The 139,203-nt window shown below is 44.8% G+C and overlaps 2 protein-coding genes across 2 annotated transcripts; both read right to left on the reverse strand.

Annotated features, from left to right (window-relative positions):
- Nucleotides 1-28,273: 28,273 nt before the first annotated feature.
- On the reverse strand, nucleotides 28,274-89,547 carry UBE2H (ubiquitin conjugating enzyme E2 H). Its single transcript, XM_040343255.1, has 7 exons — nucleotides 89,165-89,547; nucleotides 50,548-50,624; nucleotides 46,750-46,824; nucleotides 40,273-40,312; nucleotides 39,847-39,899; nucleotides 30,717-30,845; nucleotides 28,274-29,412 (listed from the first exon to the last, which is right to left on the reverse strand). The coding sequence occupies exons 1-7, from the start codon at nucleotides 89,215-89,217 to the stop codon at nucleotides 29,288-29,290; spliced, it is 552 nt and encodes a 183-aa protein (XP_040199189.1). The 5' UTR covers nucleotides 89,218-89,547; the 3' UTR covers nucleotides 28,274-29,287.
- Nucleotides 75,762-80,452, reverse strand: LOC120931627. Its single transcript, XM_040343254.1, has 2 exons — nucleotides 79,214-80,452; nucleotides 75,762-79,027 (listed from the first exon to the last, which is right to left on the reverse strand). Exons 1-2 carry the CDS (start codon nucleotides 79,533-79,535, stop codon nucleotides 78,366-78,368), a joined length of 984 nt encoding a protein of 327 aa, XP_040199188.1. The 5' UTR covers nucleotides 79,536-80,452; the 3' UTR covers nucleotides 75,762-78,365.
- Nucleotides 89,548-139,203: the final 49,656 nt, after the last annotated feature.

The raw sequence follows: 139,203 nt of genomic DNA on the forward strand, positions 1-139,203 counted from the left end.
AAGACCCATCTCCATGCTCTTGTTTACCTCTAAACTTTTAGAATGCTTAGATCCCTTTCACACTGAAGCGCTTTGCAGGCGCTATAACGCTAAAAAATAACACCTGCAAAGCACCCTGAAAAAGCGGCTCCATTCACTCCAGTGTGAAAGCCCAGGTGCGCTGGCAGGGCGGTAAAAAAAAGTCCTGCTAGCCGCATCTTTGAGGCGCTGTAGGAGTCCCTGCCCTTTGCGCCCCTGCCCTTTGCACCCCTGCCCATTGAAATCAATGGGCAGCGCCGCCGAACCGCCGACGCTTTGCCGATGGTTTTAACCCTTTTTTCGGACAAATAGCGGCGCTTTACTGTCAATGTCCCCACCGCCCCAGTGTGAAAGGGGTCTTAGTCTACAACCGTCTGAGCAGGGCTGGCCTTTGGTGTTCAGGCGCCCTGTGCGAGCTAATCCTGTGCCCCCCCATCTTCACCCTTCGCCCCCTGGTCACCTAAACATACACAAAGAGGAAAAATATATTTGTAACAAATAATTTGTTTTAATTTAACTTTACATTACACAGCACCCTGCATCTCTGGACCCCTTTATATTACACAGCCCCCTGCACCTCTTTACATTACACAGCACCCTGCACCTCTGGACCCCCTGCATGTTACACAGACCCCCCTTCAGTGTATCCACCCATTCAATGCAGACCCCCCCCATTCAGTGCAGACCCCCCTTCAGAGTAGCCCCCCTTTCAAAGTAGCCCCCTGTTCAGAGTAGCCCCCCCGTTAAGTGTAGCCCCCCTCCGTTCAGTGCAGCCCCCCCATTTAGTGTAGCCCCCCTCGTTCAGTGTAGCCCCCTAGTGCAGCCCTCCCTTCAGTACGTCAGATCAGCGCGGCGGCACATGCACAGCAGTTCCCCTCCCCCTGTTTACACATAAACAGAGAGGAGGGGGAGGCGGCTTCACTCAGCTGTGCCTGTGTGACATCCGGGATCGCACAGACAGGCAGCCCGTGGCCGCAAGAGGAGAGGATGGTAGGTGCAGCGGTGTCACCCCGCACACCCCCTCCCCCTCGTCACTGTAGCAAGCTTACCTCGCCTCTCCCTGCCTGTGCCAGTGTGCCGCTGCCTAAACCGGCGGCGCTGCCACCGTGGGTGTAATACAATCACGGAGGGGGGTGCCGGTCTGACTCCCCCCCCAGTGTGTGGTACCCGGTGGCGGCATGTCCCCCTAGCCCCCCCTTAATACGCCTCTGGATGGCCGCACAGCGCCCATGTTGCCCATGGCGCCCTGTGCGGCTGCACAACTCGCACACTCCAAAGGCCGGCCCTGCGTCTGAGCTCCTACCTCATGGACAACAACCTTCTTATCACAATATTCCTTCAGTGTTACCTATAACTACCTCCTCCTTTCCACTTCCTCTTCTTGTAGGATTCCCAAAGGTTCTGTCCTCAGACCCCTCCTCTTCTCCATCTACACCTCCTCCCTTGTTCACTTGAAAACCTGCCATGGCTTACACAGTACCATCTCTATGTGCACCGCCCCAGTGTGAAAGCACTCAGACTTTCACATTCGGGCGACATGGGAGGCAGTTTTCAGGCGCTATTTCTAGTGCTAAAACGCCTAAAATCTGCCTTAGTCTAAAAGGGGTCTAGTGTGGGAGTGATTTTATAATTATCAATCAGCTGTGCACCTGCAGGGCACTAATGAGGAAATCTACTGGGCCTGCATCCCTTTAGATGTGACTTCCAATTGGGAGTATCTCTCCAAAAATGTAATTTTAGTTCCAGGGGATGCTTAAAATCGGACTTGTATCTTAGTGCAGACTTCTGGGGAAATCAGTGAGCCACACAAGCAGGAAACTATGTTTTTGGGGTGTTCAGTACCCATTTTGTGTACAGATCACCTCCAGGGAACCATAGTGCATTGCCTTTTCAGAAAATTACAAAGCTGCAGATTGAAAAGGAAAGGTCATTTTTAATAACATTCAATTACAATATAATTTGTGTCGCAATTGTAAATGCTATATTATTTTTTTCTTTATTTGCTATTGCCTCCCCCCCCCCCCCACAAAAGTGGAGTTACCCTTTAAATATAGAACTGTTGTGCGAGAGCACTCTAAACATGTAGTAGCCATGCTTATTAAAGGAAGCACAAGCTACAAACACATTTCTATCTAATTTATTACACTTTTAACAAATAGAATGCTCCTCTGCTGGAAAAATAAACTCTGTGTCTGAGCTGGGATGAAGGCTTATTATACACTAATGGAGAGGAAGCAAAGTCCTTGCTATATAGGGAAAGAAGTGGTAGCGTGGAGGCAGCTAGCACACAATGTCCTCACGTTGTTGTTGTTCTTTGGAGCTGTATTTATATTTCTGAACGCAGCGTATCCCAGACACCAGGAATATGAGGTCGGTGGGTGTGGCTGGAATAGCTTTACTCCTAGGAAAGAAATGTATTAACTAGAACAGGACAGCTGTGTCAGGACTAATCTGTACTGGGAAAACACACGGCCTCGAAAAGTGCATCAGAACGTGACGGGGTGGGTTTACAAAAGGCAAATGAGCTGTTCACTTTGCTGCGAAATTTTCTCTAAAAGTGGTTGTAAACCCTTTACAACCATTTTAACCTACAGGTACCCTGTAAGTGCTTGAAATATCTCCTAAACCTCCACGGTTTAGGAGATATTTACTAAAAATCACGGGCGCGATGCTCCGTAGACATTGGCGCATGCGCACTTTAGCAACAGCGATTGTGCCGTTCCAAAAGAAGGACGTTCCATGAATGGCAGCTCCCACGTGCATGCGCGGGAGTAAGGTAATCACAGCGCCGGAGCCGCGATGCACAGAATTAACCCCGGGAAAGAAGTCGGCCGCCTGAGTGGTTTATGGGGACGGCTGCGGGAGCTTTGATCAGGGGAGAGTATTACATAATGAACTTGTATGCTATGCATACTAGCTGATTATGCCTTTGTCTTGTAGGGTTTTTTGTGCCTATACTTCCTCTTTAAATGAACCACTTCAATTCCGGAAGGTTTAACCCCCCCCCCCGCTTCAGGACCAGGCCATTTTAACTGACAATTGCGCGGCTGTGCAATGGTGTACCCAAATAAAGTTTATGGGGACATACTAAAACATTTAATGTGAAAATGGCTTAATGTAGCTTAACGAGCAAAAAAGTGCCTGAACCTCAATTAATTGCCCAGAAAATTTGCACAGCCCAAGATCTCGACCTTATATCCTATAAGCTTTGTGTGATTCGGTGTTCCACAAGGCAAACTAGGGACATTAAGCTTGTTTTTTGGGGAGCTTAATGTGGCTTAACGTACAAAAAAGACCTTAAATGTTAACCAATTTCCAGCTTTCTTTTGGTGGGGTTTCATCACCTCTGCGGCTTTTATGTTTTGCGCTATAAACAAAAATGATCGACAATTTGGAAGAAAAAAAACTATTTTTTACTTACTGCTAAAAAAAAAACACATCCAATAAAAAAAATTAAGAAATCAAATCTCTTCATCAATTTAGGCCAATATGTATTCTGCTACATGTTTTTGGTAAAAACAATCCCAATAAAGCATACATTGATTGATTTGCGCAAAAGTTATAGCATCTGCAAACTATGGGATATTTTTATGGAATTTGTATTTATTTATTTCTACTAGTAATGGTGGCGATCAACGACTTATAGTGGGACTGTGATATTGCGGTGGACAAATCGGACACCAAGTGACACTTTTTTGGGGACCAGTGACACTAATATGGTGCTAAAAAATATGCACTGTCACTGTACTAATAAACCTGGCAGGGAAGGGGTTAACATCAGGGGCAATCAGAAGGTCAAATGTGTTAATAGGGAGTGCTTGCTCTGTTGGGGGGTGTGCTTTTACTCGGGGAAGACAGAGATCCGTGTTCCTGCTTAGCAGACACACAGGATTCTCCATCTTCTCCTCTCACAGAACGGCAATCCGCCTTGTTTACATAGGCAGACTGGCATTCTGCCTCCCTCTGGAAGGGAGGCAAAACACATCTATTCTGAAGGCAAAATACAATAGGAAATAGATACCAAGCACCCTGAGGCGATTCAGTTTGCATGTGCTGCGCTATACAAGTTTCTCACTCACTCGCGCACTCTGGAACGATCACCGGGTGCTGGCGAACATTGGGTCTGCTGATTAGCTCCCGCTGTGTCCAATCACAGCAGGAGCGGGTCGCCAGTGCCCCAGACCCAGAAATGTAAATGACATACAGGTACCGAAGGGCCTCCCTGCCGCAGTACATAGATGTGGGACGGTCCGGAAGCAGTAAATGAATCCAGTGATCATTTCTATTGAAAGAATACCAATCACCTCCCAAAAAAAAAAAAAAGTATTTTGTTTACACAATTGGATGATTGCAGTCAATATAGCATCCCCTCTTTCAATTAGTGAAGGGAAAAACTCCTTTGCAAAGTGAACAGCCTATACGCCTTTAGGACTCATTCACAGCAGGTGCACTGGAACTGCGCTGGGTAAAGTGCTCACCACAAGACAAGGCAAAAATCCTCGTCCCCTACGAGGGCAGTTTACATCCATGAGTTTCAGTGGTATGTGCTTGAGGAAAAGAAGAAAAAAAAATGCTGTATGCAGAATTTTTTCAGTGCAGGGGGCTGCAAGAAAGAGCCAAACCAGTACTTTGAGAAGGAAAGGACGGCAATGACCCTTTACACATTGGGCAAAGCTATAAAGTAGGGCTGTGGAAATTAACTATTAATTCCTTGATTAATCTTAAATTTTTTTGATCGATCAAAATTCTTTTGATTGATACTCACCCCTCCGCCGGCTTACGGGGCCTTCAGGGAGTTCTGTCGGAGATCCAGTGACGTCACGGACACCAGCAGGGCTTGCCGTGTCCATCTGAAGGGCTCCTTTGCTGTGCCTTCATATCTGCATGCCGGTGGGACCTTACTATCTGCCACACGCAAGGGCTGTTACACTTCCCTCTATCAACCTGGGATTCTACAACCATCCACTGGGAGTTGTGATAGTTCCCTTCACGGGACATCTAGATGCCGACGGACTGATGTTAACCCCTCCTCATCTGGATTCAGCAGTGGTATCGTTGTACACATTTTTATACCAGTATCATACTTAGCTACATTTTTTTTATGACTGCTTTTGCTACCATTTGGTATTACTTGCACCATTTTTACAGTTTATGTAGCTACATTGATTTTATCTCCAGTGCAATATTTATTTTGTTACCTACTTGAAGACTATAAAAGTTTTAATGCTATTCCCATCGAGCGCTGCCTTTGTGTGGTTTTTGTATCCTGCTATCCATTTTTCCAGTGGTTGGTAGCTGCACTGGGAATCAGCTTGCAAGGAGATCAGCTAAAAGTAGTTGGATCTGTATGTGCGTTATAATTAATCGAAATTAGTCGATTGATTAATCGATTTTTTTTTCAAATCGATTAATCAAACACAAAATTTTAATCAGTAACAGCCCTAATATAAAGTTATGCTTGCTACTAAATAAAGACCATTTGTTAATATTACAACCGCCAGTAAGAAGGCTCACTCACCACGCTCCCTGTCATTTCTCAACTACTGTACATTCTTCTCGCCTAGCCCTAAAATAGCGAATACATACAACCTCTGCAAGACCAGATTCATGGAGTGGGGAGGAAAGTGTAGCACAACTCCAGACAAAATTTGTTTGGTACAGAATGTGATAAAGTTTTACAGTGGTGTTTTGTTGGGTCATTACGACTCAGAGCCTGTTACAGCTGCTTAAAAGATTCATGAGAGTAAAGCTGGCTATATACTGATTGAAATTCAGTCCAGTTCACCGGCGAGCAGCTGATTGTCAGTGTGTGACTATTCCTGCTCGCTGTATGATCGACTTCTGTCAGAGGAACACGTTGATTATGGACTTCAGCCCCTGACCAGTGTCCCCGCTGTCAGAATACAATTTCCCAGTGCAGGGAATTTCTCCATCCACCACACTTGTGTGCCCACTGGCTGGACAAAAAGTAAAAGAAAACGTATATGGTCTGTTTAACATTAGAAACAGAAAAGTGACAGCAGCAAAAAGACCAAGTGGTCTATTGGAGTTTGCCCGTTTTATACATGTTTTGTACTTTTTTTTCTGAGTATAGATCTAGGTTTGTCCCATGCATGTTTGAAACCATTTACTGTTGACTGTTTTACTACCTCTGATAGAAATGTTTTCCAAGCACTAACTACCCTTTCAGTAAAATAATACTTTCTAAAATTTGTTTTGAACTTCCCTCCAGTTAGTTTGAGGTCATGTCGCCATGTTTTTGATTTTGGTTTCATATTGAAAAAACTGCCCTCCTGAATCTTATTCACCCCTGTTGGAAAAGTTTTCTATGTGCATTGTGTGACTATTTATAAAAATGTAAAATGGAGTCCAGTTTCTGTAATGGCTTCTAAGGACACGTTGCTTAAGCTTGTCTAGTTCTATTGTTTGTTTTACTTCCTTAAATCAAACGTTGTAAAGAGACACTGTGATTGGCAATAAAGCTGTTTGCGTCATGAGCCACCGGTGGTCTTTAAGCCAATAGTACACTTTCTGTTGACCATATAAGAAGGTCATACACCTCGTGTCTGTATGGGACTTTTGCTTTTTCACTTAGCATGTAGACTTCCATCCAGTTGTACCGGTGCAACTGAAATAAAATTATCTTGCTTCTGGAACACTTGAAGTTTGACTGATCACAGGGGAAGAATTATCCTATCATTTTGGTCCTTCGAGCCGCAACCAATGCTTGAAGCCCGGGTCCAATGGTTCTGATCGATCAGAAATCGGTGAGTATCGGATCTCAAAACTCACTGAGAAAATAAGTCCCCCCACTTAACATTAGTGGTCAAATAGGGGCCGATTGCTACCGGGACCCGGGTCCAACCATCTGGTTCCGAACCTGCCATGATCCAGTCCTTCTAGTGTGTTCTGGAGGTAAGATACTTTAAATTACATTTTTTTCTCTCTCTAAGTCTATTCTTTTTTTCTCTGCTTGATTAATAGACATTGCCACTGTAAAACAGGCATTTGGGGCGTTGCCTGAGGTAAAAATGGACGTCGCCTGCTGTCCGGGACAGATAAAAAAAAAAGATTTGAAGGGTATACCGAATGTCGTAGGTTACGGACCCGACAATTTAAGCGCTACAAGTAGCTGAGTTATCTAAATAGATTGCGAAGCCGACTGTTTTCTTGGTGATCACTTTTTTCTCTTTTTATCTCTTTCAAATGGTTAACCTTGCTAACTTTACCTTTTGTTTGAACAACAGTACTGCTGCACACACAGGTTTTAACTATTTTTTGTTTTTCCCCATAGTGTGGGGTGTTTTGATATTTATTTTGTTTCCCCTGTATTCTTATTGTTATCGTGGCCAAGGATTGCTACACCAGTGATTTACAAATTATTGAAAACCCCAATTAATGGTAACAACAGGGACGTTTTTTGTTAAGGCAGTGTCTGCAATCTGGTGTTTAAACACTGGGCTCGCTCACCCCCCCCCCCCCCCCATTCAGACATTGCTAAGTACACTTGCTCTTTTGTGTGTGTGTGTGCACGTGTGAATTTAGACCAGGTCATTTTTTTTTCTCTCTCCTTTTTTGTTTGTTTTGTTTGTTTGTTTGTTTTTTTGTCTGTGTTTGTTTTAAACAAACTGTGCTTCTAAAAATAACAAAGACCCTGAAATTGTGATATACTGTGCTAAAAGGAAAAGAAAATGTGTTTTTTAGAATAATTTAACTGTAAAAGGTTGCCAGAATTTGGTGAAAAAAAGCTTAAATTGTTAAGATCAGAGAAGGTGCGAGTTAGAAATGGCGGCATGCTGGCTTGAACATGCTAGAAGAACAAAAGAAAAATACCAAGCCCAACTCCCCCTTGTGGACAAAGAGGATAATTTAATTTGTAGCACCCAGAGACCACCTCCTTATAATAGTCCTCCCCCTAAGGTGCAAGCCACTGCCCAGAGTACCACCCTCCCTGTGACATCCACCCCTGTCAGAGGAACCGCCTCTGAACAAGACTCTGACCCTACTTCCTTAATCTCTCCAGATAGCAGCATGATCTCAGAGAGGAACAGATCAATCCTTGAAACTTTAACTGACGCCATAACCTATACACTAGATGCCCCTGTAGGTGCCAAGAGATCAAGTAAACCTCCTATTAGGTATGGTGTAGATGATGGTGAAGTATACCCTTTGATAGAAGTCCCAAACCCCAGGGGAGGACAGGCTGACGGGTTGGGAGGACAGCATCCCCTGACAATGACTGTTTTCAGGCCATGGACTGATTAGGTCCAGCGGAATTTATTGAAAACATAGAGGGATTACGGAACAGTTACAAGTTGAACGGGGTGGAGGTAGAGAGAGCCCTGAGGAGAGTGCTGGGATCAGATTGGGCTTCCATAAAGGGGGATTGGGACCCTTGCGGCCTAGCAGACGGACAGGGGCGAAGAGATCCATTACCTCCAGATAGCCCAGACTTGGGAAACAGGTTGACTGCATTACTGAATAGATGTCAGCTTAGATGGATTCAAAGGACTGATTGGCAGAAAATAAATATGACAGTGCAAGAAGACAAGGAGAGTGTCAGTGACTACCTAAATAAACTACGAGAGGTTTTTAAAGTGTTCTCCGGGATCCCCGAAGCTGAGGATGTGAATAGTGCATATCAGCAACAGCTAAAAATAGCTTTTGTAAATGGATTAAAACAGGATCATAAGGATTACATTGTTAAAAAAATATAGTTACTTACCGAACTGCATCAGTTTTAGATGTTTTACAATATGCTAAACATTCAGAGAAGTATCTGAAAACAATGGGAAACAAATGTGAAAGTAAAGGTTTTTGTGCAAAGTGTTGAAGGAGATGAGGATGTAGAGGAGTACACTGCCGAGGCGGAAACAGAGGAGTCCCATAGAAGGAAGCAGAGGAGGGTATTGCCTCTGTAATAGATACATTTTTACAAACAGGGGTGGTTATTCTGTGTCCTGACAGCCCCTGTAACACCCCTCTTTTCCCTGTTAAGAAGGCTCCGCATTCCACAAGCTGGAGAATGGTACAGGATTTACAAGCTGTTAACCAGGCAGTTATACCAAGAGCTCCTGTGGTACCAGATCCACACACACTATTGAATGATTTGGATCCAGGGAATGAATTCTTCTCTGTGATTGATATCAGTAATGTTTAGCTTTCCAGTGCACCCCGACCATCAATTTTGGTTTGCCTTCACTTACCAGGGGAAAAGGTATACCTACCAGGTTGCCCCAGAGCTATTGAGAGTCCCCCACCATCTTTTCACAGGCAATGTCCACAAACTTGGCTCAATTTGTGCCCCTAGGGGGAAGCCAGCTCCTCCTCTATGAAGACACCTTCTAGTGGCGTCTCCCTCAGAGGAGGTTTGTAGGACTGATACAATGGCTCTGTTGTATTTTCTCCATGATCAAGGGCATAAGGTAAATAACACAAACTCTAGTTGTGGCAACAGCAGGTCAAATACTTAGGGTATAATATCTCAAAAGAAGGTCGGCACCTGGATGAAGCGAGAATTCGAATCCTCCTACAGGTGTCGAGACCAAAAAAACAAAATGATGTATTTTTTGGGCATGAGGAATTTTTGTAGGGTTTGGATCCCCGGGTATTCAATATTGACCGCCCCGTTGGTCCATGCCTTATATGGTAACCCCATGGCCCCACAGGATGCTATTAAATGGAGTGAGGAAACAGAGATAGCTTTTACTGACCTAAAACAAGTCCTTTCTAGTTCATCAGTGCTAGCCTTAACGGACTATGACAAACCTTTCAAACAAACAGTAGATTTAAGGGAAGGTCACAAGACATCAGTACTTACACAGTCACATGGTGAGCGCCAGAGGCCAATTGCTTACTATTCTACAAAACTAGACAGTGTAACTAGAGCACTTTCACCCTGTGTACAGGCAGTGGTACCTGCAGCCGAAGCAGTTAAGGCCTCAGCATCTATAGTGCTATATCACCTGCTGACACTCATAGTACCTCATGCAGTATCTGTTATTCTTTTACAACAAAATATATCACATTTGAGCCCAGCACGACACCTTTCCTGTATGACAATACTCTTGACACAACCTCACTTAACAATACAGAGGTGTACTACATTAAACCCATCCACACTACTACCACTCCCTACTGATGGCCATAAACATAACTGTACTGCTGCCATCACTGAAAAGGTACTGCCTCGAAGTGATTTGAAAGATGTACCTTTATCTAATCCTGACATGATGCTTTTTGTTGATGGCTCCAGTAGGACAAATCCAGATGGCACAAATGCAACTGGATACGCAGTAGTGACACAGGATGAAATCTTGGAAGCTAGGCCTTTACCAAAACATTATTCAGCACAAGTAGCAGAACTTGTAGCACTGACAAGAGCATGCATAATTACAAAATCTGTAACCATATACACAGATAGTCAATATGCATTTTCAACTGTACATGTTTTTGCACAACAATGGAAAAACAGGGGGATGGTGACCTCTAGTGGTAAGCCAATTTCACACACGGACTTCATTCTAGAACTTCTAGATGCAATACAGTTACCAAAAGAGCTTGCGATATGCAAATGTCAAGCACACACAAAACATACAGACCCCATCTCGGAGGGAAATAAAAGAGCAGATGAAGCGGCTAAAATAGCGGCACAAGAAACACATCAAATAATGACAGAACTGGAAATCATAGAGATAGATCATACAGTCCTTACTGATATGCAGCAGAATGCTCCCCCCGGGGAGAAACAATATTGGAAAACAAAAGGTTGCACATTGATAGAGAACATTTACACATCACCTGAAGGAAAACCAGTATTGCCAAAATCCCTATTTAGGTATGCAGCAGTGTTGACACATGGAGTAACTCATGTGTCAAACAGGGGGATGACTGAGATGTTAAATAAGGTATGTACGGCCTATGGCTTTACAAACTATTCAAAAACTTTTTGTTCTCAATGCATTATATGTGCAAAACACAATGCTCAGGGAGGTATAAGACCACGAAAAGGAAAGTTCCCCACACCGCAATATCCATTCCAACACATTTGTATGGATTTTATTGAATTGGACAAATGTGAAAGGAAAAAATATTGTCTGGTAATAATAGATGCTTTGACCAAATGGGTGGAGGTATTCCCGACAGGAAGTGCGGACGCACAGACTGTAGCCAAAGCATTACTAAGAGATATAATTTCTAGGTTTGGAATCCCTGAAAAGATCTACAGCGATAATGGATCCCATTTTGTAAATAAAACTATACAACATTTGACAGAAGTGATGGGTATCCAAGTAAAAAACCATTGCGCCTACCACCCCCAATCGGCTGGATTGGTGGAGAGACACAATGGAATCCTGAAAAATAAACTGAGAAAAGCTATGGAAGAAACAGGTAAAAATTGGATGTACTGCCTACCATTAGCTGTGACTAGCATGCATATTACACCCACACAGGAAGGTTTGAGTCCATTTGAAATGATACATGGGAGGCCATATAGAATACCCTTACTACTAAATGAAACACCAGTTGAAGAATCTGAACGTACCTTAGCAGAATATATGTCTAACTTGTTGAAACAGAAACAAATTAATGAGGTCTGTTCTATTCCAGAAGGTCCAATCCAAGGAGAAGAGAAAATCCATATCGGAGACTAGGTCCTAATAAAAGTAATAAAAAGGAAACATTGGCACTTGCCTAAGGAGGGGCCATATCAGGTTCTTCTTACCACTCCCACTGCAATAAGGATTGCAGAGAGGTCTACCTGGACTCACCAGTCCCATTGCAAAAAGGTTTTACAGGCAGAGCAGGGTCAGTTGGCGGCAGAGCTCTGGTAAAGTCCGGCTACAAAGGGAGGTTCTGCACAAGGTGGGGCTTATCTCAAACCGGTGAAGAACTCCATTACCTTACCCCCAGGGCTCTGTAGCTGGTTAGGATGGAAGGGACAGTAATTATCTTGGGTCTACTGGTGACTCTAGGTGAGACGTCTATACGTGGAGGCAGAAACTGGAAAGAGAAAGAACCTGGGCAAGTACGGGGAAGGCCTTGAACTTAACCTTCATAGAAGAAGTAACTAGTACCATTTTAGTTGATTTTTGCCAAATGGTGGACTGTGGGGACTTAACTGAAGCAAGAAGGCTCCAATGGGCAGATAAATATGTTTGTTATATTCCAAGTGGAACTGACTGTTTAGTATGGAACCAGGTCCTGTGGACCACAGCACACCAAGATTGGGGGTACAACATTCTAGGCATAAAATGGTTATGAGATTGCAATCAATTGCTGATAACATTAAAAGAACCTCAAAAAAATAAAAGGATCAACGGTTATATTCTATGGGAGCATGGGTGATCAGATCCTTTAGGTACATTTTTCCTCAAGGTATTACCACCCAATAAAACCAAACAGGAAAAGGTAGACACAGAAGAGAAAGAAGAAGGCCATACTAAGATAGAAGTTCTGAGTAACACTGTAAGATTTACTAACCTAACAGTAGAAGATGCCATAGCTTTGGAGACGGGTTACCAAGAAAGAAAATGAGTGGTTAGAATGGTTGAGGTACACGGTTAAAGCTCTAAAAAAAAGGAAGCTGTTTTGTTTGTGCTGGAGCTAGACCACATTTAGCGACGGTTCCTTTTCCTCTAGATTACAATACAGATCCAGAAGGTTTAAAATGTATGCTGCAGTTATATAATAAGAGTTATAAACCAGAAATAAATTCTACCTGTCACACATTGAGTTTGTTGTTTCCCCCAGTGCAGAGACCTCAGATACCTCCAGCGGTTGCTACGTATCCGGGCAATTTTACTTGTTTTACACTCCCAGGGAACAGTAGCGCAGTGGATCTTGGGTCACTACCTGATGACTGCTGTGCGGAGAGGATTAACAAGGAACATGGTGACTGGGTGGAACATGACATTCAGAGACCATATAAGAAGGTCATACACCTCGTGTCTGTATGGGACTTTTGCTTTTTCACTTAGCATGTAGACTTCCATCCAGTTGTACCGGTGCAACTGAAATAAAATTATCTTGCTTCTGGAACACTTGAAGTTTGACTGATCACAGGGGAAGAATTATCCTATCACCCCCTTGATGTATTTAAAAGATTCAAGCAGGTCTCCCCTTACCCTTCTTTCCTCCAAACTGTACATAATAAGTTCCTGAAGTCACTCTTGATAAGTTATATCCATCAGACCATTTTTGTTACCCATCTCTGGACTTGTTCTCTCCTATCAATATCTTATTGTGAGGCAGGGGCGGACTGACCATTGGGACTCTCGGGCACTGCCCGAGGGCCCCATGCCACTAGGGGGCCCCATCAGGGTTGCCAGGCTCAATAAAACCAGGGACAGTGTGTAAAAATCTGTGTTTTTTTTTTTACATCTGTCCCTGATATGTCCAAAACCGACATGCTTTTGATGTGATCCTGAGATTTTAGCTGCCCTGCCTATGCAATGCCTCCTGGAGTGGTGGCCATCTGTAAGCCCAGGGGCCCCATAATCTTCTATTTCCCGGGGGCCCCATGAGTTGTCAGTCCACCCCTGTTGTGAGGTCTCCAGAACTGGACACAGTATTCTAAATGAGGTCTCACTAAAGATCTATAGGGGGGAATCAGAACCTCCTTCCTCCTGCTGGTGATCCCTCCCTAGTGATGAATCCTAGAATTAGATTCACTTTTCCCACTGCCTGGTCATACTGTTTGCAGTCATCATTTTGCAAGCATCTGAAATAAATACCCCCAAATCTTTTTCTTCTGTAGTGCTGACCAACACTGTACCCCCAATGTTGTACTCTCTCAAGAGATTACTTTCCCTAGGTGCATTATTTTACATTTAGAAACATTAAACTGCAGTTTCCACTGCTTTGACCCCCCCCCCGAAACCCTGTTTTACTTACCTGACCCCTCGAAAGTCCCGCGCACGTCCATGTGATCGTCTTTGGTTCCCAGCCTGGCCGTTGATTGGCTAGGCTGGACAGATTGTTAGCAGCGCAGCCATTGGCTGGCGCTGCTGTCAATCACAGCACATGACGTGGCGCACCGGGGCCGAGTGATACAGTCGGCGGCTATGCCCGCCGCTGTATCACGGTAGCGCGCTCGCAAAAGCTTTCCACCATGCTCGCTCGCATGAAGGTAGAAAGCTTTTGCGAGGAGGAGCCGAGACAGCCGCCGAGGGACCCCAGAAGACAGGATTAGGGGGACACTATAAACTATACACGAGCTGCACAGTGGGTAAGTATAACATGTTTGTTATTTTTTATTTTTAAGTTTGCCTTTAGTGACCCTTTAATGTATAACTAGAGCTCATATTTTAACCATATTCATGAATTTTAATTATATTTTGTACAATAAAAAGATTTTTTATATATAAAAAAAAAAAAAAATTGGGGGGATCAAGTCAAATTGCTGCTAAAAAAAAAAAAAAAACCTTGGGGAATCATCACATATTGCAATTTTCCAGGGTGCGCAGCCCCACCATCTCTCATATGCGTTTCTCCTTTATTGAGACGTCTCTGGTTACCAGTCAACAATTTTTCTTACCCCGGTTTCAGGAGTCAGTCACTCACAGATTGGTAACTGAAGAAGTTCTAGGTTATAATGTGTATTTGTACAGAAAATAGAACTTTAATGCCTTGTACACAAGGTCGGACTTCCGACCAAAAAAGTTGGAGGCTACACACGGCCAGACTTTCCGAGGGAAAAAAAGCCTGTCTGACTTTTTTTTTTTTTTTCCTGTTACATGTTTTAAGATAATTGAGTTGATCAGCAGTCCCTTCGGTCATAACCCCTCACCCTGCATCATGCAGCTCAGTTCGTCAAAAAGCAGTACAATCCTAAAAAGGAGGGGTGGCTGCTTTGTCCGTCCATGGACGACAGAGAAAAGGATTTTACGGTGAGTACAAAAAAAATCCTATTTTCTCTCATCGTCCATGGATGGACACAGCTCCTTAAATCTTGACAAGTGGGACATCCCCAAGCAGTGTCAGAAAAACGAGGGGTGGGAACAGCAATCAAAAACCAAACTTCACCCCAAACAAGCAGAGCTCCTCAACAGAGAAGTTGCAAACTCAAACAGCCGCCTGCAAAACCTTGCGGCCGAAGGAAGCATCTGAAGATGCACTCACATCAACCATGTAAAATTTGGAAAAAGTGTGAACTGACAACCAAGTCGCCGCTTTACACACCTGTGAAACAGATGCTTGATGTTGGAAAGCCCAGGAAGCACCAATTGCCCTGGTCGAATGCGCCGTTACAGGGAAAGGAGGTGCCAGCTTCTTAAGGGCATAGGCCTGGATGACGGTCTGCCTGATTCACCAAGAAATGGTGGCTGGCGAGAACGCCAGGCCCTTTTGCGGACCAGATACCGCCACCAACAGTGAGTCCGACTTCTGGAACGGAGCCGTAGCAGACAGGTACACCCACAGAGCACGTACCACGTCCAAGGTATATAGCACAGCCTCTTTGGGATGCGACGGTCGAAGACGAAAGTACAATGTCCTTATTCAGGTGAAAAGCTGTAACTACCTTCGGAAGAAAGGAAGGCTGCGGGCATAGCACCGCTTTTTCCTTGTGGAGGACCAAGTATGGTGACTTGCAAGACAAGAGCCAACTCAGAAACACGTCTGACAGATGTAATGACTACTAGAAAAAACACTTTGAGATAGCGTCGAGAGGAATTTCTCTGATGTTCTCAAAAGGAGGCTCCTGAAGAGCCGAGAGCACCAGATTCAAATCCCATGGAGGAAGCGGTGGTCTAAGCGGGGGAAGCACATGTCGAACCCTCTGCACAAAAGTACCTACCAGCGAGTAGGTCATTGAAAGAAAACAGCCAAGGCTGAAATCTGTCCCTTAATGGTGCTTAAGGCAAGTTTCTGATCCACTCCACGCTGTAAAAAAACAGCAGGACCCTGGAAACCAAATACGTCCGTGGACGCCACTCTATCTCCTCGCACATAGAGATGTAGGCCTTTCAAGTGCGATGATAGATCTTCTGCAAAGATGACTTCCATGCCCTCAGCATGGTTGAAATGACAGAATCCGACAGACTTCGGTCCCTTAGCACCTGGCTTTCAATAGCCATGCCGTTAAAGCCAGCAACTGTAAAGCAGGATGAAGTATGGGACCTTGAGACAGAAGGTCCTCACGCATTGGCAGCAGCCAGGGTGCACCAAGCGCACGAGGTCGGCGTACCAAGGACACTGGGGCAATTAGAATCGCCGGGATCCCCTCGGTGTCCACTCTGCAGAGCAGACGAGGAAACAACTTTAGTGGGGGGAAAGGCATAGATTAGCCGATACTGAACCCACGGGACCACAAACGTGTCTGCCCAAGGATCTCTGGACCTGGCCACGAACCTCGACACCTTGCAATTGAGTCGAGAGGCCAGGAGATCCATGTCCGGTGTGCCCCACCTCAGGCAAAGGAGTTGAAACACCATCCGGATGCAACGACCATTGCCCTTGGTCCAGCATCTGGCGACTTAGGAAGTCCGCCTGCTAGTTTTCTACGCTCGGAATGTAAATGACTGACAGAACCGGCACACTCCTTTCCGCCCACCGCAAGATGTGAGCGACCTCCGATGCCGCAGCCGAGCTTCTTGCTCTCTCTCTCCCCCCCCGATGGGGGACATAAGCCACCGCCATGGCGTTGTCCGACTGGATCCTGATTGGACGTCCTTGTAGCCTCTGCGACCACGAGATGAGGAATAGCCTAATCGCTCAAAGTTCTAGTACATTGATCAGCAGGCAAAATTCGTCTGGAGTTCAGCGACCCTGGGCCTACTCAACCCCCCCCCCCCCCAACCTGTGAGGCTGGCATCCGTTGTGCTCACAGTCCAATGGAAAGGAAGAAACGACTTCCTGGACTGAAGAGCCGGGGATCTCAGCCACCAACTCAGGGAAGCCCTGACCAGGTGACTTACCTGAATCTGATGATCCAGAGACAATGGAGCTCTGTTCCATTTGGACAGGATCTCCTGCAAGACTCGAATGTGGAATTGGGCATACGGTACTGCCTCGAAGGAGGCCACCATGAGGCCCAGAACTTGCATGCAAAAAACGGAGAGATGACCATTTGCAGGATGCTAACAATTTCACCGCCGACTGGAGTGTCTGCAACTTCTCCAAAGGAAGGAAGACTCTCGCCTCCAAGGAGTCCAGAATTAATCCTAGGTACTCCAGACGCTGAGTCGGTACCAAGACCGACTTCTAAATATTTAGCACCCAACCAAATTCCCGGAGGGTCTGACTGGTTATAGACACGTCCTCCTCTAATTCTGAGCTGGAAGCAGCTCTCAAAAGAAGATAATCCAAGTAGCCCAAAACAGCAATGCCTCGCTGTCTCAGCAAAGCCAGAATCGGGGCGAACACTCTTGGTGCTGACGCTAGGCCAAAGGGAAGAGCCACAAACTGATAGTGGTCTTCGCAGATGGCAAAGCGCAGAAACCTCTGATGCCCGGTGCAGATGGGGATATGCAAGTATGCTTCCTTGATATCCAAGGACACCAGAAAGTCCCCCGGATGGAGCGCAGCAACCACAGAACGAATGGATTCCATCCTGAACTTTCGCAGCCTCATAAAGGCATTGAGGTCCAAGATCGGACGGACATCGTCCTTCTTTGGGACCACAAACAGATTTCAATAGAATCCCTGAAACCTTTCCTTCAGTGGCACACGTAAAATTACCCCGCACCTGACCAAGTATTGTACTGCTCCCATTAAAGCAGCCCGACAAGCCGGAAGGAGGGGAAGATTTGAGGGAAAGAATCTGTTTGGTGGACAAGAAAGAAACTTCATCTTGTACCCCAAAGTTACCACCTCGCAGACCCACTGGTCGGAGAACAGGGAGGTCCACCGACCTGCAAACCCGCAAAGCCGTCCCCCCACCCTTGAGTCGGGCAGGGGCAAAACTTCATGCGGTAGCAGGTTTGGTAGCCGGCTTGTTTGGCTTGCACACCCAGGGACGCTTCTGTCCCCCATCTGGAGCTTTGTCAGACTGGGAGGATCTGCCGGCTGACCCGGACTGACGAAAATACTGCTTCTGCGTGGAATAGGAGGGCCCCCGGCTTGCAGCGTGGCTCCTTCCCTTTAGAGAAAGACGTGTGCTCTTGCCTCCAGTGACATCCCTAATGTCATCCAGCAAGGTACCAAAAAGCCTCCCACCTTTGAAGGGCAAATTTGCTAGAGCTTTTTTGGATGCTTGGTCAGCAGACCAGCATTTCAGCCAAATCAGGCGGCATAATACCACCGCCGATACAGATGCTCTGGAGATCAAGGCAGTTGCATCCAGAGTGGCATCACAGACATACACAAGGCCCTGTAACAACTGGTCAGCCAACCTCACACTCAGGGGGGAGCTGATGCTCCTCCATTGTCTGGTGCAAAATCTTTGCCCATTCAGTAAGCGTCTGAGACACCAAAGTTGCAGCCAAAATAGGCCGCAATGCAGACCCCAGCATGGTGAACATGGAACGGGTCACAGCTTCGAACCTTCTATCAGTAGGGTCCTTAAAGGCAGGGGTCCCCTCTACCGGGAGAGTGGTTACCTTATTTAGCCGAGAGGCCAGGGGGTCCACGACCAGAGGAGAGGCCCATTTTTTCAAAAGGCTCTCCTCAAAAGGATAACGGGCCACCATGCGCCGAGGGACCACAAAGGACTTCTGCGGCCTATCAAAGAAAGTAACATAAGGAAAAACTTTCACAGAGTGGTTAGATTTGTGTGACCCAAAGGAGACAGGCTCCTCTGTGAAAGTCCCAGCTGTATCCTTCAGCTTGAGAGAGTCCCTCACAGCATCAATAAGTGCACTCACAAGTGCCCTATCCTGCACTGACCCGGACGAGGGGTCCTCCTCACCAGGGAGGTCCTGGTCTGCATCCTCTGACATACCAGAACCAGAGTTCAGAGCCGCAGCCAGGCCCGAATCCGAGTCAGAGCATTCCCCAGAAGATGACGGGGGAGGGGCGCTTTTTACCCCCCTTACACCGCTTCCACCCTGGCACCAAATGATTCCGACGTTTCCATGGGAACCGCAGGTGCAGGGGCACCGTTTGCTGCCTCTGGCAATTTAGGGGAAGAAAGGCCAGATACTGACTCCATATGACCCACTGATGGCTCTCAGGGTCTAAGTGAAAATCACTCAAGAAGTCCACCCTCCTTGTGGCACCGACTGGGGGGGGGGGGGTTACCCAGGGGACTCACCACCCAGGAGACTGACCCAGCTCGTAGCTAAGGTCTGCTCACGCTCGATGGCCGGACTGGGGGGGGACTACAAGGATCTATAATATCCAGCCTGCAGTTGATAGAAGAATCACAAAAAGAAATAAATACAAATTATCTCTTCGGGACTCAGGGCTCAAAAGGGAGCCACGTCCTTCTCCTCTGCTAGGCAGTAAAAAAACTGAGCTGCATGCTACAGGGTGAAGGGTTATGACCGGAGGGACCGCCCCCTGGGCGGGGCTGTTCAACTCTGTTAAAGTTACATGTTTTAAGATAACCAACATGTTCTGCCTAGTCCTATGAACAGGAACATAACCCACTTGTCAAGATTTAAGGAGCTGTGTCCGTTCATGAACGATAAGAGAAAAAAAGTTTTTAGGTTTAGCAACACTTTAAAGTGTATGCAAGCTCTAACAATGAACTTCTAATATTTGTGCCTCTTTGATCTCTGAAATACACTACTAAATTACCTGTTAATCCAGCCAGGAATCTTAGGAGGTGTGTGCTGCATTGCACTCTTATCAGTTAATATGGTTACCAGTTTTCTGAACTGCAGAATCCCCCCTCCATGTTATGTCATCCCATCTTATAACAATGATCCTCTATTGATAAAGTATAGCGAGTGAGAAGTGCGACCCTGCAACAGGAGTGGATCACAAAATGAAACGCTAGAAAAACGTATTAAAAGGAATCACAAAGTAAAAATATAGCAAAGGACAAAAAAATGAAGCAACCACATCAAAAGACTGGTAAGCTGCAATACAATACACTTTTGTTCTTGGGTTTAGACACCCTTGAGGCAACTCTTGAAGCACTACACACATATAGAGCATTCCCTTATCATGGCAAATAGTATTTGACTTGGGGCCCTTTCACACAAGTGGACTCCACCAGAAGATAGGTCTGTGTATGCTCCATTTATGCGGCGCAGACACAGCCCAGGGATGGACTGGCCATTGGGACTACAGGGAGTTTCCCGGTGGGCCGATGGCTCAGTGGGCCGGCTTCAGTCACAGCGACCTGGGAGTTTCTCACTTCTGCCTAATCTTGTCCCATGGGGGGGGGGGGGGCACCAAACTGATTCTTTGCCCCGGGAGAAATAATGTCTAGCTTCTCCACTGGTACTGCCTATAAGAGTACCAGTACCAGCCGTTCTACTCTAATAAAGTAAAACGGCTAGTGAAGGGGGAGAGGTGGCTTGGATGGCCGGGGGTTGCGGGAGTTGTCCGGCCGCTGTGGGAGAGACTTGTCAAAGTGGGCCAGTCTGGATGAAGTCCAGGGCCAAATTTTTGTCCCAGTCCAGCCCTGACACAGCTCGCTTTCCTCTATGGGCGATCGGATGTAAACAGATCACCAGTCTGTTTACAGTCAAAGCAAAAGACGGATAGGGAATGGATCCCCCATCCGTCTGTTTTTAGCGGATAGGTTCGGATGTCCCTTTACATCCATCATACTAGCTCATTATAAAAAAAATACCTTAGAACTAAGCTCCCACAGGGCTGCAGGATACCAAAGGAGCCGTCATGTTCCCTCAGCGTTTTTCGGATTCGCAACAGCTGCGCTGTGAGAGGCCAGAGCTGCAATGTCACTCCCTTGCATGCAAGCGGGAGCCCTCTGTTCTGGCACAATCCGCCAGAACTTCAATGCGCATGCACCGCTGGCGTCAGCAGCTGCATGCAAGGTGAATAGCTCCTAAATGTACAGGTTTAGGAGATATTCATTTTACTTACAGGTAAGCCTTATTTATAGGCTTACCTGTAGTTAAAAATTACCAAGCGGAAAATACAACCGCTTTAACTGTAAACCGATGACCAGCCAGTCATTGTTTCACGGGCACGCACAATTTTCAGGTTTGGCATGTTGGGTATCCATTTACTTGGCACAAGCTCAACTTTTATATTTTACCAACTTGGGTAATTACATTTGTAGGCCCAAAAATTAACTACCACCCTTTTATTCTCTGGGGTGTCCACTTTCAGGAAATAAATGTTTTAAATAACCGTCAGGCCTGAAATTATTAGGGTTTCACTGATACTAAGCATTTGCACGAGTACTTGCACATGCTCCGAAACCTTTGCATGGCAATTTGAGCCCATACAAAATGAATGGACTCAAAAATCGCACTGCAAAGAATGGCATGTGGTTTGAACAGGAATGTGGTGAGATTCCTGTCCGAATCACATAGTTTCCCACACCGCTCCAGTGAAGTCACAGCAACTTCAGCCTGGGTTCACAAAGGAGCGGTGAAGGAAACACATGATTCGGACTGGAATCTCATAGCATTCCTGTTCAAATCACAAGCGATTCTTTGCAGTACAATTTGAACACATTCATTTTGCATGGGCTCAAAATTGCACTGCGAAGGTATCAGCAATTACTTGAGTACAAGTATCAGTAAAAAAAAAAAAAAACACAAAAACTGCTCTGGCAGCAAAAGGGTTTCCCCCTCCATTCAATAAGGGTTTAGCACCGATGCTGATATATCTACTGGTATAGCTACCATTCACCAATGTCCTTGCCACTAACATGTATTATATGCTTGTGGATCAATTAGAAGAGGGGGAAAAAAAAAGGTTACAAAAATTACTAAACATTATATCGAATGCATAACCCAAGCATGTGTCAACACTAGACTCAGGCAATACTCCAAGGAATTTATCTGACAACTGAAGCCAATTAAATTTGTACCTAGCAAAAATTAAAGTGGATGTAAACCCAAAGTTTTTTTTTTATGTAGAGTATAAGATTTCCTATCATCTGTGCCCAGTCTTGCCACACAGAGTTAATACAGCTCTGAGCAATCCTCTTTTATTGTTCAGTGAAAATTAGCAGACTTCCAGATAAAAACCTGTCTAAATAAAAGGTCCTTTCCTCTCTCCTTGCTTTGAGTGACAGGTTATTTACATATCTAGCTTGGACATGTTTATCATATGTTATGTTAATCATAATATGAGGTGATCCACAGTTCATTGTATATTACCAGGATGTGTTATGTGGGGGAGGGGTGGATTTCTCACGTTTTATACTGTGGATCACCTCATATTATGATAAACATAACATAACATATGATACACATGTCCAAGCTAGATATGTAAATAATCTGTCACTCAAAGCAAGGAGAGAGGAAAGGACTTTTTATTTAGACAGGTTTTTATCTGGAAGTCTGTTAATTTTCACTGAACAATAAAAGAGGATTGCTCGGAGCTGGATTAACTTATGTCCCAGGTAAATGATATTCTCTTTACCAGAAAGGTATGGGGAGATACCTGGAACATTTATCTATAAATAAGAAAATATTTCTGCCTCACCCTCATACAGACTATTGCTTACTGCTGATGAACCTGGAGCAGCAACAATAATTCTGTGTATAATGGGAGAACAGCTTTTTGCACATTCCTCCACCTTTATAAAACAAGGCACAGAGCTGACCCCTGCTTGATTTAATTTCCCAAAGATTCCCAATTTAGCCAAGCCCACTAGACTGTTCCTATGAAAGCATATGTCCAGCTACAATTTTTCCTTTTTTGGATACAGCGAGAAAGGATTAGAACCCATCAGATTTTTTTTTATCGCTATCCAGCACTCCATTCGAAATTTCTACACACTTCATCTGTCACATTGACAATGTTTTTTCTGCAAACAGTAACGAGTGACAGACAGAAATGAAAAGCACATTTCCTTATTACTGCATGGAAAGGCTAGAACTTCTGCCAGCTTTTTGTGTGTCCTTATTTTTCCCCAACTTCCTGTTAGTGAAACTACTGTGACAGGAAGTAGGGTGAATCTTTCCTCAGCCCTGGATTGCAGTAAAAACAGTTTTAAACCATTTCACTATCCATAACCAAGGAAAAACACTTTTTCGGCTGGACTAAAGCATTGTACACACAAATCAAGTTTTTACAACAACAAATGTGTGATGGCATGGTTTTGTCAGAAAATCCAAATGTTTGTATGCTTCTTCGGACAATCGTTGTCGGATTTTGCAACAACAAATGTTGGCTAGCAGTCTCAAATTCTCAGACAACAAAACGTGTGATGTCGGATTATCCAATTGTGTGTACACAAGTACGTCGGAAAAAAATCCAAAGTACAAGCGCATTATCAGAAGCAATGCTAACCATAGCACAACATTAGCAGAAGCTGCCCAAAGGGTGGTGCTAAAGAGCTGAAAAAACATGTAGTTTCGTATTTGTTGTCGGCCAACGCCCTTCGGACAAAATTCAACAGCTTTGTCTGATGAAAATCTTATCGTGTGTACGAAGCTATACACTGAAAAAAAAAGAAAATGCCGAAAACAAAGTCATACAAGACAGCTTTATCATTTTGTTCTTTTTAGCAATGCTGCTACAGATGTTATTTTCCTACTTAGCAGCTTTGGAAGTGCTAGAAAATATGTATCCTACAAATAATTCCAGGGCTGTATCAGTTCAGCTTCATCACCCCAGAACTGGTGTATGGCCTAGGAGTCAGAAGTTGGCAGGTACCCATTCAGACTTTTGTCAAAGTTTAATTTATAAACTTCTTGTATCCTTAACAGGCAGACCATGTATAGGACAGCCCATATATTTGCTATACGATTTGGACAAACCTAGAGACCTCCATGACTCATCTCCGAGGCCTTTGCCTGCACCCGATGTCATTCACTCTTTCCATATGTAAGAAGTGCTTGCGCCAATTCTCCCTCTCTTCTACATGCCCACCCCTATTAAACGTATTATTCAATCCCGATGTCCCAGATAGTCTTTCTTATATTGGGATGCTCCCGTGGACACAAGCAGGAATTTTCCAGCTCAGAAATCTTGTGCATCCACTCACCTACATGCTTTTACCTTTTAGCGTAAATATCAGATTCCTAAGCATTTGTTTTACTCTTATCTCCAATTCAAACACTATTTTTCCTCTAAATCCCCTACTTTAACCTTAGATAAACCTACCTCATTTGAACTATTATGTGCTCAAGGCCCATCTTATTTCGGATATCTATAGATACTTGCATGAAGCTTCCTCACTCACCGACACATTTCACTCCTACATGCAGAAATGGTCCCAGATTATTAAGCGAACCATCCAACTCCCTCAATGGCAGAAGATTTGGGAGACCACTTCCAAGTCTTCAAGGTGTGTGGAGCAGAGGGAGACGACTTATAAGATATTGCTTTTTTGGTATAGGACACCGGAGATCTTACATAAATACGACCTCAAAGCTTCCCAGGTGTGTTGGAGGTGCCGGGATGACGTTGGGTCCCACTTCCACATTTTTTGGGAATGTCCCATGATTCAGCCTTTCTGGTCCTCCATTCAAACCAATCTACAAGAGCTTTTTGAAACTACTTTCCCTCTGGACCCGTTCCACTATCTTTTGGGCTTGCCGTTCCCTGATATCCCCAAACATGCCCAAAGGTTGATCACCTTTTTTCTCCTGGCAGCAAAAAGAGCTATACCTCTGAGATGGTTGTCGCCCTCCCCACCCACCCTTGGACAGGTTCTGCAAATATTGGAACAAATCCGCAGGATGGAACACCTGACTGACGGTCCATGATACACTCCATCAATTTTCCAAAACTTGGGACTTGTGGGATCAGTCCCAAGTGCCGTTTCACTACCCCTCCAGTAGTGCAGTACACTTTTACGCATAGGTGCCAAGTTTTGCGTTTCCTTAGTCCGGTTAGACTGCTCTTTTTGTGATTCCATGGTGCTCCCTCCCATTCCCTCCTTCCCTAGGTGGGATCTCCTTGGGGCATCCTGGTTCCTCAGTTTGGGGGCCCTGGGTTCCCACTGACACTGGATCCAGAGTGCAATAATTCCTTTCATGTGAAATATTGTTTTTGTTTGTACCGCCTGCTCCATGGGTGCCACCCCCGACTTTCCAACCTCCCTGGTCGATACAGTTGAATTATTTAGCTCCTATGAATTTTGTAGCTATATATCTATGGTTTGAACACCTGTTATATGCCTTTTCAATTGGCATTCTTATAAGCTGTACTACATGTTTGGCATCTATTTTCAGTTTGTATTTTATTTATTTTTGTTTTTTGAAAATTTTATAAAAAAATACTATAAAAAAGTTTTAATTTCCCTTTAGCGGTCCTATGAGCCTGTATGACCCCTGTCTGAACAGTGCTGATCACATGCACCCTCCAATAAATAAAAATCTCTAGCAATACAGCCGTGGCCAAAAGTTTTGATGACACAAATATTACATTTTCAAAAGGTCTGTTTTTAGATCTTATGTCAGATGTTCCTATGGTATACTGAAGTATAATTACAAGCATTTCAGAAGTGTCAAAGGCTTTGACAATTACATCAAGTTTATGCAAAGAGTCAATATTTGCAGTGTTGACCCTTCTTTTTCAAGACCTCTGGAATCCTGACTAATGGCAGACCATTCTTGAATTCCCAGTGCTTGGCGTTTGTCAGAATTTGTGTTTTCTTTTTTTGTCTATCCGCCTCTAATAGACCACAAGTTCTCAATCGGATTAAGGTCTGGAGAGTTTCCTGGCCATGGACCCAAAATGTAGAGGTTTTGTTCCCCAAGCCACTTTGTTATCCCTTTTACCAAGGTGCCCCATCATGCTGGAAAAGGGATTGTTCGTCACTAAATTGTTCTTGGATAGTAGGGAGAAGTTGCTCTCAAAGAATGTTTTTGTACCATTCTTTATTCATGGCTGTGTTCTTGAGCAAAACTGAGTGAGCCCACTCCTTTGGCTGAGATGCAACCCCCACATGAATAGTCTTAGAATGCTTTACTGTTCGCATTACACGGGACTTATGGTAGCACTCACCTTTCCTTCTCCGGACAAGGTTTTTTCTGGATGCACCAAATAATCAGAAAAGGGATCATGAAAAATTACTTTACCCCAGTCCTCAGCAGCCCAATCCCTGTACCTTTTGCAGAATATCAGTCTGTCCCTGATGTTTTCCTGAAGAGAAGTGGCTTATTTGCTGCCCTTCCCAACACCAGACCATCCTCAAAGTCTTAGCCTACCTGTGCATGCAGATGTCTGCTGCCATTCCTGAGCAAGCTCTGCACTGGTGGAGTCCGATCCAGCAGCTGAGTCAACTGTAGGAGACAGTCCTGGTGCTTGCTGGACTTTCCTAAAGTCTTCCTCACAAATGCAATGGAAATCTTTTCATGGTATTGAGTACATTTTTATGGCAAAGAGGGACTTTGAAATTAATTGCAATTCATCTGATCACTCTTCATAACATTCAGGAGTATATGTGAATTGTCATCATAAAATCTCACAGCAGACTGTGTAAAATTACCAGTAATATTTGTGTCATTCTTAAAACTTTTGGCAACGGCTGAGCACGTACAGAGTGCCCCCCAAGGCTCTGTACCATCTGGAGATGGAATGGGGACTGTGGAAGAAGGGGAGGATCAGAGAAACTGTCTTTTTACACAAGGCGAAGGATTAACCCCTTAGGTTCCTCAGCGAGTATAACAAGCGTGCTTTACTGCATATACAGACTGATTTTACGGCTGTGAGCTTAGTTACACTTTAAGACCCCTTTCACACTGGAGCGTTTTTGCGCTAAAAATAGCGCTATTAAAACTCTCATAAAACGCTCTCCATGCATCTCAATGGACCCTTTCACACTGAGGCATTGCGCTGGCGGGGTGTTGAGAAAAGTCCTGCAAGCAGCAGCTTTTGAGCGGTGAAAAAAAAATGCTTCAAAAACGCCCCTCTCCATTGAAATTAATTGAAAGCGCTGTAAAAACATCTGAATTGCGCCTATAATCCGCCCAGAGCTGTAGAAAAGTCATATGATCTCCAAAAATGTAAACATGCAAGCAAAAAAAAAAAAAAAGCATCTACAAAACAGGACTGAAATTGCCCATGCTTGAAAAACTGTTAAATCGCCTGCAGCGGTACGTTAATTTTACCGCTAGCGCCATAAAAAACGCAGTAATAGCGCTAAAGACATTTTCGCAGTGCCTCGGTGTGAAAGGGCTCCAAGGCCTGCAACTAAGCACTTTAAGGACTGCACACTGGTAATGTCTGTATATTATACACTTTTGCAATCATTTCACTTTAGGATTAATAAAGTATTCTGAATAGTGCTGTCAGTTAAACGCGTTATTAACGGCGTTAACACAAACCCATGTTAACGCCGTCAATTTTTTTATCGCGCGATTAACGAGGCGGCGTTCGGGGGTTATACCGGGATGATGCATGCAGCCGCAGGCATCATCCCGGTACCGTTGTTTAGAGCGGGCGATCGGCTATCCAAACATAACAACCGATGCGGCTAAAAGCCGCTCGGTTGTTATGCGGGAGGGGACATCGCCCCCCCCCCTCCCGCCGCCTTTCGCCGCTCTGACCGGGCCTCCCGTCCCACCGGGAGACCCGATCCTCCATCCGCCGCGTTCTGTGTCCAGGCGGAGACTGACACTAAGCCGTAAACGGCTTTGATTCAGTCTCCGCATTGAAACCACGGAAGCGGCGTCATGACGTCACTTCCGGGTTTCTCGGCTGCCAATGGCGCCGGATATAAAAAAAAGTACACAGTATTCAGAATCGCCGTTTTCGGCGATCTGAATACTTTGAAGTGCAAAGGAGGGCTCGGAGGTCTTTTAGACCCCGATCCCTCCATAAAGAGTACCTGTCACCACCTATTGCTGTCACAAGGGATGTTTACATTCCTTGTGACAGCAATAAAAGTGATCAAAATGTAAAAAAATAAAAAAACACAATTTAATATTATAAAAAAAAAATAAGAAAAAAAAATAAATGTTTTAAAGGGTGAACCTCCTTAATCGCGCGATTAATCGTGAGTTAACTATGACATTAATGCGATTAATCGCGATTAGAAATTTTAATCGCTTAACAGCACTAATTCTGAATATTTTAACGGCCAATACTTCACAACTCCAAATACAGTTGCCAATCTATATCAGTCAGATCTGGCTGGTTATATCCATTACCAGATATGCAGTCTTCTGCCAAGTTGGGTGACCCAATTTGTGCTTGAATGGCCTGTCAAATATTTCTAAAAATCTCCCACAGCTTTTTTTTATATATACTGAAGTTCAACGCATTTTAAAGGAAGATTATGCCGTTTAATGCAATATTCCCAGACAATCCCCCCCAAGGACAGACTGATTAACGCATATGGCAGCAAAGTAAAACGTTGAGTGGTAACAGGTCATCAAAAAGTCTAAATAACAAAGACGCACAACTGTAGTCTTCTCTATATTTGAAAGTAAATGAAGTCATACAATTCACCACTCTCTTTCTGTAGAAGAAAAACAATGGCAATGGGTCAGGTCACTATTGGGTTCAGCCCACACAACTTTAAATCCAACCAATTGAACTCCGTCAAGATGGCACACACCAGTATAACAGCAGTTTGACCAATCACATCCCAGTCTTGGCTTTAAGAGAGGGGGGATACATCCACTTAAAAAAGTACTTAAAACCTGAGACAGGCATTTATGAAGTCCTGCTCTTTGGGGCTATCAATGTATTTTCCCAACTAAATTTGCAGGCATTTAAAAGAAAAAAAAAAAAAAAAAGAAAAAATATTGTGGGTGGCACCATCTGGTGACCCACAGATGCGCATTTTCCTTTATAGTAATCTAAAGGCTTTTGTTTTAGTACAATATGCCTCAAAGTTCACCATTTTGCTTTGAAGAATATATTATTCCAGCAAAGTCCGAGGCATGATCCACTTGGCAGGGCGCTGATAGAATGATAACACTACTTGAAAATGTAATGGATCACAGCAGTCAAAGTTGTTAATCCTGGCTTTGCTTTTCCTTTGAGTTCAAGTAGCACACAATGTTGGACTGCTGAGCTCATGCACACAGCTACCAAAATGGAATGTGGGGTATACGCTATGCACATTAGGGTTCAGAAATGACCAGGGAAAAAAAAAAAAAAAAAAAAATCAAAACCTAAAGGGTGATATATCAATGCTATTATTCATAAAAACCTTGTTTAGTAATAAAAAAAAATTGCTTTGTTTAAATATGAATATTAAAGTCTGCTTTTCGTGGTTAGGAAAAAGTCTTTGTGTTTGTTTCACTTTTGAAAAGCAGATTTTCTTCTACTACAACTCCATGTCCTGGGCTTCATCTTCCGAGAAGTCAGACATTGAGCTTTCAGACGAGCTGTCTCCAGTGCGCTCTTCTTGCTCTTTAAGCGCCTCTTCTGTTGCATATTTCTGGATGTATTCTAGAGTGACGGAGACAAAGTGTTAAAAGAACAAACAAAAAGCAACTCACTGAAAACGCCCAACAACCACCACCAAAACACAATATCCTTTACCCATAAATCTTAATATTCTGTGATGGAAGGACCGACACCTTAAGTCACAAAATAAAGTTCAACCTCTGCCATGCGCCTCAACCACCACCCAGTATGCACAGGCTATAAAGACCTCACGTATGGCACCATTTTGTATTGTGCACACACAAGATTTCCTCTTTATTCCTCTTTAGAGGAGAACTCAACCTTTTATAAAAATAAAATACAGATCTTAATTATTTTTTTACTCTAGAACCTGTAAAGCATTGCACCTGCAATCAGCAGATCATGTGTGCAATGCCAGGCTTCCCTAAGGGCCAATTCACACCAGACGCAGTTCTGTGTGCTTTTTTTTGCACAAAATGCATGCACAGTGTTTTCCATGCATTCCAATGACTAGTTCACACCATGCAGTCAGTTTCTGCACCGGTAACTGACTGCATGGTGTGAACTAGAGCCATTGGAATACATGGAAAACACTGTGCATGCATCTTTAGTGCAGAAAAAATGCACACGGAACTGAACGCAATTGCGTCTGGTGTGAACTGGCCCTTACAGAGAATAGCAGCGGTGGCAGCACCCCAGAGCCGATTTAAAAATTGGCTGGGGTGCCGACATCGCGGGATCCCTCAACAGGCAAGTGTCATAATAAAAGCCAGCAGCCACAGTATTTGTACCTGCTGACTTAATTTGTGGGGGGGGGGGGGGGGCTAGAGCGGTGCCATAGAAAGACATTATATGCAACTTCAGGTGCAATTTGTAAATCGCATGTCGCAACGGTGTGAACTGGGGCTTAACAAAAGCAAATCAACCAATACGGTACTTTGATATTCCCATGTTGATTACAACACAATTATACGAATACCAATTTGTAAATCCCAAATAATGAGGCTGGGAGATTATGAATGAACCTGTGACACCCAACTTCCTGCTCAGCTTGCTTTGTCATAGTAACAAAAAAAACAATTGAACACAGACGAGGTATTCCTTGAATGTGATGCCTCTATATTTCATCTTTACCATGCACTGATCAGTTTGAGATTTGCATGCATTTACAAATATCGTTAAGAAATGTATAGTCGATTTTGTTTGTGGAAAGGTCACCATTGCGCCACTGCATTATATATATATATATATATATATTTTTTTATTTGTTATTTCTAATTAAGAATTCAAGCCATATATTATAACTGTATTGCACAAGTAACTGCTGCCCAACTAAAGGATTTCACCTTTAATTTTTTGTTTGTACTCCTCTGGTCGATGCAGATACATAGCTGCTGCATCTCCATTAAGTGGATCTATTGGGTTTGGATAGGCCAGCAGCTGGGGCAGAAAAGACTCAAATATATTGGTGAGATCTGCAAGAAAAAAACAAAAAAAACACACAATTAACAGTGATAGGTTTTGTACACAACCCTCTTTTCAGCAACGGCATCATCAAGTTACTTACACAAACTGGAGCTCTAATGGCAATAAGTAAACTGCTATAGTCCACTTGTTTTTTGTTTACAATTACAGGCTGAGGCGGTCATGCTGATCCTGGAGTACCTACCTTGCGGATCTGGAAAGAGCATGCCACTAGTGAAGGCTACATGCTTGTTCCAGGTCAGGGATTCACTGAATAGTAAAGCTGAAGCCGGGAACAGATGACAACTCTAGAACACGCACTTTGCCAACAAACCAAAAATGTCAGGCCCCATTATTCCATCCTCATATGTTCAAGTGTCTCCAAACCCCGGCCCGCGGGCCACATCCGGCCTGCCTGTGTGTTTTATCCGGCCCGCAGCAAAGCCGCCGATGCTGCCACGCTGTTTTTTTATTTTTTTAAACAAAGAGAAGCCGAGGCGCGGCACCTCCCCTCTTCCCGCCTGCTGTTTGAAGTTGCCATCCTTCCATGGGTGACGTCACAGGCGCGGCACCTCCCCTCTTCCCGCCACACTCGTGGAAGGATCGTTAATTCAAACAGCGGGTGGGAAGAGGGGAGGTGCTGCACCTGTGACGTCACTTGTAGAATAATCGTAACTTCAAACAGTGGGCGGGAAGAGGGGAGGTGCCGCACTTAGGAGATGGGAGCTGCAGAAAAGCTGAAGTCCACTAGTACAGAGGCTGATCATATTACTGATAAGCACACTACAGGGGAGATTGGTACATTACTGGCTGATGGGGATATTACTGGGTACATTACTGTGCTGATGGGAACATTGCTGGGGACACCACTATTGGGAACACCGGTGTCCCCAAACATCGGCGCCCCCATCCGCAATGGGTCACTGCTGATGGGGACATGGGGTCACTGCTGATGGGAACACTACCGATGGAGACAGTGGTGTCACCATCAATCGGCGTGCACATCAGATACATGTGCATTGCGATTGATGGGGACACCGGTGACCCCCATCAGCAGTGACCGCCATCAGCAGTGACCCCCATGTCCCCATCAGCAGTGACCCATTGCTGATGGGGGCGCCGATGTTGACACTAATAAGGACACCGCTGATGGGGACACCGCTGATGGGGACAGCGGTGTCCCCATTAGCGGTGTACCCATCAATCGGCGTGCACATCAGATACATGTGCACGCCGGCTGATGGGGACAGCAGTGTACCCATTAATCGGCGTGCACATCAGATACATGTGCACGCCGGCTGATGGGGACAGCAGTGTCCCCATGTGCGGGGTCCCCATGTACAATAATTGTAAAATCTACAATGTGGCCCTTGTGTTGAAAAGTTTGGAGACCCCTGTCCTAGACATACCTCAGTAGAATTATTTACCAAGCCTAACAACACTCACTGGTATCAGACACGGTTGCTAGAAACCATAAACCAGTTCCACATTTAAAAATACACAATACTGCAGCACTAATATTACGTTCTGGAAAGGGGTTTACAATTATACAAGACACAAAATAAAGTTGCAATAATGAAAGTGTAGTGTAGCAGAGGTAAGATAGGACATGACAAAAGTAGCATTGTTCTTTAGAATCAAAGTCCCGCTGCTCACAGGTGGGTCGACAAGGCTTGTACAATCCAAGCTATATGATCTCCAAGGTGGCGCGCACGCCTTGTTACTGCTGCAGAAATGGATATGAACGAAGAAATCGGATGGCTGCACTCAAACAATGCAATTAAAATCACTAAAAGCACCTTATCGTGTTAAATGTGTCAACCTGTTCCTCTGTCTGTATGCTCATCCGTTTATGATATTTTGTTATAGGACCTTACTTGAAAACTTAAAAAGCATGCTTTTAAATTATCCAGATTTGATAACGAATGCTTTAATGTTTATGCATCAAGTTTAAAAACTAATAAAATAGGAAGAAAAAAAAAAAAAAAACAGCATTGTACATGTACACACCACCTATACTAGCCGAGCCCACAGACAATGGGCTACCTATAGGACACTACAAAGACAGTCCCCATTGAAGCCTATGGAACAGACATGACAACTACTGTACTATGCAAAGACATTCCATAAAGAATGCCATATCACTGTAGGCCATCTACACCTAAAAATATAGCAATTGATATGACATTTGTTTATTATTTATGTGGTGGAAAGGGCAACAGGAGGCCACATTGAATTGTTATGCAATTCCAGTTCCACTTTAAATAAATATTCCTACGACCCATTATATTCCATTACAACTAGTACACCTTATTAAATGCTACAGTTACCATCTAACGTGGTTCTAAAAACAATCATTAGTGGGAATGCTTTAATAAGCATTCCCAGTATTGATATTCGTTTTTTATTATTAGTGGGAATGCTTTAATAAGCATTCCCAGTATTGATATTCGTTTTTATTATTCTTAATTTTAATTTTATTATTCCGTACGTTTTTTGGCTCTGCGTAACTTCTGCATACTTTCAGCTATTGAGACCATTCAACTTTTAAAATGTTCATCTCATTCAGCTAACGATGGGACTTCAAGTTTTTTTGTACTATTTATACTTTTTAAAATATTAAGCTTTTAGACACTTTTTTTTAACATTGAAGTCAATGAGAACATCCTTTTTCCTGCTTCAAAACACACGTTCTGCCAAAAGTTTCAGCTCCTTCATACTTTCACTTACAGACACCAAACAAACTTTAAAGCGGTCACAAAATATTCAGCTATCCAAACATGACTTTTTAGATTGATATCTTATACGGTTTTTGTGAAAACGCAATTTACGTTTAGTGATTTTTTTATCGGTTATAATGTAATCCTATGGAGCAGGTTTAGAGTGTGTCATGTGACCTTTAGAGTGGAGATCTTTGAAAACAAAAATTATCTTTAAAAAAAGGGCGAACAAATTGCTCTCACGCCCACAAGATCTACTTGTCATACACAATTTATATATCAAAACGTAGGTATGCTTGTCTGGTTTCAGGCAATGTGATCAGTTTTGCGATAGGCATTTGACTTTTAGTTCCAGGAGCTTCTAAAGGACAAGTGCCTCAAACGCCCTCCCATTGACCGTCATGTTAAAAAGTCTAAAAAAAATTCCTGCAAACACACAAAGACGCTCTTTTCTAAATCGCTGGCATGGCCACAATTTTAAGTTTATCAACATAAATTTCATATCGATGCGTTCACAAGGGCCGTGTCTTTCAAACGGTGAAGTCGCTGTATCGATCGCATGTACGGTTGTGGATTTATTACGTTTTGTTTGGAGGCGTAATTAATGTATTGGTCTGTGAATTAAAAGGCGTTTGTAATGGAATTTCTTTCCATAAATAGCTTTCCTTACCTCAGTGCAATATTCCTCCTCACTGACCTGGGGGGAGGGGAAACCTCTTGAGGGGGGAGGGGCGACCAGGAAGTCAGCATACTCTCTACTTTGCAGATAGAGAAAGGAGCTGTGTGTCCTAAAGATAGTGTAGTGGTTATGGTGAATGGCTTTGGTGCGGGCTCAGCAATTCAGCATTCCCACTCGCATTTTCCTCAGGGAATGCATTTTCTAGTTAATTTTAATTTTAATTTTATTATTCCGTACGTTATTTGGCTCTGCGTAACTTCTGCATACTTTCAGCTATTGAGACCATTCAACTTTTAAAATGTTCATCTCGTTCAGCCAACGATGGGACTTCAAGTTTTTTTGTACTATTTATACTTTTTAAAATATTAAGCTTTTAGACACTTTTTTTAACATTGAAGTCAATGAGAACATCCTTTTTCCTGCTTCAAAACACACGTTCTGCCAAAAGTTTCAGCTCCTTCATACTTTCACTTACAGACACCAAACAAACTTTAAAGCGGTCACAAAATATTCAGCTATCCAAACATGACTTTTTAGATTGATATCTTTTACGGTTTTTGTGAAAACGCAATTTACGTTTAGTGAATTTTTCAGAAAATGTTATCGGTTATAATGTGTTTCTATGGAGCAGGTTTAGAGTGTGTCATGTGACCATTACAGCACAGATCATCCACAAAAAAAAATGATCTTTAAAAAAGGGGGAACACATTGCTCTCACGCCCACAAGATCTACTTGTCATACACAATTTATATATCAAAACGTAGGTATTGTTGTCTGGTTTCAGGCAATGTGATCAGTTTTGCGATAGGCATTTGACTTTTAGTTCCAGGAGCTTCTAAAGGACAAGTGCCTCAAACTCCCTCCCATTGACCGTCATGTTAAAAAGTCTAAAAAATGTTTCTGCAAAACACACAAAGACGCTCTTTTCTAAATCGCTGACATGGCCACATTTTTAAGTTTATCAACATAAATTTCATATCGATGCGTTCACAAGGGCCGTGTCTTTCAAACGGTGAAGTCGCTGTATCGATCGCATGTACGGTTGTGGATTTATTAAGGTTTGTTTGAAGGCGTAATTCATGTATTTGGTCTGTGAATTAAAAGGCGTTTGTAATGGTATTTCTTTCCATAAATAGCTTTCCTTACCTCAGTGAAGTCCTCCTCACTGACCTGGGGGGAGGGGAAACCTCTTGAGGGGGGAGGGGCGACCAGGAAGTCAGGATACTCTCTACTTTGCAGATAGAGAAAGGAGCTGTGTGTCCTAAAGATAGTCAAGTGGTTATGGTGAATAGCTTTGGCAAGGGGCTCAGCAATTCAGCATTCCCACTCGCATTTTCCTCAGGAAATGCATTTTCTAGTTCTTTTTATTCTTATCCTTTATTCCGTACGTTTTTTGGCTCTGCGTAACTTCTGCATACTTTGAGCTATTGAGACCATTCAACTATTAAAATGTTCGTCTCGTTCAGCCAACGATGGGACTTCAAGTTTTTTTGTACCATTTATACTTTTTAAAATATTAAGCTTTTAGACACTTTTTTTTAACATTGAAGTCAATGAGAACATGCTTTTTACCGCTTCAAAACACACGTTCTGCCAAAAGTTTCAGCTCCTTCATACTTTCACTTACAGACACCAAACAAACTTTAAAGCGGTCACAAAATATTCAGCTATCCAAATATGACTTTTTAGATTGATATCTTTTACGGTTTTTGTGAAAACGCAATTTACGTTTAGTGATATTTTATCGGTTATAATGTAATCCTATGGAGCAGGTTTAGAGTGTGTCATGTGACCTTTAGAGTGCAGATCATCCACAAAAAATATTATCTTTAAAAAAAGGGGGAACAAATTGCTCTCACGCCCACAAGATCTACTTGTCATACACAATTTATATATCAAAACGTAGGTATGCTTGTCTGGTTTCAGGCAATGTGATCAGTTTTGTGATACGTATTTTAGTTTTAGTTCCAGGAGCTTCTAAAGGACAAGAGACATGTTAAAAAGTCTAAAAAATGTTTCTGCAAAACACACAAAGACGCTCTTTTCTAAATCGCTGACATGGCCACATTTTTAAGTTTATCAACATAAATTTTATATCGATGCGTTCACAAGGGCCGTGTCTTTCAAACGGTGAAGTCGCTGTATCGATCGCATGTGCGGTTGTGGATTTATTACGTTTTGTTTGAAGGCTTCGATAACTGATTTTGTGTGTGGATGAAAGCGTTTCTAATGGTATTTTGATTCCCTAAATAGCTTTCCTTACCTCAGTGCAGTCCTCCTCCCAAACCTCATGTGGAGAAAGCCTCTTGAGGGGGGAGGGGCGACCAGTCAAGTCAGGACACTCTCTATATTGCAGATAGAGAAAGGAGCTGTGTGATATTAGGCTTTATAAGTACTGAAGGAACACTGCTTGTATGTCCTAATGATAGTGTAGTGGTTATGGTGAATGGCTTTTGTGCGGGCTCAGCAATTCAGCATTCCCACTCGCATTTTCCTCAGGGAATGCATTTTCTAGTTCTATCTAATGTCTTACCATTCTCAGAACACAAGGAATGGAGGATATTACTACCTAGGACTATTCTGTTACAAAGACAGGCACTTTATGAAAATAAAACCATTTTAAAATCGGGCATTTAGGAATTTCCTGCGGCTACAATTCCAAATCATCCGGCCTCCTAAGCCATCCAAAGAGGTTTTGAAGAAATAAGCCACCTAATCCCCTATGAAGAAATTAATATGCTATTTGCATAAGCAACAAATCCTGAAGGGAATATGGCACGCTTCAAAGGAGGTTTATTGGTGAAGAAAATGAAAAGCCACAAACAGGCCCAGAAGACCCCAAACAGCTAAATTGTGTATTTCTCAGTAGGCATATAAGCTCACCAACAATATTAAGGAAAATAAGCTGCCTTATGTGTATACAATTTGTACACAGTAAACCAATCACCTGCTCCAAATACGCCCAAACCTGAAAAACACAGGATGTCATCTGGACAGACACCTGAACTGTTTTTTCAGTGATGAAGGTTTACTGTAGGGAAACCAAAATCGGCAGAATTCAATATATATAAAAAAAAAAAAAAAAAATAAAACACACACACACACACACACACACACACACACACACACACACAAACCTTGCTAAAACAGCCAGGCCCCACAAAACTAAAATTTGAACATTGGGCAAATATAGACTACCATTGTTCTTGAACCCTTAGAGTCAACTAGCACAGACATTAAAGCTGGCCATAGACTGTTTGAATCCCGGCCAGTCCAGCATGTATGGGCAGGCTAATCGATCAATTGATCAACTTGGGTATAACCAGCATGCCCGATCTTTCATGCAATTATTGCCAGCGACTGTACCCGCAAGCAATAATCGCCATGTTCTCCCAGCAAGGACGGCTCCCCGGGCCCCCCTGGTAGGAGAATACAATAGCTCCGCAGGAGGCAGTGGGAAATCATGGTTGCAGGAAAGAAAAATCACAGCACCTATGGCTGGGCTTTAGCCACGCTGCGAACCCCAGAGGCAAGAATCTGTGCATTTCTGCGACCGAGATTGTCAGCTGTGTGTGAATAGCTACTGGGACAGTGCAATGGCTAGCCGTCGGTGGCTGCAGCCATTTGTGACAGTTTGTAAAAGCCAGACAGACATTAACTGCGTTGTACGTGGCTGGATGCCAGTGCAAATTAATTTGAATGTGAATGGAGCCTTATTCCATGGTTTTCTGGATCTAATCTTCTATGGAGCAGACACTAAAGTGAGCCATATGTAGAAGAGGATTTAAGCCTAGTACACACGGGCCGAATATTGGCAGGTTCAATAGAAACCGGACGACATTCGACCCGTGTGTATGGCAACTGGTTCAACCTTCTTTCAAAGTTTAATGACAAGAAAACTCTGCCGATCTGTGCTCTCAGCCAATGGCTGATATCACTGACCGGAGTGTTCTGGCCGAGGGTGGGGTGGGTTTTGGAACGCTGTACTAAAATTGGTTTGTTTGTACAGTGGCTCTGACCTAAGATGTTTTTTTTCCAACCCTAGTAGTGATGTCTACAAGTCTTTACCCTCTTATAGCACCCTAGCTAGCTGACATTTCTTAGAACTCCATTCACAAGAGATGGATAACATACTTTATTTGGTCTGCTCTGCAAGTAGTGTCTGTTTACCGTTACTAGTGCCAAGTTAACACCATCAGTGTTATTTTATCACCCCTTAGAATGAAATCAATTCACAACTATTAACACACGTCATCACTGCTTCAACACTAGGTTGAGTCTGGTGATAAAGGTCAGTAGATGTTTATGGAGGAAAGCAGAGAAAAAGGAGTCATTTGAGGTGGTGACCAAACACTGCAGGAGCTAAAATCATAATTTATGAGGCAATAATGTTAACAGTTCAATAATCATGTCACGTAGAAGAAAAAAAAAGGATTACACATCTTTGTGACATTTGTGTTTGCGAGTTAAAACATTGAGAAAAGGATCACAAGGATGTGGTGGTAAAACAACTCATTGATTTTAGCATACTGAGATCAGACTGCTGGAACGCAGAGGCAAATAGAAATATATACACTAGAACCACCCTACCTTACTATCTGGGAATTTCTTGACCCTTCATTTTAAAAGGATATACCGTATTTATCGGGGTATTGCGCGCTCCGGCGTATAGCGCGCACCCCTAAAGTGGACCCGCATTCCTGTAAAAAAAAACATTTTAGGGCTTAGTTTTGGTGTCTTGCGCGGCGTCCATCGGCGGCCTCGTCGGGTCCGGTATTCGTCTGCGGCTTCGGGTGTCCTCTTCGGCGGGTCCGGCGTCCTTCTGCAGGGTCCTCCCCGCGCCGAGTTTGAACACTGCGCCGGCATATACCGAGCGCAGTACACTCGTGTATAGTCGGGCAGGCTCGGCTCCTCTCGCGCTCACGTCCTGTACGTCCAGGACATGAGCGCGAGGAGCCAAGCCTGCCCGACTATACACGAGTGTACTGCGCTCGGTATATGCCGGCACAGTGTTCAAACTCGGAGCGGGAAAGGGGGGATCGGCGTATATCGCGCACCCACGATTTAGCCCTGATTTTCAGGGCAAAAAGTGCGCAGTATACACCGATAAATACGGTATGTGAATACTTTATTTTAGGATAAACTTAAAGGGGTTGTAAAGCCTCGTGTTTTTTCACCTTGCACTTTCTGGCCCCCCCCCCCCCCCCGAGCCCCTGTTTTACTTACTCGAGCCTCGAACTTTCGTGGGCACGATCCTGCGTCATTCTCCACACAGCTTGTCGGCTCTTCGTTGGATAGATTGATAGCAGCGCAGCCACTGGCTCCCGCCGCTGTCAATCAAATCCAATGACGGGGCCAACTCGGCGGCTATAGCCGCCGAGTGTATGACACGGGAGTGCGCCCACAAGGTAACCCCCTTGGGAGAGAGCTTCGCAGAGGGTTTTTTGGTTTTGCGGGGAGGAGCCACAAGAGCTGCCATGGGACCCACAGAAGAGGACGATCGGGGCCACACTGTGCAAAACGAACTGCAGTGGAGGCAAGTATGATATGTTTGTTATTTTTTCTTTTTTTTAAAACAATAACCTTTAGTATCACTTTAACAAGGAACTCACCATAAAGAGCTGTCCAGGTTTGATTGATGACATCTAGACACACTGTACCTGACCTGTGGAGACATAGGTCCAATTAAAAATAAAACACTGTACCAATTCCTTTTTTCACAGAAAGTGAGGTCGTTTAATAATCATATCCAAATTATACTCAGGAAGCACCACTTGGAATTTTACACAATTCAAATATTGTGTTCAGGCATATTTAGTGGCCCTGTGCAATGTAAAGTGACAGTTTCGCTCTAGCTAGAACATTTGTAGCTCAGAATTCAATATTTCCTTATCTTGCCTTACCAGCTGCACTTTAACTAGAGATATCATTCTTCGAATTTTCAGAATATTGCACTACTGCTCTTCAATCTGGCTGGGATTACTACATTGTCTGCAAGTTACAAATTTGCTGCTATAAATTCAAAAAGTGAAACTTACGCTTCATCGATATTGGGATGAAATATTTTGTTCATAAATCCTAAAAGAAAGAGCAAATACTAATTAGAAAACAAACTCTGTTGACCAACATGCATAGGAGCAGCATACAAGGTACATTTATACATGCCCTGGTATTCAAGGGGTTGAAGTTCATGGCTGCTACAGCAGATGTGAGCTTTGAATGGATTTTAAGGAACCCATGATGGACTTTCAGCTAAAATTGGTCTGGGTGTCCAAATCACTTTTATTAGGCTCCGAAGGTACGCTACCCCCTCCTCCACGGTAAACAAATTATGAGCGCAGGAGGAGGGGTTTCCCAATGGTCCCTGGAACCCAGAAGAGACCTGTGCTACATCACTTTCAGGTTCAGAGCAGTCATTCCCTGACCAAGCATGATCTGTACTTGATTAGCTGTAGTCAAAGGCAGGGTAGTCATCAGGGCTGGACTGGGACAAAAATTTGGCCCTGGACTTCATCCAGACTGGCCCACTTTGATAGGTCTCTCCTATGGCGGTCGGACAGCTCCCGCCCCCCCCCCCCCCAGCCACCTCTCCCTCTTCACTAGCCATTAGCCATTCTACTTTATTAGTAAAACGGCTGGTACTAGTACTCTTATAGGCAGTACCAGTTGGGAAGCTAGACATTATTTCACCCGGGCAAAGAATCAGTTTGGTGCCCCCCCTTATGGGACAAGATTAGGCAAAAGTGAGAAACTCCCAGGCCATAGCTGTTGAGTCAGCTGTCTGTCCCCTCCCCCGTGCTCCTTCTGGTCCCCCCTCTGCTTCTCTGTTCCCCCCCCCCAGGTGAGCACTGCGGGGAGTGAGAGGAGGTGAGCACTGCAGGGGAGGGAGAGACAGAGGAGCAGCGGTCCGCTGTCACTGAAGCCGGCCCACTAAGCCATCGGCCCACCGGGAAACTCCCTGTAGTCCCAATGGCCAGTCCATCCCTGGTAGTCATTAGGAGTTTCCATAGAACCCTAATGTTTCCATAAAGTTGACCTGTCACCTGCTATCAAGTAGGGTGATTTCACAAGGACACACAATTTGACATACCGGGTATTTCGTATCCATTTAACTCAATGAAACCCTATCTTATATTTTACCAAAAATTTGATTTATTTTTTTTGCACTCATTTCATTGCTTTTTCCCCCCCCTAAAAATATGTGTTTGATAAACAGCTGGGAAAATATTGTAAATTACATAAATTGCAAAACGCCAATATTACATTTTTTCAGGCCCATTGCTTTCAGAAAATATACAAAATAGTCATAATTGTTTGGACGTTTAAAAAAAGTTTATAGCAAAAAAATAAATAAAATAAAGCAGGTTTTTTTAACATCTGTTTTGAGTTGCCTTGAGTTTTGATTTCCGCACTGCTGGTGCTGCATTGGATGCACAGATTATAAACAAACATTTTTAAATCAGAAAGTATTCACACCCACTTGAAATTTTTCACATTTCATCATGTTACAACCAAAAACAAAATGTATTTTATTGGGATTTTTTTTTGTGATAGACCAAAAAAAAAAAAAGTGGCACATAATTGTAAAGTGGAAAAAAAAATTTAATGGTTTTCAATTTTTTTTTTACAAATATCTGAAAAGCGTGGTGTGCATTTGTATTCAGCCCCCGTCAATACATTGTAGAATCACCTATCGCATCAATTACAGCTGCAAGTCTTTTTGGGTATGTCTCTACCAGCTTCGCACATCTAGAGAGTGAAATGTATGCCCATTCTCCCTTGCAAAATAGCTCAAGCTCTGTCAGATTGGATGGAGAGCATCTGAACAGCAATTTTCAAGTCTTGCCACAGATTCTCAATTGGATTTAGGTCTGGACTGTGACTGGGCCATTCTAACACATGAATATGCTTTGATCTAAACCATTCCATTGTAGCTCTGGCTGTATGTTTGGGGTCGTTGTCCTGCTGGAAGGTGAACCTCCACCCCAGTCTCAAGGCTTTCGCAGACCGATTGCTGTATATTTGGCTCTATTCCACTTCCCATCAACTCTGACCAGCTTCCCTGTCCCTCCTGAAGAAAAGCATCCCCACAACACGATATCGTCACCACCATATTTCACAGTGGGGATGGTGTGTTCAGGGTGATGTGCAGTGTTAAGTTTCCACCACACATAGTGTTTTGCTTTTAAGCCAGAAAATTCTATTTTGGTCTCATCTGACCAGAGCACCTTCCTTTGTGTTTGCCGTGTCCCCCACTTGGCTTATCGCAAAACTGAAAACAAGACTTCTTATGGCTTTCTTCTGGTCACTGTAGCACCCTCTACATTAGATAGGTGCTAGATTTTTGCTGAGTGTAGGAAAATGTAGGCAGGCCTAGGTGGCAGCCAGACCTGTTTGTTTTGGTTTGCTTGGGCTGAGACTGTCTCAGAGTCAGCAGCTAGTGATTCACAGGCAGCACCACCAAGACCTCCCTTTTTCTTCTACAGGATTCTAGAAGGAGAGGTGGGATGGAACTGCCTGGGGTGTTCCAAGGAGCCCTGACCAATCCCCAACTTGGATTGTCAGGGGGGGGGGGGCAGGCCTCCTTAAATACACAGGGTCTGCCCAGCTGGGGAGGAGTGGAAGAATTGAACATGGATTAGAGTACTAGGCTATCGGGGTCTTTGGAGGGAATGACCTTGGGTGCATGATGGAGCCCTTTAGGAAAGCATGAAGGTCCTGGACAGGAGGAGCAAGTGAGGACAGCAGGAGCTAGTACTTCCGGGCAAGTCTTCAGGAGGGATCCACCGGTTGCAGCCAGGATGACAGGGGAGACATGTCTGAGAGGAAAACAGTCAGAGATGGGTGCAGAGCCAGTAGTGAGGACTGCAATATAATGGGCATAGGAGTCAGTCAGCTGCAGCCAGGAGGGCTGACTGGGAGCAGTAGTCCATCTGTAGGACAGCCAGCACTAAAGACTATTTCTGCTACACTATAGGGGCCTGCGGTCCCTGCCTGCAAAGTGCAATTGCCGAGACCTGGTTCAGCCAGTGTCAGGCCTAGCCTTACATGTGCTAGCTGGTCCTGGGGATAAAGAGTTGTGAGGAGGAAGGAAGAGGAATAGACTGCAAGCAAGGAAAGTGCTGAAGGAGACTGAAGTAGTAACTTGTACAAAGAAACGTACATAGTTGTCCCAATTAATTGATCTACAATCCACCGGGCATCCCATATTTCCCTTACCCCATCCAAGTTAAATTCCCTCAATAAAACAAAAACATGGACTGTTCATTGTCTTAAGGTGACTGAGAAATGAATGCCGGGCGACAGGTGGATCACTACACTCAGCGGCTCCTACAGGAGCACCGCTACACCACTCTTCCATAAAGTGGAGATTTGTGGAGCACATGACTAATAGTTGTCCTGTGGACAGATTCTCCCACCTGAGCTTTGGATCTCTGCAGCTTCAGAGAGTCACCATGTGCCGCTTGGCTGTTTCTCCGATTATAGCTCTTCTTGCCCAGGCCTGTCCGTTTAGGTGGGCGGCCATGTCTTGGTAGGTTTGCAGTTGTGCCATACTCTTTCCATTTTCAGATGAACTGATAAGTGCTCTGTGAGATATTCAAAGCTTGGGATTTTTTTTTATAACATAACCCTGCTTTAAACTTTTCTCCCAACTTTATTCCTGACCTGTCAGGTGTGTTCCTTGGCCTTCTGACACCGTTTGTTTATAAAGGTTCTCCAACAAACCTCTGAGGGCTTTAAAGAACAGCTGTATTTATACAGAGATTAAATTACACACAGGTGGACTCCATTTACTAATCAGGTGACTTCTGAAAGCAATTGGTTCCACTAGATTTTAATCATCCGTGAATAATTGTGGAATGTAAATGGACAGCAAATATTCAAAAACAGTCCTTAGTGAAAACAAAAAGAGTCCTTTCACCAGTGATTATGAAAAGAAAAGTCCGTATTGATAAGTGACAATCCAAAAGAAGAGAAGACCTCCACCAAACGAGTATTGAATCTGCTTACCAGATTCCCGGTGGTCTCTTAGTTAAAAGAAGACCCCAGGTAGCATGAAGATTTTAAACTCTGCAGAGTCAAAGCTTGAAGGGCAATCAGGCAAACGATCTCGGTTGCACTCCAGTGTTAGGGGATACGGTGACCATACAACATAGAAGATATAGGAGGCCACTCCTCTGCTGCCACTTCCAATGTTTCCTCTCTAGCAGAGAGGAAACATTGGAAGTGGCAGCAGAGGAGTGGCCTCCTATATCTTCTATGTTGTATGGTCACCGTATCCCCTAACACTGGAGTGCAACCGAGATCGTTTGCCTGATTGCCCTTCAAGCTTTGACTCTGCAGAGTTTAAAATCTTCATGCTACCTGGGGTCTTCTTTTAACTAAGACCACCGGGAATCTGGTAAGCAGATTCAATACTCGTTTGGTGGAGGTCTTCTCTTCTTTTGGATTGTCACTTATCAATACGGACTTTTCTTTTCATAATCACTGGTGAAAGGACTCTTTTTGTTTTCACTAAGGACTGTTTTTGAATATTTGCTGTCCATTTACATTCCACAATTATTCACGGATGATTTATTTCATTAGATTTTGGATACTTGTTTACATTGTATTATGTGTAGCGCATCTTGTTTTTTTTTTTCCCATATGTTTCACTGTTTGTATATATCCAGTAAGACGCAGCTTCACTTGTATCACATTTGATTGCCACTCAGTAGTAGTCACTTTTTATCACCTAATTTATTAGCGCGGTTGCTTTCCTATTTTTTCCACTAGATTTTAGTTAGGGTTATCCGAGTAAAGGGGGGGGATGAATAAAAATGCCCGCCATACTTTTCAGTACGCTCCGGCGTGTTCGCACACTCCACGTGCAGAGCCCGCCAGGAAGTCTGCAATGCGCTGATCACAGGCAGCGAGACATTGTCACGATGTGCGGCTGCAGAGATCGGGAAATGTCTCACCGCCTGTGATTAGCGCAGCGCCGACTTCCAGGCGGGCTCTGCACGTAGAGTGTGCGAACACGCCGGAGCTCATCCCTACTTTTCAGATATTTGTAAAAAAATAATTTTCCTTCCACCTTTACAATTATGTGACACTTTGGGCTTTTCTGTGATGGACACAAACAATAAAATACCGTATTTATCGGTGTATACCGCGCACTATTTTGCCCTGAAAATCAGGGCAAAATCGTGGGTGCGCGATATACGCCGATACCCGCGTCGAGTTTGAATACTGCGCCGACATATACCGAGCGCAGTACACTCGTGTATAGTCGGGCAGTCTCGGCTACACTCGCGCTCACGTCCTGTACGTCCAGGACGTCAGCACAAGCATTGCCGACTATACGCGAGTGTACTGCGCTCGGTATATGCCGGCGCAGTATTCAAACTCGGCGCGGGAAACGAGCGAGGAGGACGCCGCAGAAGGACGCCGGACCCGACGAAGAGGACACCCGAAGGCCCAGATGGACGCCGGACCCGACGAGGCCGCCGATGGACGCCGTGCAAGACACCAAACTAAGTACAAAAATCTTTTTTTCAAAGAAATTTCGGGGCAACTTTAGGGGTGCGCGCTATACCCCAATAAATACGGTACATCCAAGTTTTTGGTTGTAACATGACAAAATGTGTAAAATTTCAAGGGGTATAAATACTTATTCCAAGGCACTGTGGATAATATGGAGGTGGTTTAGAATGGGTAAGGTTTTTGATGCCGTGTCACTGGGTTAGACCGTACATGAAAAACCTGATGGGACACAGACAGCAATGAAAACACGACAAAAATGTTCCAACTCTTTAATATCCAGAACTAGGGTTGTCCAGATACCGATACTAGTATCGGTATCGGGACCGATACCGAGTATTTGCGGGAGTACTCGTACTCGCGCAAATGCTCCCGATACCTAAATAGAATACTTTTTTTGTATTTATCAACATGTTCTATGAAAATTCTTTGAGTTTTTTACTACTGCGTGACAAGCAAATAAAACATTTTTATTAATTTTTACTCATTTTTATTCTTTTATAATGTCTTGAGTTAGAGTTCTTCATAATTCTAAAGAAAATATCCTTAGTCTGTATTGTGGTTTGAAAACTGTCACATGACATTTAAAAAAAGTATCGGTATTCGGTATCGGCGACTACATGAAAAAAAGTATCGGTACTTGTACTCGGTCCTAAAAAAGTGGTATCGGGACAACCCTATCCAGAACCTAAACCAATGTAAAAATGACATAATATTCATGTCAATTTCAACCAATAGGCAGAGCTCCAACCTCCTTTCCACACATTTAGCAGGTTATTCTTTACTCATTTAAAAAGCTACACAATCACTAGCAATTTCTCATTTTCCTATCTTGCACAGCTGCATGTAGCTTCCCTACAGCCTCTGTCACAATAGTCAGCAAGCAAATACAATCAACAATGCTCCAACAGCTGCCCAGTCATACGTATCATATTTAATGTCTCATGGTTACAAAACACTGACAAAGACAGGAAAAGCTTAGTATTACCAACCTATAGAAGGAGATTTAAAAGGATATTTATCAGGAAGGTCCACTCTAACTTTCCACACGCCACCTTCATATGGTGCTGCCAGAAAAATACAAAACAAGGTTAGTAAACGGTTAAAGCACAAGGACTTCATAAAAAGCATCCATACGCAAGGTAGAAATGTGGACTTTCCTGCACAAATTGTAAACACTCAACATTTCTACCACAAAACTCTAGAGACTCTGCTTTTTAGGATAGTCACACATACATTTTTTGGGCTTGCTTTTGTTAAATTTCAATCTGGTGATGTAGCCAGCAAGTCAGTTTTCACAGCATAAACTCCCCAGCAGAATGCATGGTTGCTGTAAACGGATTATAAAGAGTGAGCTGGAGTTTGGATTCAATTTGTTAATGGGTCTAAATGTGCTAGTACATCTAAGGCCTCATTTACACTGCTGCTGGTAAAAGGACATTTAGGAGCAGTAAGGCCCCTTTCACACTGGGGCAGGATGTGCAGTGGCGGTATAGCGCAGCTTTTTTTTAGATGCGCTATACCGTCGGAACTGCGGCGGTGTTCGCCGGCTAGCGGCCGGGAAATGGTTAATACCGACGGCAATGCGCCTCTGCGGAGGCGGTAGATGCGCTATACCGTCGGAACTGCGGCGGTGTTCGCCGGCTGGCGGCCGGGAAATGGTTAATACCGACGGCAATGCGCCTCTGCAGAGGCGGTATAGCTGCGGTTTCCTATTGCTTTCAATGGGAAGGAGCGGTAAACACACCGTTCCAAAGATGCTGCTAGCAGGACTTTGAGCGGTCCTGCTAGCGCACCGCTCCAGTGTAAAAGCCTTCATGCTTTCACACTGAAGAAACAACAGCCGCTGTTTAGGGTCGGTTTGCAGGTGCTATTTTTAGCGCAGTAGCTCCTGCAAACCGCCCCAGTGTGAAAGGGGTCTTAGGCATTTTTTCCCACTTCTTCTGAACTCTCCTCTATGTTATCTTATCAGTACATGTACACAGGGCCGTTTATAGGCAGTTGAGTTTAGAGGCTTTTTTGGAAAGCAAAAAAATTAACTAAAACACAGAGTTCAGAGGCATTTCAAGCGCCAAACTTGGCGAAATGCGTTTCGTTTACAGGCTTTTTTTTTTTTTAAACGCTTCTAAAGGCAGAGCTTTCCTCCCCATCACTAATTTATCTCGGGTGTTGGGAAAACTTGCTCATGCCTCATGAACAGTGGAAAGAAGCACCAGAGAAATAATAATTACAGCTTAGGAGATAGACAAGTAAACATTACAGATGTTTGTGCTTTGTTCAGATTTTAGGACTGAGGTTTACAACCACTTTCATTTTGTTCAACCACCAATTGGATTGCAACCTGCCCTGAGGCTGGCATCACATCTACCCTTTGTGGTAAAGCTCATTACTGCAATACGTAGCACTGTGTGGAGACATTGTTTTAAAATGGCAACCCCAGACCCGTACACATGGCATCGGCAGACCCGCACTGTAGCCAAATGCTACAGATTGTGGTTCACTGGTAAAAAAAAAAAAAAAAAAAGAAGGAGGAACTTCACTATATTTCACCCCCCACACCCTTTTTTGCAAGGTAGTGTTTGCTTATGTAGTACACCAATGGTGACATAGCCCAGAGTCACGTTATGCCTGTGTGGATAGCATCAGTTGACAAAGGGGTACCGAAAGACTGGGAAGGTATACAATGGGCATTTGACAAGAAAAGGGTCAGCACTGAATTTACCACTAGATGACCAAACTTCAAGTGGTTACACCGGGATGATGCTTGCAGCTGTAGGCATCATCCCAAAACCATTTATTTTTTTGGAGCCGACGGTCATGTCTCTTGTAAAAGCCAATCCTAGCGGCCAAACTTTTACAAGCAGCAGAATGGCTGTCAGGCTGTCCCCACCGCTTCGGTCAGCTGATCATAGAAGCAAAAGACCGGAACCGCTCTGTCCAACTACGATATAGGGACCCGGATGTAAACAGCATCATTTTTAAAAATTAAAAGATCTGATCCGATTTGATCACACCGATCTTTGTGTTTTTAATGCTTTTAAGGGCAGAGGAGAGATCTGGGAGTCTAACAGATCCCAGATCTCTCCATAAAGAGAGGACCTGTCACATGCCTATTGCTGTCACAAGGGATGTGTACCTTCCTTTTGACAGCAATAAAAGCGATTAAAAAAAACAAAAAAATTTAAAAAGGAGACTGTGTAAAAAAAGTCTCCCCGTACAAACGCAAACGCATGCGGAGGTCCAGCACACAGTCAAACGGCAATCGTCCCCACATTGTGAGGCATCACTGAACGTCAGATCATGGGCAACCATTATAGCACCAGACCTCCTGTGTAGATCTGGTAACCTGTAAAGGCTTTAAAAGCATCGCCTATGGAGAAGTAAAATTGACATCACCGTTGCACGGACGTGCACAATTTTAAAACGCGATATGTTTGGTATTGATTTACTCTAACATCCTTTATAATTTTACCAAAAATTGGCTTATGCATTGTTGTGGGAGAAAAAAAATATTTGCACAAAAAAATTGCATTTGAAAAAACTGCTGGGAAAATACAATATGACATAAAAAAATTGCAACACCCACCAATTTTTTCTCTAGGGCAGGGGTCGGGAACCTATGGCTCGCGAGCCAGATGTGGCTCTTTTGATCTGGCTCTCTCGCCTCTCAATCCGCGGATCGCATGGTGTGCCGATCTGCGGATTGAGCCCATAGGAAAGGCCGTGGCTTCGGCCTAGCTCCGGCCATCTTGGTACACCCAGCGGCAGCCTTAGTGAGCGGCGGGCTGTCGTCATCACCCGCCGCAACTGATCGTAGATCTGCCTGCTTGCGCAGTGGTAAGCAAGCAGACAATCATATATACAGTGTGGGGGGGAGGGAGATGGGGATATTACAGTGGGGGGATGGGGCTATTACAGTGGGGGGGTGTGGATATTACGGGGGGGGGGGGATGTGAATATTGCAGTTTTAAACATATTGTATGGCTCTCACGGAATTGCATTTTAAAATATGTGGCGTTTATGGCTCCCTCAACCAAAAAGGTTCCCGACCCTGCTCTAGGGCCTCGGCTTTAAAATATATAATGTTTGGGGGTTTCCAAGTAATTTTTTAGCATAAAATACTGATTGTTACAAAAAAGTGCCAGAAAAGGCCTGGAGTTAAAGTGGTTAATACACATATATGGCGTCAATTGTCTTGCCAATCCGGATAGAGCCAGCCGTTTGTTGCATGGCTGGCTTTCTTCTTATCCTGGCTGCAAGTATAGAAGTCTGCTAGCGTAGCAGATTCTCCCAAACTACCAGATCACTTCGTAGCAGGATGGCAGCCATCATGCTGGTCTGCAGGCCTGTCAGGAAGGTTTCTAGAAGGCCGAATTAACCCCCCGTAAAGTGTCACATTACGGTGGGAGGTCAGGTGGAGTGCATATATATGGGGCGGTGCTCCTCGTACTTGGCATTGTTTGGTTAATTGCAGCCAAGTCAATATCTATACAGACAAGTGGCAGCTGTTCTTGGGTTCAGCTTTCCCACAATGTGGCTCTGAGTAAATGCCTTTAAAATGAAGTTTTGAGAAGTGAATGACTACCGTTCCTTTATAGACGGTGGGATCAACCCTAGAGTGGTGAAGTAATACAAGTCATCTACGGTCATGTTACGTAAAACGCCAAGGTGGCTGTCATGTGTACGGCCTTTAGAACCTAGATAACACCTCAACCGTGATTTCACCTAGTTTTGTATTCCGCCATAAACTGAAATATATACAAACAGAATGACACAGAGGTAATACTTACTTCCTTGTGGTCCATAAAACTTCACTATAAACTCATTTAGTCCTCCTAGGATTGTGACTTCATGTTTGCTTTCAATACTAAAAGGATTGAGTTAAGAAATAAAAACTACGAGTTTCAACAACGTTATAAAAAGCAAAAGGTCGAAATGGCCGTACCACACAATACATTTTGTTAATAAAATCATGTACAGGTTGCGTGTTTTTTTTTGCAAACTTTTTTAATGGGGAACTTTATTAACTAGATCTTTCATTTATAATTCATGTCCGAACTGTCAGTTCGCAAATAAGAGTTTATCACTGGACAATAAACTATTAACATTCTTAGGAAGTAAGACTTTAATGAAAAACCAAAGCTCAGGTTCATTTAACATCAAGAGATGTTCTGTAGTTCATAGAAGAACTGGAAACAATGTTAACTGATAACAGTGCAACAAAGGCAGCAAGTACAGGAAGCCCTCAGCGCTACAAGATTTATATCATGATCAATAGGTTTTCTGCATTGAACAGATAAATATACCATTTGGAATAGTTTTGTTAACAGAGCAAAAGATTCACAAGCAAAGCTGCATCATCACAGACTGTGCTTTGTGAATTGTAAAGACAGGAAGGAAGACGAACAGCAAATTGGCAGGAGATGCAATGGGAACTGTACAACGCAGGAAGTCTATGGGGCGAAAAGTGCATCCTAATGTACCAAAAAAGCACCTGTAGCAGTCTTCCTAAAACCTAGGACAGTACATGAGTAGTGAACGCCCCCCAGAGAATAATGGAGATGGTCTTGCCATGCATTTTCGCTCCTTTAATCGAGTTGCAAAGTCTCAGGGTTTTCACCTTAAAGTGGTTGTAAATCCTTCACAACCAACCACTCTTCACTACAGGTAAGCCTATAAAGGGATCTCCCTCTTTAAATGCATTACCAATAGACCTGCGTTACATTTTTTATGTGTTTTTTGAGTCACTTGACCCATGTAAAACACGATAAGAACTGCAAAATCGTGGCAATACTGCAGGTGTGTTTGGTGCCATAAACCAGCACCTTTATCTGCAAAATGCCACACCATTTCGGCCGCCGAAATTCCTGTGCATGCAAATTTTTTTGTACCCATCTCTTGACTTATGCCTGTCCAAATCTTTATCCCGGAGATTTTTTGACTGTGCCTTGCTACCCATAGTTGATTGTTTGCTTCCGTTGCACTACCAGGGACCGAAATGCTCCAGGAAGAGCTAATCAAAATGACCACAGCTGATCACAGTTGAAAGTCAAATAGCTTTGTGAGCCATAAAGGTGATTAGCTACGCCTACATGAGTTTACATTTCATTTTTAGGAGGGTGGTGATCCTTCTTTCCAACTCCGATTCGGTTTTGAATTTTTTTCTGACGACATGTTGGTGTTATATTTTTCACTTAAGTTGCACTGAGTAAATACAGGTGGATAAAATAAAAAACAGCCTGTCTTCATTTCAAGCTGCAAATCAACAAAATGTAAATGTTAAAAATGGGGGGGGGGGGGGGGGGGGGAGTCATTTCTATACCCACTGTATGCGATTGCCTACTCACTACAGCACTGAAAACTAGTGATGAGAACAGACATGTGGAAGGTTGTGAACGTCTAACAGTACATATATTATGGTCATAGCACAATACTTCCTGTGCAATTTCCAGTTATTCATAAAACAAATGAATTACAGTCCCTGAACAGGTCCAAAAACAAAAAAATAAAACAATGAAAATGTCAGGTCACCAAAACCATTTCTTAATATATTTCTGGAGCAGCGCACACACACAACTAGCATCGTGGACACATCCTGCCCAGACAGAGAACAATATCCCAACTACCATAACAGGAAGATACCTGGGGAAACCCAAGTCCCATGCTTTTGTACCCTGAAGGCCCACTGCATCAACTTCATCCTCCAATTCAGAAGTAGCTGGGGAGAGAAAGAGGATCCCACAGAAAATAGAAGGTATTAAAACGCATTAAAGGGTTACTAAATCCTTGTAAAAAAATAAAAACCACCATGTCATACTTACCACCTCTGTGCAGTTGGTTTTGCACATCATGGCCCCGACCCTCCTCTTCTGTTGTCCCTCAGTGGCACCCATGGCTCCTCTTCTCGAGTGCCCCACCTGAGAAGAGCTCTCCTTCGGGACACCCATGTGTCCTTTGGCCCCGCCCCCGCATCATTTGATTTGATTGACAGCAGCGGGAGCCAAAGGCTGTGCTGCCATCTATCCAATCAGGACACGAGACACTGGCTAGAGCTCGTCGCAAGGGCGAGAAAGAATGGGTTCAGGTAAGTAAAATGGGGGGTCTGCTGCATGACAGCATTTTCACCTTAATGCATAGGATGCATTAAGGTGAAAAAAACACGAGGGTTTACAACCCATTTAAGCGCCTACATCACTTGACAAACCATAACGCTCAGTTTCTTGCATGGAGTGTAGATTTTCAATACAGAATACTTGGCTGATTGTGACTGCTCTAGATCTTGGCTGGAGTGAGCAGGATGCCAGTTCTACTACATGCCAGGTTTTAAATGACTGCATTAGACGCATGCACAGACATACAATTATCATGAAGCTAGGCACATAATGTGCCGTTACACACATAGGAATTGCTATTCCCAAAAAGAAAAGGCTGTTCCAGGAATCTGTTCTGCCGTCACTACACATGACAGCTTGTATTTGCTACTACAAGACATACAACATCATCTAAAAATACATCAACATGACAGAACATTAACTCTTAGGCACTATAGTAATTAAAACCCTATTAAATTGCTTGTGGGGGACAAAAATAAAAAAATACTCCTGGCCCCATTCTAAAATCACTAGGCTTTGGTGGAAAAATGTATAAAAAAAAATATATATATATTTTATATACAAACACATATCCACACGTGTTATATTTAAAGGGGTTGTAAAGGTTAGTTTTTTATTTTCTAAATAGGTTCCTATAAGCTAGTGCATTGTTGGGTCACTTAGCTTTTCCTTCGATTTCCCTTCTAAATGTTTTTTTCTTTGTCTGAATTTCTCACTTCCTGTTCCTCAGTAAGCTGTTCTGGCTGACAAACACCCAGCCAGATGATGGGGGCAAGTTTACCGAGGAGAAACAGGAAGTGAGAAACTCAGATAAATGAAAATAAAAAAACATTTAGAAGGGAAATCGAAGGAAAAGGTCCGCCGCATGTATATGTACGTCGGCAGACATGCGGCGGTCGGAAACCCGCGGGGAGCGATCCGGGACGAGGGCGCAGCTATTCGTTTCTAGCCGCCCACTCGCGATCGCTCCCCGGAGCTGAAGAACGGGGAGAGCCGTATGTAAACACGGCTTCCCCGTGCTTCACTGTGGCGGCTGCATCGATCGAAGGATCCCTTTTATAGAAAGACTCGATCGATAACATCAGACATACAGCCACACCCCCCTACAGTTGTAAACACACACTAGGTGAACCCTAACTCCTACAGCGCCCCCTGTGGTTAACTCCCAAACGGCAACTGTCATTTTCACAATAAACAATGCAATTTAAATGCATTTTTTGCTGTGAAAATGACAATGGTCCCAAAAATGTGTCAAAATTGTCCGAAGTGTCCGCCATAATGTCGCAGTCACGAAAAAAAAAAATCGCTGCTCGCCGCCATTAGTAGTAAAAAAAAAAAACTATCCCCTATTTTGTAAACGCTATAAATTTTGCGCAAACCAATCGATAAACGCTTATTGCGATATTTTTATACCAAAAATAGGTAGAAGAATACGTATCCGCCTAAACTGAGGGAATTTTTTTTTATATATATATGTTTTTGGGGGATATTTATTATAGCAAAAAGTAATATTGCATTTTTTTCAAAATTGTCGCTCTATTTTTGTTTATAGCGCAAAAAATAAAAACCGCAGAGGTGATCAAATACCACCAAAAGAAAGCTCTATTTGTAGGGGAAAAACGACGCCAATTTTGTTTGGGAGCCACGTCGCACGACCGTGCAATTGTCTGTTAAAGCGACGCAGTGCCGAATTGTAAAAACCTCTTGGGTCATTTAGCAGCATATTGGTCCGGTCCTTAAGTGGTTAAAGGAACCTATTTAGAAAATAAAAAACTAACCTTTACAACCCCTTTAAGGTCTGAGTGCAGACAAAATCAAGACAGACAGGAGGTTGTGTCCTCAGCTTAGTGGCAATTCTCCATACTGTCCATCCACACCCCTTAAACTTCTAGGGCAACGGGTGTGAATACAACCAATTATCTGTCACAGGCTCTCAAAGCCAGACTATACCCTCTCTTTGTGTCCAGCTTCACCATTCATAGAAGTTGAACTATAGATTCTGAGGATAAAATGATCTATGAATGGAGGTGGTGGATCCATCGATCATCCGTTTGGAATCCATGTAATCTGTAGGCGTATATCTTGAAAGTCATCACGTCTACAAACTATGGAATGGATTTAGGGACTTTAATTTAGAAGATCTGACATGTCATCTGGCAGAAAGGGAACCGCCTTGTTTATACTGGCAGATCCCTGTTCTGCCTTTGTACACCACGATCGCGGGCCGCTGCGGCAGACAGAGTCTACCGGACACGCTCCCGCAGCATACAGCTACGATGGTTCACACAAGAGAGCCGACCTGCCACAGTATAATGGCGGCAGGTGGTCGGCAAGCAGTTAAGCCTTCAAATGTAAATTTAACAATAGAAGCAGATTGGTTGCCATGCACAGAGGAACCAGATTCTGTCTGCTCCAATTTTGATAAATCCTCTCTGTTTACATTCGAGAGCCCTTCCCTTCCTCTCCCAGTGGAGGATTCATTGGTAAGTGAGTGATATTAGCAATAGATTCATGGTGACTAGTAAGAGATTGTTGGTTAGTTTGGTTTACCACTTCACCCCCTTCCTCCGATGTACATCTCTCCTCTCTATGCTGTCCCTATATGACCTGTATATCCACACCCTCACCACCTGTACATTAACCCCTTATCTCTCCTCCCACTGTATAGGACCTGTACATTAACCTCTTTTCTGCTTCCTCTGATGATCTATGCAATAATGATTGCTGTATCTACTACACCACTGCCAAGCTCTGTTTTACCATTTAGTCATTTTGGGGTGCAAAGGGGGTTCATACTGTACTGGCATTGTTATGCTTTATAGCAAAGTAAGGGAAACTTCTTGGTCTTTTGTGGTTATAAACTGATTGTCAATGCTAAAGTTCTTTTACCTTCATGTATAAAAACCTTCTGTGTGCAGCAGCCACCCAAATACTTACTGGAGCCCTATCTAGATCCAGCTATGTGCACGAGAGCCTCCGCTCTCCCTCATTGGCTCCTGTTAATGACAGGCCAGTGAGCCAATGAGGAGAGAGTGGGGGGCAGAGCCAAGCCACGCTTTTTGTGTGAATGAACAAACAGAGCAGCGGCACTGGAGCAAGCTTGCTTGGGTGCCCCCATAGCAAGCGGGTTGCTATGGGGGCACTCGGCAGGTGTGTCAGCAGGGGACCCAAGAAGAGGATGATTGGGGTTGATCTGCAAAACCACTGCACAGAGCAGGCAAGTATGACAGGTTTGTTACTTAAAAAAATAAAATATGCCATTGAAATCACTTCAAATACCACCAAAAGAAAGTCACCAAAAAATATCAAAATGTATTTTAGTAAAGTGTTGCATGGCCCAGTAATTGTCTATTATAGGTTAGTACTCGAGTGGTTAAGTGATTGGTGCTACCTGTACAAGAAGCCCTTGATTTTAATATATCCTAACTGCCCAGTGTCGCCTGTATGCCAAGCCTGTGAACCCAGAAGTGCAAAGTTAAAGTGTTACTAAACCCAGGAACATGGAAATGTAGTTTTAGTAAATATAATCTGCTAAATACCTTTTCTCATCAGTTAGAGCAGTCTTGTGACTTCTATCCGTATCTGAGCACTGGCTAAACCTTGTAGGAGTTCTTTCTCCCAACTATCCTATGAGGCCGCGTGACCCTTGATTCTGTCTGGACAGTGCCGATTGGCCCAATGCTGATCACAAGCACCCTCTCCAAAAAAAAAAAAAAAACACACACACACACACACACACACCTTTGTTAGCAATACACACCAAACCGAACATGTGCAGAGTGCCCTCAAGGCTCTGTACTATCAGGAGATGGATTGGGGACTGTGGAAGAAGAGGAGGATCAGAGAAGACCGTATCAAACAGCCTTTTTTACACAATGCACAAGATTAACCCCTCAGGTTTCACGGCGACTATAAAAAGCATGTTTTACTGCATAGACAGAATGATTTTACTTTTGTGCATTTAGTAACTCTAAAAGCTATAGGAGATAAAAGCAGAGGAAAGTTGGCCAACTAACATGAATTTGCCTGCTATTTGGGTCACGAGTTTCATTTAAAGTATAACTGAAGGCAAATCTTTTTTTTACGTTTTGGATGGAGTGGAGATGGATTGCCGTCTGTGCCCGTTAAGATTTCCCCCTCCCGGTTTGTCCGGTTTACCATTATTGAAACTGAAAGTAAAATAAAAAAAATGTTGTGTTATCCCCAGAAAAGTAATATAAGGGAATTCTTCCAATGGGGACACTAGTTCTGGAGATCCCCAAGGAATTTCCTCTCACTTCGCTGCAGTGGGGTAGGGAACAGCAAATCAATGGCGTTTCAAGCAGAAATGCTTGTTTACAAGGCTGGCTTGCTTACAAGTGACCCTGTAGCAACAGAGTCACTTTAGCATGATCAAGTTTTCCTTTATTATGAATTTAAGACGTTTGTGTGCACATGATTTCAGTATAACCACCTGTCTACAACACACTGTAGTTTTACTGCTAAAGTGCAGGCCGGCTGCTCAGAATGACACAAACAGGCGTTCTCGCATTTGCATGTAGTAGGCGCATGCAGCCGCCCGCTCAGCTGTGCCGGTACTGGCTCCAAGCACATGCCGATCAGCAGTTCCTGGTCAATGATTTATGGCCAGGACCAGCCGATCGGAGAGAGAGCTTTGTGTATGCAATCAACACAAAGCTTTGACAGCAACAATGTGCCGGTTTTTGTTTCCCTGCAAAGACATTGCTTAGTAAAATCAGCATACATTACACAAGGATTCATGGCTGGGACCTGCCGATTGGCTGTGTGCAATCACAGCCTAGAGCTCTGTGTTAAATAACAGAGCCTCTGTACAGAGCAAGTCAGTGTCGGTGTATATTAGCATTGATCACTGTATTCGCGTCACTGGAGAGGTCAGTGGCAGTTAGCCAGTTTCCTCAAAGTGTCAGATTGTCCGCCATCTCGCTACAAGTCGCTGATCACCGCCATCAATATAAAGGAAAAAAAATCCAGTATAGATATAGTCTGTAGATGCTACAACTTTTACGCAAACCAATTAATATACACTTATTGGGATTTTTTTTTTTTTTTTTTTTTTACCAAAGACATTTTGGCTAAAATGTATGTAGAAATTTAATCTTTACAAATTATTATTGGATAGGTTTTAGAAAAAATAGACTGGTCACAAAGGGGGTAAAATCTTCTGGCGCCGAAGTGGATAATTTTTTATAAAAATATTGTTTAGATAAAAAAAAAAAAAAAAAAAATAAAATCACAGAACATATTCAAGGGAGCAGTATCCGAAACGTGACCAGCGCTTCTGGGTAGGGTTCACATGCCCATCGCCCCGGCTGTGCTGCGACCTGTTACAGCACAAGCCAATAAGCGGGTGGTGGCCAACGAATGATCACCGGCACCTGCTGATTGGCTTTGTCATTCAGGGAAGGGAGCTGTGTGCTGTAAACTCAGAACACCGACAGGCAATCTTGCCATTTTTTTTATTCCCTGCCGGGGGGGCGACAAAATAACAGCAAGATCGCTTAGTAAAAGTAGCACAGTAAACATTGTTACGCATACATTTAACCCTGTGATCGCCCTTAGATGTCAACCTCTTCCCAGTCAGTGACATTAGTACAGTGACAGTGCATAGTAATAGCACCGATAACTGTATTAGTGTCACTATTGATGTCATTGTACCCCCCAGCCAGCATCAGCTAGTGTCAAATTGCCCTCACAGTCCCACTAGAAGTCGCTGATCACCGCCATTACTAGTAGGAAACCAATACAAAATTCTAGTATCCATACCAGATGTTAATAGTTTTCGTGCAAACCAAATATACACTTATTGGACATGTAGCATAATACATTTTGCCCTAAATTCATTACGTTTTTACATTTATTGGATTATAATTTGCTATAGCACAAAATAAAATTCCCCAACTTTTCTGTATATTTTTAGTCGATCACAAAAAAAAAAAAAAAAAAAAAAAACTGATGACAAAAAGAAAAGCTATATTTGTGTGATACAATTTTCATTTACATACAGTGTTGCATGATCGTGTAATTGTCAGTTAAAGTAGCGCAGTGCCAAAAAGCAAAATCTTTTGGAGGTCGAGTGGTTTTAAAATTCTACAATTCCAGCGCATTCCGAAAAAAATCCTTTACACATTAACCAATCCAGGGGAGTGAAAGAAGAGAAGGAGACGAAACACTGAGCTAATCCCTGAGAAACTTGTCTAACTAAACCACAGCACAAATAATGTCTATGCTCTGGTTTATCGTATGAACTCAAACCGTGCATTCAAGGTAGAGGCTCATATTCGATGCAATACCCAAATACAAAACTACCACGTGTGTCGTAAATATAGAAGACCTCTATATACAAGTATGCAGCTGCAAGTAACCTGATCTTAAGACTGAAGTTGTAATCAGTGTAGGGCAGTAACTATTTCCGAGCACAATGCAAACCATATCCAGGAGAATGAGAAAAATCCTGGCAAACGTCGCACAGGGAAGAAACCTTTTCTACGCCAATTGCTCAATACAAAACTTTCAGGACAGCAACAAACAATCTGACATTAACTGTTCGCCCCGAGGGGGTGTGTCCATCCAAATATCCCTGCTCTATACACAAATGCATTCGGTTCTAGTCCAGTGCCCAAACACATTCAACCACTTGAAATAGCATTTCAACTAAACATCTTACTGAACCATAAACACAATTTAAAAGGGAAAGTTTACTTTACTTTTAAAGGAAAAGGTTTACTTTACTTTATTTTTAAAGGAAAAGGTTAGTGAACCAACAATGCACTAGCTTAAAGGAACCCATTTAGAAAATAAATATTAGGATCCTTACCTGACCTGGAATCTAGTGATGTCGGCACCCCAGCTGATGTTTCCATCGGCTCTCGGGTGATGCACCACCATTCGTGGCAAGAGAATTTGTTCTCTACTGCGCTTCCTGAATTGCCCGGTGTTGTAAAAAAAAAAAAAAAACTTGTCAAAATCTAAAATTACGTTGCTTCCGGCGACTCTCCAGCAGCAGTAGTTGCAGATTTTGACGACTTTGCTGTTTTCACAGACCACCGGCAGCATATACACTACCCGATATGAGTGGACACCGTTGGGCCGCCTGCTACTAACCAACATGGCCGCCTGCAAGGCGGTGACAAGTTTTTTACTCCTGTCAAAACAGCCAACTCCTTTTGTAACGTAGTGTATACACTGCTGGTGTTCTGTGAAAACAGCACAGCCATGGAATTTTTTTTTTTTTCTGGAACCAACCACACAGGAACTGCAAGCACTGGTGTGAACTATGAAATTGAAAACCATATAACCTACTGTCTATGCTTTTGGGATGCAGAAGAAAAAAAAGCTGGACATGTGGTGCTCATCCTTCCTGAACTCTGCCAAGTGGCAGTTGGACAATTTGAGGATTGAATCTCATTGTAAATATTCCACCTCCAATTTTAGGCTGGCTATACACTGTTTGAATTTCAGCCGGTTCAGCAGGAACCGGACGAGAGTCGAACCATTAATGGGCAGGCTGAATGCACCAAGCGGATTGATGGATCAACTTGGGTACAACCAGCCTGCCGGATACTCTTAGGGCTCTTACACATGGGTGGTCTGCCCAACGGACTCTGCTTTGCTCAGCGGGGGATAAATCTGCTGATCTCTGATGAGCAGGGGGGAATGATAGGTCTATCTCTGCTCACTGTGCCGAGACAGACCCGTCAGAGCCCCGCTTACCTCTATGGGGAGACTGGAAAACAGACCGCCTTGTTGTTTTCATCCGATCCCCCAGACAGGTGAAAAAAATAGGGTCAACATCCATCTGGATTTCACAGACAGGATCAGATATCGGCAGATGTCAGCGAACATGTCACCGCACCATAGGAGGTAAAAGGAGTGTCCGATCAGGTCCGCCAGAAAAACTAAAAGCCTGTGTGAAACGGCCTTACTCTAGTGGCTGCTATAGCTGCAAGCGATAATAACGGTCTTCTTTCAGCAGAGATGGTAGACAACAGCTCAGCAGGAGTGATTCCCCTGTCAGCACTGTGTTGATGGCTGAATCGTGGTTGCAGGAAAGAAATTTGCACGTACATGGCCGGTGTCTTGTCGAGCTAGTTCCCCTATCGATATGGTTCCCTGCTTGACAGACGAAGCCCACGGAAATCTCCGAACTTGATCAGCTGTATATGGCGCATGTGCAGCATCCAGGCTCATTCCTTAAAGGGTCACTAAAGGAATTTTTTTTTTATAGCTAAATAGCTTCCTTTACCTTACTGCAGTCCTGGTTTCATGTCCTCATTGTTAGTTTTTGCTCTGATGTTGCGGTAATCCTTCTCTGTTCTGAACACTTCCTGGTGAAAAAAGTCATGGGAGCTTTCTCTCTGTGGTCACTAATCAAGGAGGTGCGATTACTGTGTGTCTAAAACCCCTCAACACCAATCAGTTTCGTTTTACAAACCATCACTGCTCTGTATTGGCTCTGAGTCTCTGTACATCACAGAACCAGGAAACAGCATGCAAAAACTAAACTGAAACTACAGGTACATTATATGATTGATTTTTATCTATTTTTAATCATCTTTAAAAGGAATCAGTTAACTATTATGTCTCTATACCCTGTAAACAGTAATTTCCGCTAAAAAAAATATTTCCTTTACAACTCTAACATCCCCGTGGACTTGGAGAATGTTAAAAAAAAAGGCAGGAAGCCGAGCGAGCGCATCGACTGGCCACTTACAGCGAATTCCACGTCGCCCTGGACCGGTTGCTACAGCTGATCAGGTTAGGTGATTTTCATCGGCTCGGATTGCGCAGTCAAGGGGGGGGAACCATATCGGCAGATCACGGCTTCATCAAAAGCCATCAGAAAAAAAAAAAGCATCTGTTCGTAACATGTAAAATCACTAACCAGAAATAATTGGAAATAACTTTTACAGCTTATCTACACATGCTACTAGATGGAGGAAGCTGTGCAAAGGAGAGATGACCATGTGGGTTTTCAAAGCTGCAGATAAGAAATTAAATCTTATCAACATATGTTACCATTCCTATTTAAAACATCAAGGAGGTCTACCAGTGATCCTTATATTTATAGGCATGGCTGCTAGATTCCAGGGTTACACTTTCTTCACAGCTTGTGAAGCTTGCACCTGACTGTTTCACTTCTATTACACAGAGCTACAGGATTCAAAGCCACATTCAACAAATCCACCCCAATTGGTTTAACACTTGTGCTGCTGTGCAGGAAACGTTACCGTCTGCTTCAAGTGACAGATTGTTCCTCTAGATTTCAGGGTTATGTTTCTATGTAGTGTGCATGCAAAAACATAACATCTAAAACCCTGTTATGCTTGACTTTATAAAAGTCAAAAAACAATGCTTACGAAGGCCACCACACACCGGCAGATAAGTCTTTTATAAGACATGCAGGAGCATTCTCAGCTCAGGGCCACGTCTGTTTTTACTGCTGGTCTGCTGTCATTGGTGCTATGGACAGGATAGCCATATAAGGACAGTAGCCCGGCATAGATATGGCTCCAAACATCAACTGTGGGAAAGCCTTGCACCACAAAATGATGACTCAGCTGCTCCAGAGGAATCGGTTTTTCAACAACACCTGTTCCTAATTTGAAGCCATACAATGAAGCCATGCAAAGAGGACTAATCAAAACATACTGTCAAAATGACAACAGAACGATATAACAAAAACTAAATGGTCAAAAACATTCGTTATAACAAAGTGTATGTAAACTCCATAAACAGCTCTTATTTGCTCCCCTTTGGTGTGTTAAATATACCATTGAAAGTTTTGTTAACCACTTCCCGCCCGGTCAATAGCATATTGACGTCTGGGAAGTGGTTGTGAAATCCTGACTGGACGTCTATTGACGTCCTGCAGGATTTAATGCCGGCGCGCGCCCCGACACCCTGCATCTCCGATCTCGGTAAAGAGCCTCCGGCAGACCATGTGATCAGCGGTGTCCAACCACGGCTGATCACGATGTAAACAGGAAGAGCCGTTGAGTGGCTCTTCCTCACTCGCGTCTGACAGACGCGAGTAGAGGAGAGCCGATCGGCAATGGGCACTGACTGGCAACATGGGCACTGGCTAAAATGATGCCCAGCAATGCCACCAGTGTCCATCTATGCCCAATGCCCACCTATCAGTGCCCATCTGTGCCACCCATAAGTATCCATCAGTGCAGCATACCAGCGCTGCCCATCAGTGCAGCATACCAGCGCCGCCTCATCGGTGCCCATAATTGAAGAAGAAAACTTACTTATTTACAAAAAAAAATTACAGAAAAAAATAAAAACTTAATTTTTTTTTTTTTTTTTAAACTTAATTTTTTTAGTTGTTGCGCAAGGAATAAAAATCGCAGAGGTGATCAAATACCACCAAAAGAAAGCTCTATTTGTGGGAATTTTTGAAAAAATTAATTTGGGTACAGTGTAGCACAACCGCACAATTGTCATTCAAATTGCGACAGTGCTGAAAACTGAAAATTGGCTTGGGCAGGAAGGTGCGCAAGTGCCTGGTATGGAAGTGGTTAAACCAGTTTGACAAAAGCGAAAAATAATCTGTTGATCCTGCCAGAAAAACAGTGAGCTGATAACTTTCTGTACACACTGCTGCACAGTGTTCTTGCCCAGTCCTTTCTGCCTATTGCTATATGCCTATACAATCTGCCTATGCCAAATGAGATGAGAAAAGGGGGTGGTGTTCTCTGGACCCAACATACTTCTCCTAGTCTAGGGCGACACATCAGAGGAGTGGTCCTGGGGTGGGACCATGTGCTGAAGCTGGTCACTGGACTTTACATGTGTGGCTTTTGTGTTGGATTATACCAAGCCATGTGTGGAGGAGTGAAGGACTCCAAGCCAGCATCTAGTTTCAGCATGCCCTAGGAGGGTCGAGTGGTGTACTTTTCCTTGACTCTACATTAGAATACAGTTCTGGTCAAACAGATTTTAAAAGTGGACCTAAAATCAAAACTTTAAAAAGGATAAGCTCATCTTAAAAAAAATAAAAATGCACATATTTTTTCAGGTAAAAAAAATGTGCATTTTTTTTTTTACTTGGAGCCTGTAAAGCATTGCACCCAGGATTAGCAAATTGTGGGTGCCATGCAGACTTGTCAGTGTATCTGCTCATATGGGCAGGCAGACACACAGGTGCCCAATTTACTAAAACTGGAGAGTGCAAAATCTGGTGCCGCTCTGCATAGTAGCCAATCACCTAACTTCAGCACACCGACAGGAAAGCCTCGTGCATAGGATCAGATTTCCGTTTTTTGTTGCATGCTAGTCTCATGTCAAAAGTGAAGAGGTTACTCACCATACGAAAATTCTCGTATGACCGAAAACAACTTCAGAAGTGATGCAATGTGCCGAATAGTTTTGCATGTATTCTTTTGTTTCTGAGCATGTGTAGTCTTGCTTCAACGATTTTTTTGAACGAAAACCACACAAATTAAACAAAAATCGAGTTCACATACAAAAAAAAAAAAAAAAAAAAAAAAAAAAACACACGACTAGTCTGCACATACAGCTTTTTTCGGATAAAAAAAAAATGGAATCGGCTGTTGAAAAGCACCATACTAACAATCTCAAAAGCGACAGATCATTCGGACAAAATTTTACTTCTGATTTTCATATCATATATACAGGCCTGAAGAGACAAACTACCAGAGAGCTCAAAAGCGCCCTGGCAGTTCATTGAGAACTACAAGCAGACAGCCTCAAAGATTGTCAGAACTTGTTTTCCCATAACAGATGATGTGGCCGCATTTTTTTTTTGTAGATTGCGGCAGGGAGTGGGGGAAGATCGCCAGATCACTGTCAAAAGGGGGGCCGATACATTTGTAACATGTTACAAAAGGTGAACTTATGTCTGAAATCCTCCTGAAAAATTGCAGTGCTGCTCCCGATGTGAGAAAATGCTTTGTTACTTGTGTGTCAACAGCATCGTAGCTATAGATCTGCAGTAGGAGAGCTAAGGTACTGCGCCTCTGACTGCTGGTCTCAGGAGATTTGAGTGACTTGTGCTCGTTAACCATCCTTGGTGAAGGCTTTGGAAAAGGAAAGCAAAGCCCTGACTTTGCAAAGATAGCTGCTGTCTCCACATAAAGACAGTGCAGAACAAAACATGTTAAAGTATGTTATGCCACAAAATATGAATATGCCTGCATGCATATACATGTCGTTTTTCTTAATCTAAATCCCTTAATTTTTTACTTATTTCATCCTTAAAAAAAAAAAAAAATGGTGATCTTGCCAGTTTTCCAAGGTCCCGGATTTAAATTGACCATGGCAAGCAAACACAGAAGCAGATCTGCGTTTCTGTGGTCACTTCTGGACGTTACAGGATGATGCCACGTCAAATCGCAGTGTACTTTTATATCCTTTTGCCACACCCACTAAGAGCTCCTATTCTTTTAGTAAAGCAGCAGGCTTATTTACATATGCAATGGGGAAGTTCCCCCATCTGTGGCTTACATTACACATAGTTGGTGGATTACCACAGTCGGCGGACAGTCTTGCGATACCCACTATGATGTAAGCCCACCACTGTGTAAGTAAATTCCCCGTCTGTGTGTGATGCATTCCAGAACCATCTTGAGTGTTGACAGTGACGCTCCAGCTAGGAGCTGCTGTCAAAAGTGAAGCTGGTCTGGAAAACAGCAAAGACAGAAAGTTACGCTGAAAATGTGTGTGAGGCGTAGAGTAGGTGGTCATTGCCCGGAGCAAGGCAAGTAATGTGCGCCCCCAAATCTGTGGGCTTTTAGCACTCCGAGTCCAGTGTGTAGCAAGGACCGCCTGTCAGGAGGCTGTGCATGGCGAGTGTAAGGGTTGAAGTAGCACAGATGGAGCATGGAAGGAACTCCTGTAGTGATGAAGGTAGACCGCTCCCCACTAGCCACTTACCCCATAGCTGGGAGTAGGACACCTGGGCTTCCATCTCTGCTCTGCCACCTGTGAATGTGTAGGAAAGAGTTTGGCCACACCACCACCTCAGCCTGCTGCATAAGGTGATACTGCACAGCCGAGTCCCGGTCAGCTGCAAATCTCAGGATGCTGTATTCGGGGGTACTAGAGGGACACCCCCTCCCCCCCCCAGGCACTGCCCCTGGATTCGGGTCTGCCCAGGCACACCCCTTGTGCACAACTATGGTGTCATCCAATGTGACACATTGGATAGAGCAGGCTCATGCTGTGTTTTCCTGCGCCCCTCTATGTTGTGTTGCACTGGTTGTGCCCCCCACACTACGCCACTGGATGAGATTAATCCCGTGTCACCTAAATGCACCCACTACCGGCTGTGTAATGTAAACCACAGGCAGAGAATTTCCTCAATGTGGAATTAAGCCCGACTCTTACTAAAGAGACTGGCTTCCGCACTATAGTCAAGATAAACTGAAGGGGACGCCTGCAACTTAAGAAAGTATATAGAATACATTTCTTACTCAATTGTCCAGGATAATTGGTTTGGTCTTCCGCTGGACCAAAACTAGAGTTTGTGATGGATAACGATTTCTCCAAGTCCTAAATACACTTTAGTGATTTGGAAAGGCCCACATAAGCTCATTATTGATGCTCAATTAGGAATAATACTATGATCATCATCAATGACAGTGGATTTCATAGGCAACGAAGGCCAGCTTAAATAAGCATGGCGCAAAGATGAATACTTTAGGACCTTCTACGCAAAAATCAAATAATCGGTGTCAAATTTTTTTAAGATGCTTGAATTCTGCACTTGGGGTTGGTTACTACGTCAAAGACCTGCAGAGGTCAAATTTCTATAACTGAACTAAAAATAATCTGGCAATCAGGTTTACATGGGGATTAAAAAGGAATGCTGGTGCAAATATGCAGGATTTATGAATTAACCACTTTCCGCATGCAAAATTAGGGCTGCAGGGTGATTCTATTATCCCGACTGGGCGTCAAAGGACGTGCAACATGACGTGCCCGCAAGAGTGCGCAGCAAAGCGAACCCTTATGCGATGTGTCACCGACACACCGCATCTCCGATCCTGGTAAAGTGCCTATGACTTAGGCTCCTTACCATGTGCTCAGCTGTGTCCAATCACATCATAACCAGGAAGTGCTGCTTATCGGCTTTTCCTCTATTCACGTTGACAAGGAGCAAGTAGAGGAGAGACTATCAGCGGTTCTCCTGACATGGGGGGTTTGCGCTTATAATCAGTGCAAACCCATCAATAATGCCCATTAGAGCCCACTAGGGATGCCAACCCATGCCTCCCTATCAGTACCCGCCACCAGTGCTGCATATTAGTGCCTCATTGTCAAGAAAGCGTACTTGTATACAAAATAAAATCGATATTTGTGGGTAAAAAAAAAAAAAAAAAAAAAAAAAAAATCTGTTCGAGTACAGTGTAGCATGACCGCTCAATTGTCATTTAAAATGCGACAGAGCTGAAAGCTGAAAATTGGCCTTGGCAGGAAGGGGTGAAAGTGCCCAGTATTGAAGTAAAGCATTTTTTATGATTTATACAACCCCCGTGTAATTTTTTTTTCTTTGCGATGTTTATTTTCGATATCTGATCCTAAAGCGGAAGGGATACATTTTGGAGGTGCACATTTTTTTTTTTTAATCTAAAAGTACCACAAACAAGTCTTCAAAAATTAGGTCCTGCGGCTTCACTTAAAGCAGTTCTAAAGGCAGGAGTTTTTTTTTACCTTAAAGCAAAAAAAAGTGTGCAGCAGCCTCCCTAATACTTACCCGAGCCCCATTTAGATCCAGCGATGTTGCCCTAGAGACTCTGCTGTCCGAGACTCCCCTCATTGGCTGAGACAGCAGTGCAGCACCATTGGCTCCCACTGCTGTCAACGTCAGTCAGCCAATGAGAAGAGAAGGGGTGGTGCCAGGCCGTGGCTCTATGTCTGAATTGACACAGGGAGCTGTGGCACGGGTGCTCCCATAGCAAGCTGCTTGCTGTGGGGGCACTCAACAGGGAGGGGCCAGGAGCACCAAAGAGGGGCCTGAGAAGAGGAGGATCTGAGCGGCTCTGTGCAAATCCATTGCACAGAGCAGACAAGTATAACATGCTTTTCATTTTTAATGGAGGGGGGACTTTAGTATCACCTTAACCCTTAACCACGGAAGGATTTACCCCTTAATGACTACGCCATTTTTTGGCACTACGGCATTGTGTTACTTTGACAATTGTGCAGTTGTGCGACACAGTACCCAAATAGATTGTATGTCTTTTCTTGACACAGATAAAGCTTTCTGAGTAACGCATTCGTGAGTATCGCCCGCATATGTAAACGGTATTAAAACACATGCGAGGTATCGCCACAATTGGTAAAGCGAGAGCAATAATTCTAGCCCGAGACCTCCTCAAACCCCAAACATGCAACCTGTAGTATTTTTTAAACGTCGCCTATGGAGATTTTAAAGGGTAAAAGTTTGTTGCCATTCCACAAGCGGATGCAATTTTGAAGCGCGACATGTTGGGTATCAATTTACTCGGTGTAAAATTATCTTTCACAATATAAAAAAAAATGGGCTGAATTTGTGGTCTTATTTTTTAGCTAAAAAAAGTGTAATTTTTTCCCAAAAAAGTGCGCTTGTAAGACCGCTGCGCAAATACGATATGACAAAGTATTGCAACGACCGCCATTTTATTCTCTAGGGTGTTAGAATAAAAAAATATATATCATTTTAGGGGGCTATAATTAGAAGGAATGAGATGGCAGTGAAAACACAGTGAAAAACACATTAGAATTGCTGGATTGCTGTTTAACTTGCAATGCCAACGGCCACCACAAGATAGCGCCAGATCACAGAAGGAAGCTTAGGCCTGCAGAAGGCCGCGGTCTCAATTACCGGCCGGGGTGCACGGAGACACAAGCTCCTGTGCCTCCATGCGCCCGCGATCGCGGCGGGCCCGCACCGGACGGTTATTGAGGCTTCCCTGGGCGCCAGGTCACTATTTCTTGTCGCAACTTCGACCGGGCGCCTGGATTTTGTCGAGCCCTGGTCTCACTGGATGAAGACAGATCCGTGTTCCTGCTAAGCAGGAACATATGATCTCCTCCTTCCCCGTCAGAAAAGCGATCAGCCTTATTTACATAGGCAGATCGCTGTTCTGCCTCTCTGGGGAGCAATTGCAGGTGGACAAGACCGGAAGATTGGCCCCCCTCTACATAATTAGCGCACGCACACCCCCCGGTGTCTATTACACGAAATGACGTACAGGCACGTCGTTTCGCACAATAAAGCCGACCTGCCGGAGTATATCTGTGGTAGGCGGTCAGCAAGTAGTAAAGATCTAGTGGAGGTGAAGGGATTTCTGCAATTGGTGATGTAGTAAATTTTCCATTGGAGATCTCCTCTGTAAAAAACACTCAAAATACACAACACAGGAAGGGCACCTCCAATATATATTCAGAGTAGGGCTGCAACCAACGATTATTAACATAATCAATTAGTTGGCCGATTATTGTTTCGATTAATCGGATAATAGCCTTAAAAAAAAAAAAAAATAGCGTTTTTAATTTTTTTTTGGGCCAATTTTGTTGTTGGGCAGATTACAAAACACAAATTGCCACAAAAACACATTACATGCTTTTCTGCAGCTTCTCCATTAAAGTATATTGAACCAAAAAAAACAAAAATAGCACAGTTTGCGTTAAAAAGTCCCCGCCCCTTTCCAAATACGCAGCAGCTGAAAAAAAATCATGGATGTGAACGTGTCCCATAGGAAAACATGTAAATTAACTGTGTAGTGTGTTTCTGCAAAAAGCACCAAAAAACAGAGGTGTGACCCTGGCCTGAGATGTTTAGTAACATAATGGGGGTTGAAAAAACAAAAATAAGTACAAAAAGAGCTAATTTTTTACTGTGGGACAGTAAAAGTAATATTTACAGTAGCCATTTGCTTTTTTGTACTATAAAGGGCCAATTTTAGTTTTTTTTAACCCCATTATGTTACTGGCCGATTAAATCGATTATGAAAATTGTAATCGATTAATTTCATAATCGATTAGTTGTCGATTAATCGATTAGTTGTTTCGGCCCCAATTCTAGAGCCATAGTGGCTCTGTATGGCAGAACTCCCATCTTGAGGCGTCACCAAAGCACAAAGGAAATATTAAAATCAGAATGTGTTATGCTTCCTCCCATGATGCAGCACTAAGACCTGAGGGACCAATCACCAGGCCTGAATGCGGTTACATGACTGAGACACTGCAATATCATCCACCCTATATGAACTCAGACACCATGGACAAGGAGTTTACACCAATATTTTGAGAGCATGCAATAGAGAAAAAAAAGCAGTGAGCACTGCTTTGATGAGTACAAGTGGGTTGGGGAACGGGCAAAGTAACAGTTTAACCCCTTCCTGACCTCAATCCGTAGATTAACATTTTTCAACAGAGTACTGATTACATGTGATAATAGTTCTCCCCTATGGGATCCAGAAGCTGACACTTTGCACGATTGCTGGCTCACAAACCTGACTGTCAATGACAGCTGACAATTGGGAACCAGTCAGACTTGTTCCTAATCATGCGATCACGGTGCCAACAGACAATATATTTACATTTTTCAGCTTGCTAATTCTTGGGATGAGGGCCGCATTAATTTTTAGGCTTGCTTTCTTATACTCTCACCTGGTGATACAGCCAGTACATCGGTCAAGAGGACAAGCTCTCTTTCAGATGTATCAGTTTACATGGATAAGACCAACCATCTACCACTTACAGGGTGCTTACAATAATCCACTTTTATTTACGTAAAACCTTTACCCAAAAAAAAAAAAAAAAACTGCTGTCATTTATTTGAAAATGTGAGGTGAAGTTTGGTTTCTATGTGTTGGTGTATCTCAACCTAAATCACCAGATGAACATAGAAGGGGAAAAAATAAAACAAATGCAGCCACCACATCTAATGATTGGTAAGCTGCAATATTACATTTTTGGTTTCGGGTTTAATACCACTTTACCCGCATGCCGCCCAGCCGTTATAGTGGCAGGTCAGCTCTCCTGCGCCAATCGTCATAGCTGTACAGCGGCTCGCACCGCCACAGTCCCACTATAAAAAAAAAAAAAAAACGCAGATTGACGCCATTACCAGTAAAAAAAAAACAGCCATAAATCTATCCCCTATTTTGTAGACGCTATAACTTTTGCGCAAACCAATCAATATATGCCTATTGCGATTTTTTTTTCTACCAAAAATATGGAGAATATATATCTGCCTAAACTGAGGAATACATTTGTTTTTTTAAATTTTATTGGGACATGTATAACAAAAAAAAAAAAAAAAAAAATAGGATTTTTTGTACTCACTGTAAAATCCTTTTCCGTCGTCCATGGACGGACACAGCTTCTTAAAGCGGATGTGCCATGGGAAAAACATATTAAAAGCCAGCAGCTACAAATACTGCAGCTGCTGACTTTTAATATTAGGACACTTACCTGTCCTGGAGTCCAGCGCCGATCGCAGCAGAGGACGAGCGATCGCTCGTCTCTCTGCTGCTCCCCCCGCCATCCACGCCGAGGGAACCAGGAAGTGAAGCGCTGCGGCTTCACTGCCCGGTTCCCTACGGCGCATGCGCGAGTGGCGCCGCTCCCGCCGATTGGCTCCCGCTGTGTGCTGGGAGCCGAGTGTTCCCAGCACACAACGGGGGGGGGGGGCTTGTGACGGGAAGTGACGGAATGCCCGTCTTTTGCCCGTGAATGCCGGGCCGGAAGTGGGTGCAAATACCTGTCTTTAGACAGGTATCTGCACCCCCCTCCCCCTGAAAGGTGTCAAATGTGACACCGGAGGGGGGAGGGTTCCGATCAGCGGGACTCCACTTTAGGGTGGAGAACCGCTTTAAATCTTGACAAGTGGGTTATGTTCCTGTCCATAGGAGAGGACTAGGGAGAACATGTAACTTTAACAGAGTTGAACAGCCCCGCCCAGGGGGCAGTCCCTCCGGTCATAACCCCTCACCCTGCATCATGCAGCTCAGTTCGTCAAAAGCAGTACAAACTTAAAAAGGAGGGGTGGGTGCCATGTTCGTCCATGGACGACAGAGAAAAGGATTTTACGTGAGTACAAAAAAATCCTATTTTCTCTTATCGTCCATGGATGGACACATCCTTGACAAGTGGGACATCCCCAAGCAGTGTCAGAAAAACGAGGGGTGGGAACAGCAATCAAAAACCAACTTCACCCCAAACAAGCAGAGCTCAACGGAGGAGTTGCAAACTCAAACAGATACCTACAAAAGCTTGCGGCCGACGGAAGCATCTGAAGAAGCACTCATATCAACCTTGTAAAACCTCGAAAAAGTGTGAACGGACGACCAAGTCGCTGCTTTACACACCTGTGAAACCGACGTTGATGTCAGAAAGCCCAGGAAGTACCAATTGCCCTGGTCGAATGCGCCGTGACAGGGAAAGGAGGCACCCGCCCCTTAAGGGCGTAGTCCTACATGACGGTCTGCCTGATCCACTGAGACATGGTGGCTGGCGAGACCGCCAGGCCCTTCTGCGGACCAGATACCGCCACAAACAATGAGTCTTACCTCCGTAACGGAGCCGTAGCAGACAGGTACACCCGCAAGGCACGTACCATGTCTAAGGCAACGTAGCCTCTTTGGGATGCGACGATCAAGGAGACAAGGACGGAAGTACAATGTCCTCATTCAGGTGAAAAGCCGAAACTACCTTCGGAGGAAAAGGTTACGAGCGTAGCACCGCTTTATCCTTGTGGAGGACCAAGCATGGCGACTTGCAAGACAAGGACGCCAACTCAGAAACACGTCCGACAGATGTAATGGCTAATAGAAAAGCCACTTTCTGAGATGGCGTCGAGAGGAATTTCTCCGATGTTCTCAAAAGGAGGCTCCTGAAGAACCGAGGGCACCAGATTCAAGTCCCACGGAGGAAGCGGTGGTTTAATCTGGGGAAGCACATGTCGAACCCCCTGCACAAAAGTACCTAACCAGCGAGTGGGTCACCAAGGGTCGTTGAAAGAAAAATAGCCAAGGCTGAAATCTGTCCCTTAATGGTGCTTAAGGCAAGTTCCTGATCCATTCCTTGCTGTAAAAACAGCAGGACGATGGAAACCAAATACGTCCGTGGACGCCACTCCATCTCCTAGAACAGAGATGTAGGCCTTCCAAGTGCGATGATAGATCTTCCGCGAAGATGACTTCCGTGCCCTCAGCATGGTTGAAATGACCGAATCCGACAGACCTCGGTCCCTCAGCACCTGGCCTTCAATAGCCATGCCGTTAAAGCCAGCGACTGTAAAGCAGGGTGAAGTATGGGACCTTGAGACAGAAGGTCCTCCCACATTGGCAGCCGGCAGGTGCATTCGCCACTAGGCGCCCGCGGTTGGCGTACCAGGGACGCCAGGGCCAATCTGGAGCGATTAGAATCACCAGGATCCCCTCTGTGTCCACTGTGCGGAGCAGAGGCAGAAGCAACTTCAGTGGGGGAAAGGCATAAGTTAGCCGATACTGACCCCACAGGGCCACCAACGCGTCTGCCCAAGGATCTCTGGATCTGGCCACGAACCTCGAGACTTGAGATTGAGTGGAGAGGCCAAGAGATCCACGTCCGGTGTGCCCCACCTCCGGAAAAGGAGTTGAAACACCTCCGGATGTAACGACCATTCCCCATGATCCAGCATCTGGCGACTTAGGTAGTCCGTCTGCCAGTTTTCTACGTCTGGAATGTAAACGGCTGACAAAGGCGGAACGATTCTTTCCGCCCTCCGCAGAATGTGAGCGACCTCCGATGCCGCAGTCGAGCTCAGTGTTCCCCCCTGATGGTTGACAAAAGTCACGCCGTGGTGTTGTCCGACTGGATCCTGATTGGGCGTCCTTGTAGCCTCTGCAACCACGAGGAGAGGCATAGGCTGTTTGCTCGAAGTTCTGGTACATTGACCGGCAGGCGAAATTCGCCCGGAGTCCAGCAACCCTGGGCTGACTGGACCCCCCAGACTCCCCCCCCCCCCCCCCCCCAACCTGTGAGGCTGGCGTCCGTCGTGATCACAGTCCAATGGAAAGGAAGAAACGACTTCCTGGACTGAAGAGCCGGAATCTCAGCCACCAACTCAGGGAAGCCCTGACCAGATGACTTAGCTGAATCTGACTATCCAGGGACAACGGAGATTTGTTGTTCCATTTGGACAGGATCTCCTTCTGCGAGACTCAAGTGTGGAATTGGGCATATGGTACTGCCTCGAAGGAGGCCACCAAGAGGCCCAGAACCCTCATGCAAAAACGGAGAGACGACCATTTGCGGGATGCTGCTAACAATTTCACTACCGACTGGAGTGTCTGCAACTTCTCCAAAGGAAGGAAGACCTTCGCCTCCAAGGAGTCCAGAATTAATCCTAAGTACTCCAGACGCTGAGTCGGTACCAAGACCAACTTCTGAATGTTCAGCACCCAACCAAATTCCCGGAGGGTCTGACTGGCTATAGACACGTCCTCCTAATTCTGAGCCAGAAGCAGCTCTCAAAAGATCATCTAAGTAGCCCATGAGAGCAATGCCTCGATGTCTCAGCAAAGCCAGAATAGGGGGGGGGGGGGGGGAGAGCGACTTGGTGAACACACTTGGTGCCGACGCTAGGCCAATGGAAAGAGCCATAAACGGATAGTGGTCTTCGCCGATCGCAAAGCACAGAAACCACTGATGCCCGGTGCAGATGGGGACATACAAGTATGCGTCCTTGATGTCCAGGGATGCCAGAAAGTCCCCCGTATGAAGCGCAGCAACCACTGAACTAATAGATTCCATCCGGAACTTTCGCACCCTCACAAAGGCATTGAGGGCCTTGAGGTCCAAGATCGGACGGAAACCATCCTTCTTTGGGACCACAAACAGATTCGAATAGAATCCCTGAACCCTTTCCTCCAGTGGCACAGGTAAAATTACCCCGCACCTGAGCAAGTCCTGTACTGCCCCCATTAAAGCAGCCCGACGAGCCGGAAGGAGGGGAAGATTTGAGGGAAAGAATCTGTTTGGTGGACAAGAAAAACTCAGATCTTGTACCCCGAAATGACCACCTTGCAGACCCACTGGTCGGAGAGCAGGGAGTTCCACCGAGTCACAAAGCCGTCCCCCCACCCTTGAGTCGGGCAGGGGCAAAACTTCATGCAGTAGCAGGCTTGGTAGCCGGCTTGATTGGTTTACGCACCCAGCGACGCTTCTGTCCCCCAACTGGAGCTTTGTCAGACTGGGAGGATCTGCCGGCTGACCCAGACTGATGAAAAATGACCAGTTACACTTACCGGTAGCTGTATTTCTGGTAAGTCTTACAGGACGGCACCCTGAGAGATGACTGGCTTCTCCTGACAGGAAACACAATCAAAAAGAGGTTAAAAACCCCGCCCCTTCCCGTGCTCCTCAGTTTGAGATAAAGTATGAACCCACCAGTGCACGGGAAAAACACCACAGAAAATATAATACAAACCAATAATGTATCACAAGGGTGGGAAGTAGGCCTGCCGTCCTGTAAGACTTACCAGAAATACAGCTACCGGTAAGTGTAACTGGTCATTTCTCTAGTCGTCTTCCAGGACGGCACCCTGAGAGAGAAGCAAGTAGCTTCAGGCCTACCTTAGGGCGGGACCACTGCTTGCAGGACCTTTCTCCCGAAAACCAAGTCCTGAGGTGACAGTAGGTCAACTCTATAATGTTTCAGGAACGTGTTCTGGCTTGACCACGTCGCTGCTCTGCAAATTTGCTCCACCGAAGCTCCGGCCCTTTCTGCCCAGGAGGTTGCTAGTGATCGTGTGGAGTGTGCTTTAACATTAGGAGCTACCTTACCGGCTTGTACATAAGCTAAGGAAATTGTCTGCCTAATCCATCTAGAAATAGAGGCTCTGGACGCTTGAAGGCCTCTTTTTCTGACCCGAAAAACAAATTAATAGATGAGTAGAACGTCTAAAGACTGTAACTCTTTCTAAGTAAGCTAATAGACATCGTCTAACATCCAGACAATGAAAGGAAGCTTCTCCTTCATTCTGGGGATTTGAACAAAAAGAAGGGAGGATTACTTCCTGTGACCTGTGGAACTTTGTCACTACCTTAGGAAGATAAAGGGGGTCCTGACTTAGAACAACCCTGTCCTCAAATAAGCGAAAAAATGGCTCTTTAATGGAGAGCGCCTGCATATCACCTATCCTCTTGGCTGTCGTGATTGCCAAGAGGAAGGCAAATTTAAAGGTGAGTAACCTGATGGGGATAGTGTCAATTGGCTCAAACGGAGCCTTGGTAAGTTGGTTTAACACTAACGACAGATCCCAGGGTGGAACCCTAGAGATCTGAACTGGGGACAACCTGTCTCTGGCTATAAGAAACCTTTTGACCAGGGGGTCCAGGGATAGACGTCTATCCAAAAAATACGACAAGGCTGCCACCTGAACCCTTAGAGTCCTTGTGGCTAACCCCTTGTCTACTCCATCTTGGAGAAAATCTAAGATGACCGAGGTCTCCTGCTGAGAATTCTGTCTCTCTGAGCACCAGCGAGAGAAGATACCCCAGGTTTTGGCATATATACGCCTAGTGACTACCTTCCTACTAGCTAGAAGCGTGTCAATAACTCTCTCGGAGCAGCCCTTCTCCCTCAGGTTCCGCCTCTCAAGCACCAGGCCGTCAGCTTGAAGAAGCCGGGTTCTGGGTGATAAATCGGACCCTGACGAAGAAGGTCCGCCCGGACAGGGAGAAGTAGGGGAGGCAACACTGACCCTCGCTCTAGAGCGGGAAACCAGGCCCTCTTGGGCCACCAGGGTGTGACGAGAATGAACTTCCCTACTGCTAGATTTACCTTCTGCAGGACTCTCGGAATCAGGCTCAAGGGAGGGAAGGCATAGGCTAGCTGGAACCTCCATACCTGTGCCAGTGCATCCACCCCCTCCGAGCCGTGTTCTCGGGAGAGAGAGAAGAACCTCTTCACCTTCCGGTTTGCCCTGCGGGCGAAGAGATCTATCTCTGGGCTGCCAAAGTGCTGGCATATTAGACTGAAAATCTCTGTATTTAGTTCCCATTCTCCCTGGAGAATGGGATGGCGACTTAAATAGTCTGCCTCCAGATTGAGGGTCCCTTTCAGGTGTACCGCCGAGAGTGAGAGAACTCTCTGCTCGGCCCAGCCCAGGATCTCTAAGGACAAGTCTAGAAGGGTGCGAGATCTGGTGCCCCCCTGATGGTTGAGGAAGGCCACCGCGGTCGCATTGTCGGAAATGATCTGGACCTCCTGGTCCAAGACTCTGTCCTCGAATGCCTTCAGAGCCTCTCCGACCGCTAATAACTCGCGGTAATTTGAAGAGGCCCCCTTCTGTCGTTGTCCCCAGGTACCCTGGGCACGGAGATCGTCCAGATGTGCGCCCCACCCCCATGAGCTGGCGTCCGTGGTGATCCTGACCGGATTGATCTGGCCCCACGACAGACCTTGCTGTAGGTTCTGTGGGATGAGCCACCAGCCCAGTGAGAGCTTCACTGGTTCTGGGAGACTGACTCTGAGCTCTAGGGATTCCCTTCTTCCGTCCCAGGAGGAAAGAAGGAAAAATTGGAGGGGTCTGGAGTGGAGCTGAGCCCACGGGACTGCTGGAATACAGGAGGTCATTAGGCCTAGAACTCTCATGATGTCCCTGAAGGAGGACTCTACTCCTTCTAACGTTGATCTGACCACTGACATGAGACCCCGGATCTTGTCGTTGGGTAAAAAGAGCTTCCTCTCCAAGGAATCTATCAGAAACCCTAGATAGAGTTTCTTCTGCTCTGGAAGGAGTGAGGATTTCTCCTTGTTGATGATCCAACCCAAGGACTCGAGGGTAGTCATCACAGTGGCTAGATCCGAAAGAAGGAGATCTCGACTTTGATTGTATAGTATCAAGTCGTCGAGATAGGGAACTAACGCTATCCCTTGTAGGTGCAGGAAAGCGATCGCCTCCGCCAGGACCTTGGTAAAGACCCTTGGACTGGAGGCCAGTCCGAAAGGAAGGGCAGCAAATTGCCAATGCTGTACTCCCTGGGCGGAGGCGATCGCAAACCTGAGGAACCTCTGATGACCCAAGAAGATTGGGACATGGAGGTACGCGTCTCTTAAATCGATGGTGACCATGAATACCTCTCTTAGTAGGAGCCTCCTGAGGCTGTAAATACTCTCCATTCGAAACCTCTTGTGGAGGAGGGAGGTATTCAGGGGTTTCAGATTGATAATCAATCGAAATTTGCCTGAAGGCTTGGGGACCACAAAGATGTGGGAGTACACTCCCAACCCTCTCTGGTACACAGGGACTGGAACTATGACCCCCTGTTGTGCCAGTTCTGAGACATTTTGCAGAAGGCCTGCTGACTTGAGAGGGTCCTTGGGTAAGTGAGTCAGAATAAAGTTTGGAGGGGGAAGCTGACGGAACTCTAGTTTGTACCCCTCCCTTACGATTTGGAGAATGTGGGGACTTTGAGTAATACTCTCCCACCTGGGAAGGAACTGGGAGAGTCTTCCCCCGACCTTCCCGTCATTTGGAGTCCTTGTCGCTGGGTTTTGGATTGGAAAAAAGGATACCCCCTTTTTGTTTTTCCTTCCCAGCACCCCAACGTCTGTTGTAAGGGGCCTTCTTCTCCGAGGAACGGTTCTTACCTCCAAACCCCCCCTGGGGGCCTCGAAAAAACTTTTTCTTGTTTTGTCTAGGCTTAGTAGGAAAACGCACCCCTTTTTCTGAGGACCTAGTCAGGGCCTGATCCAGGCCCGTACCGAAGAGGAGGGAGCCCTCGAAGGGAAGACCACAAAGGCGGTTCTTAGACGCAAGGTCCCCATTCCACATCTTGACCCATACTGCTCTTCTGGCAGAGTTGAGGAGGGCTCCTGTCTTTGCGGTAGAACGTACCGTCTCTACTGAGGTGTCTGCTAAATAAGCTACTGCGCTCCCTATGAGCTGAAGGGATTCTAGAATCCCCTTAGAGTCTGAACCCTGGGACACATGTTCCATCAACTTGGAGATCCAAGAATTAGCATTCCTAGCAATACAGGCCGAAGCCAATGCGGGGCTCAAGGCAGCCGCATTAGCTTCCCAGGCCCTACACAAGGAGGTCTCTGCCCGCCGATCCATAGGATCCTTCAAGTTGCCTGTGTCCTCAAAGGAGAGGTCCGACTGTTTGGAAATTTGCGCGAGGGGAGCATCTAATCTAGGTATTTTAAAAAATTTAGATTCCTCCTCCTCTTTAAAGGGGCAACGTCGTTTCCATGTCTTGTATCTTAAAAGCTTTTTCTCTGGTTCTGCCCATTCCCTGAGGATGATATCCTTAAGGGACTGATGTACCGGAATAGCTTTGGCCTGAGGTTTAGACAGGCCTTGGTATAACCTATCCTGTGTGGAAATTTCTTCCGTAGGCTGTGGAATCTCCTCGGAGGCGTACACTGCCTCAAGGAGACCTTCCATGTCGTCGGCAGCAAAGACATATCTGCCTGTCCTAGTATCCTCATTTTCTTCTTCCGCCTGACCAATAGAACCTTCCTCCTGGGGAGGAATCTCTGAATCTTCAGAGTCAGATACTAAGGAACCAAGGGATTCCTGGCGGACTCTAAAAATCTGCGAAGAGGAACTTTCTTGAGAAGAGGGCCCTGCGATGGGGGCTTCAGGCTCTTTGCTCTTTAAAGACACATGAAATTCTTTAAGAGTAGAGAGCATCTCAGACTGGACCTCAAGAAATCCTTTCAGAATTTCAGAGGTCTCCTTCCCTGCCAATTTAATGATACATTTAGCACAAAAGGGTTTGGAATAATCTGAGGGTAACTTGCAACTACAATAGCCACATTTTTTGGAGCGACTAGTGTCCTTAACTGAACGACTAGCACCCCCCTGGGCAACAAAATCCTCCCCTAGAAAGAAAAGGATACACAGGCATGTATGTAAATACTAGGGAACAACTACTGGGTCCCAGCCCACCATACCTGTGTCCAGGAAGACTCACCCCCTGTGGTCTCCTCCGCAGCCGGGGTCGTAGACGACCGGACCTCTCGCTCCATCGCGTGAGGATGAAGGCGCCGCTCTCTCTCGGCTGCTGCTGCCCTTTCGTGTGTCTCCGGTGCCGTGGGAAGCCGACTGGCGTGTTGGAGCTGCAGCGCGCCATCTTTGCTGAGCCGACCCGGAAGTGACACGCGCCGCGCGTGTGACGTCATTGCCCTGCGCCGCCGGCTCTGTGAGACGCCGGTTTTGGCGCCAAATTCGAAAACGGCAATGAACGCTCCAGGGAATCCAGGACGACCCAGTCGCAGCCCCAGACCGCACAGAAAACCCCCACCACCGGAGAGAGCCTGACCCACAGACCTCCAAGGTAAGGGGAAAGCTCAGAGAGAGAGAGTGGATCAGCCCCTGGAGCTCCAGAATAGCCACCTATCCCCAGGAGACTCCAGCACTCAGGGGGGTTCTTCAACCCACATAGTGAGGCCCCCCTGAGCAAGAAGGGACCCCCTAGGAATGGAAATCTTCGCTAAACCCAAAGGCTACCCAGTGCCTGCGGTTCAGTTCCCAGGGGGGGACCACCAGCCCCAGGCCTTAGGTCAGAAAAAAATAAACGTTTCGCTGTGGGGAAACACAATCAAGAACTGAGGAGCACGGGAAGGGGCGGGGTTTTTAACCTCTTTTTGATTGTGTTTCCTGTCAGGAGAAGCCAGTCATCTCTCAGGGTGCCGTCCTGGAAGACGACTAGAGAAATACTGCTTCTGCGCAGAATAGGAGGGCCCCGGTTTACGACGCGGCTCCTTCTCCTTGGAGGACAGAGGGAGAAGTGTGCTCTTACCTCCAGTGACATCCTTAATGTCATCCAGCGAGGTACCAAAAAGCCTCCCACCCTTGAAGGGCAAATCTGCTACAGCTTTTTTGGCTGCTTGGTCAGCGGACCAGCATTTCAGCCAAATCAAGGGATCTGCATCCAGAGTGGCATCACAGACATACACAAGGCATTGTACCAACTGGTCGGCCAACCTCACACACACAGGGGGGAGCTGATGCTCCTCCATTGTCTGGCGCAAAATCTGTGTCCATTCAGTAAGCGTCTGAGACACCAAAGTTGCAGCCAAAATAGGCCGCAACGCAGACCCAAGCATGTTGAACATGGAACGGGTAACAGCTTCGGACCGCCTATCAGTAGGGTCCTTAAAGGCAGAGGTCCCCTCTACCAGGAAAGTGGTTACACGACCGGAGGAGAGGCCCATTTTTTCACAAGGCTCTCTGCCTACAAACCGCAGAATGCAGCGAGGGCCGGCAGTTACCGGCCCGTGCTGCATTCTGGGGCTTGTAGGCAGAGGCAGGGCGCGCAGCAGTCGGGACGTTTTCTTTACAGTGGAGGATGTCGGCAGCGGCGGCCGCTGATTGGCTGTTACCGGCCCGCTCTGCATTCTGGGGATTGTAGGCAGAGGCGGGGCAGCCCGTCAGGGACGAATTGAGTCTTGTGCTAGGCTGGTGGGCATTGATAAATGACTGACATTGGGCTGTACTGGTGGGCACTGATGAGGTGATGCGTTGGTTGGCACTAATGTGGTGACGCACTGGTTGGCACTAATGTGGTGACGCACTGGTTGGCACTAATGTGGTGACGCACTGGTTGGCACTAATGTGGTGACGCACTGGTTGGCACTAATGTGGTGACGCACTGGTGGGCAATGATGGGATGCACTGGTGGGCACTGATGAGGTGGCACTGGTGAGGTGGCACTGATGGACACCAATGAGGTGGCACTGATGGACACTGATAGGCTGCACTGGTGGGCACTGACAGGCTGCACCCCACTTCTCCACCCTAAACAATTAACTCCTCCCCACCCTAGGTTTTTTGATGAAAAAAAAAAAAATCGGCCTAAAATATCGGCCGCAAAAATCGGCAACACATATCGGCTGTCGGCCGCCCCGATTTCCAAATATCGGCATCGGCCAGAGAAAAACCCATATCGGTCGACCTCTAGTCTAGGCTATAAGAAGATTGCCAATACCCTGAAACTGAGCTGCAGCACGTTGGCCAAGACCATTCAGCAGTTTAAGCAGAACAGGTTCCACTCAGAACAGGCCTCACCATGGTCGACCAAAGAAGTTGAATGCACGTGCTCAGCGTCATGGCCGGAAGTTGTCTTTGGGAAATGGACGTATGAGCGATGCCAACATTGCTAAAGAGGTTGAAGGAGTGGGGGGGGGGGGGGGGTCAGCCTGTCAGTGCTTAGACCATACGCCGCACATTGCATCAAATTGGTCTGCATGACTGTCGTACCAGAAAGAAGTCTCTTCTAAAGATGATGCATAAGAAAGCCTGCAAACAGCTTGCTGAAGACAAGCAGACTAAGGACACAAATTACTGGAACCATGTCCTGTGGTCTGATGAGACCAAGATAAACTGATTTGGTCCAGATGGTGTCAAGCGTGTGTGGCGGTAACCAGGTGAGGAGTACAAAGACAAGTGTGTCTTTCCTACAGTCAGGCTTAATGGTGGGAGTGTCATGGTCTGGGGCTGCATGAGTGAAGCCGGTGTCCTGCCGAGAAAGGTCACCTGTCGGATAATGCCCACCATGTACTGCGCGGGCGCAGCGCTTGCGCAGTACGGAGCACAACTGACCAACTAAAACCGATGAAGATGGACAGCTGGGATTCAGCTGTACACGGCACCTAAGCAATGAGCACGACATTGTGCCACACGCTGATGCATGCTCCTGCAACTCTGCAAGGGACGGGTGTATTACTATTATTTTGTGTGAGGGGCGGATGGCTAAAGCAGAGCAAACCGCCCATCAACATTGTAAAACCAGCCTTTCAGCTGCTGAAACACGCCCCGCAAAGACGTGTAGTTTATTGATAAAACCATCAACAACTTATCAGCTCTGCCCATCAATTTTAAATTCGGCCTCTTTAGCAATCTACCCCTTACACAATATAATAGTAGTACACCCGCCCCTTGCAGAGTTGCACGAGCATCGGAAGCGTGCAGGAGCGAGTGGCACAAAGGCGTTTGCTGTGCGCAGCGCCGTGTACAGCTGTTTATATTCGGAGACTTTCGGTGGCTCTGTTGCGCCTGCGGGCATAAGCCGCCAGGGGACCTTTCTCAGCAGAACACCGGCACTGGGAAGATACAGTTCATTGAGGGAACCATGAATGTCAACATATACTATGACATACTGAAGCAGAGCATGATCCCCTCCCTTTGGAGCAGTGTTACCAACTGCCACTGGCAGCCAGTAAGAAATGGGCACTTTTCTCCTGCCAGTGAAAGAAAAAGTTGCCAGTAAAAAATATGGCTGCGACGCTTGGCCGAGATCATCCGAGTGCCTGCTACAGTGTGTTGGGACTGTGCCAGCAGTGTTTTAGTGAAGTCATGGTGCAAGGGAATGGAGCAGCCAGAACCTCATGTGCAGGTTTGTGGATCAGGAGGAAGGCATACAGAAAGTGGACTGAAGGAACCGCCTGGCATGGCTCAGGAGGGGATGTGTCATGTGGGTGAGATGCCATCATCTGTGCTTCTGCACACTGCTGTGTCACTGTGAGAGTCAGTTTCATGTGTGTGTGCACCCATTCCAATTTCTTGCCCTCTAAATTCCTGTCCCTGAGCTACTTATTTATATCTACCTTAAATCACTTTGCCAACTGGATATTGTACTAGTTTGTAGCCTAAATACTGAAATGCGCACCTAAAACTCATTTAGTACCATATGGATATGCCAGTAAAAACTTGGCTGTGCCAGTACATTTTGGGTGTTGTGTCAGTAAATTTCAATATGGTAGGGTTGCAACACTGCTTTGGAGACTGGGCCGCAGGGCAGTATTCAAACATGATAAAGACCCCCAAACAGACCTCCAAGATGACCACTGCCTTGCTAAAGAAGCTGAGGGTAAAGGTGATGGACTGGCCAAGCATGTCTCCAGACCTAAACCCTATTGAGCATCTGTGGGGCATTCTCAAACGGAAAGTGGAGGAGCGCAAGGTCCCCAATATCCACCAGCTCCGTGATGTCATCTTGAAGGATTGAAGAGGACTCCAGTGGCAACCTGTGAAGCTCTGGTGAACTCCATGCCCAAGAGGGTTAAGACAGTGCTGGAAAATAATGGTGGCCACACAAATTGACACTTTGGACCCAATTTAGAAATTTTCACTTAGGGGTGTACTCACTTTTGTTGCCAGCACTTTAGACATTAATGGCTGTGTGTCGTGTTGTTTTGAGGGGACAGAAAATGTACACTGTTATATAAGCTGTACACTCACCACTTTACATTGTAGTAAAGTGTCATTTATTCAATGTCGTCACATGAAAAGATATAATAAAATATTTACAAAAGTGTGAAGGGTGTACTCACTTTTGTGAGATACTGTATATGCTATAGAGTGCAATTTTCTACACACAATATGTTAAGATTTTCAGACTGAAATAAAAATGCACTAAAAGCCTACAAAAACAATGTTTACATATAGAATGGTTTTCATTAGGGTTGTCCCGATACCACTTTTTTAGGACTGAGTACGAGTACCGATACTTTTTTTCAAGTACTCTCCGATACCGAATACCGATACTTTTTTTTAAATGTGTCCCCAGATGCAGCCATGTCCCCCCACAGATGCAGCCATGTCCCCCCACAGATGCAGCCATGTCCCCCCACAGATGCAGCCATGTCCCCCCACAGGTGCAGCCATGTCCCCCCACAGGTGCAGCCATGTCCCCCCACAGGTGCAGCCATGTCCCCCCACAGGTGCAGCCATGTCCCCCCCCCCCATATGCAGCAATGTCTCCCCATATGCAGCAATGTCTCCCCAAATGCAGCAATGTCCCCCTTACCTGCATCGCGCCGCATCCCCGCTGCCGCCGACTGGTTAATGCGGGCGGGAAACATTACAGCTTTGAATAGCTGTAATGATTCGCGCCGCGCTGCGTATAGACGCTCCCCCTTGCTCGGGATTGGACAGTTCACCCGAGCAAGGGGGAGTGTCTATACGCGGCGGGGCGGGAAAGACTACAGCTATTCAAATGAATGCTGTAATGTTCCCCGCCCATATTATCCAAGCGGGGATGCGGCGTCGGGGGGGTAGTATTCTATTTCGGTATCGGGGGTATTTGCGGGAGTACGAGTACTCCCGCAGATACTCGGAATCGATACCGATACTAGTATCGGTATCGGGACAACCCTAGTTTTCATAAACTAAACCTGTATTTAATACCATTTTCACCCCCTTCCTGCCCAGGCCAATTTTTAGCGCTGCCACGCTTTGAATGACAATTGCGTGAACTTGCAGCACTTTACCCATAGGACATTTTTATAATTTTTTTGGAGACAGAGCATTCTTTTGGTGATATTTAATCACTGCTGGGAGTTTTAAATCTTTGATAAACAATTTTTAAAAAAAAGTTTCTTCACCGATTATCAGTGTAAATGTGTGCCATCAGAGGATTGGCAGTTATCGGCTTTCTTTCCTCACAGTGACAGCGCTTGCAGCATTTGTTTACATGGGATTAGCTGTGATTGGACACCACTGATCACATGGTAAAGGGCCACTGTGATTGGCCCTTTATCTTAATCTGATCAGCTGTGTCCAAAGGACACAACGATCACAGGAGCGTTCCCCGGGGTGGGGCAATAGACGCCCTCACAGAACTGGATGGCCACGCTGTAGCAATCTTTTGGCTATAGCGCAGTCGGCAAGTGGTTAAACTATCTTTCTGGCTCGCAAAGGAGTTCAAAATACAAGTGTCACTAAATATCCATACAAAGAGGGAAAAAAAATCTGGCATCAAGATGTCTCAAAAATACAAAAACATACGATTTCATCAAATGCATCCAATAAAAGGAATCAATACCTGTAGTTATTGACGCATTTCAGGCTCTTGCATAGGCCTTAGTCATAATGTGTCATTAAGGCCTTATGCACACTTGAGTTTAAAAACTGCTTTTACAGGCATTCAAGCTTTTTTCCTCTCCCCACCATGTTAACCCATGCACAATATAGTTCACAGGAGTTCGGATGTATAGAAAAAAAAGTGTATGTATGTATGTATGTATGTATGTATGTATGTATGTATGTATGTATATATATATGTATTACACACACACAAAAGAGAATAGTGTTTTGGCAGAAAATTCTAGGAATGTTTATCACTCGAGTGTTATTCCCATTTTTCAGTGACCAGAATGAATATTCTGGCCAATAAAATATATAAAGTACTTGACACAACTAAAGGCACTTGAAGGAAAATGCAGCTTATGGTGTTTTTGCGGATGCTTTTCTCCTGCCAGGAGTTTAGACGAGCCCCAGTGTGTATGAGGCCTAAACTGAATTCGAAGAATTAATTAAAATACCTTCCTCCGTTTTCATCGTCGTATCCTCCAATAGTAGAGTTGTTCGGCACATTCCAAAATATACTTTTATATTCCATTTTCATGGTTACTACATTCATCTTACTTGGTCCCACTGTATAGCCAACCTCCTCTGAGCGCTTCCGAGATTAAGGTGGTAATTAAAGTTGCTGGAGCCTCACCTGTATTAAATTAGCCTCAGAACTTGCGCAATCAATATACGTTAGCCCTGGTTCACATGTTATATCGCATTTTAAATCTGCGGCATTTGCAGACAATGACACCGTCCTAATTGGTGCGATGCCGCAGCGATTTCAAAATGTAGTTTCTGCATTACTTTTTGCAATTTCTACTGACCTGCAGAAACCTGCACAGGATGCGTCTAATCGCGGCCGAAATGACTGCCAGCGGGAGGGAAGTCATGCGAATTCAGGTGAACTTGCATGGCTTCATTCCCACAGTGCAGTGTGAACCTGGGCTAAGGGGATGAGGTGGCAACCCTATCTGAGATGGACAACAATATTACATGCTGGCACATAAAACCAGCCTATTCATAAAATCACTGCCCACACAGAATTAGCTAAAGTGAATTACAACGGAGGTGCATGCGCACTGGACTGCGCAGGCGCATTGCTTACTGGGATTTGTAGTTCCCCATTGAGACGAGCAGTGCATGTGACCCCAATATACAATACTTGTATGAAAAAGGGAAAATTAAGGGAAAAAACGGCCTCCATGGGCAGAGAACATTTATGAGAAATTTGAAATGACAGTATACGCAAATAAGACGTTGATTTAGTGACACTTTCATAGCTTCCAAATGACAATTTTATGCTACAATTTTTTTTTTTTGCCATTTTCTTTCATAAGGTTTCATTCCGAGATTGTGAAAGCATCACATAAAAAAAAATAGTCAGATTTTACAACTCTGTACACACATCCTGCATGGCTAGTCTGCCACAGTATACAGAACGCCTTCCTTTGTCACTCGATCAGCTGTTTGCTTGGCCCTCCTCTCTCCCTGCTTCCGGGTAGTAACAGACCAGCCAATCGTAGGACAGCAAGCTGACAAAACAAGCAGCTCAGCACTCCTGCCCTGCTCTAGTAATATGCAACAGTTTATTAAGGAAGTTATAGGGAAGGGAGGGGGAGGGGGGGCAGCATTCTTACATCGGAGAGTTTTCAGGTCTTTTAAACACATACTAAAGTGACCTTTTCCCTACATAGGTATACTATTCAAGGCGACAGATGATGAAATCACTTTTATAATACCCAAACGTATGTGATCATTTACAGATCACCCCAGAAAATTAGGTTTTATATTCTAGAAACACACAACTAGTACAAGAGGTGAGAGGCAAACAACAACAAAAAAAAAAGCTGCAAGATAGAACGGGGGTGAGTCAGAATTTCTGCAGGCTGGTTGTCATTACAAAGCCCAAAACAATCCCACCCCAAAACTAAACAGATCGTCAGCTTTTACACCAGAGAAACAAAAAGCCATCCAAATTTAAACAAATCTAAAAACAAACTGTGCCTAAATAAACATAAAACAACAAAAGCTCTATTTGGGCCTATTTTCGGATTTCTCCACCCCAAATAAAGAATTCTGCCTGCCCCGTCATACCTTTAACAACACTTTCTTTTATAGCAAAGCCACAAGACAAAAACACTAGTGTCCTCCACTAATACACAGGGGAGAGGGGCTGGAAAGAAAACACAAGTTCCCACCAGCTCAGGTCTGACAGCCCCTTTAAAGCCACTGGTGCCAGGCAGGCCACTATAGAGAATCGCAGCCACGGGGGCCTGCTTAACCCTTCGGATGCCACAGGCCTGAAAGCAAACTACTACCTATAGTTAACCTGTATACAAAACAAGACAGGACTTTAAGAAAGCCTATAAGGGCAGGCCAGATTCATGGATTTCCTTAAGATCTCAAAGCAATGGAGAGGAGACAGGTGACCCTTTCTGTGCCGAGTCCTGCATTGCAGACCTGACAAGTCCAATCGGAATTCTGTGTGTTCATTTCATGCCATGACACTTTCCCCCAACTCATTGTGTCTGGAGATAGGCAGGAACAAAGAAGAGATCGGGGGGGAATTAGACATGACAACGTACACCCTGCGCCCACCTATCTCGTCAGAGCGACCTGTGGGCACAACGACCAGTATGGCACATTCATATAAAAATAAAGAGATGCCCAATACCATTAGATCGATGGAGTATGGAGCCAGCCTGATATGGAAGTCTGATTGGTTTAATTGTGAAATCCAAGTGTCCCCCCAAGTGACTATAGTGTGTGTGTGTGTGTGTGTGTGTGTGTGTGTGTGTGTGTGTGTGTGTGTATATATGTATATATATATATATATATATATATATGTTACACACACACACACATATACACACACACACACACACACTTTTAGAGATGGGGGTGATGTCATTGCACAGAGGCTGACACAGGGAGGGCCAGGCTTTTGTATAGAAGTAGAGTGTCAGGATTATGGAGTCATGCAAGAAGGGGGGGGGGGGGCACAGATGACGTCATCCTCATACACAGACCACCATATGGCTGCATCCACATCATAATAATCACCACTCAAACTAATCAAAATACACTGAAAGAATAAAAACTTTTAGAATAAAAAATAAAAAACACCCTCCCCCACAAGTGTAGAAAAGAAGACATCCAGAAGCAGGCCCTGTGTTGTCACCTTGATAAGATGTGACGTCACACACAAAGAAGTAAACAGTTAGTAGAACTTACCTCTGCGCCCCCCCCCTCCCCCGATGACACAAATAACCCCCCCTATAATAGGAGGCCTTGCAGAGTAGTTGTCAGCCTCTAATAGAGGGCCCCCCCAATACAGATCGGGTAGGGGGGGGCAGGATCCAGCTCCCGGTGATCTGTCAGAAGATGGCCGCAGACACAATAACGGCCATTGAGCCGTACATCCCCCCCTCCCCCTGGCACCCCGACACCTTTCAGAAGGATACAGTTTGACAACATCCGTGTCCATCCGCCTCTTGCCCGGGCTGGGAGATGACATGGTTCCAGCTCCCCCCCGGGGTGTCCCTCTCCGCCGGGTACACTGGCTCAGAGGTCCCTGTGGGGATTTAGACAGACAAATAAAAGAGGGGGCGCTCTTCCTCCCCCCCGGGGGCCTCTCTTGCTTGGCTCGGGGCCTCTACAAGGCGGCTGGGGTGACCGGGGCCTAACACGTCGGTACACCCCCACCCCCAGCCAGCCGCGGTCTCCTGTTGCTGCTGCTGCAGCAGATTCCTCCGCTCACCGGGGACTCCCCTTCAATACATCAATAACATAACCGACTACGAGCACCCCTGTCACGTGACCCCCACCAACAGTGACGCGCCGGTCGCGGAGGAGGACTTAAGAAACAGAGCTGGGCGGAGTCAAAGCGGGGGGCGGGCGTCTAGCTGCGTCCCAAGCCTCGCTCTGGAAGGGCAGCGCTCCAATCTGCGTCCACTAAACTGGTTGTTGGAGTTGTATCAAAGATGGCGGAGCGCAGGGAATTGTGGGAGTTGTAGTCGTGTCTCCAGTATTTGACAAAAGTGTTACAGACTATCACAGGGCAGGCAGGGAGGATCAGCTTTGGGTTAGAATTGGCTGGAGACATGTTTTTGTATTGTGAGTCACTGAACAGCTGCTGGTGGTGGTACACCTGAGCCGCTGTGTTTCCTTATTAACTAAATCCCCTAAAATATTCAGACTTAGACATCGCTTTTATTTTATTTTTTATTTAAAGGCGTAGTTCACCTTCACCAAACACTGTCTATTCCATGTCGGCCTACAAGACAAGACATGACATGTTTATTTGCCGCACTTCAATAATGTCTTTGTAGTGTACTAGATTATTTATGATCTTTCATAAACACAAAAACAAACAAACACCTTTATAAAAATAAAAAAAATATAAAAGGTGGCCCTCCAGCTGTTACAAAAAAAAGTCCCATCATGCCTCTTGCCTGTGGGAGTCATGCTTGTAACTGCCAGCCTTGCAATGCCTCATGGGACTTGTAGTTTCACAACAGCTGGAGGGCCGCCAGTTTGAAACCCCCTGGACTATGCAGAGACGGGTCGTCTGTAGATAAGTTGTGCAGCTCTGACTAACACTGAATGCCTGTGTAGTGTCACAGTCTGCTGCCTATCGTAGAATGCTGTGGAAGTCACGTGGCGGCCAACTGCGCATGCGCAATGCGTTCCAAACACAAGTGCGATGCATTCCAATAGATTTACGACAGTACACACCAGCGAACCCGGCATTCAGGGCGACGTGGATTTAGAGGAAAGTGGCTTCGCTCGCTCGGCCTCCTGGCTTTTTTTTTTTTTTTTTTTTTTTAACATCCTCCAATCCACGGGGATGTTAAGGAAAGAGCCTGGATGCCGACCGAGGTTTCACTGGTGTGTACTGTCGTGAATCCATTGGAACGCATCGCACTTGCGTTTGGAACGCATCGCGCATGCGCAGTTGGCCGCCACGTGACTTCCGCAGCATTCTAAGATAGGCAGCAGAATGTGACAATACACCTGCAATAATAAGTACCTCATGGAGCCTGCCTGGAATACTCCCAGGATGTTGCTAAGTGAGGCCTAGTCATTACTTTTCACCTCATCCATCACAGGAGGAAGCTCTCAGATGCTGAGGTCAGAGCTACTGAATCACAGGAGGGAAAGAGCATGTGAGGGGGATTGAATCAGAGAAAGAGCTCACTCCTGTGATGGTGGTGTACAGTAATGACTAGGCCTCACTTAGCAACATCCTGGGAGATTTCCAGGCAGGCTTCAGGAAGTACAGAAATGTCCTACACCTATAGCAAGGACATTATTTAACCAGTTCAGCTCTAGAAGATTTATGCCCTTCATGACCAGGCCATTTTTTTGCGATACAGCACTGCATAACGAATTGCACGGTCGTGCGACGCTCTACACAAATAAAATGTACATACTTTTTTTTCCCCAAAAACAGAGCTTTCTTTTGGTGGAATTTAATCACCTCAAACCCCCCCCCCCCCCCCCCCTCTGCTGTCTGCCAGTCCACCGGCACTTACCACAGCTAGGGCACATTGGGCAGCAGCGGGTACATCAGGCATCGGCTTCTGTGTTGTTTTCTTCTCCTCCTCACTTCCGCCGTGCTTCTCCTCCCCTCCTCCTAGGAGTCCAATAGGATTGCCTGTCCTTTCAGCCAATCTGGTGACCGGTATAAGACCCGCTTCCCGATTGGCCAGAAGGAGGATCAGTGTTGCAACAGCGAATATTCATTGGCTGTTGTAACACCTGGGTGGGCTCATGGCGCAATGCTCTGCGCTATGAGCTCACCCTATTTTAAAGCCTATTAGGCTCTAATCAGCTGCTTAAAAAAAAAAAAACGCCCCCGCTGCTGTAGTTCATGTGCCCGACTTCCTGAAAAGGGGCCGGACGCATGAATAGGGGGTGGCAGTTGTGGACTGGATAGAGCGGCCGCATATAGAGGGGGCGGCGCTCAGGCGCCCCTAATGGACGGGCAGCCACTGAATTACACACATGTGACTCGCCTCACCTTCCTACATCCACACACAGCAGTGCGTTAACACATGTTTGGTACACTGTAACACAGCATTGGGTGCCGTTCAGAATGAACATACCAATACATGTTACTATGGTGTATACAGGGCCCAGGGTGTGAACAGGGCCCAGGGTGTGAACAGGGCCCAGGGTGTGTACAGGGCCCAGGGTGTGTACAGGGCCCAGGGTGTGTACAGGGCCCAGGGTGTGTACAGGGCCCAGGGTGTGTACACACGGGCTGAACATCGGCCAGTTCAACAGAAACCTGCCGACATTCGGTCAGTGTGTACAGCAGCCTGTCCAACAGAAGATGGTCTAACAACTGGCTCTTGTTGTGGGGGAAACATGTTGGAAAATCAGCATACGATCAGCACTGGCTGCAAATGCTGATCATTGTGTTCTGGTGGGGGTGTAGAGTCTGCTGTCAGAACACAAAGACACAGCAAGGGAGATCACCGCACTAATATTGCTTGTGTTAGTATAGCGATCTGTCAGTTTTTTTTTTGTTCAGCATTTTCAGAAGAAAACTGTATTGATTAAACAAAAATTGTACGATCTGGTGTTGTACGAGAAAAAAATGTAGTGTTTATGCCTTCAGAAAATTTCGTACTAAAGATGCGTACTAACGATCAGCTTATCGTATGATTGCTTTGAAAGTATTTTTTTTTTGTACAATTGTCTGATCGTGTCTACGGGGCTTTACACAGGGAAGGCGGAGTGGGAGTCGGGCCGGTAGAACACGTGCGCGTGCCCTAAACCCGGACGTAGGCAGCGACGCACGGGTATGTCACTTTTCTTACAGCGGGCACTTGTCCTCAGTATATTGCAGGCGGGCAGCAGTTAAAGTGACACGATCAGGCCCACCTGTCAGTTTATAAGCCGTGCTGATTGGAAGCTTCATGCAGTCCTATAGACAGGTGGCTGTAAATGGACTTCATGGATGTATGGACTGCATCCTTATCCATTTTTACGGACCTGAACATGACGGACTGGAGGTAGTCTACTGTAAACGGACAGCAGAGTTTGTTTACATCAGGCCGCCCATACAGTAGAGCTAATAAATGTAAAGAGGAAAGGATTGCAACCCCTACCGACCATCCCAGGTGAATAAATGATAAGGAGCGGTCTCAGTCTACATGTCTCCACCAAACCACACACCCCAATGCATTTTACTCCGCCCACCGGGGCTTAGTCATAGGGTGGGCCTACCTTGCCGTTTATTCACCTGGGCTGGTCGGGAGTACCTGCAATCCTTTCCTCATTGGTCCTCTGGATTGGTATCAGGATACGCCTGCACCCCATGCTCTGGGACACAGGGATATGCTTTCACTTCTACTTTGAGTGGCGCCATAAGCAACATACTGTAATAGGTTGCCCATAGAGCTGTTAGGGGTCCGCCTCTGTCTGCCAAGCACAGGTATCAAAACACTGGCATTTGACCCATTCAGCTCCACTTCAGCAGGAGATCTGCACGCGCACTTATCGGGGCAGACTCTGCTCCCTGTGAAAGGAGACAAATTGTAGTTTAAAAAATATATATATATATATATATATATATATATATATATATATATATATATATATATATCGAAGTGTGTTTTCTTAACCGGAAAATGTACCTTCTGTTTTTTTTTTGCTGTGATCCGACTTACTTTCATTCTCCATGGTCCCACTGTATGTAGAAACATAGGCCCGGATTCATGTACAGCGTCGCATCTTTAGACCGGCGTAGCGCATCTCATATGCGCTACGCCAACGTAAATCAGTGAAACAAGAACAGTATTCACAAAGCACTCGCTCCCAAACTTGCGCCGGCGTAACGTAAATTGGCCGGCGTAAGCCCGCCTAATTCAAAGTAGGAAGGTAGTGGGCGCGATCTATTATAATGAAGCGTGACCCCATGTAAATGAATGGCCGAACGAACGGCGCATGCTCAGAATCACGTCGCATATACTCCCTAAGATACGACGGCTCAATGCCTATGACGTGAACGTAACCTACACCCAGCCCCATTCACGTACGACTTACGTAAACAACGTAAAATACGACGGCTGTTCCGTCGTCCATACCCTAACATGACTTACCCCTGCTTTAGGTGGAATAACTTTACTCAGGACGTACGCCTTACGTAAACGGCGTAGATTATAGCGACGGGCGCAAGTACGTTTGTGAATCGGCGTATCTCGGTCATTTGCATATTCTACTCGTAAATCAATGGAAGCACCCCTTGCGGCCAGCGTAAATATGCGCCCAAGATACAACGGCGTAGGAGACTTACGTCAATCGTAAGAAGACAAAATTCAGATGTATCTTGTTTGCTGAAAAAGGCGCATAGATACGACGGCGCATCCGTGGACTTACGCGGCGTATCAGAAGATACGTCGGCATAAGTCCTTTCTGAATCCGGGCCATAGTCACTTTCTTAGGATATGGACAGCCGCACTCCAGTAACTTGAAAAAAGACGTGCCCTTTATTGGGTACAGGAAAAAATGCACTACAGGTATCAGCACACAGTGGGATAAACAGCTGACGCGTTTCGCATTGAGTGTCAATGCTTAATCATAGCTGTGATTAAGCATTGACACTCAATGCGAAACGCGTCAGCTGTTTATCCCACTGTGTGCTGATACCTGTAGTGCATTTTTTCCTGTACCCAATAAAGGGCACGTCTTTTTTCAAGTTACTGGAGTGCGGCTGTCCATATCCTCATTGTTTTTGCACATCCTGTGCATTGCCAGCACCCATCTGCTTCTGAGTGGACATCAATTACCCTAGTGAGCTCACCTGGAGCGGCAGCTCTCTTACCTGTTTATAGTCACTTTCTTACTCGCTCATGAGTTGGACTATAGATTATGAAATTTGTAGTGCGCATAGAGCAGTGCACATGGACACAACTAACATGCACTGCTTAACCCAAATGGAAGCGGGGGGGGGGGGGGGGGAGACAGGTTTAGGAGTTTGCAGATGATGTAACAAGGATATGTTACGGCGAGAGAGAGACAGAGAGAGACAGAGAGACACAGAGAGACAGACACACAGAGAGACACAGAGAGACAGACACACAGAGAGACACAGAGAGACAGACACACAGAGAGACACAGAGAGACAGAGAGACAGAGAGACAGAGAGAGAGACACACACACAGAGAGAGACACACAGAGACAGAGAGAGAGACACAGAGAGACATCCTTGTGCACAAAGATTGTGGTAATAATTGCAATTATTGAAAATTTCACTAATAGGCTAAGATCACACAAACATATTAAGGGGAAGTTTTATAAAGCAATACATGTGACATTTACTGAAATCTAAAAACACACGCACCAGGAAGATTCAACTGCAGTGAATGTCTCTGTACAATCAATCCCATCCCGAAACACTAAGCAGACTTATTGTGAGAGTCGATTGCTTCACTATAGGCTGTAAAGGTTTTTCAGGTGACTTTGACCTCTGCATTGAGTCAAAAGATAACACAAGTGAATAAATAGCGTAAAGAGCACCAGGACAGGCCTTAGGCAAGACTCTTATGCCTCGTACACACGATCGGAATTTCTGATGGTCTAAAATCCGATGGAATTTTTCGTCGGAATTCCGTTCAAGCTGTCTTGCATATACACTGTCAGACCAAATTCCGACGTAAAACACTACGACGAGCAGAGGAAAATTAGGTTCAGTGCTTCCAAGCATGCGTCGACTTGATTCTGAGCATGCGTGGGTTTTTTTTCCGTCGGAGTTGCACACAAACGATAGGAATTTCCTATCGTTTTTTTTATCCATCGGAGTCCAACTGACTTTTTTCATTGGAAATTCCTATCGCGTGTGCGCGGCATTAGCATTTGGTTTTAAAATTTATTTTTTAATGCTCACCAATCATTTATTTCGATTTAACACTATTTAAAAAGACACCGTCAACTTTCCCATGCAGGTCAAAGTGATAGTATCTTTGGAAAGATAGGACCCCCTCATCTGCCCTATACTTATCCTTACCAGCAATCCCTCACTACTGCTTCTTCCTTCCCCACAACAGTCCCAAAACACCTGACACTTCTGGATAGGGATAAGTGTGTGACCTCCTCCCACGTGATGGGGTTTGAGTCGATTGTTAGGCCCAAGCACTGTCACATAACCAAGGAAGTCACTTCAATGCTCTCCTAAGGCCGTGTACACACCAGCAAACATGTACGATGAAACCGGTCCGCCGGACCGGTTTCACCGTACATGTCTGCCCGGGGCTTTCTGTACGATGGCTGTACTAACCATCGTACAGAAAGCCGCGCGTAAACAATACCCGGGGCGTGTCCGCGGTGTCGCCGCGACAATGACGCGGCGACGTGGGCGGGCCTGCCAGTTAAAAGCTTCCACGCATGCGTCTAAGTCATTCGACGCATGCAAAGGATGGCGGGCGCTCGGACATGTACGGTAGGTCTGTACAGACGACCGAACATGTCCGAGCGGGCAGGATTCCAGCGGACTGTTTTAAAACAAGTCCAGGAATATTTGTCCGCTGGGAAAAGGCCCGGCGGGCAAATGTTTGCTGGAATCCTGCACGCTCGGGCCTACACACGACCGAACATGTCTGCTGAAACTGGCCCGCAGACCAGTTTCAGCAGACATGTTTGGTCGTCTGTACGGGGCCTAAGAAGAAGACTATTCTTATTCATTCTTTTCCCTGCATAGGCAAGGGGAAAGTATCTCCAGTTATGATGACTACAGATTTTCTAGAAATTGACCAAGTGTTCAATCAGAGAAACAACCAAATATGAATGGACAAGGAGAGAAGAGGGGCAGTCTGGCAGATAAACAACAAAATCACTATAAGAGAACCGCAGCTCTCGCAACTGTTATATCTATCTAGCACATCAATGAATAAATACAGTAAAAGGCAATGTCAATATTTCACGCCTGCAACAGATTAACTTTGTTTTCCCTAAAAACAAAATAAATTCTCTCTCATTCATTCTCTCTTTCAGGGGGAACTTGGGGGAACTTAGTTCCACCACCTTTGGCTGAGACCCTTTGGTGCCTGCTCACCACAATCACTTGTAAACACAAAAGTCTTGTTTCTGTGTTTACAAGTGACAGCTCTGCACTCTGTGTGTAACCCCCCTGAACTCTGCACTCTGTATGTAATGCAATCCTGGTATTTAATGCCCCTTTAAGACCCTTCTACTGTTTGTGAAATCTGAACGGGTCGTGGTTGAGTTCCTGCACCTATTTTCTGAGGAAAAAAAGCTCTGAGTATATATATATATATATATATATATATATATATATATATATATATATATATATATATATATATATATATATATATAAGTTCTGCTTTAAATCTTATAGACACCCTATTTGGGGCAGTTCTAGCTCTAAATATTGGGTGATGTAAGCTACCCGAACCTATTTATTTGCTTTGATAACCACTTGCAGACTGAAATACGTATATAAATGTTGCGGCTTGCAAGCGGTTTACTGGGGGTTATGGCTGAAGCTATCAGCCATAACCCTGGTATTTTTTTTTTTCAAGCGGTGATTGGCTTTCTCATGAAGGCGGTCCGAGCGGCTAATTAATCGCTGGATCGCTTTCAGAAGCGGAATATGTAAAACGTTGTTCGCGCCACACATGTGAGGTATCAAACCGAACATTAGAGCGAGAGCAATAATTCTAGCGCTAGATCTTCTCCGTACCTCTAAACAGGTAACCTGTAAACATTTTTAAAGCGTCACCTATGCATTTTAAGTATGATAATTTGTCACCATTCCAGGAGCATGCGCAATTTTAGTGTGACATGTTAGGTACCTATTTACTTGGCATCTTTTATATTGTACCAAAAATTTGGTTATATATTGTGTTTTTTTGCTTTAACCACTTTCCACCCGCGCTATAGCCGAAAGATGGCTGATCACAGAACAGGGTAAAGGTTCAATCACAGCAGCCCTTTACCACATGATCAGCTTTCAGCCAATGACAGCTGATCACGGAAGTAAACAGAAGCCAGTTATTGTTTTTTTTCCGCCTAACGATCAGCGGCTTCTGTTACAGGGACATTGGTCACATTCTGTACCAGTCAGTACTGCTAATCAGTGCATCCTTTCAGTGCCCACCAGTGCTGCCAATCAGTATCCACCAGTGCCGCCTATCAGTGTTGCCCATCAGTGCCGCCTATTAATGCAGCCTCATCAGCGCCCATCAGTAAAGATTCATCAGTGCTGCCTTATCAGTGCAGCCTTATTAGCACACATCATTGAAGGAGAAAAATTACCGTATTTATCGGCGTATACCGCGCACTTTTTTGCCCTGAAAATCAGAGAAAAATCTTGGGTGCGCGGTATACGCCGATACCCGCGCCGAGTTTGAATACTGCGCCGACATATACCGAGCGCAGTACACTCGGGTATAGTCGGGCAGTCTCGGCTCCCGCGCTCACGTCCTGGACGTACAGGACGTCAGCGCGAGAGTTGCCGAGCCTGCCCGACAATACACGAGTGTACTGCGCTCTGTATATGTCGGCACAGTATTCAAACTCGGCGCGTGAAACGAGCGGGGAGGATGCGAGGACGCCGCAGAAGGACGCGGGACCCGACGAAGAGGACACCCGAAGCCGCAGAAGGACGTTGGACCCGACGAAGAGGACACCCGAAGCCGCAGAAGGACGCCGGACACGACGAAGAGGACACCCGAAGCCGCAGACGGACCCGACGAGGCCGCCGATGGACGCCGCGCAAGACACCAAAACTGTAAGTACAAAAAAAACTTTTTTTCCACAGGATTCGGGGCAACTTTAGGGGTGCACGGTATACACGGGAGCGCGTTATACCGCGATAAATACGGTACCTTTTTTTTTTCAAAAAATGTGGCCTTTTAGCAAAAAATCTAAAACCCAGTGGTGATTATATACCACCAAAAGAAAGCTCTATTTGTGTGAAACAAAATTATAAAAAGTTTGTTTGGGTACAGTGTTGCATAACCCCGCAATTGTCATTCAAAGTTCGACAGCGCTGAAAGCTGAAAATTGGCCTTGGCAGGAAGGGGGTATAAGTGCCCTGTAAGCAAGTGGTTAAAGTGTATTTTTTATTACACATACACACAGATGCATCTCATAAAAGATAAACTCATATACAGTGGCAAAGCTAGACATTCTTTCACCGGGGTTTCGCCAAGGTTTGGTCTTCAAGTGGATAACAGTTTCAGAGATATATTTTACATTGACACCAAGTGCTGGACAGAAAAAGATACAGTATGTCCAGCCATTGGGATCATCTCATTATTGAACACATAACAAGCTGTTCTTACTGTCCCTGACTGAATGTTCATGCTAAATCCTGAGTCCATGAAAAACAATAACATTGTTACTTTGATATGTACCATCTCAATGCTTTCTTTGTTCTCTACAAATTGCTAACTTTTAGTAGAGAGGATCGTGTCTATTTCTGAAGTGTACTTGTTGGACTAGGCATAATTAAAAATAACAATCACTTTTCAATAAGTGAGATCTTAGTACCGAATATATTAAAGTTGTTGTAAAGTCAGAAGTTTTTTTTATCTTAATGCATTATGATAAAAAACCTTCTGTGTGCAGCAGCCCCCCTAATATTTACTTGAGCCCCATCTCTCTCCAGCGATGTCCACGAGTGCCTCGGCCCTTCAGGACTCTCCTCCAAATTGTCTGAGACACAGCAGCAGCGCCATTGGCTCACGCTCCTGTCAAAGTCAGTGAGCCAATCAGGAGAGAGAGGGAGCGGGGCCGAATGGGCAAAGGGAGCTGTGGCTCAGCTCAGGTGCCCCCATAGGAAGCTGCTTGCTGTGGGGGCACTCAACAGGAGGGAGGGGCCAGAAGAGCTGAAAGACCCGGGAAGAAGAGGATCTGGGCTGCCCTGTGCAAAACCACTACACAGAGCAGGTAGTTTGTTATTTTTAGGGGGGAAAAAAAGACGAGACTATACAATCATATCAACTTTAGTAGCTTTTTTCAAGTGTTACTCCAAGGAAACAGTAAAATTAATATTTTAGTTTTGAGTTGATGAAAATGGATGGATTCACACACCAGCTATCAACAGAATATGCAGGCTGACTGCCAACCCCACTTCCTGAAAATGCCAGTTACTTGTTAGTACTGTTGATGCTTTGCTTTCTACTTTGAATCAGGGACCCATGATTTTTTTTATATATATATATATATATATATATATATATATATATATACACACACACACACACACACACATATACACAAACAGACACATATTATCTCACAAATGTGAGTACACCACTCACATTTTTGTTAAATATTTTATTATAAATTTTCATGTGACAACACTCAAGAAATTACACATTTACTACAATGTAAAGTAGTGAGTGTACAGCTGATATAAAAGTGTAAATTTGCTGTTCCCTCAAAATAACTCAACACACAGCCATTAATGTCTTAACCACTGGCAACAAAAGAGAGTACACCCCTAAGTGAAAATGTCCAAATTGGGCCCATTGTGTCAATATTTTGTGTGGCCACCATTATTTTCCAGCACTGCTTTAACCCTCTTGGGCATGGAGTTTACCAGAGCTTCACAGGTTGCCACTGGAGTCTTTTGCCACTCCTCCATGATGACATCACAGAGCTGGTGGATGTTAGAGACCTTTCGCTCCTCCACCTTCCATTTGAGGATGCCCCACAGATACTCAATAGGGTTTAGGTCTGGAGACATGCTTGGCCAGTCCATCACCTTTACCCTCAGCTTCTTTAGCAAGGCAGTGGTTGTCTTGGAGGTGTGTTTGGGGTTGTTATATTGGAATACTACCCTGTGGCCCAGTCTCTGAAGGGAGGGGATCATGCTCTACTTCAGTATGTCATGGTACATGTTGGCATTCATGGTTCCCTCAATGAACTGTAGCTCCCCAGTACCGGCAGCACTCATGCAGCCCCAGACTATGACACTCCCACCACCATGCCTGACTGTAGCCAAGACACACTTGTCTTTGTACTCCTCACCTGGTTGTCGCCATGCTTGAACTCATCTGAACAAATACGTTTATCTTGGTCTCATCAGACCACAGGACATGGTTCCAGTAATCCATGTCCCTTGTCTGCTTGTCTTCAGCAAACTGTTTGGGGGGTTTCTTGAGAAGAAGCTTTCTTCTGGAAGGACAGCCATGCAGACCAATCTGATGCAGTGTGCGGCATATGGTCTGAGCACCGACAAGCTGACCCCACCCCTTCAACCTCTGCAGCAATGCTGGCAGCACTCTATTTTCCAAAGACAACCTCTGGATATGGCGCTGAGCACGTGCACTCAACTTCTTTGGTTGACCATGGCGAGGCCTGTGCTGAGTGAAACCTGTCCTGTTAAACTGCTGTATGGTCTTGGCCACCGTGTTGCAGCTCAGTTTCAGGGTCTTGGCAATATTCTTATAGCCTAGGCCATCTTTATGTAGAGCAACAATTCTTTTTTTCAGATCCTCAGAGAGTTCTTTGCCATGAGGTGTCATATTGAACTTCCAGTGACCAGTATGAGAGAGAGAGAGCGATAACACCAAATTTAACACACTTGCTCCCCATTCACACCTGAGACCTTGTAACAGTAACAAATCACATGACACCGGGGAGGGGAAATGGCTAATTGGGCCCAATTTGGACATTTTCAATTAGGGGTGTACTCACCCCCCTACCACCAACACAAATGGCATTGGTAAACAAGCCATGCACCAGAAAAAGAAAGAAAAATGGCTTCAGCCTCCAATGCTTCCAAGAGGCACAGGAGATGTCACTGTGCCTTCCAGAAGAGCTTGAAAGTACATTCCCACAAAATTCCAAGCTCCCACCACTACAGGAAGATCAAGGTTACCAGTGGCTTTTTAACCTGTTTCTGCTGGCCATATGCAAATATATGGCATCTGGGAGTGGGCTTTAACACTGAGCAGCTGTATGTTATGCATCCATAAGGAATGGCTTTTTTGGGCTGAAAGCGCACTCCAAGCACAGTGACTAAACTGTCATGGACAGCTCCTGATCATTGTTTATGATCTCTGGAACATCCGATCATGTGACAGCCAATCACAGAGATCACATGATCGGAAAGCCTGGCTCCACCTCTTAGCATTCAGATCCTCTTAAAGGAATGGGAGGCAGTGGCAGCAAGGGGTTAAAAACATTTGTGTTAGGTGGGCTGAGGGCTTGAAAAAAAATGGACCTTCTATTTACCATGGAAAGTCCTTAATGTAAATAGTAGGATTTCTTTACTTACCTGTAAAATCCCTCTATTGGCGTATAGTACATTACTTAATACTAACCATGTGTTATATGCAGCTATATACAGATAATTGGAGACTGGCAAAAGTAGTTGCCAGTACACCCCCCTATATAAACCTTCTAATGCCTCGTTTCCACTGAGCGGAACGGTTCGGGTCAGTACAGTTAGAATGGTTTGGTCTATTCTGGTGAGCGTTTCCACTGCAAATCGGACTAGCAGGGGCCATACAGGGTTTAGAAAAAATGCCTACCATGTCCACCAATCAGTGGACTGTATTGTAGCTCCGCCCTAACCGAACCGTTCCATTTTCTATGGTCTCACATCTGAAGCAGGACAAAAAATGGTGCAGGAAAGGTTCAGTTTTTTGGCACACTTTCATAATGGAAACACCCAAAATAGCATACCGTACCGAACCGATCCGCTCAGTGGAAACGAGGCATAACTCTCCTAAAGAGGTACCCTCTCATAAAGAAACAGAGGGGAAGGGACCTTGTACGGTACATCAAAAAAAAGATTTTACAAATAGGTCAAAAATACTATTTTCTTTATCAAAGTCCAAGAGAGGGATGGGTAAGGCAGCAAACAATGCTAACAGTCCCATGTAACAAGATGTCAAAGAAGGGATGACAAAACTCAGAGCAGCTTGCAGCACCTTTCGCTCAAGACTAATATCAAAAGGAGGCCTGAACTGAAACTGAACAACTGTATAAACGGAAAACCAGGTGGCAGCCTTGCAAATCTAAGAAGCAGATGCCTGATGCCAAAAAGCCTAATGCCCCGTGCACACGGTCGGAATTTCCGGCAAGAAACATTCGATGTGAGCTTTTGGTCGGAAATTCCAACCGTGTGTAGGCTCCATCTGACTTTTCCTGTCGGAATTTCCGCCAACAAAAATTTGATTGCTGGTTCTCAAATTTTCCGATGGAAAAAATTCCAATCGGAAATTCCGATCATCTGAAGCAATTCCGACGTGCAAGATTCCGACGCATGCTCGGAAACAATTCGACGCATGCTAGGAACCATTGAACTTAATTTTCTCGGCTTGACGTAGTGTTGTACGTCACCACGTACTTGACAGTTGAAAGTTCAGAGAACTTTTGTGTGACCGTGTGTATGCAAGCCAAGCTTAAGCAGAATTCCGTCCATCCAAGGTTTTTCCGACGGAAAATCCGATTGTGTGTACATGGCATTAGAAGCACTAACAGTTCTGGTAGAGTATGCCTTAACAGAAAAGGTAGAAACCCTATGCTTTAAGCTCTAGCAATGGTGGAGTAAGAAGCAGAGAGCCTCATGCAGGAACCTTTAGGAGACAAAGAAGAAAAATGATTGGCGAAAAGAGGCTGTAGCTCAAAAGTACACTCTTAAAGCATGTACTCTTAAAACAGTGGAGAGAAAATGACTTGACATGTTTTGGAGTTGGACATAGGGGTAGAGGAACAATGTCCTGGTTGAGGTGGAAAGAAAACTACATTAGGGAGAAAGAAGGCTTTAGGCAGTACAACCTTGTAAGACTAGGAAAGGTTTTTACAGGTTAAGCCACCAACTCAGAGACTTGTTACACAGTCTCATGCACACTGGACGTTAAAATAACGTTATAAAAACACCAGTAGCTTTGCAGTGAGTTTTTCAACTTTTTTTTCAATAGCGTTTATTAGCGTTTTTAGTGTTTTTCCACGTTAGCGTATTTCTGTTGAAGAAATTTTTTTTTTTTTTAATGGATCAAAAACTTTAAAAAAAGCTGCTGAGTGACGTTTGAGAGTTTATCCATGTTTATCAGCGTTAGAGCGTTTTTACAGCTGAAAAACATCTCGCAGAACCCACTAGTTTTTTTGTTTTGTTTTTTACTGCTCAAAAACGGCACTGCCCAAAACTGCTGATAACAGCCTATGTGTGCATGGACACATAGGATAACACGATGCAGAGTTTATTGACTGTAGAAAAAAAATACGTCCACTGCCAAAAAACAGCTGCTGTAAAAACGTCCAGTGTGCATGAGGCCTAATAACACAGGAGGTGATAACAATAATAATAAAAAAAATCACATTGTAAGCGAGGTCAGACAAGAGAATATAAAAAATAGGTTCAAAAAGTGGCCTGTGAAGAGTTGAAGAAACAGGTTAAGGTACAATGGAGTCACAGAGGGAATGTGCAGGGTGCACAACATCCTCCAAGAGACCTCAACTAAGGAATTTGAGGCCAACAGTCTCTAAAATAAAACAGCCAGGGCTGTGTTTTTCCCCTTGATGTACTCAAGACCAGACACTGGTCCATTCCAGACTGGAGGAAGGACAGATACATCCTATGAAGTACTTTCTAGGATGGAAATTACTAGTCTCACACCATGCAAAGTAGGTCTTTCAGCTGCAACGTTAGACTTAGCAAAAAAAATAATTTCCTAGCTTTTAGGAATGTAGGGATGACCAAATCAGATAGGCTTCTGTCTCTTAGAACTTGGTCTTCAATAGCCATGCCATTGAAGCCAGCCATTAAGAAGCATGGTGAACTGTTTTTAGGGACAGAAGGTCTGGATGATCCAGAAGGGTCTAAATATGTACGAGTACCATGTTCTCTTGGGCCAGTTCAGTGAGGAATCCTGATCAGATGAGGAAGAGGAGCTGTAGATCAGGTTGAACTGATCATATGGAGTCACCACCAGAGCATCCAATGTGAAGGCTAAAAGGTCTCTGCACTTTGCAACAAACCAGTCCAATTTGTTGCTGAAACTGGACGTCAGAAGATCTATGTCTGGCATCCCCACCTGTGGCAAAGGGGCTGGGTAGAGAGACATTTTTTCTGGATCCAGAAGCTGAAAATTTTCACCTACTTTTCCATGCCTGGGATGTGGGCATCGGACAGGCTCAGAATGTGCAGTTTCGTCCATGTGTGCATCAAGTCCACGTCTTTTTGAGCGCTTCTCAAGGTTTGATGTAGGTCATGGCTGTGGCACTGTCCAATGGCATTTCAGGTTGGGTGACCTCACGGTTGAGAGGTCCATCACTGAAGAGACAACAGAATTGCCCTGAGTTTCAGGATGTTGGTGGGAACACTAGCTTCTTTTGACATTCAAGTTCTGCACCGAGAGGGCATCCATTGTGAGAACTTTCCACATCTTTGAGAAAAAGATGTCCCCTGACACCAGCACTGGGTTGAAAATCCACCACACCAGGGGAACTGACCTTGTAGTCTAGACCCATAGATTGGTTTAAGGACCAAGCCTGTTTGTTTCACGCAGCCACAATGTTGAGTTGTAATGGTCTGGAGTGAAACTGGGCATATGGTATACACACAGTTAGGTCTATATATATTTGGACGCCGGCAGAATTTTACCAAAACAATCAAGCTATAGTTACCGTATTTATCGCCCTATAGCACGCACCGGCGTATAGCGCGCACCCCAAACCTAGAGGAGAATCCTAGGGAAAAAAAGAAATACTGACAATTTACAGATCCAGTTACTTACAGTTGCCCGGTGTCCATTTGCGGTCTTGTCCGGTCCGGAGTCCGGTGGTGTCCTCCCTGCTTCTCCCGCGCTGTTTTTGAGCCGATCCCCGCGCTGTGTTTGAACGCCGCCGCCGACATATACTGAGCGCAGTACACTCGGGCACGCTCGGCTCCTCTCGCATAAAGGCTAGGAGGTGGCACAGGGCGTGACCGCGAGCGGGGTCGAGCCTGGCCGAGTGTACTGCGCTCAGTATATGTCGTCGTCGGCGTTCAAACACAGCGCGGGTATTGTGGCTTTGTTTACTTCCGGGTACCTGGGCGTGGCGTCATAATGTCGCGCCCGAGCCTCCGATGGTCATAGATGACCGGTGACCATCTGGTCACCGGTCATCTCTATGCTCTTCATTCGGCGGTGGCCGATTCCTTCTCCGGGCCCCCGTAGGCACGGGAGAGCCCGGAGAAGCACCGGGTGGCGGCAGGAGGGGGGGTGGGGTGTCCTACGGTACGGAAGTGGTTAAAAAGGATCCAAAAAAACTATGCGATAATAAATGGCTTCATGTGATCGCTATCCTTAAATGAAAGACAGTTTTTAGGCATGATCATATTTTCAATATTAATGCCAAAATGTCACAATGTCTGCCAGGGTATGCAAACTTTTGCGCATGACTGTGTGTGTGAGATTTTATATATATATATATATATATATATATATATATATATATATATATATATATATATATATATATATATATACATATATACACACACACACACACACACACACACACACACACACATACATACACACACACACACACACAATTACCAAAAGTATTGGGACTCCTGCCTTTACACGCATATGAACTTTAATGACATCTCAGTCTTAGTCCGTGGAGTTCAATATTGAGTTGCAGCTATAACAGCTTCAGCTCTTCTGGGAAGGCTGTCCACAAGGTTTAGGAGTGTGTCTATGGGAAGGTTTGACCATTCTTCCAGAAGCACATTTTTTAGGTCAGGCACTGATGTGGACGAGAAGGCCTGGCTAGCAGTCTGTGCTCTAATTTTTCTAATTGATTTACTATAGAGTTAGCGCAACACCATTTATATAAATATAGGATCACTTCCTGAAAGGCTAGAAGCTGCTGCTCTTACAGCCTATGAAAAGCGATTTACAACAAATTGTGTAGAAACTGACAACTGAATGAAAGAGGCCCAATTATAACCAAAAAATGGTTGTTTTTTTAAAAAAGACATACAAGGCTTTTTTGTACTTGGTTTTATTAAATAATGATATTATGATGGGCAAAAATTTGAAATTAATTTTTTTTTTTTTTTTTTACAAAACCTGTGTGCACATCAACAGAGTGACACAAGGCCATCCTCAGATGTTTGTTTGTAACCAAACATCTCGAGTCTCCACATAAGCACTATGTTTGGCATTCATGGAACCACTCTGATTGCTACCTGATCATTAGTCTGAAACCCGAGGTTGTCATGAACAGTGTAGTCTCAAAACTACACACCCCAGCTACACAAATGAAATGGCAAATAACATTCTGACAGAACAGGAAACGCCTGAAAACTTTAATCTACTGATTATAAATGTGTGGGGATTAAGGTAAACAGCACAGTAACAATTATAAATATGTGCTCACTATCCACACACTGTACTCAAAAGGACCCAAGGGCAGTGCCGATCCTGACCTCCCTGGGGCCCTAAGCAAAATTACATGTCACATTAAAGTTGAGAACCGGGGGGGAGGGGGGGCTGCCGAATATGACATGTTGTCACATTAAAGATTAAGGTTGAGAGGCAGGAGGAGGGGATGTTCTGATGTCGAAAATTACATCTTACATTAAAGTAAGAAAGGGGGGGGGCTGACTTCTTACCTCTTCTCCCATGCAGCCAGCAAGTTGAGAAGCGGGGTGAGGGGCCAAAAATTACTTCTCACCAGGCAGGGCCTCTAGTAATTTGGGGGGCCCTCCGAAGCTTTGCGGGGCCCTAAGCGGCTTGCATAGTGAGCCTATAGGGATCTGTTTATAGGGGGTACCTTTCAGTACACACTGGCTGTACTGCATCTGCTAAACATATCCATTTCTGTGTATTCAGTGGGGGAATTTATCAAAACTGGAGCAAACAGAATCGGGAGTAGCTGTGCATGGCACCAATCTGATTCGGTCTTCAAATTATTTGGCTGATTGGTTGCTATGCACAGCTACTCCAGATTCTGACTGCTCCAGTTTTGATAAATTCTTCTCAGTGGCTATGTGTTGCCTCCAGAAGAAGGTGACTATGCTCACCTGTGTATGCCCCATGCTTGGTGTACACACCATTTACTGTGTGTTTGCGCTAAAGGACAACGGGACACTTTTGAACATAAATTACTGATTTAACAGTAGTTCCCCCAGGAACCTTCCATGATGACATTCTTAATCTGAAAGATCCCAGCTACTCAATAGGACACAAAGCAGCAAGTGTAAACACACTTGGGAACTTGAAGTCTGAGACTCAACATGCAACAAATGGACATACTGTACATAACAATACATAGGAAAAAAATTGACAATACTTGGGATTTGGTGCTCTGATCAGCCACTGATCGACAAACATCTTCCCTCATTAGAAGAAGAGTCAAACAAATGACTTCTGTCAACCAAGGGCTGTCACACATTGATCAAAGTTTTTCTGCTGAACCGGCCCAATTTCCTCCAATGTGAACGTACCCTGAAAAAGAGATTGCTTACATAGTTAAAATCAGCAGGCTTATTAACCTCCACTAATATTCCTGAAAAGGTCAGAAACATTTCCAGTGCAATGTTGGCATGAAAAATGTGTAATAATGTATAATACGTATGTAGTAGCATGTGCAAGAATAGGGATCAAAAAAATAATTCCAGTAAGGATGGTTGCTATAGAAGTCTACATTGAACTGGTTTTACCATTTGATTCAGGAGCATACCGAGCACATCTAATGTATGCAGTCACTGGGCATGGCTCAGTTCAAATGTACGCAGTCAAAGGGCAAGAGTTATGTGCAACATTCAGACTGCGTCCATCTATGTGTTATGTTGCTGCCTTGGTGGCCACCCCCAAACCAGGGGAAGGAAAAGTCAGTAGTATGCTTCGCTGACCACACAGGCAATGGATGCTCTTCTACACTCTGGGCCAGATCCACATAGCGAGTACGCCGGCGTATCTACTGATACGCCGGCTTACTTTCAAATTACCAGCATTGTATCTTTAGTTTGAATCCTCAAACCAAGATACGACGGCTTCTGGGTTCGATCTGACAGGCGTACGGCTTTGTACGCCTTCGGATCGTAGGTGCAATACTTCGACGCAAACTCCACCCAGCGGGCGCCGTTTTCCGGTCGGGTATGCAAATTAGCTTTTTTTCCGACGATCCACGAACGTACGCGCGGCCGTCGCATTCTCTTACGTCGTCTCTAGTCGGCTTTTTCTGGCGTATAGTTAAAGCTGCTATTTCGCGCCGTATAGATAGACTTGCCATGTTAAAGTATGGCCGTCATTCCCGCGTCAAAATTTGAATTTTTTTTTTTGCGTAAGTCGTCCGTGAATAGGGACGTAAGTCACGGCTAAGTTCAAAAAATGACGTTGTTGCGACGTCATTTCGCGCAAAGCACGGCGGGAAATGTCGAAACGGAGCATGCGCAGTTCAATCGGCACGGGGACACGCTTCATTTAAATGAATCACGTCCCCTACCCGTCGATTTGAATTCCGCCGCCATAAATACACTACGCCGCCGTAGCTTACGGCGCAAAATCTTCCTGGATTTGACTTAAAGCCAGGTAAGATACCGCGGCGTAGCGTATCTCTGATACGCTGCGCCTATCCAATTATATGTGGATCTGGCCCACAGTGTCATGTAAATGTAGTAGACAGCAAAGGAAAAATCGCCACTCCAGGGGAGAAACTCCAGGCACAATGAATAGTGTGAGACTCCTTCACATGGGTGCAAGCCACAGCTCGCCTGCCATAGAAAACTGAATAAGGAAATAAATTGTCTGCACACCGACGTTTTTGAAGTCCATTTATTGAATGTTCCATACATACAATGACACACACCACGGTTGCAGTAGCCAGAACAGAGCTGGAATAGTTTTGCAAAGCTACACTGCTTACTCATCACCATGTGAATGTAGACCAAAGGCCTGTATAGACAAGGAGAATATCGGAAAAAAAAATACATTCGGAGCGATCGTCCGATAATCTTTTCGGTAGTACACAGCTTTCGATAGCTGATCGGAACAGTTCGTGCAAAAAATATCCGAAGGGACAAACAAAACTTTTTCTCGTTCAATAACAGAACAAAAACAATTTTCACGTAATTAGTCGAATATTTGTACAAAAAGAATTGTGTGACCAAGACCACGCATGCTTGGGAACAAAACAATACATTTACATCACTTTCGAAGTTGTATTTGCTTTTACGAGAATTTTCGTAAGCTATGGGTTTTTGATATGAAACTAGCATGCATAACAAAAATGGACAGTCATTAGTCCGATATTCTCATAGGGCCAGATTCACAAAAGAGATACGACGGCGTATCTCCTGATACGCCGTCGTATCTCTGTGATCCGCCTGTCCTAACTATGCGGCTGATTCATAGAATCAATTACGCATAGATAGCTCTAAGATCCGACAGGTGTAATTGACTTACACCGTCGGATCTTAGGATGCAATTCTAGGCCGGCCGCTAGGTGGCGATTCCATTGCGGTCGCGTAGAATATGCAAATGACTAGTTACGGCGATCCACGCAGTTCCGTGCGTTCATCGCAATCCCGTACGTCGTCGCTAGTCGGTTTTTCCCGTCGCAAAGTTACACCTGCTTTAACATGGCTTATCTTTAGATCAGCCATGTTAAAGTATAGCCGTCGTTGCCGCGTCGAATTTCGATTTTTTTTTTTTGCGTAAGACGTCCGGGAATACGAAACACCGTAACGCACATCGCACTTCAAAAAATAACTTTGGGGCGCCGTAATTTCGCGCAAAGCACGTCGGGAAATTTGAACACGGAGCAGAACGTTCGGCGCGGGAACCCTCCTAATTTAAATGGTGCCTGCCCCATTTGAATTAGGCGGGCTTGCACGAGCGCATTTACGTTACACCGCCACAAGTTTACAGGTAAGAGCTTTGTGAATCAGGCACTTACGCTGTAAACCTGCGGCGGTGTAACGTAAATGGGATACGTTACGCCGCCGGAGTAACGTAAGTGTCTGTGAATCTGGCCCATAGTGTGTACTAGGCTTAAAGCGGAGTTCCACCCTAAAAATGTACTTTCTATTAACAGCCTGCCTTTAATGTAAAAAATAAATAAAATGTTTACTCACTTCTATCTGGCTGTTGCTAGGCAGTATTCGTAATCTGCCTAGTTCCTGGTTCTAGGTTGTTCAACTTCCTGTCCTAAGACCCCATTGCCTCCTGGAAAATGATGACACTCATTTCCCAGGAGTCTCTGGGCATTACTGTGCCTAAAAATCGCCCAGCATGCACCTCTCCCTGAAAACCAGGAGGAAAAAGCAAGTGGGCTTCACATGCCCACACATATTATGGATACAGCCACAACATTAGCTGGAGGATATAAGTGTTTGCAATGATTTCTGGAACGATTGGGGAGCTATTAATATGTTTTAGGGACTATTTAATGTGATTAATTTTAGCTTGCAAAAAAAAAATTATGCCCGGAACCCCGCTTTAAGTGGGAACCTCACTGGTTCTCTTCCTGGGTGTCATTGGGAAAGATGAACTAGAAACCTCACTGAAAATACGACACTTGCCCAAAAGCAAGCTAAACAGAGACATGATCCCTTTATGTCCTCCCAGAGCTTTCATGCCATTCATGTGTGATAATCCCTACAACAATACAAAAGCTTGGTTCAGAAGAGTCTAGCAGGGCTGACAGACTGTCAAGTGAACCTGGATACATACAGTACATACATTCGTGCTTGTAATTGGAGACATCCACATTTTATAGTTTTTACAATTGTATTAGAAACCTATTCTGTAGCTCTGAAATCTGCCATATCTCTTCATACTTTTTAATTGTTCCCCTGGAATGCTTGTATATCAGTTGCAATACGGCTTATTATTCATGCCTCAAACCTGGAGAAAGGAAGAGGAGTACAAAGCTAAAGATATTGTTCACAGTAACAAATCAAATGATATATATACATGGGCATCCGCTGAATTTATTTCAGGGGGGGCACAGACCCCTCTATTCAGCACAGATGGACCCCCCCTTTAGCACAGACCCTCCCATTCTGCACAGGCCCCTCCATTCAGCACAGATGGACCCCCCTTCAGCACAGACCCCCCCTCCATTCCGCACAGACCCCCCTTCAGCACAGATGGACCCCCTTTAAGCACAGACCCCCCTTCAGCACATACCCCCTTCAGTACAGACCCCCCTTCGTCACATACCTCCCCCTTAAGCACAGATGGACCCCCCCATTCAGCACAAACCTCCCCCTTAAGCACAGATGGACCCCCCTCCCCCATTCCATTCAGTACCTCACATGAGACATCAGCGCACCACAGGCAGCGGGTTCCTTCCCCCTGTGTACACATAAATACTGGAGGGGGAGGTGGCTTCACACTGGAGGGGGAGGCGGCCGCGAGACTTCAACACCTTCTCGATTTTCCAGGGGGGGTAAATTGCCCCCCCCCCTTGCCCTATGGGCAATATATATATTAACTAAAATGAATGGGGAAATCTAGTTTCTAGTCGCAATAAATCCAGTTTTTGTACTCCATTTTCTCATTCTACATTCAGATCCAATGTATTGTAGAAAATAATTGCAAACCAGATTTCTGTCCCTTTTTTGTATGCAAATCAGAAAAGTCAGAGAAAAGCCATACTGTACGTCCTTATTTGCATTCTTGTTGTGGGTCAGTGGCTCAGGAAGTACTGGTCTTTGTATTGGCATGACAACCAGGCAACTAGCATTTTTTTTTTCAATTTTTTTTATTTATAAACAGAGGAACCGGCCACAGCATTTACAGACCATAGACAACACAATCCAACACATGAATTAAAAAAGGCAGCAAGAAAAATAACAGTATGACAGGGAATCGCATTCGGCTCTTATCACTAACGTTTTCCCAATGGGACCACGCCTTCCCAGGATGGCAATAGAGACCCCAGCCCGGGAGCCATCACGACTTGGCAACTAGCATTTTAACTACTTGCTTACTGGGCACATATACCCCTTTCCTGCCCAGGCGAAATTTCAGCTTTCAGCACTGTCGCGCTTTGAATGACAATTGCGCGGTCGTGCGACGTGGTTCCCAAACAAAATTGACGTCCGTTTTCCCCCACAAATAGAGCTTTATTTTGGTGATATTTAAACACCTCTGCGTTTTTTATTTTTTGCGCTATAAACAAAAATAGTTAGTTATGCTTTCTGCAAGATGCTGTGGTAGCCATGCTGGTTCAGTATGCCTTAAATTTTGAATAAATCCCCAACAGTGTCACCAGCAAAGCACCCCCACACCATCTCCTCCATGCTTCACAGTGGGAACCAGGCATGTAGAGTCCATCTGTTCACCTTTTCTGCATCGCACAAAGACACGGGGGTTGGAACCAAAGATCTCAAGTTTGGACTCATCAGACCAAAGCACAGATTTCCACTGGTCTAATGTCGATTCCTTGTGTTCTTTATCCCAAACAAGTCTCTTCTGCTTGTTGCCTTTCTTTAGCAGTGGTTTCCTAGCAGATATTCTACCATGAAGGCCTGATTCACACAGTCTCCTCTTAACAGTTCTAGAGATGTGTCTGTTGCAAAAGGTGGCTACTTTGAAGAACCTAGAATATGAAATATATTTTCAGTTGTTTCACACTTTTTTGTTATGTATAATTCCACATGTGTTCATTCATAGTTTTGATGCCTTCAGTGTGAATCTACAATTTTCATAGTCATGAAAATAAAGAAAACTCTTTGAATGAGAAGGTGTGTCCAAACTTTTGGTCCGTACTGTATATTCTGATGGCTGTTGCATTTTCTCATGGCACTGAACTGTGACTCACCCCATATTTTGAAAACATTTAATCAAAACACAGGGGAGGGGATGTGAATTGTGCACTTTTTTTCAGAAGCAAGGACTTTGGTTTTTATCTGGAAGTCTGTTGTATTTCACTGAACAATAAAAGATGATTGCTCCGAGCTGGATTAACTCTGTGTGGCAAGACTGGGCACAGATGGTAGGAAATCTTATACTGTACATTGTGACATGAAAAAAAAAATTTGGGATTTACATCCACTTTAAGGACCACAGAATAGCTTTACTCAGCGAACCTTTGGAGGGGCGCCTAGACACAACCAGACTCTAATATACTTTATGTACCTAGCAGTTAATATAGCCATTTCAACTGCTTGGAAACAGCCACTGGCTGACCTGGCGGTGATGAAGTGCAAGCTCACTGGGATCATAATGAAAAGCTGGTCAGCATACTTCTCCACAGTTTGAAATAGTTTAGAATCCATGGATACAATAGCTTCAATCTTTTTGTGATGGCTAGCTGCTATGCTGGCCAGATAGGTCACAGCTTTTCTCCCCTCCTTTTCTGTCTGGTGTTTTTTTCCATACGTCATTGCTTTTATGTGATGCCAACCACCCATTATACTGTTTTTTTTTGTTTAGTTATGCTTTTTGCTCCTTGCAATACCATTGCTGTCCCTACTTATTTTTTAGCAATACACTCCTGCCTACATTGCGGACTCTCATTTCCCTCTCTGCTTCACAATTGACAAATGTGCCAGTCCTAGCCTTTGTACCCTTTTTTTGCAAAAAATATTCAATACAAATTATTGAAACAGAAATGGCCAGCCTCTGGATATGCTTCGGAGTGTCCCCAGAGTTTAAACCTTATGAACTCCCCAAAGGAAAAAGCTTCCGGGTGTGTTGGATACCCTGCTGGGCACTGTGGTTCCTGCCATGTCACCGTTCAGGGTAACATTGGACAGATTAGGGAAATAGTTGCAAGCATGCACACAATAATATACACCAAAAAAATAAAAATAAAAGAATAGATCAATCAAAGCAAGATAGTGATAAGGATTAAAGGAAGGGGGTAAGGGTAAATCCACCCCCCCCCCCAAAAAAAAACAAGCACAACAAAAAGGACAAAAGTCAAAGGCTCACACAAAGACGAAACTAATTTGTTACAGTAGGAGCCGAAAGTAATTACAAGACAACATCAGTGAGTGTCAGGATCTATGAATGACCCAGTCCTGAAAGTGTGCCAGGAAGTGTCAACCAACAGAGAAGTCACTGCAAACACAGTGGAGCTAAGTAATAAGTGGACTGAGAAAACAGGTCTGGAAGAGTACAAATAGAGTTAAGGTTTTATAGCTAAAGAGCAAAGCACAAAGCAGAGACCCAGAGTTTCTAGCTTCAGAGATAATAAAAGAGGGGTGGCATTTACAAACTCTACACTACTTTATACATTTTATTTAAACTGACATAACCCGTCATTATCTATTAAAAGGTAAAATGACTCATGAATCCAGATTAAATGCGTCACCTGCATTTACAACCTGTTTAAACACCATACCTACAACCTGTTAACCTAATTATTGTTCATTTTTTAATAAGTGATACACTCCTTACTTAATTGCAATCCATACAAATCTCTGTTTACGATACCTATATACTCTGCACACAGATGAAAAATGTGTCACCATGTTTGTTATGTTTTATGGTATTAATCAGAAACTTGAATCTGGCTGTTCCTGAACAAAAAGGGCCAAACCAAACTTCCTGACAAACAAGATCTAGCTAACAATAACTAAAAAAGGCAGCCTGCCAACGCATAAATCGGCTACAAAAAGGTAGCAAAAAAGCTATATATATATATATATATATATATATATATATGACTTTTGAAATAAGTATGTACAATTGTAAATACACTAGCAAATTAGGAGTTGTTGACCATTGTTTGGATAACTTCTTATGGCAGTTTTAGTCATTAAAAACACTGAAGTTTTAAACGTTAAAGTGATTGTAAAGTCTTGTTTTTTCTTTCTATTAAAATAACAAACATGTTATACTTACCTCCTCTGTGCACCGAGCAGCCCAGATACTCCTCTTCTCGGGTCTCTCCCTCCAGTTGAGTACCCCTACAGCAAGCAGCTTGCTATGGCGGCACTCAAGCTGAGCTGTAGCTCCCTGTATCCATTCAGACACAGAGCTGCTATTCGGCCTGGCCCCCTCTCTCTCCTGATTGACAGCAGCGGGAGCCAATGGCGCCGCTGCTGTGTCTCAGCCAATCAGGAGGAGAGTCCCAGACAGCTGAGGCATTCATGGACATCCCTGGACAGAGATGGGGGCTCAGGAAAGTATTAGGGGGGCTGCTGCACACAGAAGACTTTTTATCTTAATGCATAGAATACATTAAGAAAAAAATACTCCTGCCTTTACAACCACTTTAATTTAAACTACATACTGTAAATATAAAAAATCTCCTAGATTTTGGAAAAGGGCAGCACGATCGCCAGGTGCCAATATATTTTAGTTGCTAGTAATCCAAAAACTGCTTTTTTTTTTTATATACAAATTCTTTAAGTTAAATGACATTGCCATACAGCCAAAAGAGTACAGAGCCAAATCTGTAAGCCCCTTCCCGCCCGCTGACCATATGCATATATGCTGCTTAATGGAAGTGGGTCTTTTTCAGTGGGGCCTCATAAAAGCATATCTCTCTTGGGGCTGGGAACGCATCCCACAGCGTGCTCCCAGCATAGAGACTGGGGTCTCCCCGAGAGCCCTGGGTCTTGTACTAAAGAGCCAGATCCAGGACTCCCGTTTATGGAACACTCGATTGCCGTGATAGCCTCTGATTGGCTATCACAGTGATCTGTCACTGTGAGCCTGCCGAGCGAGCGAGAGACACATTGCATTTTCCTCTTCATGCAGGAGATAACGCTGTAAATAATAATAATAAAAAAAAAAGTGTGTAAAAATAAAGACAAAAATAACCAGTAGGGATGAGCCGAACACCCCCCCTTCGGTACGCACCAGAACCTTCGAACGGACCGAACATTCGCGCGAACATTTAGAACCCCTTGACGTCTATGGGACTCGAACGTTCAAATTTAAAAGTGCTCATTTTAAAGCCTAATATACAAGTTATTGTCATAAAACGTCTTTGAGAACCCGGGTCTTGCCCCAGGGAACATGTATCAATGGAAAAAAAGTTTTAAAACAGTCGTTTTTTCTGGAGCAGTGATTTTAATGATGCTTAAATAAAAAAAATGAAAAATTCCTTTAAATATCTTACCTGCTGGGTGTCTATAGTATGTCTGTGAAGTGGCACGTGTTTAGAACTGTCCCTGCACAAAATGAGATTACTATAAGAAAAAAGTAATTTAAAACTGCTTGCGGCTTTAATGTAATGTCTGGTCCCTGCAATATGGATGAAAATCATTGAGAAAAATAGCACAGACACAGACAGTACACACACCACGTAGCTTTAGGTGCACACTGCAGAGGACACGGGCAGTACACACACCACGTAGCTTTAGGTGCACACTGCAGAGGACACGGGCAGTACACACCAAGTAGCTTTAAGTGCAAACTACAGAGGACAAAGGCAGTACACACACCACGTAGCTTTATGGTGCACACTGCAGAGGACACAGGCAATACACCACGTGAGAATACTGCACCTAGCACAATCACCTGCCTGCCAGTAAATTAGGAAAATCTGATATAGCTATACTATAAAGTGTATAAATATATATACACTCAACACCTGGGATGCATATATATCCTCTACACACTGTAACTTTAACTGACTAGCCTGCCTGCTCTATCTACCTACTAAAAATGACACTCTCTCCCTCTCTGTCTTCTCTCTTTTAACCACCGCAACACACTACACAAGGCTGACCTGCAGGCGGCCTTTTATAGTGTGGGGCGTGTACTAAAACCCCTGAGCCATAATTGGCCAAAGCCACCCTGGCTTTGGCCAATTATGGCTCTCCGTTTTTTGCAAGCTGTGATTGGCCAAGCATGTGGGTCATAGTGCATGCTTGGCCAATCATCAGCCAGCAATGCACTGCGATGCCGCAGTGAATTATGGGCTGTGAAACGTAACTCGAATTTGGCGCGAACGGCCCAAAACGTTCGTAATTCGACGAACGATCGAATATATGATGTTCGAGTCGAACATGAGTTCGACTCGAATACGAAGCTCATCCCTATCAACCAGATCAAGTTTTTCCAGGGTTAGTATTGGAGTCAAGGTTGGGGTTAAGGTTTAAGGTCACGGTCAGTATATTGTGGGTAAATGAATTTATTTTTTATTTGCATCGTGTCAGTGTGTTTTAGGCAGTATTAAAAAAATACAAAATGCGCACCATCTTCTGGGCCCTACTACGGTACAAACAACTAACATACACATATTTGGCATCGCTGCAATGGTCAGGAGCAGGAGAATTTATTTTGGGTTGTTCTTTGGTGGTAAATTATGCTATGTCTCTTAAGCGGGTGGTCTTTGACATCATGGCCACAGAGCTTTTCCTTAGCGGATAGCCGGCTTCAACTGCATGGCTACAGTATATTCTGTTATGGGAAACATAACATGTTATGGGCCTCTAGTGCACACCACGGAAACATGCGTCGTATCTTTAAGCGTATGCTCAAATTGAGATACGCTTCTCTGTTGCTAAGATACGACCGGCGTAAGTCTCCTACGTCATCGTATCTTAGCTGCATATTTACGCCGAGAATATGCAAAGGAGCAAGATACGCCTATTCACGAACGTACGCACGCCTGTTGCAGTAAGATACGCCGTTTACGTAAGGCGTTTTCAGGCGTAAAGATAAACCACCAAAAAGATGGAGCAGCCAATGTTAAAGTGGTTGTAAACCCACTTTTTTGACTTTTGCCTACAGGTAAGCCTATAATAAGGCTTACCTGTAGGTATAAAGAATATCTCCTAAACCTGTACGGTTTAGGAGATATTCCCCTCGCAATGCGCCGCTGATCAGCGGCGCATGTGCAGGGGGGATCCTCGGCTGAAGGGCCAGCCCCGCCGACCCATGCTGGATTGAAATCTCCCGCGCGCCCCACTCCAGCCAATCACAGCGATGGAGCGGCGACATCCGGAAGACATGCTCGGCGTGGACCAGGTAAGTTCCCTACCTCGCTCTGAGGCAAGTATTTCATAATGAGCTAATATGCGGTGCATACTAGCTCATTATGGCTTTTGCCTTGCAGGGTTAAAAAAAAATAAAAATTTATATGCGGGTTTACAACCGCTTTAAGTATGGACGTCGGGACAGCCATCGAATTTCACGTCGTTTACGTTGTTTGCGTAAGCCGATTCAGAATGGGGCTGGGCGTAGGTTACGTTCACGTCGAAAGCATTGACTATTTGCGACGTGATTTTGAGCATGCGAACTGGGATACGTTCACGGACGGCGCATGCGCCGTTCGTTAGGCGCGTCATTTACGTGAGGTCACAATTCATTAGCATACAACACGCCCACTACAGCCTACTTTGAATTACGAGCGCTTACGCCGGCCTATTTACACTACGCCGCCGTAACTTAGGACGCAAGTTCTTTGTGAATACTGTACTTGCCTCTCTAACTTACGGCGGCGTAGCGTATATGAGATGCACTACGCCCGCCTAAAGATGGGCACGTGTACCTGAATCTGGCTATGTGTGTTTTTTCAGTCTTTGAGGGGGGCAAGTAGTACATACACCAGGCCAAGCTCCAATAGTATGGCCACGATTTATCCCTTTATGGGAAATAGTGTTGGGCCTCTAGTGTATACCATGGCAACCTGCCCACTGTCTTTTTTAATGTTTCTACTTTTGATGGCTGTGAGCAACACACCCTCTCTGGAGATAATTGGTAGGTTGTTTTTATAAATAGAACTCAGATTGTAGCCACCGCTATACTTCTCAATCCCTTGATAATGTTCTTTTGAATTAAACTAGTTGGGAAGAGCTACAGCGGTGACTTTATTACACCTGGAATTTTGGCTTCTGATATCCATCCCATGGGGATACTGGGATAAAGTGAAGCCAGACCCCCATCTTGGGTTCAGAGTAGCAGGTAAGTGGCTTGGGAGTTGGGTGTGAACTTTTGGATGTGAAGATTTTGATATCCACACTGAAATATGGATTTTTGTTGATACACAAGTTTACCACTTATACGGGCAGACTCTATGTCCGCGATCACCTACAGAGACAGAATGGGGATCTGCATTTGTAAACAAGGCGGATCCCCATTCTAACAGGGGACATGCCAGAGATCTACTGTTCCCAGTGATCGGGAACAGTGATCTCTGTCATGTCCCAGTGAGCCCATTCCCCCTACAGTTAGAACACATCTAGGGAATACAGTTAAACCCTTAATCGCCCCCTAGTGTTAACCCCTTCCCTGCCAGTGTCATTTTTACATTGATCAGTGATTTGGGACAGTTTTCCTTTGAGAATAAAAATACAAAAATAAAAATCAGGACATATCCGTTACTATTTACCACCAAAAGAAAACCCTAATTGTCCTGAAAAAAAGGTATAATCCACCTGGATACACTAAGTAGTTGTGACAATATGTACAGTTTTACTAACACATGTCAAAGTTCAAAAACTGTGCTTAGGCATGAACATTTGTTTTACCCTTAGGCAGGAAGGGGTTAACACACAGTGGCACACAGTCTGGGTCATAGACTCATCAGAATGATGTAAACATTGCACGTCATTATAGAAGAATGATTCAAAAGCAAAAGTCTGAAATACGTTGATTCATTCTATACTGTGAATTGCAAGGAAAATTAGCAATAGTCGTTACCATAATTTTCATAAGTAATTTAATAAGTTGTAGTCAGAGATAAAAGGAGGAGGAAGAGGGGCGGGAAGAAGAAGGAAAAAAAATTCTTATGTAGCGGATGGTTGCTACTAGTTACCACCAAATCACCCTGCTGCCAGACCTTCATATATAACTCTCAGGCCCCGTACTCACGACCAAACATGTCTGCTGAAACTGGTCCGCAGACCAGATTCAGCAGACATGTTTGGCCGTGTGTAGGCCCGAGCGGACCATTTTCTGGCGGATCGGACAGGTTTCCAGCGGACAACTGTTTCCTTTAAAACAGTCCGCTGGAAACCTGTCCCCCCGACATGTACGGTCGTCTGTACAGACCTACCGTACATGTCCGGCCGCCCGCCATCCCTCGCATGCGTCGAATGACTTTGACGCATGCGTGGAAGCATTTTAAAGGCAGGCCGCCCACGGCGACACCACGGACACGCCCCGCGTATTGTTTACGCGCGGACCTCTGTTCGATGGTGTGTACAGCCATCGAACAGAAGTCCCCGGGCAGACATGTCCGATGAAAACGGTCCGCGGACCGGTTTCATCGGACATGTCTGCTCCTGAGTACAAGGCCTCAGGCCTCGTACACACGACCAAACATGTCTGCTGAAACTGGTCCGCGGACCAGTTTCCGCGGACATGTTCGGTCGTCTGTACGGCCGACCGGACAATTTTCCGGCAGATCGGACAGGTTTCCAGCGGACAAATGTTTCTTAGCATGCCAAGAAACATGTCCGCTGGAAGCCTGTCCGTCGGACATGTTCGGTCGTCTGTACGACTCACCACCGGACATGTCCGCTCGGCCGAAAGCCCTCGCATGCGTCGAAGTGAGCATTGACCTTCCAGGGTCGCGCACGTCATCGTCGCGGTGACGGCGCGGCCACGTCACCGCGTTGGCTGTCTATGGGTAATTTGGTCTGATGGTGTGTACAGCCATCAGACCAAAATCCGCCAGCAGACATGTCCGATGAAAACGGTCCGCGGACCGTTTTCATCGGACATGTCCCGTTGTGTGTACGAGGCCTAACAGACAATGAAAGGTCCTTTTGCTTTGTTTTGTTTATTTATTTGTTTATCTGGCCTCACACCTAGATCCCCTGGCATGCCTCCTCCAGATATCCACTGTGGTTCACTCACCAACCTTCTCCTGCCCCAAGTCCATGGTAAAGAACTTAACCGGACATGCGTTCCAATCGCTTCTCCAGCCCCTCTGTTCCAGGACACTTCTTCCATGACTGTGTATGGTTGAGTCTCCCTCCCAGCTCCCGGGCTCCTCTGCCGAGGCACGCACCCCTCCCAGATGGGGATGGGCCTCCTGCTCGATCTAGCACTCCATTCTTCACGTCTCCCAGCCGACAACTCCCTTCCAGTGAACTGGACCACTCCAAATTACCAGCCCTACTCCTCTTCCAGAACATTCTCCCTGGAAGCAGGGGAGGCACCCAAGAACTGAAGCATATGTGGCCCCACCCACTGCTACACTTACTACTCCCTGCCCCCAGATCAAAACAAGCAGGCCTAGCCTGAAGCATAGGCATGTCTAAATTTACCTGCCTGGCAGCTATCACAAAAATCCTCACCTCTAGCACCTACCCATGGTAGAGGGTGCTACACTTACAAAAGGGGAAAAGAAAGGGATGGTAGGAAGGGAAGGTAGGGCATAAAAAGGGGAGGGAAGGAAAAGGGGCCTGGACTAAGGAAGCGGTGCAAGATCAACATCCATGCCTGGCTGCCCACCCAGAAACCAGAGAAAATGGGACAAGAATCTGAGGCCTGGAAGTTACTTCTGTGACACCAAAGGGGACTGGTCTTTTTAGAAAAAGCAAGAGGTCCATGTTTTCCAATATTTATCACTCTGAGCCTTCATTGACATGATCAGGTCTTCCATTTCCTGTATGGCTGTAGTTCTAGCTAGCCAGTGAGATTTGGGGAGGATGTACACTTCCATAAAGCTGGAATGCACGCCTTCGCAGATGTAAGGCAATGTTTCAAAAGTGAATTTTTATACTTTTTTTTAGACAAAGGTGTATCATGGAGATATGCTATTGAATTCCTATCATGAGACACATAAGATTTTACTTGTTTGTTCAACCATATCTTAAAATTCGCTCATCCCTGGGCATTCCCAGAAAACATGAAGTTTAGTGCCCTTCGACTCCTAACAGCGTTAAACAAGTGCTAGATGTCTCTGTCCCTATGCATCATAAGGCGATTTGCTTGTAAGAAATGTATCAGCTAAGAGACACCTTGAGGATGAGGATGAGGATGAGTACATTGAATTGAGGGTCATGTATGCTCAGTTGAAATTCCGGCGAGCCCAGGACTGGGATTAGAGGTCTAGGGTGAAGCAAGAGAGTTGTAGATTTAAAGACTGATCTAACAGTCTGTAAAGTGGCCCCTATTAGTGGGTGTTGGGGCATCTGATGGTGTAGCAGCATCTGGAATCCAAGGCAGTGTGGCCAAAGGGGTTACACTTGTTGTCTGTTCCAAATAGACCTATTTTTGTTGATCTCGTTGGGCGCACCAATCACTCTGGATAGGGGAGTCGCTTTATGGTATGTTATCGGATCTGGGAAGCCTTTCGTTTTAGGCAGAGATAAAATAGATTTACGTAGCCTCGCCGGCTTGCCCACCAAAAAAACAAAAACTGTTAAAAACCTCTAACCAAATGTGGGGCCAGAATAGACTTGAAGGCCTTTGTAAAACTCAGCCGTCAAGCCATCCGGTCTAGGTGACTTTTTGATGGCAAGCTGCTCAATTGCCCTCGTCATCTATTCAACTGTGATCTCTTCTGTCAAATTCATCAATGGAACACCTCCACCATTTAGACCTGGAGTAGAGTCCACAAAGCTTTCCATCTTGTCACGGTCAAGCTCTTTCCTCCCAAGAAGGTCGGCATAAAAAGGACCTCCAGAATCCCTGACCTGGACTTTGTTAAGGAACCTGTACTGTCCTTAAGGCCAACAACCGTTTTACCAGCTACACCTTGTTTGCAGTTCTGGTAAGGGTCAGGCGAGTGGTACTTCCCATAGTCCCACTCCAGAACCAAAGAGGCATGGCGGTCATATTGACACTGCCTGAGAAGGAGTTTCACTTCAGAGATTGTCCCAGGATCTCCTCCTCTCAAGACCAGAATACCCAGCTTCCTCTGTAAACGTTGGTAGGTCATGTATTTATTAAACAGTTTTCTTTTGGCTAGGCCCCTGAAGAATCCAGCGATCCTCTTTTTGGTAAGCTCCCACCACTCAGCCTTGCTGCTACAAAAGTCCAGGATGGTCACCTATGCCTGAAAGAATTCCTCAAAGGATTGTCCAACATGTTATTCCTGGAGTAGAGTCAAATTCAATCTCCGGATGCCCTTTCCCCTCTGAGGGGCGTCTGAAGCATTCAGGACCACAGATAGCATACAGTGATCAGAGAACTCTACTGCCTGCACCACTGGGGGTGAGAAAGCAGAGGTCTCCTTCAAAAAAAGCCTATCTATCCTACTCTGACTATTACCTCGATGAAAGGTGAACCTGGTGTCATCCGGGAGGTGCTTAATGTGCACATCCACAAGACCAGCATCCCTAACTATACTATTTAAAAAAACGCTATCATATCCCAGCCTGTCCTTGAAGTCCTTCCTGTCCTTGGGCCTAGTTACTGTATTAAAGTCACCTCCAAAGACCACTTGCCGGGATGTAAAAAGAAATGGCTTGATCCTTGTAAAAAGGCATTTCCTGCCCCACTTTGTGTGTGGCCCATAAATATTAATTAGGCGCAGGTCCTTCCCTCCCACAAGAACGTCTAAGACCATACATCTCCCAATCTCCACCTCAATAACCCACCAGACAGTTACCATGCCGGTTTTAAACAACACCGTCACACCGCCGTAAGGCTCAGCAGCAAGAGACCAGTAAGATGGACCATACCTCCACTCTCTCTTGGCTATATGAATATCTGCCAGGAGGTGAGCCTAGTCTCTTACAAAAATAAAATTTCAGCATCTAATAACCAACTTTATGCTGGTGACATTTATTGTCCCCACTTTTAACGGAGTAGGAACCACGATTTGGGTTATTGGGTGGATTGCTTCTTTTTTTTTTAAATCAAAAAATTGTTTATTGTGCCATCAAAAACGAGACATACATTGTACAATCAAATAATGCGAAACGTCAGAAGACAGTACACACACAAAAAAAAAGGGAGGGGGACAAAAAGGTCAAACAGAATAGCGGCACAAAAGCAATTCACATAAGACATTTTGCACAAAAAAGAAAACCTGACAAAAACAACAGAATAGGCCAACAAGCCAAGAACAAATTGCATAGTACTCATAACATTCTACCTGTATGAATAAAAACTCCCTCCCAGCAGCAGAGGGTAAATACAATTCGCACACTCTTCAGTTAAAGATAGAGGCCCGGATTCAGAAAGGAGATACAACGGCGTATCTCCGGAGTGTGCGGGGTCGTAACTATGCGACTGATTCATAGAATCAGTTACGCATAGATTTCCCTAAGATCTGACCGGCGTAAGTGTCTTACACCGTCGTATCTTAGGCTGCATATTTACGCTGGCTGCTAGGTGGCGCTTCCGTATAGTTACGCAAGGAATATGCTAATTAGGTAGATACGCCGATTCAGAAACGTACGTCCACCCGGCGAATTTTTTTATGTCGTTTGCGTTCGGCTTTTTCCGGCGTAAAGTTATCCCTGCTAATTGAGGGGTATCCTATGTTAAGTATGGACGTCGTTCCCTCGTCGAATTTTGAAAATTTTACTTTGTTTGCTTAAGTCGTTCGCGAATAGGGCTGTACGTAAGTTACGTTCACGTCTAATGCACTGACGATTTGCGGCGTAATTTCGAGCATTTGCACTGGGATTTTTTCACGAACGGCGCATGCGCAGTTCGTAAAAAACATCAGATACGCGGGGTCACATGTAATTTAAATAAAACACGCCCACATCATCCACATTTGAATTAGGCGGGCTTACGCCGACACACATACGTTACACCGCCGTAACATAGGGCACAAGTTCTTTCTGAATACGGAACTTCCTAATTTACGGCAGCGTAACGTAGCTGCGATACGTTACGTCCGCCTATAGTCAATTCTATCTGAATCCGGGCCAGAGAGTGTTGATAACACCATCCAACCACCCAGATACACTGTTCACATTTGCAATAACCGATGCATAATTCATCGCGGAGGTGCAAACCCAGGTGTATCCAGCCACGCCTGCCATATAGAATATAATTTTCGAGGTGCTGATATGTTAGATGCTTTCGAATGAGAACATAGTTTACTTGGTTCACCCACTAAAGTTTAGTCGGTACATGTGCAGCCAGCCAAAACCTTGCAACCAGCTTGCGAGCTATGTATAATAATCTAATCACCGCTATATCGACAGGGTAAGGAAAAACTTCCTCATCAATTGCTCCCAAGACACAGATCAAAGGATCCAATGGGATCCTAACCTGGAATACTGAGGAGACGACTTCAGTGTCATCACCCCAGTAAAGATGTAGCTTGGGGCAGCGCCACATGAGATGAATTAGAGAACCCTCATCCCTGCAACATTTAGGACATATAGGGGAGTAGCTCCTCCCCCAACGATGCAATTTAATAGGAGTACGGTAAGCCGTATGCAACAAAAAAAGAGATGGGACAACCTATGAGACTGTGACACAGAAGTAAGGGGACCAGGTTGTAAACATAAATCCCAATTTTCCTCAGAAATTTCTCCCAAATCCTGTGTCCAACCCCTTCTACTTGGTAGATTCGCTATGTCCTGCGTGGTTAATAATAGGTTTGAGTAGATATGAGAAATCAAGCCCTTCCTCTCCTGACCATAACAAATATCCTTAAGTAAGGAATGACTGACAAACATGAGAGTAGAAATTTGGCATTGAGCCTGAAGAGCATGTCTTAGTTGGAGATATCTGCAAAATTGGGTTCTAGGAAGATTAAATAAATTTTGAAGATCTAAAAAGGACTTCAATACATTACCATGATATAATTGGGCAACCTTGTAAATACCCGCTACCCTCCATTCCTGGAAAACCTCCAGCTGATAAACTTCCTTAAAATTAGGATTACCCCACAATGGGGTCTCTCCCAGAAACCCAAAGATCCTCAAACAAGACCTGAAAGCAGTCCAAAGTTGCTTAAGAAGGACAACATTAGGGGCCCTTTGCGGCAACCGGGGTAACCCTGCCTCCAGCTCGGATAATACTGTAGTATAATGCGTTCCAGTCCACAATAGGTTCCCGATCGGATCGGAATCATCCAACAACCCACAGCTACTGAGATGCTCAAGCTGAGATGCATAAAAATAAAGTTTGGGGTTGGGGACTGCAGCTCCTTCCCGATCTTTGCCATATTGCAAAGTGGAAAGACTAATTCTGGCGACCCGTTTCCTCCATATTAGGGATCTGAACAGGGTATCAATCTGGGTGAACCATCTACGTGGGATCCACTGTGGGCAATTGTGCATTATATACAATAATTGGGGACACCAGACCATTTTAATCAAAATTATTCTACCAATTACCGACAATGGTAGTTTACACCAGGCATTACACGTCAATTGGAGTTTTTTGAAAAGGGGCAAAAGATTCTCCTCCAAGTAGGACAACGGGTTCGCAGATACATACACTCCCAAGTATTTAAAAAGAGGAGACTACCTTGAGGGATTCCGCAGCAACCGGTAACAAAATCGCCGGGCATCCAAAGGTAAAAGAACAGATTTATCCCAATTGATGGAGAATCCCGACAAGGAGCCAAAATGTCTAAATACCTCCATACCACTGGCCAGGGATGCGTCCACGTCCCCCAAATATAATAGAGTGTCGTCCGCGTAAAGGGAAATCTTCTCAACGCCCCACTCTCTCACGAACCCCACAATAGAAGATGATAAACGTATAGTAGCAGCGAGTGGCTCGAGCACAAGCGCAAACAGCAGGGGTGATAATGGGCACCCCTGCCTGGTACCCCAAAAGAGAGGAAAAGGATCCGAAAGGTCCCCATTCACGCGAACCCTAGCCATGGGGGCCGCATACAATAACTTGACCCAATTAATAAAGTTCTCACAAGCCCGAATCGCTTTAGCACCTTCCACAGGTAGGGCCATTCAACGCTGTCAAAGGCCTTAGCCGTGTCTAGGGAGAGAATTGCTCGCCATCCTGGATTATCCACTGGTATCTGGAGGTTCAAAAATAAACGCCGAATATTGAGGGCTGTGGACCTAGTGGGGGTGAACCCTGACTGATCTTTATGAACCAGTTTAAGTATAACTTTCGCTAATCTAGTGGCCATAACCCTGGCCAATAATTTTACATCTGTAGTCAATAAAGAAATAGGCCTATAGGAATCCGGAGAGCAGGCCTCCTTACCAGGTTTCAACAATAGCACAATTATCGCTTTGTTCATGGACTGGGGAAGACTTCCCCGCGCATCCACGAATACCTCTCTAAGTAGGGGTAACAGCGTGTCTGAATATCTTTTATATACCTTCGCAGGCAAGCCGTCCGATCCCGGAGACTTACCTGCAGAGAAAAGCGCCAACGCCAATGACAGCTCCTCAACCGTGCTCCACTGGGTTCAACCTTAGAAGAATACACATCAGCATAGAAATTTCGAAATATATGAGCATGAGCAGATAACAGGTTCCCCGAAGGGTTAACAATGGCATCTATATGGGACTGACCTCTCTGCGATCTCACCATCATGGCCAACATGTGGCCTGTACTTTCACCCTCCTCATAATACCTCTGTTGGAAAAAAAAACGTTTATTCTCTGCTTTCGTTAGCACCAGATGCTTAGCAATGTTCTGAGCCTCCTGCCACGATTTCTCGGTTTGTTCAGAGGGGGAGTCAACAAAAGCAGACTCAGCCCTCTCAACCTCCCGAAGCACGAACTGTTCCCATAACCTGGTCTCAGTCTTAATGGCATTAACAATTTTGATAAGTTGACCTCTTAGGAAAGCCTTCAGCGTATCCCAGAAAATCCCAGGACACGCCGATGGCCTATTAAAACGTATGAATGAGGACAGACCATCAATGATGGGGTCAGAAGTTGGGAAAAGCGACAACCAGAACGGGTTGAGCTTCCAGCAAGTCCGCTTGGACACTCTAGAGGTGACAATTTCCACACAGAAGGGAGAATGATCAGAAACCGTCCTCGCCTCATAACGTGAAGAGGATATTAGGGGGAAGCATGACATCATTACCCAGACCAAGGTCAATCCTGGAAAGGCCCCCATACGTAGCTGAGTGACCAGAATTACACTTCACAAGCGGGTTTTTACTCCTCCAGACATCCCTCAACCCCAGCTCTGTTAGAAGCCGTGCGAAGGATGTCAAGCCCACTCTCAAATTACCTGTCTGAGGTCTCGCAGAAAATTTATCGAGATCCGCGTCCAGGTAATTATTAAAATCCCGACAATAAGTGCAGGGACACCAGGGTGGCGTGACAAAAAAGTAGCTAGAGTTTTAAGAACTTCCACGGAGAATGGGGAGGTATATACACATTCATAACAATACATTGCAGCCCATCCAGAGAGCACAGTAAAAAAAAAAAAAAAAAACTGCCATGAGGGTCAATGAGTGAGGTAGTGCATACAAAGGGAACATTAGTAACTATTAGCACACTGACCCCCCTGGCATAGGAGGAAAATGTGGAGTGAAATTGAGTACCAAATAAGTTAACGGAAAACGGGGTATCCTGGCCTGGGGACAAATGGGTCTCAAAAACACCACAGATGATCCCAGGCGTTTAACCATATGAAGCACTGCTAGACGTTTTACCCCATCTCCTAGACCCCGGACGTGGATTGCTTCTTAGCTCCCCTCTGCTGCTTATCACCAGATGCCTCTCTCTTTCTTTCTTGAAAAAAAAGCTCCAGATAAGGAAATATCCCACTTAGAGGACCTATGCTTCCCGTCCCCGTTCCGTCCTCACCGCCTGCTTCTTCCACCCCCAAGCTTCCTCCTTTCCTCCAGGTACTGCAGGTCAGCTTCAGAGATGCCCTCATCTCTTGCTTTTTTCTTTGAGGTCTTTCCAGAAGACTTTGTTACAGAAGAAGCAACCTTTTTAGTACCCGCTACCACTCCTGGTGGGGGGGGGGGGGGGGTGATCCCTTTCAGTCAGACTTAGCAGGGGGTAGACTCCTGGGGGGGTAACTGACTCAGGGGGGCACAGACTTGGAAGGTTCTGACACAAGAGGAGCAGGTACAGTAGGCTGGGGACACACAGAGACAGATATAGGAGTACTTACAGACACAGGAGGGGTGGCCACAGGAACTGGAGAGGGATCCTGTGCAGGACCAGTGGAGTCGGTCACCGCAGTGGAGGATGGTACACCAGGGGCCTCACGATCCATCCTGTCCAGCCTTGACATGTCATCTATTGCCTCCTTCTCCATATTGTGCCAGGCTTCAGGACACCTGCTGTAAGGGGTGGCCAAGGCGCAGGCACAGGTTGCACCTGATCATCTGGGTGCAGTCCTTGACCATATGACCCTGACCCCGACACACTGAAGATATCAAGGCTGAACAGGAGGAGCTCAAATGCCCCTTTTCTCCACAGCGGTGTCACAGCTTCGGCTAACCAGGGTGGAAAATAGTCATCCTGTCCCATCCCTGGCCAACCTGTTACCGACCAACCCCAAGTCCAGATGTTACGTTCATCGAGTATTTTATTGGGCTTGGTCAAAACCTTCTCATAGTTCCTTAACCAAACCTCTAGATCTCGAGCAGGGACGCTCTCATTAGTGAGGATAATTAGGATTTTTTTCACTGCTGACCTCTGCGAAACCGCAACTGGGACCAGACCTTCCCATTCAGGTCTTGACCTGCACCGAGCCTCATATCGCTCCCAGAACAGGTCAAGACCCTCTGGCTTGGTGAAGCTGACCGTATAATCCCGTGTCCCAGCTACACGTATAAAGGCATACAGATCATTTACCCCAAAACCCATCTCCAGAATCAAATCCACCACTGCACGCTGTGCTGGAGGAATTGCACCACCTTCCCATTTGAGAATGACTGCATTACGTCTCGGACCCCCAGGAGAAGTCAGAGACCCAAGATTAGATCCCCATGATCCCTTGCACAGAAATTTTATTTTTTAAAAGTGATGCCGCGTACACACGATCATTTTTCAGCATTAAAAAAAAAAAAGACGTTTTTCGGCATGTAGAAAAAAAGTTTTTCCAACTTTTTAATTAAAACGACATTGCCCACACACCATCGTTTTTAAAAAATGCTCTAGCAAAGTGCGGTGACCTACAACATGTATGACGGCGCTATAAAGGGGAAGTTCCATGCGAATGACGCCACCCTTGGGGCTGCTTTAGGTGATTCTGTGTTAAAGACGATTCGCGCTTTTCTGTCTGTTACAGCGTAATGAATGTGCTTACTCCATTATGAGCGGTAGTTTTACCATAACGAGCGCTCCCGTCTCATAACTTGCTTCTGAGCATGTGCAGGTTTTTAACGTCGTTTTAGCCCACACACGATCATTTTTTACAACCCGAAAAACAACATTGTTTAAAACGTCGTTAAAAAATGCAGCATGTTGGGAAAAAAAATTGTCGTTTTTCAGAACCCGAAAAACGATGTGAAGCCCACACACCATCATTTTAAATTACATTTTTTTAAAACGTCCTTTTTTTCATGCCGAAAAATGATCGTGTGTATGCGGCATAACTCTTGCTGCATTGCAGCATCAGCTTCAGCAGGCACAACATTGCTGCACATGGCCTTAGCAGCCTAATTGTCATTAGGCACATTATCAGTCACGATGTTGAAAGGAACAAAAAACAGTCTTATCTACAACATGGGATTTGGCAGGTCTTACCTTATCAGGCACATTATCTGTTATGTCCTCCTCATTAAACACTAACGATCCCCCGACATAGGAGACTCCATTACCTGGATGGCCCTAAGCATACCTCCCGAGTCCTGGGAAGGCATGGGGCTGCTTACCTGTCCCTGGGGGGGCAGGGGGTCAGAACTGGGGGTCTCCTCCTCCTCCATCTTTGTTACCTTTGCAAACCTCCTGTTGTTGCAAAATTTTACAGAGGAAGGCATGTCACCAGATGGCCCAGGAGATGGCTGTGAGCTTCCAGCAGGAGAGGCCCGCTGGCCTCCATGGCTTCCCCAGAAAGGGGCCAGGAGAGCTGGGATAGATTTTACCACCACTTCCCTCTCAAACGGATCAGCTGCAGCAGCATCAGAGGTACATTCCTTCAGACACACCTGTGCTCCAATGATGGGTGGGGAACTATTCCGCCCACAGACACCAAGGATGGGGCACAATTCCTCCCAATGACACCAATGATGGGGCATAATTCCTCCCAATGACACCAATGATGGGACACTATTCCTCCCACAGACACCAATGATGGGACACTATTCCTCCCACTGATACCAATGATGGGACACTATTCCTCCCACTGATACCAATGATGGGACACTATTCCTCCCACTGATACCGATGATGGGGCACTATTCCTCCCCACTGACACCTATGATGGGGCACCATTTTCACCAAGAGCAATGACGAGGCCCTATTACTCGCACCGATACCAATGAGGCTGCACTATTTCTCCCAGTGACACCAATAATAGGGCACCATGTCTCCCAGTGACAAAGACAGGGCTCTATTCCTTCCACTGACCACCATGTCTGGGGCATTGTTTACTCCCACTAGCACCAGGACATTTTCAACTGCCACTGGCCAAAGTTCGGGCCCCCTAAAATCTGAAGGACAGTAAACTTTGCTTGGAAAGTTTGAAGATCCCTGGTCTAGACAGAGAAAGCCGACATAAGAGACTAAAAAATTACACCTTATTAGTCAGGAATAAAATACAAATGTTACAGGAAGTAAAATACTGTCAACGTAATACATCTTCGGAGCCAGCTAAAAATATACCGAAAGCTTTCAGAATACTGGGCCCCATCTTGTGACATACTTATATCTAAAATTACAGTGTATCTATTGTATTATACAAGTGGTCTTCTGCCACTAGTGCTATCATCTTTTATTTGGCATAAAGAATTAATGCAGAGTTCCGAGAAATTAGCAATTACGCCTTTTTTTTTTGGGGGGGGGGGGGGGGGGTAAGCAACTGAAAGGTATGGCTTTAACAATATATTTTGCCTTCTCTATCTGTGTATACAAAATGAGATCTGGAATCCAGTAGTTCCTCTTTAGCTGAAAGCAGCAGGAGAGGCATTAGAACATGCAATGCAATGGGAACAGAGAAGAAGGTCACATTCCTTCTATAGGACATACCTCCAAGCATACATTATAACACAAATACACCCATTTCTTCACATAGAACTAATATAAAAAGGAATGTGGTGCAGAATCCAATCCATTTAACATGTACATTTCACCAGTGCCTCCCTCCATGACCCTGTTCATCCTCCCACTCAAAAGAAAAACCAGGAGACACAACAGTCCCCTACTGTGGGCAACTGTAATGCAATTAAAAATGCAGTACATGCACATTCTAAAAGCTACAGTGAAATAGAATTAGGATTTTTATAGTCACATATGAGACATCTATCTAACAGAAAGGTTAAAAATCAAAGCTGGCAGAGTTGGATTGAGGGAAACAAAACATGCACACAGAAGTAAATGGCTACACTAGACACATTATACTCAGGAATGTTAGATACATACTTGTAAGTGGAGGAATGCAGAACTGCTTCCTGTACCACTAATAGTGGGTAGGGTGGATTGAGTCACTTATAATCTCACATTGCACTCATAATTAGGTAAATACATTTCCACCACAACACGATCAGGGTCAGCTGTAGTTGAAGTTTTTTTTTTCTCCTTGATAGCAAAACTTGTTATTACATTGGTTGTGGTGTTGCATTTCACTTACAGGTAGTTTTGCAGAATTGATTATAGTTCTTCTGCAACATGAATTCATCTGTTCACTAGATAGAGAAATGACCAAAGAATGTCCAGCCTGCCTGACATATTGTTCACCTACACCAGTGTCTGAAATTGTTACCCTTAGATGCTGCCTATACAACTAAAGCTGGCATCCTGCCATTCAGAGACCTTGATCCAACTTAACCACTCATGGGAATTGTTCCCATCAAATAGTACACAACAGCCCTGAAGAAGTGGGGGGGGGGGGGGGGGGGGGAGTCTATTCTAGACATGCGTAATTCGTTTCGTACGAATGGAAAATTCGTACCAATTTCCGAAAATTCGTACATTCGGAAGCATCCGAAATACGAATTTATAAGCTTCCGAATTTTTCATTAGGTTCGTCAACTTTTTGTGACAATTACGGACATTACTCTCAATACTCCGGATTCTGCGGGCAGGTCTGCTGTCCAGGGCCTCGGTGGGAGTCGTGATGTGAGTAGATTCCCCGTCTACCTTTACACTCCCCTTGGCCAGGCATCAATATTTCTTACACTGATTTTCTGCTGATCTTGTGGATAATGCTCCATGATCACCAACATCCAGTCAAAACCCGGGAAAGTAATCACATGACTACAGCATAAACAAACCATGCTGAGGTGTGAAGCAGCCAATCCTGGGATAGTTGGAGAAGATGGGGGGGGATGTGAAATACACAGAATGCCTGTCACTCACAGCAAGGGGGAAGAAACTGACACCCATTTCTTTGTGTGCCCGTTTTTATCTTACTGAAGATAGATAAGAGGATTGCTCAGAGCTGGATTAACTCTTCATGGCAAGACTGGGAACAGATGAAATGACATTCTTTGCTGTAACCGATATGAGTCTTAATTAAAATAATTTTTGGGGGGTTTACATCCACTTTAAGGTATGTCAGTCAACTGGAGTATGAAAGAAACAGCACAAAGCCATGCCATGGGAGGGAAGGGAGTATAAATGGAACTCTAGTCATCAAACCTATGCACCAATAATGAAGAATGTTCTATCTTCTCTCACTTTAAGAAAAATAAGCCTTTGATAAATAGGTGGCAGTGGTTGTAGTATATTAGGATTGTTAAAAATTGTCCAAGGCAATCAATTTCAATGCAGTGAAGCACAATGCCAGACCGATTTCTTCATATACTGAACCATTTATCTTTTAAACTGTTCAATGTCTTATAGGTTTTTTTTTTTTTTTTCTTCTAAAATCAGATACAGCTCAAGTACAAAAGATTGTCCACTTACAGAGGGGGACAAGGTGTTCTCTCTCTGTACATGTCAGACAGGACACCAGGGCTAATTACCTCTACAATAAACAAAACACAGAGTTCTCTGCAGAGAGACCACTACCTCCACACATATAGTCATGCTCCCTTTCAACACCTTCTCAGCACATTTTAGTGCAAGCAGGCACAGCCTACATGGAGGGTGACAACATCGTTCTGCATTTAGGAGCATTGCAGCAGCATAATCATACCATGTCAAGCTGCATTACATGGGCTTTACTGGCAGGATTAACAGGCATGTAAAGAAACCTGCGCTGGGATATCTGAGGTTAAGAGGCTGCTGCCTTCCTGAAAAACTGTCCCCTAGGGGACAGAGAAAGTATAGTATGTAAAGGGTTAGGAATGATGGCGCTGCCTAAGCGTATTACTACACTTTAAAGTCCCGGTGTGGGTCTACCTGGACCAAAGTTGTAAATATGTACTCCACTTATTGACTGAACCAACTAAGGTCTTATATTGGTAGAGGTCCCACAGGGTCAGAAGACTGAGGGGACATGAGCTACGTGACCTACAGCTATACCAAGAGCACTGGGAAAATGGAATGAACCATACAAATGTGCTCTGATAATATGCTGGTGGTCAGTGAGATGTATGGGCTAATATACCTCTGTAATGTGGACACTAGCACAGTTTGTGGGCATCAGTGATTAAATATACACAGATTACAGTAGGTAAGCCCTATGTATCTTCATCAAACATTATATATCGGAGGCTCCGAGGACGAATCACAATTCGAAACGTACGTCAGGCTACGTCACGTGCTACGTCACTTCCTGGTTACGTCGGGTGGTTCGGCTGGAACGCAAGCCAAACACCCAGACAGCACACGCTGTCGTGCTTAATAGCCAGGTGACGGTACCCAACGCCGGGCTACTAGCAGCCCTTTGAGCTGTTAGACTGCAGACAACGACTTCGCCCTTTTTTGGTCTTTGTTTTTTAATTTTCTTTTTTATATATTTTAAATTTGTTACCTGCACATATTCTGAGTGTCTGCTCTGCACACTTTGGCGCCAGAGCCACGTGTGGATTCTGGTCTTATTACACCTATTGCAGTAACCAGATATATAGCAGGTTATGTTTTATTGTTTATTTTAAATAAATATATTTTTTTGAACTTTGGATAAGCATTTTTCTGAACTTTGGATAAGCACTTTTTTGGCCATACGTTATTACACTATTGGAGCCCTTGGTCTTGTCTCCTTTGAGGAATCAACACAGCATAGGAGCGGAGACTCTGGATATCTGAAAGCTGTAGGAAGGAGAAAAGTTGGAGCAGAGGAACGCCTAAATTACGTGCCTGTTACCCCAAGAGGGGACCTCTTTCTGGTGAGTGGGGAACCTGGAGGGGAGCACCGGGAGCACGTCGGAGTGTGGTATAGGAGCACCCCCCTCTTTTCACCATTCAGACCTCTACACTGGACTCCAACAAGATTTCCATATCCCAATATTATCTCCTTTTGGATATTTATAGACATTGTACACTACTGGCTTATACAGGCTACTAGCCAGCTGTTTATAGTTCCATTTTACATTGTCCTGTGTATATCATAGGGTGGACTGGTGTTGTTGGCTGACTATCCCTTATCTGTGCATGTATTGTTTATGCAACTGTTTCCAATTATTGGTTTATTGTGGTTATCTTACTCAGCTATTTACAGCGACCATTTGCATATATAATGTTTGATGAAGATACATAGGGCTTACCTACTGTAATCTGTGTATATTTAATCACTGATGCCCACAAACTGTGCTAGTGTCCACATTACAGAGGTATATTAGCCCATACATCTCACTGACCACCAGCATATTATCAGAGCACATTTGTATGGTTCATTCCATTTTCCCAGTGCTCTTGGTATAGCTGTAGGTCACGTAGCTCATGTCCCCTCAGTCTTCTGACCCTGTGGGACCTCTACCAATATAAGACCTTAGTTGGTTCAGTCAATAAGTGGAGTACATATTTACAACTTTGGTCCAGGTAGACCCACACCGGGACTTTAAAGTGTAGTAATACGCTTAGGCAGCGCCATCATTCCTAACCCTTTACATACTAGGATTAACAGGCACTTTGAGATTTTGCAGTAGGACAAAGGGAATGCTACACGTGTAGTTCCTACTGGTAACACCAGTTCTTGTCGCAGGCTGGCCATGTTAAAGAGGAAGTAAACCCTCTTGTCAAAAAAACAAACAAAAAAAAACGACAACCTGCAAGACAAAGGCATAATGAGCTAGTATGCATAGCTAGAATGAATTATTGTGATGTATTGCTAGCAGCAGACATACCTGCTAATAATAATTACTGTGTTCTCCCGATGAGGACAGCTTTCAGAAAGACAACACAATGGCTCCGCAGGAAACATTCTGTCTGTATTGATGGAGAAAGCAAAGATTTTCTTTCCTACAACCCATGATTGCAGGAAAGAAAATTGCTCTGTCTATGGTCAGCTTTAGAGATGTCAGCCAGCAGCAGTCAAGATTTTATTACTGGCAAGAGCTCCAGGTAAGAAAATTTGCAACACATTTCCAAAAAACGATTTGCTTAATAAAACTGTATACAGGGAGGAGAAAACATAGTAGTTTAAAAATATTTTTATAGTTTAAATACACTAGGTGCTGCACCAAATTTTTCTTTAAATAGGTGGCCATAGTTCTACTCTAAAGAAGAACACCATGTTGTGGATACTTCCTTCTTGGGTCCACTTTTGAAAACCTACATGCCTTAAATACAGTTTTTTGGCTGGTTCCATGGTGTATCAGGGGTTCTCTTCCCTTGTCTGTTCTTTTCCAGTGGCATGTAGTTCTCAATGATGTAAAGAACAGAGATGCTGCGTAGGCCAGCATATGGAGGCACCTCCAGTGGGTGTGTCTATGACAGTCTGGGTTCACAGGAAGTAAGACGACGTTGGATGTCAGTAAACCTGGAAGAGGACTTAGAGGGCAGAGCTGAAGAGGGCAAGTGATGCTTTGCAACATTATTTTTCCTCAGGGAGGGGGGAGTTAAAGAGGAACTGCAGTCCGCTCACATAATTTGTAATCAAAACATCTTTCCAATTCTGAAGCTTCCCTCCAACCACTTAGCATATTTTTTTTTTATCTACTGTGATTCTGCACTTGCCAAATATGCTTCAGAAACCTTCATCCATAAAGTCTGGCTGCATCCATTTTAGCTGTGGGCCGCTAAAGCTGCTGCCTGTTCACTTCCTAGATTTACAGACACACCCCTCCAACTTTGCAGCTCTCATTGGCCAACCTATGACTCACCACTCCCTCCCCGGCAAACTTTCACAGTGAGAGCTGTGCATGTCATAAGCCTAGGCTTTTTACCAGACAAGAAACAAAAAGTGGGCAGTAAAAGGTATTTACTGGCAGAAAAAATGTTACTATCCAAACTTAAAACCGCAAGGGCAGAAGATTTAATAAATGGAAAGTTGAAAAAATGACTGAAGGTCCGCTTTAAGGTCAGTTAAAAATAAAATCTGAATACCAAGCAGGTATTAAAGGAGTTGTAAAGGAAAACATTTTTTTTTGCTGAAATGACTGTTTACAGGGTATAGAGACATAATAGTTAACTGATTCCTTTTAAAAACGAATAAAAAATAGTTAAAAATCAATCATATAATGTACCTGTAGTTTCTAGTTTCGTTTTTGCATGTTTCCTGCTTCTCTGCTTTACAGAGCCAATACAGGGCAGTGATGGTTTAGAAAACGAAACTGATTGGTGCTGTGGGGTTTTAGACACACAGTAATCACACCTCCTTGATTAGTGACCACAGAGAGAAATCTCCCAGCACTGTGGTTATCAGGAAACAGACAACCAGGAAGTGTGGAGATCAGAGAAGAATTACAGCAACTTGAGAGCAAAAACTAACAATGAGGACATGAAAACAGTACTGCATTAAGGTAAAGGAAGCTATTAAGATAAAAAAAAAAAAAATCCTATACAAACCCTTTAATTCTTTATATTTTGTGTGTCACCGGCACAATTTTTTTTGCCGTATATTGTGGATCTGCTGCAGTACTGTGTACACCTCCAATGTGAGAAAGTGTTATGTGATGTGTTACTGTGCCAATCCTACTGCCAATTACTGGTTCGACACACGGTGGATTGCAAAACACGCAGAGGCTTTCGCTGTAAACGGTGGATGTTACACGTCACCTCCCGGCGTTGACACGCACGGTTACTGAGGCGTGGAGCACACGCCAGCCGAGGGGATCCACACACTGGTCTTTCGCTCAGTACTGCTGGAAAGACTTGGTGCCGGTCTGGAGGCACTCAACAATGCAAGTGTAATTTTATATTTATATTTTTTATAATAAAAGTTGGACATACTACGCTATGATCAGTCCCTTGCTTTATATGTAAGCGTAATAACCAAACAGGAACCCTATGAGAGGACCATTGGAATACATTGGTGGAAACGGATGGCAGATTAGCCCCATGGAGAGGAGTGGTCTACCCTCAGCTAAATGACAGGCGTATTTTATACTTGGTACTGGTGAGTGCCCATTTCAGAAGTTGGCGGCGGTGGCACAATTTGGTGTATTAGCAGTCATACATGTTCTTTTAACACGGAGCAATATACAATTGGACTTTCTTTATGGGCACAGTGGGCCAGATTCACAGAAAAAGTACGCCGGAGTATCTGCTGATACTCCGGCATACTTTTAATTGCCGCGTCGTATCTTGATTTGGAATCCTCAAACCAAGATACGACGGCTTTTGGCT

This window comes from Rana temporaria, chromosome 3 (genome assembly GCF_905171775.1).
Source record: "Rana temporaria chromosome 3, aRanTem1.1, whole genome shotgun sequence".
In the NCBI taxonomy this organism is placed as follows: Eukaryota; Metazoa; Chordata; class Amphibia; order Anura; family Ranidae; genus Rana; species Rana temporaria.

Excerpts from the sequence above, each read along its gene's own strand:
- LOC120931627 (XM_040343254.1), bottom strand. The coding sequence starts at position 79,535 with ATGCTCTCTACTCTTAAAGAATTTCATGTGTCTTTAAAGAGCAAAGAG. Across the intron at positions 79,028-79,213 it reads GGAAGAAATTTCCACACAGG|ATGCTCCCCTCGCGCAAATT; the intron begins ATAGGTTATACC and ends TACCTAGATTAG.
- UBE2H (XM_040343255.1), bottom strand. The coding sequence starts at position 89,217 with ATGTCATCTCCCAGCCCGGGCAAGAGGCGGATGGACACGGATGTTGTC. Across the intron at positions 30,846-39,846 it reads AACCTGGACAGCTCTTTATG|ATCTCACCAATATATTTGAG; the intron begins GTGAGTTCCTTG and ends TTTTTCTTGCAG. Across the intron at positions 29,413-30,716 it reads GTACAAACAAAAAATTAAAG|AATACATCCAGAAATATGCA; the intron begins GTGAAATCCTTT and ends CCGTCACTCTAG.